At 57.9% G+C, this 136,520-nt stretch overlaps 7 protein-coding genes across 9 annotated transcripts; 5 read left to right on the top strand and 2 right to left on the bottom strand.

Annotated features, from left to right (window-relative positions):
• Positions 1 to 4,876: 4,876 nt before the first annotated feature.
• On the top strand, positions 4,877 to 5,815 carry LOC122108116 (vomeronasal type-1 receptor 90-like). The gene is given in 2 exon segments (XM_042680086.1): positions 4,877 to 5,742; positions 5,745 to 5,815. Coding segments are annotated over 2 exon segments (750 nt in total). The 5' UTR covers positions 4,877 to 5,063.
• Positions 5,816 to 12,599: 6,784 nt separating this feature from the next.
• Positions 12,600 to 15,409, top strand: CUNH3orf22 (chromosome unknown C3orf22 homolog). The gene is made up of 4 exons (XM_042680272.1): positions 12,600 to 12,697; positions 13,087 to 13,212; positions 13,485 to 13,610; positions 15,191 to 15,409. The coding sequence occupies exons 2-4, from the start codon at positions 13,124 to 13,126 to the stop codon at positions 15,354 to 15,356; spliced, it is 381 nt and encodes a 126-aa protein (XP_042536206.1). The 5' UTR covers positions 12,600 to 12,697; positions 13,087 to 13,123; the 3' UTR covers positions 15,357 to 15,409.
• A 2,137-nt stretch (positions 15,410 to 17,546) lies between these two features.
• Chst13 (carbohydrate sulfotransferase 13) lies at positions 17,547 to 26,034 on the bottom strand. Its single transcript, XM_042679799.1, has 3 exons — positions 25,912 to 26,034; positions 20,329 to 20,408; positions 17,547 to 18,401 (listed from the first exon to the last, which is right to left on the bottom strand). Exons 1-3 carry the CDS (start codon positions 26,009 to 26,011, stop codon positions 17,547 to 17,549), a joined length of 1,035 nt encoding a protein of 344 aa, XP_042535733.1. The 5' UTR covers positions 26,012 to 26,034.
• A 6,524-nt stretch (positions 26,035 to 32,558) lies between these two features.
• On the top strand, positions 32,559 to 49,253 carry Uroc1 (urocanate hydratase 1). Its single transcript, XM_042679798.1, has 20 exons — positions 32,559 to 32,709; positions 33,548 to 33,678; positions 34,486 to 34,579; positions 35,099 to 35,158; positions 35,390 to 35,518; positions 35,624 to 35,685; positions 36,014 to 36,080; positions 36,164 to 36,307; positions 37,554 to 37,642; positions 38,456 to 38,518; positions 38,795 to 38,974; positions 39,370 to 39,467; positions 40,081 to 40,153; positions 41,001 to 41,122; positions 43,056 to 43,126; positions 45,633 to 45,731; positions 46,982 to 47,081; positions 47,527 to 47,608; positions 48,511 to 48,610; positions 49,030 to 49,253. Exons 1-20 carry the CDS (start codon positions 32,584 to 32,586, stop codon positions 49,168 to 49,170), a joined length of 2,031 nt encoding a protein of 676 aa, XP_042535732.1. The 5' UTR covers positions 32,559 to 32,583; the 3' UTR covers positions 49,171 to 49,253.
• A 2,092-nt stretch (positions 49,254 to 51,345) lies between these two features.
• Positions 51,346 to 84,911, top strand: Zxdc (ZXD family zinc finger C). Its single transcript, XM_042679797.1, has 10 exons — positions 51,346 to 52,285; positions 54,128 to 54,280; positions 54,378 to 54,456; positions 55,822 to 55,952; positions 60,879 to 61,049; positions 64,347 to 65,032; positions 66,681 to 66,765; positions 80,620 to 80,789; positions 82,875 to 82,976; positions 84,227 to 84,911. The coding sequence occupies exons 1-10, from the start codon at positions 51,346 to 51,348 to the stop codon at positions 84,311 to 84,313; spliced, it is 2,604 nt and encodes an 867-aa protein (XP_042535731.1). The 3' UTR covers positions 84,314 to 84,911.
• Positions 84,912 to 85,664: 753 nt separating this feature from the next.
• Positions 85,665 to 98,735, bottom strand: Cfap100 (cilia and flagella associated protein 100). Its single transcript, XM_042680085.1, has 16 exons — positions 98,690 to 98,735; positions 96,577 to 96,654; positions 95,279 to 95,496; positions 93,770 to 93,962; positions 93,120 to 93,187; positions 92,857 to 93,017; positions 92,488 to 92,568; positions 91,879 to 92,112; positions 91,404 to 91,513; positions 91,210 to 91,321; positions 90,421 to 90,475; positions 89,867 to 90,018; positions 88,906 to 89,041; positions 87,300 to 87,505; positions 86,603 to 86,696; positions 85,665 to 85,915 (listed from the first exon to the last, which is right to left on the bottom strand). The coding sequence occupies exons 1-16, from the start codon at positions 98,733 to 98,735 to the stop codon at positions 85,802 to 85,804; spliced, it is 2,058 nt and encodes a 685-aa protein (XP_042536019.1). The 3' UTR covers positions 85,665 to 85,801.
• A 12,301-nt stretch (positions 98,736 to 111,036) lies between these two features.
• Positions 111,037 to 121,824, top strand: Klf15 (Kruppel like factor 15). 3 transcript variants are annotated; one of them, XM_042680175.1, is made up of 3 exons: positions 111,037 to 111,053; positions 114,625 to 115,725; positions 120,705 to 121,824. In XM_042680175.1, exons 2-3 carry the CDS (start codon positions 114,650 to 114,652, stop codon positions 120,871 to 120,873), a joined length of 1,245 nt encoding a protein of 414 aa, XP_042536109.1. In that variant the 5' UTR covers positions 111,037 to 111,053; positions 114,625 to 114,649; the 3' UTR covers positions 120,874 to 121,824. The 3 variants fall into 3 exon arrangements, with proteins under 3 accessions (XP_042536109.1, XP_042536107.1, XP_042536106.1); XM_042680173.1 differs by lacking the exon at positions 111,037 to 111,053 and adding an exon at positions 112,202 to 112,218; XM_042680172.1 differs by lacking the exon at positions 111,037 to 111,053 and adding an exon at positions 113,132 to 113,406.
• The last annotated feature ends 14,696 nt before the right edge of the window (positions 121,825 to 136,520 follow it).

Here is a 136,520-nt window from a genome sequence, read left to right as displayed (position 1 = left end):
GTTTTGCCTCTTTCATCTGTATAAATAGGATTGAGCCATTATTGGTGTGAATGACATCTATAGAGAAGCTTAGAGCAGTCGTGGTAGATGATTTAAGAGGAAATGGGGGTCATGACAAGAGCAGAATTACAAAGTATCTGCTAGAATGTTCTCAGGAGACCTGCCCTGTCCCAGTTCACTGCCTGGAGTGACCGGTTGATGGTGTTAGTCACACGCTGCCCCAGAAGAGGGGTGTGACGGGAGTGTGGAGGGAGTGGGAGGTGGGGCAGCACTAAATACAATTGCACAAGCCACTGCGACAGTTTCCCACCCTGGCTCGAGTAGCCGGGAATATAATTTCCAAGGGCTGTGGAGAACGAACGTGGGCGCCTATTATTTTCTCCGTGTGTTACTTGTCCTTCCCACGCTTGCCTCTGTGATCTGACCGCCTGCCGCTGGCCAGGTGTCCGCACTCGCCAGGGTCTGCGGAGGAGCTTCCTTCGCCTGGACTCCCTACTTCTCTCCTCTTCTCTCCGTGTTTGCGTGCAGCGGTCTCCTTGCTATTCTGTGCTATGCCTTTGTCACAGGATTGCCCACCAGGTGGGAACTTGCAGAACACAGGCCACAGAGGTGCTTGTTTCCTGGATCCCATAATCAAGAAGCCTTCACTGTGTTGTCTCCTGCCTTGAGTAGAATGCTCAGTGTGTGGTGTTTCCTTGCCTGCCCATTTTGCCTTTCCAAAGGCCACTTGTTCCAGAATTCCGTGTCACTTTCCCATGATGCCTGTGGCAAGTCTGTTGCTCCCACGTGTTCAGTGTGACCGTGCTTGGGGCACGAGGTGAGCCAGCGTCGCCTGTGCACCCACAGTTCTGAGAGCCGCCCTGGAGAAGGGCCTCCCAGGTCATCCTGAGCGCGAGGGAGCTGCACTCGGCAGCTGTGAGCAGGATGGGGAACTGGGGGAGAGAAGGTTCTAGCAGGATGTCCCTCAGCCTGTGTGTATGAAGGGTTCCATCCTCCACAAGCTGTTTCCTAATAACATGTTCCCATAGAAGCAGCCACACAGCTTTCTATTTGTCATATTTGTTTCATTGATACTGTTCTATGCGGTTCATACATTGTGGATTTTAGTGCATGACTAAGGTCATGGTTTCCGTGTCTCTCCTGGTGCTCCACAGGTGCTAATACAAGTGAATATTTATGAATGCGTCGATTGCCTTGAGTAGTGCTCTTCAGAAGGATGCTAAGTTTTATGCTCCTGGTATTGTTTTTTCTTTACCAAAGAGGATTTTACCAGGGATTTTTAAACAATGCTCCACCTAAGCCATGAATTCCTAAACACTGGGCCAACTTCATGACATCTGCCCATGAGTTTTCTCAAAGCATCTGCAGTTTTAACACGTATCCCTTCAAGTAACGCTGAAGATCGTGTAGGCTAAAACCCCACTTCAGAGATGGTTAAAATGGGCCACTTGCAGAGAGTTGCAGTGCTGTCTTTGGAAAGCGCATGCTGTTCAGGTTTAACTTGAACTAAAGCCAAATCTGTATCACTCAGAACTGACAACTATTATTCAACTTGGTTAGTAAATGTTATGATGTAGCAGGCTGAGAATGTAGCTTAGTATTAGTGTTTCCCTAATATACATAGGCCTGGTGTTGGATGTCCAGCACAGCCTGTGAGTGTGTGTGTGTGTGTGTGTGTGTGTACACATATGTAATACTTCAAATTATTCTTTCAAAACTCTACATGTGTAAAATTTTTATGTGAAACAGGCGTATTGTATTTTCAGGTACAAGAGCATTACAGAATACCAGGGTTCTGGGTTGTTTGGGAACAGTGAACCTTGAATTAGTATTGTGTACTAAATCTTGACTTTATCATGGCAGCAAACTAAACTTGGCCAAGTGTAGGAATGGAGAAACACGTTGGTGTATTTGATCAGGATTTTGAGAAAAAGATACGCTCTGTAAATGTTATAAAAATCTTAATTTAGATAATTCACATTTTCCAGTATTTTAACCAAGTATCTGTTTCAGTTTTGAATTTTAAATGTTACATGTCTTTTTTTTTTTTTTTTTTTTTTGCTTGCTTTCTTTTTTTTCTTTTGCTAGTCCTAGGGCTTAAACTCAGAGTCTGGGCGCTGTCCTGAGCCTCTTTGAGCTCAAGGCTCTACCACTTGAGCCACAACACCACTTTCACCTTTTCTGAGTAGTTTACTGGAGGTAAGAGTCTCATGGACTTTCCTGCCTGGGTTGGAATCACGAGCCTCAGATCTCAGCCTCCTGAGTAGCTAGGGATCACAGGTATGAGCCACTGGCGCCCAGCTTTTAAGTGCTATCTCCTGTTCACAAATCTTCAACAGTTTTGCTTTCCACTAGTGTCTTATAAGATTACATGGTATAAGCGAGGCACTCATGGCTCGCGCCTGTAATCCTACTCAGGAGGTTGCCACATAGAATCAGGAGAATCCATGAGGCTCATCTCCAATGAGTTACCAAAGCACTTAAAGTGGAGTTGTGACTCAAGTGGTAGAGCACTAGCTTTGAGCAAAAGAGCTGAGCGACAACGCCCAGGCCCTGAGTTGAAGCCTTATGACTGGCACCAAAAGAAAAAAATACATGGTGTAAAAAGCCAGGAAATAATATACCCTTGCACCTTTAATTTTCAGGTGATATTTTTTAAATACATACTGGACTCTCCTCACAGGGGCTGCTTGTGATGACATGATGGTTTTGAAACACGGTGTGGGACGGGGGACCTGGCTCAAGTGGTAGAGTGCCAGCTGAGCAAGCACAGGCAAGCACAAGGTTCTGAGTTCAAACCCCCGTACGGGGCGTGGGGAAGCACATCTGACATGTGGTCCTACCTTGAGAAGTCAACACATACTTAAACCTATGCTGAATGTGGTGGTGCAGGCCTGTGGTCCCAAACTGAGAAGGCAGAGCAGGAGAATCTCCAGTTCTAGGCCAGCCTGGGCTAGTGAGACTCTGTCTCAAAAAATGAGGTGCTTTCTTAGAGGGTCTTCTCTGCAGTGCCCTCTACCTAAGTTAGACATCCACACCAATGTTTCTTTTTTGTTGTTGTTGTTTTTGGTCGGTCATGGGGCTTGAACTCTGGGCTTGGGCGCTGTCCCTCAGCTCTTCAACTCAAGGCGAGCACTCTACTGCTTAAGCTATAGCGCCACTTCCAGTTTTCTAATGGTTTATTGGAGATAAGAGTCTCAAGGACTTTCCTGCCTAGGCTGGCTTTGAACCACGATCCTCAGATCTCAGCCTCCTGAGTAGCTAGGATTACAGGTATGAGCCACTGGCACCTAGCTCACACCAATGTTTCTTAACACAAACCTGCTCCTTAGGGCTGGCAGAGTGGCTCAAGTGGTAGACACCTTGCATGACAAGCATAAGGCCAGTCTTCTGTACTGCCAGATCAACTGTGATAAGAGGGTTGTTTCTCTTTCTGTCTTTTGGTGGAGGTGGAATTGTTTAAATATTAAAAGAACCGCGTTAGATGGGCAACAGTGGCTCATGCCTGTAACCCTAGCTACTCAGGAGGCTGAGATCTGAGGATCATGGTTCAAAGTCAACTCGAGACTCTTATCTCCAATAAACCACTCAGAAAACTGGAAGTGGCGCTGTGGCTCAAGTAGTGGAGTACTAGCCTTAAGCTGAAGAGCTGAGGGACAGCGCCCAGGCCCAGAGTTCAAGCCCACAACAGACCAAAAAAAAAGAATTGCGTGTCCAGCCATATGTACAAAACACTGCATAAATAAACACGGCAGCCAACATCTCTATAAATCATTGTGTGCCAGAAATACATCGATGCTTCTACAGCGCATGCACTGTATTTAAAATATGACAAGATAGGACGGCTGAGCCCAGATTACCCTCGGAGTCAGTGGCAGAGCCTCGATTTAAATTCAGACAGAAATCTGGCCCTCGCTCTGTTCACACATTGAGACTGGACGATCAGCTAGTCAGAATAAAGTAGTACTGGGATAACATAACTGTGTGTCTGAATTGCTGAGATTCTTTACTTGGAGGCTCCCTCGTTTCCACATTTCTTTTGTAGTGCTGGGGTTGAACACAGGGCCTTGCACTTGCCAGGCAGGTGCTATACCACTTGAGCCACACCCCCACTACATTTTCAGGAATGTTTTCATGATTTTTCACATAGAATCTCATGTTTTTGCCCAAGGCCATCCTCTTGACCATGATCCTACCTAAGGCCTCAAATTAGCCGGAATGATATCATGTACCACCACCTCCAACTTATTGGTTGAGTTGGAGTTGTCTCAAAATATTTTTGCCCAGACTGGCTCCACCCACAGTCTTCCCAAGCTCGTGCCTCTCAAGTAGCTGAGCTCACAGGCGTGAGCCACCACGCTCACCTTCACACCTTCCTTGTCATTCACACAATCTGTAGGGCCCCCACTGTCAAAGATGGAGATAGAGCTACTCTCACCCTGGAAAACATGAAAACGCGGCGGTGACACGAACACACTTTGTGTGATGGGAGGTTGTTTCTTAGCTCAATAAAGCATGGACTCTGCAGGACCCCAGCAGTGGGAGGCACACTCCAGCCATGACTAGGAAGTGATGGAGGAAGGCAGAGGGGAGCATCTGCGAATGTGAGGTAGAACTTAGGTAAATTAAAGAGGTAGGTTTAACTAGGTAGCTGAGGAAGAGACCACCACCAGTATTCAGGCAAGAAGAGAAGCTACTTTTATTACCAACCTGCGCATGGTGGAGAGCATGTAGCTGGAAGGGGTGAGCTGAGGTCCCAGCTGGATTTAAGTAGAGAAGGGGCAGGGAGAAGGTATGGCCACACAGGGCCTGGGACCCTCCAGTGGGAGGTGAGAGGTGTGATCTTGGAGGAGGGGCTGTGCCTCCAGGTGTGCCAGTTACCTAGGTGACACAGGTACTGGAAGGAGGGAGGAGTCTGTGCTGCTTCCCAGGGCGGACCCGACAGACCTGACTGCTGAAGGACAGAAACAAGGTGCACTGTAATTGACCCAATCATGCTGGTTGAGATGCCTACATTGGTCTTCCTTTAGTCTCAGGCACTCATTGTATGATTCCCCCATAAGATGAATTTAAACAACAATCTATACAATAATGATATCAGAAATGCCCTTTTCTCTGAAGTTATCGTTGGAATCTTGGCCAACACCATGCTTCTTCTCTTCCACATCCTCACATTCTTTCTGGAGCACAGGCCCAAGCCCACGGACCTGATCCTTGTGCTGTTGCTCACCATGGCCTTGATGGCCACAGATACCTTGCGGCTCCAAGGTTTTGGGGACAAGGACACATGTAAACCAGTCATCTACCTGTACAGGCTGATGAGGAGCCTGTCCATCTGTGCCAGCTGCCTGCTGAGTGTCCCCCAGGCCATCACCCGCAGCCCCAGAAACTCCTGTCTGGCAAAGCTCAAAGATAAATCTCCATACCACAGCATATGTTGCTTTCTTCTCCTTTGGGTCTTCTATATTTCCATTAGTGGCCACTTCTTAGTCTCCATTGTTGCTACCCCCAATGTGACTTCACACAATATTGTCTCTGTCACCAAATCCTGTTCTCTACAGACTTTGAACAGTTCCCTCAAGTCCTTACTGTCTACACTGGTCACATTCCGGGACATGTCTCTTACGGGGCTCCCGGGCCTCCCCAGTGGGTACATGGTGACTCTCCTGTGCAGGCACAAGAGGCGGTGCCAGCATCTTCACCGCACCAGCCTTTCTCCAAGAGCATCCCCAGAGCAAGGGGCCACCGGACCATTCTGTCATTCACGAGCGTCTTTGTGCTATGTACCTGTTGGACAGTGTTGTCTCCTCCTTGAGAATTAGGTGGCAATTCATCGTGGCATCCAGATGACGGTGCCAATGGTTATGGTCCTCTGGTGTTCATCAGCACAGGAAAACGCATAACTAACTTTTTGAAATCCTTGTAGGAAGGGAGCAACTGCTTGAGTATTCTGTCAAAGATCAGGTTCCTGAGTCAATATACCAGCTTCGGAGTGAAAAATCATAGATACATCCCATATCGTTAAATAAAAAATAAAATATGGAGACAGATATGATTTCTTGTCACAACCCACTACGACTGGGGACAGGGCAGTAACAGAGGCCAGACTGTGGAACTGAGGGTTGGGATACCAGGGAACCTGTAGCCTTCTACCAGCTTCACACTCAGGCCCCACGGTCACAGTCTTTACTGCGTTTGGTACAGGGCGCAGAAAGTAAGATATCAATATCCTTGAAGTCACAAGCACCAACATCTGGCACAATCTTATTCAAGTGACAAGTGGCTTCCATCTCTTAGGAAGCAGAGGCAAGCAGTAAACAACTTACCCTTACAGCAACCATGATGTCATCAAGATCCACACTTGCTCAACTTCTGGTCTTTTTTTTCTTTTTCTTACTATTCAGTACAAGAGGAGCCCAATTTTTAAATAATTTCCTCTCGGAAACCCACAGAATCACATTTACCTTGTTTCCCATCTCCTTAGCTGACTACAGTCATTCTTTCTCCTTCATAGGCCTCCTCTCAGCCCCATCTCTAAATAGCATGTGCTCAGTGCTCACACCACGGACCTCCCCACACTCCTGACCTGCGTCTTCTGCCTATTGGCTCACTCAGTCTCACAGCACTAAGCATTGTGCCTTGACTGGGTCTCCCACATGTCTGTCTCCTTCCCCGTCCTCTCCTCTCACCACGGACCTATCTAAATGCACTAGACATTGTCCAGTACTAGTTAATATCTCACAGATGCCTGTCTACTTCCCCATGCTCTCCTCTGCATGCACACCTGTCCACATACACATCTAACAATTCATTAGGATCTTTCCCTCAAGCCAGATGTTCTTTTCCTGTCCTTTCTGCCCTGTCCAATATTGGGAATCACTAACCCCTAGGATACCCAAGCAGAACATTCAGGTCTCATCTTCAGTTTCTTTTGTCCCTGATCCCCACACACACATCTACCCATCAGCAATCCCAAACTTTTCTACGGCCAAAATGGCATGTACTCCAGATCCAACCACTTTCCATCTGCAAGGACCTAGTCACATCATGTTGCACAGCATATATTCTGTGATACATGACAGCACGTCTGGTGAGGAGGCCTGCGGGACCACATTTCCCAGTCTCTGCTGTTACCTAAGGACTGGGTGAGTGAATTACAGCGGTGTGGATGGGTGAGTACATGTGAGCTTCTACAGCGGCGTGGAAGGTAAAAGTACATGTTCCTTTCTATAGCTGTGTAGATAGTGTGAATACACATTACTTTCTACAGCAGCGTGGATGGTGTGAGTACACGCTGCCTTCTACAGCGGCATGGAAGGTGTGAGTACACGTGGCCTACAGCTGTGTGGAAGGTGTGAGTACACGCTGCCTTCTACAGCGGCCTGGAAGGTGTGAGTACACGTGGCCTACAGCTGTGTGGAAGGTGTGAGTACACGCTGCCTTCTACAGCTGCGTGGAAGGTGTGAGTACATGTGGCCTACAGCTGTGTGGAAGGTGTGAGTACACGCTGCCTTCTACAGCAGCGTGGAAGGTGTGAGTACATGCTGCCTTCTACAGCTGCGTGGAAGGTGTGAGTACACGTGGCCTTCCCTGTTCCATCAAACCTGTCAGCCAAGTGAGAAGATCAAAGCTATTCCAGCTGTGGAAATCGCTGTGGGTGGTGACAGGGGACGTTGCTTATGGCCTCTGGGCCAGGCCCTGGCCAGAAGCTCCTGGTGGAGGCCGGGACCAGTCCTGGCAGCTGCTGCCCCCACCCCCCGTCCAGAGCCGCTTTAATTTGTTTTCCATACCTGAGACAGGCCATGCTCGAACCGACCCCTCCCGCAGGCACGAATCAACTCGACGAATTCACCAGGTGGGAAGACGGCCGCCCGTTGCCTTGTGGTCCCATTTCCGGAGGTCCGGGTCAAGCTCCTCCGCCCTCAGGCCCGCGACCCCCCTGGGCTCAGGACCCTGAGTCCCTTCCCCCCTCCCCGCACACACCTCCCGCCCCTCCCTGAGGCTGCGCGGGGCGTCTGCAGCCCGCTCCCTTTGGGTCTGGGGAGGCACGGCCCACAAGCACCAGGCAGCAGGTCCTAAGCTCTCCCGGCTCCCAGTCTCGGCCCGCCGGCCTCCGCCACACAGCCCGGCTCCGGAGCAAGGCTCCGCCAATCACTTCGCGCTTTCCTTAGGCCCCGCCCATCCCTGCCAGCCAGGCGCCAATCGCCTTGCTCGGCTCTACCCGTTGGCCCCGCCCACCGTCAGCCACAGGGCGTCCGTTGGTTGGCTCCGTGTGACCCCGCCCCCTCGCTGGCTCCTCCTCTTCCCGGATCTGGACTCCGGCGGAACCGCACCTGCACCGGTTTGGTGTTGCTAGGCCGCACCGCACTCACTTCTGGGAGTGTCCAGCGTGGAGGTCCCGTGGCTGCCCGGTGACAGCCTCGCTGCCCGGAAGCCCTCCTGTGCACCCGGCACGCCTCGTCCTCGCCGCCAGTCTGGAGTCTGGTGATGCCGGGGCCTGCGGGGAGCCCTGCCCCGCCCTGGCCCTGCTGTAGGCCCTGAATGTGCGGCCTGCGGTGAGAGGGCGGCCCTGGAGAGGCGGTGAGCGCCCGCTGACCAGCCCAGCCCAGCAGAGGCGGTGAGCGCCCGCTGACCAGCCCAGCCCAGCAGAGGCGGTGAGCGCCCGCTGACCAGCCCAGCCCAGCAGAGGAGGTGAGCGCCCGCTGACCATCCCAGCCCAGCAGAGGAGGTGAGACCCTGCTGACCATCCCAGCCCAGCAGAGGAGGTGAGCGCCCGCTGAGCGTCCCAGCCTAGCAGAGGAGGTGAGCGCCCGCTGACCAGCCCAGCCCAGCAGAGGAGGTGAGCGCCCGCTGACCAGCCCAGCCCAGCAGAGGAGGTGAGCGCCCGCTGAGCGTCCCAGCCCAGGAGAGGAGGTGAGCGCCCGCTGAGCGTCCCAGCCCAGGAGAGGAGGTGAGCGCCCGCTGAGCGTCCCAGCCCAGCAGAGGAGGTGAGACCCTGCTGATCATCCCAGCCCAGCAGAGGAGGTGAGCGCCCGCCGAGCGTCCCAGCCCAGGAGAGGAGGTGAGCGCCCGCCGACCAGCCCAGCCCAGCAGAGGCGGTGAGCGCCCGCTGAGCGTCCCAGCCCAGCAGAGGAGGTGAGCGCCCGCCGACCATCCCACCCCAGCAGAGGCGGTGAGCGCCCATCCCAGCCCAGCAGAGGCGGTGAGCGCCCGCCGAGCGTCCCAGCCCAGGAGAGGAGGTGAGCGCCCGCTGAGCGTCCCAGCCCAGCAGAGGAGGTGAGCGCCTGCTGACCATCCCAGCCTAGGAGAGGAGGTGAGCGCCCGCTGAGCGTCCCAGCCCAGCAGAGGAGTTGAGCGCCCGCTGACCATCCCAGCCCAGGAGAGGAGGTGAGCGAGCGCCTGCTGAGCGTCCCAGCCCAGGAGAGGAGTTGAGCGCCCGCTGACCATCCCAGCCCAGGAGAGGAGGTGAGCGCCTGCTGAGCGTCCCACCCCGGCCCTGCCTGGAGAGGAAGCAGCAGACATGAAAGGGGCTCAGGTTTGCAGGAGGCTCTGCTCCCTGCGTGGTGCTCAGCCCTTCATCCCCATGATGGGATGGGCGCGGCTCCTTGGACAGCTAGGACCGTCTGAGCCTGCCTGGCCCCCTGCCCCTGGCATCTCAGAGGTTGCCAGCTGTCCAGCCATGACCATCCTGAGTCAGCCTGGGTGTCAGGAGGGAGGGCAGCCTCTCACCAGGACCTTGGAGCTGGGATGCCCTCCAGCTGGGAGTCTGTCCCGGGTAGTTCATCTGAACCACCGACTCTCCTCAACACTTAACAGTGAAGGAACAGGAGGGACAGTATGGGAAATGAGGACTAGGAAAGTTGAGCCCTCGACTCCCTGAGACAGCCGAGTCCAGTGCCTGAGGCTGTGGAGCCCTGGGGTCTCCACCTACCCCCTGGCTCCGCTCCATTCTCACCAGCCCCTCCTTCCCAGGCACCCCTATTGTTCCCTTGTTACTTCCTTTGCTGGTCATCTGCTCTGCCTACTCCAAGCCCCTGACCCTTTGGTCTCCATATTGCCACTTCAGCTGTATTTGGTGGGGGATAGTACTGGGGTTTGAACCTAGGTCCTCTCTGTTTGGTAGGCTGGCAGTCTACCACTCCAGCCCTGCTTTTTTTGCTGGTTATTTTGGAGATGGGATTAAGCAAATTTTCTACCTGGGTTGGCTTCAAACCACTGTCTTCCAGATCTCTGTCTCCTAAGTGACTAGGATTACAGCCATAAGCCACCAGCACTTAGCTCAGGGTATTATTTTCAGAATGGATATCTAGTCTTGTCATTTCCTTGAGACCTTTGTGAACTTTCCATTACAGCATGTGAGACCTGACTCACCAGGCCCTGGGCTCATCCCTCCCGGCCTTACGGTGCTCTTGCCACGAGGCCTCCTTCCAGCTCTTTAGCATTTGGTAATCAGGTTGGAAGGAGCAGGATACATAACAGGCAAAGATAATTAAGTTCCTCGGATGGCCACAGAGGTCTTCTACTTCTATGTCTGTGACGTGGTATCAGGCCGATGCCAGGCAAGGACCGTAGAGCCACCGGGTTGATGGGCGGTCTCGTTTTTGGTGATGAGGAAATCAAACCAAGGTTGTTGTTTGCCCGAGTTAGACAAAGGGGGTTGCATTAGTTTTTCATCACTTAGACAAAAAAAAAAAAAAAGAATCTCAGAAAGCATCGTAAGAGGAGGAAAGATTCATTTGGGCTCATGGTTTTGGGGGATTCTGTCTGTGGTCAGTTGGCTCCATTGCTTTTGGGCCTGTGGCAAGGCAGAAAGAGGGCATGGGAGCATTGTCACCTCATGACAGCCAGGGAGGAGAGAAAGAGGGAAAAGAGGAGAGACAAGATCTACCCTTCAAAGTGAAGCCCACCTCCTAATTCCCATCGTTTCCAATGAGGCCATGAGTCAGCCCATCAATGGATTAATCTATTAGTTAATCAGAGCTTTCATGATTCAGCACCACTCACTGATCAACTCTGTTGTCAGAACCAAGGCTTCAGCACATGAGCATTTAGGGATAGTTCACAGCCAAACCATACCAGGATTGTTCCTATTCATACTACTCCATTCCAAGTCCAGCTTCTCCCAGCCTCAGAGACCCCAAATTCCTGTGACAATTCTCATCCCCCCCCCCCCCCGTCCCTGAAGCTCTAGGCCCTGTCCTGCTGTTCATGTTAAACCACGTCTAAGAAGCTGGTAGATCTTTGAAAACCTAAATTTAGGCTTAAGGATTTGGGCAGCCTGTTGGATTGAAATTCTTGTATAGTCTTGGCTGTAACATCCTATTTGGTTTCCCTTAGTAGTCCCCTGGGAGTCTCTGACCGCAGTGGCAGTGTCTCTGGACCTCTGCCCAGCTTACCTCCACAGCTTGCTCACCATCTCCCTCTGGGTTTCTTTCTACTGTCTCCTTACTAAGGTAGGTGGCAGGCTCCCTGTCTTGGGCTGGCGGTCCAATATTTGATTTGATTTGGTCCAGGCAGATTACCCACAGCCCCCTCCTGCAGAGGAGGCCCCTGCCCAGGTAGACAGCCTGAGCAACACTTGCTGCTCTGGAGCTCCTCTGGAGCCACATGGAAGCCAGTCTCCAATGGAGCCCATCCTTGCTGGCCTCTCCCACATCCTGTTCTGCGGCTGCTTCTGCTAGGCCCCCTTCAGCAGCTCACTTGTACTGGACTCTGGATCTGAACTCCCTATGATGTACACATTGTGTCTTGTGTCCATCCTGAGGAGCAAGGCCCCAGCAGGCCGGAACAGACAGGAGCATTCCTTCTTTTCCTCTCCGTGCCACCCCCTCCTTCTGAGGCAGTGGTCTAACCCAGAGCCTGCACTCGTCCAGAACACCTTCCCCAGGCCAGGGAAGACAGCATGACTAACTGGTTCCTAATTCACCAGATCTGCTCTAAGCATGTGACATACCTTGCCAAGTTGTTGCCCCATAGCCTAAGAGGTGGTGCTAATACTGTGCCTTTAGGATGGACATTCGGCACAGTGAGGCAGGCCTCCCAGGGAAACAGGAATTGAGGCTGCAGAATCCAGACTCTTGAGTTCAGACCCTCAGCCTGAATTCAGAACCTCTCACCTGATGTTAGAGGTCAGGTGAAAGTCAGCCAGAGAGAGCTTTCCTGTAGCCGCGGGGAGTGCGGGGCTGTTTCTGGGCTCACTCTTCTGTTTCTGTTTCTGGGGCTTGAATGGGGCAAGTTCTTGGTACAGAGTGTATAGATGGGTCTCCCCTCCAGCTACCACAGGTGCCACACCACCCTTCTGCTTGCCACAGCCTTCACAATCACCGTGGTCTGGGGAGGGGATCTCCAGGCTGAGCCACAGGGCCAGCAATAGTCATGTCACTAATTGTGACCTCAGAACTTATGACACTGCGACGAGCCTGTGAGCCCAGCCTTCCCAGAGCCCCGGGGTGTGGCTCCTTTGGTGGTGGCAATCAGGACCATGGCCAGCGGCAGCTCCTGTGGTATCACATAGCCTAATGCATATTGGCCTACTTCTCTTACCTTTTATCTCTCCTGGCAAACCCTAGGCCTGAGACTGTAGCCAAAGGCCCCGGAAGCTCTTCCTGTGCATCTCTCTGCACTGAAGTGGTTCTGCAGTTTTGTAACCCCAGCTGCAATGATCATCACCGTCATCAGGACTGGAAGTGGGAGCGTGGTGAGCCTCAGCCGCCTGTGTGGCTGGGACGGGAGACCCATAGGCAGATCGGGGAGGGTAGATGGGGCCCAGGGCTGCCCTGGGCTTCAGCGTCTCCTACTAGACAGACTCAGCCCAGCTATCCGGTCTCATTCCGTCTTAGAGGTGGGCAGCGAGCCGGGAGCAGTGAGGGAGCATATTCTGGGGTTGTCAGAGCTGCCACAGGACCGGCAGCTCCACGGCACAAGCACAATTCTCCCCAGAGCCACCGAGTAGATGCGAGCAAAGCAGTGGCCTTCTAGAGCCTCCTTCTCCCTCCTGAAAAATGGAAACAAGGATAGCACGTTCTCCACTGGTGGAGAGCATTAGATGGGGCGCACAGCATGTAGCAGCCGTGCCTTGCCTTCCAGCCATGACTGAGGAAACCACAACCTGACTCCTTCTGGGATGGAGTGTAATGCCACTAAGAAGTCTCGCAAATCCAAGAAAAGCAGGGTCAAGACCCAGGAGAGATTTGCCAAGAAGTTTCCGTACAGGTACACGATTCCCAGACCCCTAGGTGGAGCTCTCCAGCCCACCAAGCCCAAGAGCCCCAGAAAGCACTGTGGAGAGCTGGGGGGGGAGGGGGGGAAAGGTCCTCTGGCCTACTGGAGTCCCTGAGAAACCTCACGCTGTACTGCCAGTCTGAGGTCATACGTCCGCCCCAGCACAGCCCAGACCAAGGGCCTCAGGGTATTTGTAGAACCCTCAGAGTAGTGCCTGGCAGACACTGCTGATGAGCGACAGCTACTTTAAGTGACGTTTATAGGTTCTCCTGGCTAGCGGAGCACAGCTCTGAGTCTCCACCATCCTGGGAGAAGAAGAATGTCTCCCTGAAGGACCAGCTGCCCCTGCAGAAGAAGCTGGTGCCAACGAGGTCCATCCCAATTCCAAGGTAAGTACCAACACTAAGCAGTCGTGACCCAGAGGTGTGTGGTCACCCATGCAGATGGAGGGAACAGCTGACTCCTGGAAAGATCTGCCCACAGAAAAGAGGCTTACAGGTACCTACACTCCCTCCCAAGCAAACACTCAGAAAGCAGCCCCTGTGCACTGCAAGTCTGCACATGCACAGGCATGCTGCTGGCCGCTGCTCCATCTGCCCTGCACATAGCACGTCTGCGCACCCAGAGCCCCACGCCACCACCTCCCTCCCCGCTCCAGGCCCAGCTAATGCTGGCACCACAGGGGACTCTGGACCAAGGGCAGAGTCAGTATGACTGGCCTCTGGCCATTGTGCACCTCCACACTCCAGAACAAGACACCCTGAACACACCCACATGCGTGAACACAACACACAGCACACACTGGCACACGTGGCCCAGCCTGGTCTTGGTCCCCGTGGGAGCTGAGCCACGGAGAGAGGCATCAGAAAGCTCCCGTGTCCCCAAGTCCTAGACTTCATTTGGGCAAAACTAGAGCAGCTGAGAGTCCGGGTGAAGTCCAGTCCGGCCATGTGGGACTGAGGCAGGAGGGCAGAGGCTGGCCCCACACATGCTGAGCCATGTCTGGGCAAGCCGGGGGGATGGGGGGAGAGACCAAGTGCCCATCCCTCATCGCGAGGATGCTGTGTAGCCCCAAGCCTGGGCAGCAGAGTCCTGCAGAGAGCCGACTCCAGACAGAGCCAGGGGAAAACCCAAGCCGTTTGCTAGTGTGGTAAGGAGCCCCAGGGACGGTGGGCAGCAGCCAGGTTGGGCCATGAGAACCAGCCGGGGACAGGGCAGCAACGGGGTGGCTACAGAGGACAACTAGTCTAACTCCTGGCTAGAGGGGCAGGCAAACCCCAGAAGCTGGGAATGGGCCGGATCTGAAGGGGTCAGCAGGCCTCACAGCCCTCCAGCTCTGACACTCTGCTCAGTGCCTCTTCCTTGGGGGCCCTGGGCGGGCTGAAACGGTCAGCAAGAGGCTGGGGCCGGGGAGACCAGGGCTCCGTGAAGGGGGAAGCCCCGTGGAGGACAGCGGAGGGGCAGCTCTGAGACAGGCAAGCCTGCGCCGTCTCTGAAGACGCTAGATGCCAAAATGTCTCTGTACTGAGCTCTTAGAGAAGATACCTTAGAAGGGCAGGTGCTCTATGGGCCAGGGCAGGGCAGGGTGGTCTTGGTGTAGAGGAGGGGGGAGTCTCAATTGGGAGTTGAGGGGGGGAGGTAGGAGAGGCAGTCTCATGTGGCCTGAACAGACATGGTAGCTCGAGCTGTACCCCAGCAGTCACTGAAACCTCGCGAGTGGATGTAGGACTCAGAGTTTGCCCCTGCGCCCCCTCCCCCCCCCCCCCCCCCCCCCCGGCAAGGCCCACGGGGCACTGGGGACGGGCGGGGCTCCAGATGGGATGTAGGTGGCAGGAAGCCATAGCGGGAGGCAAGCACAGGTGTCCCCCAGGAGGGAGCAGCAGAGGCTGGGAGTGGATGCAATGAGAACCCTCCCCAGTGGCCAGCGGGGCCCACTCAGACCAGGTGTGGCTCTGTGTGGCTTCTCTAGAGTCGGGGCTCCAAGTTTAACACCATCCAACAACAGCCCGTCACCCCGATCCTTCAATGCCTCGGAACTCAAGTCACAGATCCTCCGCTCCCCCAAACCAAGTGATACCTTCCAAAGGCCAGTGCTGACCAGCGAGACCCCGGGGCCATCCGGGGTGGTCTCCTAAACCCCTGCTCCCCGGGGCTCCCTTATGGCCTTCCTCTGCGGCTCTGGGCTGCAGCCACAGAGACCTTAGTGACTCGGGAGCTGCCGCATCACCCGAGACCATGCCCTGCTAATAAACTCACCAGGTGCAAACTCTGCTCTCCTGTGGACTAACTTACCAGGTTCAAATCCTGTTCTGCCTTGGACTCCTCACCTCTCCTGCCTGAGCTGCTAAAGATGAATGCAAAGCAGGTGTGGCATGGTGTGAAGATGAGCCGGAGGACACCGGGTGCGCCTGCCTTCCCAGCGCGGCGGGGGAAGGCCGGCTTGTAGAGAGCTCAGGCCAGGGTCCAGGTTCAGTCACCGTCAAAACGTGCGTGGCTTGTAATGGGCAGTGTTCATATAAAGGAAGTGTGGAAACATCTGATCCCTGCTCCCGCCAGGAGTTTTCTTACACCTCGTGCCCTCAAGCCAAGTCCAGGAACCAGGTGTGGCAAAATTCCTCACAGAAAAGTCTGAAACAACCTCGTTTGACGGTAGACTGTGATGTGGTGACAGTCTATGCACACGATGCGCGCAGGGTCCCACACAGCACCCCAGCAGGTGCCTGGCGTCCAGGGGAGGCCCCCACATTGGGAGCACCACCACAGAGGAACCTGAGTCCACAGAGGGAGGGAAGGCTGTGGGCGGGCAGGCGGGCCACACCTTCTCAAGGTGACACCTGATCCGCCCTTCCCTGTGTCCCCTCAGAGGCCGGTGCTCAGGGTGGCAGGCGCCAGGGCACTCGCCCTGTCTCTGGTCAGTGTGAAGGCAAGCCGGGGAGGACATGTCATGGTGCCCACCCACAGTTAGGCTTGGCCATTTTCTGAGAAGTGAATGGCTCCGTCTTGTGGATCACGTGGAAGAAGGCCAGTCCTTGGGGAGGGAGAGCAAGACGGGCGCCTGGGTTCCTGGGGGCCCCAGGGCAGCCGTCCTACCAGCCTGCCTTCATCCTGCTGAAGCCTCTGTCACGGGCATCTCTGTCCTAATTCCAGAGCCATGGCATCACTTGCTGTCCCGGGGAGGTCATTGCCCTCAGTGCTCCTGACCACAGACCTCTTGTAGTGTGTGGTGAAGCGCGGTCTGGGCTGCCTTCACCCAGGGCCTTACTGAAGCCTGCTGAGTAGTCAGCTGACTGCCAGCATGCAGTTATGCTTGTGAGCGCTGGGATCCGTCCCCATCAATCAGACCTTAAAAACAAGCCTCTCGTGGCCCGCAACAAGGCCCCCAGAATGGAACTGAGAACACAGGACACAAACCAAACCTGTGCACCTGTGCCCCGACGCAAGCGCAGAGAATACGTTCCCGATGGCAGAGGGGCGCATTGTGTGCAGGCGTGTAACCCGGCCCCCAGCACCCCCTCGGTCAGTGCAGGAAATGGTTGCTGGGACCCCTCCCGTCACCCGACTGGGGAACCCTGGCTTTCCCACCATCTGAAGGCAGGGGTCAGCTCTGGCCACCTGTGAGCACACATGCGTGCATGCGTATGCACGCACATGGGCACTGGCTAGAGAGGAAACTGGACAGGACAGCCAGAGGGGGAGGCGAGGGAGGAGGAGCCGCCTCAACCGCCTCGCAGGCTGGACGGGCCGTGGACAGGGCAGCTGTGGGCGGGGCACTGCGCAGGCGCCCGCGTCTGGGGCGGGGCAGGAAGAGCACGTGGCCCCGGGGCGAGCCCTCCCGGCTGGGCATCAGGCTTAGCCAACGGGTGGCGTCTGGCTGGGCGGAGCCGAGTGGGCTGGGAGCCCCGCGCCCGCCCCCTCGGCCTGGGAAGGGCGCCGGAGGAGGGCGGGCCGGGGATCACGGGAAAGGCACGGGCCCGGCTCCTCCCGCGTGCGCCCCGCCCGCGTGCGGCCCGGGCCTTGGCACGGCGCAGCCTCTCAGAGGTGCCTCCGCCACCCCCACCCCATCCCCGCTGGGGTCCGCCTTCTTCTGTCAAGCTGGTCCCAACCAATCGTGGCGGGGCCGAGGGCTCCCCGCGATGGACCTCACCAAGAGTTCTAGGGTCGCCTCCCGTGGCCCCAGTGCCCAAGGCCAGGACGCTGCGAAGGGCTCGTGCCGCTGGGGCGGCGCCGCGGGGGCCGGGGCGGCCCGGAGCGCAGGAGGCGGAGCACGCGGAGCCCGAGTGAGCCCTCACGCGTTTATTTAGCGCGCGTGGGGCGCCGGCCCCGGGCTAACGGGGCCGCAGGTACGGGGGCGCCGAGTAGTTGAAGAGCACGAAGTCCAACTTGTAGAGGTCGAAGAGGCGCCGCTGGTAGAAGGGGCTGATGTCCCGGAAGAGGCGCGCGGCCTGCTCGCGCGCGGGCGCCGCGCGGGGCCGCGGGGCGGCCGGGAAGCGCAGGCCCGGCGCGCCCAGCAGCCCCAGCAGGAAGTCGGCGTCCTGGGCCAGCGTCTCGAACCGGCCCACCACGTCGTAGCGCAGGCGGCACGGGTGGCAGAGCGCGTGCGCGCGCTCCCAGTGCTCGTTGAAGGGCTCGTCGCGGCGCGTGCGCGGGTCCAGCAGGTAGGCCAGGAACTCGGCGAAGCGCACGTCGTGGCCGCGGGCCAGCGCCTCGGGGTGCGCGCGCGGCCGCAGGCGCCGCACGATGCGCGTGCCGTAGCGGCGCCGGAAGGCCTCGCTGTAGGGCCGCGCGAACTTGTTGCGGTAGGCGGAGGCCAGGCGCTCGAAGGGCTCGCGCACAAACAGGAAGGCCAGGTAGTCGCGCAGGCGCTGGCGGATCTCGGCGGGGCGGAAGTCGGCCAGCGAGGGCAGGCGGCCCGGCGCGTGCGCCTCGCGCGCGGGGATGGCGCGGGGGTCGGCGCGGGCGTCGCCGCGGGCGCGGGCCCGCAGCGCCAGCAGCACGCGCTTCCAGTTGGTGCAGGCCACCTTGGGCACGTAGCAGTACAGCAGCCCGTGCGCGTCGTCCACCAGCACGTGCCGCAGCTCCTCGGGGCGCAGCGCGCGCGGCCGGCGCGAGTGGCGGCTGCAGGCCTGGCGCAGCAGGTCGCGCCGCTGCCGGTGCACCTCGGCCAGCGCGGAGCGCGGGGCCTGCGGACGACAGCGGAGGGGGGGGGGCGTGAGCGGCGCGGGGCCTGCGGACGACAGCGGAGGGGGGGGGGCATGAGCAGCGCGGGGCCTGCGGAGGACGGGGGGGGGGGCGTGAGCGGCGCGGGGCCTGCGGAGGACGGGGGGGGGGCGTGAGCGGCGCGGGGCCTGCGGAGGACGGGGGGGGGGGCGTGAGCGGCGCGGGGCCTGCGGACGACAGCGGAGGGGGGGGGGGCGTGAGCGGCGCGGGGCCTGCGGACGACAGCGGGGGGGGGGGTGGGGCGTGAGCGGCGCGGGGCCTGCGGAGGACGGGGGGGGGGGGGGCGTGAGCGGCGCGGGGCCTGCGGAGGACGGGGGGGGGGGGGCGTGAGCGGCGCGGGGCCTGCGGAGGACAGCTGTGGGGAGCCCGCTTCTCCCCGCCGCCACCCGCATCGAACCCCAGAACCGCCGCCAGCCGCCGCGTGCTTGGGGACTCAGGGTCTGCGCTGGACTCGGACTTGGGGAAAATGGAGACTGCGCTGAGGGCCGCCGTGCTGGGCCCCGTGGGCACGACGAGGGGCACCGAGGACGGACGGTGCCGGCGCCCAGCAAGGGCTGGCGGCCGGTGACGTCGGGCGAGGTGTGACGTTAGCGCGCTGCCGGGCAGGCTGGCCCGGGCCTCGCGGAGTACGACTGGCCGACTCTGCTGGGTTCCTTTAGGCTGTGCCTCACCTTTCCCCCTAAATTATAGTTGGTGGTGGGAATCCGGCCCTCCCCTGGGGGTGTCCTCCCCTGGGGGTGTCCTCCCCTGAGGCGTGTCCTCCCCTGGGGGTGTCCTCCCCTGGGTGGGGGTGTCCTCCCCTGGGTGGGGGTGTCCTCCCCTGGGTGGGGGTGTCCTCCCCTGGGTAGGGTGTCCTCCCCTGGGTGGGGTGCCCTCCCCTGTGGGTGTCCTCCCCTGGGGGGTGTCCTCCCCTGGGGGTGTCCTCCCCTGGGCGGGGTGTCCTCCCCTGGGCGGGGTGTCCTCCCCTGGGGGTGTCCTCCCCTGGGCGGGTTTCCTCCCCTGGGGGGTGCCCTCCCCTGGGGGTTTCCTCCCCTGGGGGTGTCCTCCCCTGGGCGGGGTGTCCTCCCCTGGGTGGGGTATCATCCCATGGGGGTGCCCTCCCCTGGGTGGGGTGTCTCCCATGGGGGTGCCCTCCCCTAGGCGGGGTGTCTCCCCTGGGCGGGGTGTCCTCCTCTGTGCGGGGAGTCCTCCCTTGTGCGGGGTGCCCTTCCCTGGGCGGGGTGCCCTCCCCTGGGTGTGCCACGTGCCGCTGCGCTGCGCTCGTGAGTGTCGAAGGCCTTGGCAGGGTGAAGGAGGCCTTTTGTGTACACTGGCCGGACTAGGGGATCTGTACAGACAAAGCGTTGGCATGTGGCAGGGATGGGAAGGGCAGGCGTCTGCTGCTAAGAGTCATGAAGAAGAACAGGCCAGAGTAGACTCCAGTGCGTTATCCTCACTTCCCACTTTCCCAGCTCAGGGAGCCAGCGCGGCTGGAATGGAGCCCGTGACCCCACCTGCCTGAGTGAGACCGAGCAGGGCCCTAGAAATGAGGGGCAGGCGTCCCGTGGGATGCAGTTGGCCCCTGGCTCATGGCGGTTTGACCCCTGGTTTGATTTTCCTCTACAGTGATGGGAAAGTCCTGAGCCTTCTGTAGAGAGCAATTGAATCCAGGCCTAATCAGTCTGGATTCTCCCTCCTCAGGCCAGGCAGCCTAGGCCGCGGGGAGATGACCCTGCACTAGGGTGTGCTGTGGGCTGAGCTGGGAGCAGCCGTTAGGGAAGGTGGAAATAATGAGTGAATGCCGGCTGAGTGGGCAGAGGCCCCAGCACTTGTCTAGGCACACTCTGGACAGCCACCTCACCTGGGAGGGGGGTGCAGCCCCACTCCAGCAGGTGCATTCTGCTCACCTACCTGGTCCAGCTCGTAGAGCAGCTGCCGAGGACTCTTCCCAGCATGCCACCGGCCGGGGCCCAGGGCCCTGTCTGCAGACGCTGTGGGGCACAGGACACCCGTGTCACTGAGGGCGGCATGGAGCCGGCCTGGGTGCAGTGGGGAGGTTAGCCACCCGCCTAGGGTCTGCTCACAAACACCTGGACTCAGTATACTTCTCCCCTTGGCCTCTCCAGCCCCTGGGGGCTTGGTAGCATGCACAGGGAATTGGTCAGCCAGGACAGTGACCTGGGGGTCATCTGGCCCTGTGAACTGCCCACCAAAGTTGGAGTGTGCCAGGCAGGAGAGAAGGTGGCACCCAGCCCTCTAGTAGGCTGGGAAGGCCTGACCGCCAGCCTCACCCGCTACCCTCTGCCTGCCCCTCCCAGCTCAGCCCATCTGTCAGCACCCAGCTCTGGTGTGGGCAGCAGTGGCGTGGCGCAGCCCAGCGCAGCTCTTGAGTGTTAGGAACCCCCCATGGACACCTGAGGAAGCCTGTAGCTGCCTGCGGTGCATGGGCTGCCCCACGTTGTACATTGACCTGGTGCTGGAACTGAGACCCTGCATCTCTAAAGCTGTGGAGCTGATGGCCTGGTCTGGTCTGGGGCAACCTGCTGCACTAGCTCAGCACCAACAGGCAGTGCAGGACATGTGCCAATAAGAGGCTTGCCGGAGGAGTGAATGGCACTGCGGGACCCTTGCTCTGACCTCTAGATGCCTGCTGTGGACACCGGAAGTGCACCGCCCCCTCTGCCAGCCTCCGGTCCCCTCCCTCCACAGCCCAGGCTGTGTCCTGGGCAAAGGTCATGTTTCCTCTGGCCAGGCCTGCCTGTGCCTCCTGCTGCCTTCCCCAAGCCCACACATGTCCCCACCAGGCTGCAGGCGCTGGCAGGAGAGGGCAGCAACACTGGCTGTCCCTTCCAAGTGCAGGGCAGCTCCAGCCAGGGGCGGGAGGGGTGTGTGGGGCTGGCCACTGCCGCTGCCCTGAGTGTGGCAACAGCCACCATGAGTCGAGCCGGGAGGCCCCACGCGAAGGCGGCGCCTCTCACTGCTGCCCGGCTTGGAGAGGACGAGGGTCGCTCTTGGCATTTTCTGGCTGCGGTTTCCCAGTGATATGGTATCATGGTGGCTCGGCTGGTGTCCAAGGAAAGGCAGCTGGGCACCAGGTGTATGAGGATAGGAAGAGCCCCCGGGAATGCCTCCCTGGCCTGTGGGAAAAAGGGTCCTGAAATCCCCCCAGGGGCCCAAATATCGGTGGCCACTGGTTACCGGGCTGAGCTTCCTGGCAGGATGGGCAGACAGCCCTGGGCGGTCACGAGCCGAGGGGTGCAAAGGAGGCCCTGGAAATCTCCGGGTCCACTGGGGGCACAGCTGGGGCTCGCGCCGCTCAGGCCACTGTGGCATCAGCAGCTGCCCCCGCAGTGCCCCAGGCCTCTGCCCGGGCTTCAGACTGGGCTGCGCGCCAGGCCCCGGCCGAGGAGGACCGCAGAGCGGGCTCGGGTGATCCGCTCGGCTCTGAGGAGAGACACCGCTGGGAGGTCGCGGGAGGAAGGAGGGAGGTGACAGGCGCGGAGCCCTCCGGAAGGACAGAGCGCAGCCGGCAGCAGAGGAAGACGGCCGCGCTCCCCATCCAGCGCGGGGGACGGGGTGGACTGCGCCCCGCCGGGCGGGCGTGGGGCTTTGCCCAAGTCTTGGATGGCCGCGCAGCGCGTGCCGGGTGCCCTGACGGCGCCATTGCACCCGTGTGTCTCCGCACGGTGGGGTGAGGAGGCCAGGGCGCCTCCAGCGTCTGCAGACTGACCCCGGGCCGGGCGGCGCGTCGTCCTCAGGGGCTGCGGCTCGGAGGGGCGGCAGGCGCGGCCGCGGACAAGGGAGGCGCCCGGCGGCCACGGGCAGCCCGCGTCCACCGGAGGCGCAGGAGCCGCGCGCGCCCCGCCCGCCGCGTGAGGAGCCGCGTGAGGAGCCGCGTGTGCCCGCCTTCCACGTGAGGAGCCACGTGTGCCCGCCGCGTGAGGAGCCGCGTGTGCCCGCCTTCCACGTGAGGAGCCGCGTGTGCCCGCCTTCCACGTGAGGAGCCACGCCCCCTTCCGTGTGAGGAGCCACGCGTGTCCCCTGCCCACCGCGTGAGGAGCCGCGTGTGCCCGCCGCGTGAGGAGCCGCGTGTGCCCGCCTTCCACGTGAGGAGCCACGTGTGCCCCCCCTTCCGTGTGAGGAGCCACGCGTGTCCCCTGCCCACCGCGTGAGGAGCCACGTGTGCCCCCCCTTCCGCGTGAGGAGCCACGCGGTGTGTCCCTCCCCGCCGCCCTCTGCGTGAGGAGCCACGTGTGTCCCCTGCCCGCCGCCCTCCGCGTGAGGAGCCACGCCCCCCCTTCCGCGTGAGGAGCCACGCCCCCCGCCGCCCTCCGCGTGAGCCGTGCGGACGCTGCGCCCTGGGGCTGTTGGGCCCTGCCCTGCCCCCCACAGGCTCTGCTGGGACACCCGCACCCCCTGCGTTCTCCACGATCAGCCCAAGAGAGGGGCGCACCAGACAAGCCCCTCACTCTGCCTCTTCCTTTGCGCCGACGCCATGGCTCCCTCCGCGTCTCAACGGGAGCGGCAGCATCGGGACGGGAAGCGACCCGCCCGGCCGTGCAGGCCGCTCCGCCCGCCCCAGGCAGCCCTGTGGGTCTTCCCGCTCCGCCCGCCCCAGGCAGCCCTGTGGGTCTTCCCGCTCCGCCGGCCCCAGGCAGCCCTGTGGGTCTTCCCGCTCCGCCGCCCCAGGCAGCCCTGTGGGTCTTCCCGCTCCGCCGCCCACTCCAGGCAGCCCTGTGGGTCTTCCCGCTCCGCCCGCCCCAGGCAGCCCTGTGGGTCTTCCCGCTCCGCCGCCCACCCCGGGCAGCCCTGTGGGTCTTCCCGCTCCGCCGACCACCCCAGGCAGCCCTGTGGGTCTTCCCGCTCCGCCCACCCCAGGCAGCCCTGTGGGTCTTCCCGCTCCGCCCACCCCAGGCAGCCCTGTGGGTCTTCCCGCTCCGCCCGCCCCAGGCAGCCCTGTGGGTCTTCCCGCTCCGCCGTGGCCGCGAGCCGACTGTCTGGACTCAGTTCCTTCCCAGGGCCCGGCAGCACCGCTGCGCCCAGCTCAGGAACCTCACTCCGCCGCAGCCTCCACGCAGGCGGACCGTGAGGGTGGAGCTGCCCCAGGGGCTCGGGCTGAGGGCGGGGTGCTGGGGACCACAGTGCCCTGGACAGCCCTTCCCCCTCTGCTGCCCCGGGCTCTGGGTCAGGACGGGTGGTCAGTCATGGAGGACGGGCTAGGGTGACACCCCACTGACAGGCCTCCCGGCCTGCACAGCCAGTGGGGCCCTCCCTGTGCCCCCCCAACTTGCCTCCTGCCAGACAGACACTGCACAGCCAGTGGGCCCCTCCCTGTGCCCCCCAGCCTCCTGCCAGACAGACACCGCACAGCCAGTGGGCCCCTCCCTGTGCCCCCCAGCCTCCTGCCTAGAGAGACGCTCTGACACTACTGTCCTGATCTGCGAAAGGGAGGGACAAAGCCTAACGTGCTTGCCTGGATGAGGGTTTGAGACTCCCAAGCTCAGCCTTCCTACCCAGAGAACCTTTGGCCCTCACAGTACAGAGCACACCTGCCCTCCCTCCCCCTCACAGTGCAGAGCACACCTGCCCTCCCTCCCCCTCACAGTACAGAGCACACCTGCCGCCCTCCCCCTCACAGTACAGAGCACACCTGCCGCCCTCCCCCTCACAGTACAGAGCACACCTGCCGCCCTCCCCCTCACAGTACAGAGCACACCTGCCGCCCTCCCCCTCACAGTACAGAGCACACCTGCCCTCCCTCCCCCTCACAGTGCAGAGCACACCTGCCCTCCCTTCCCCTCACAGTGCAGAGCACACCTGCCGCCCTCCTCCTCACAGTACAGAGCACACCTGCCGCCCTCCCCCTCACAGTGCAGAGCACACCTGCCCTCCCTTCCCCTCACAGTGCAGAGCACACCTGCCGCCCTCCTCCTCACAGTACAGAGCACACCTGCCGCCCTCCCCCTCACAGTACAGAGCACACCTGCCGCCCTCTCCTTCACAGTGCAGAGCACACCTGCCCTCCCTTCCCCTCACAGTGCAGAGCACACCTGCCGCCCTCCTCCTCACAGTACAGAGCACACCTGCCGCCCTCTCCTTCACAGTGCAGAGCACACCTGCCCTCCCTCCCCCTCACAGTGCAGAGCACACCTGCCCTCCCTCCCCCTCACAGTACAGAGCACACCTGCCGCCCTCCCCACTCAGGCGCTGTGGCAGGGACACTGAAGGCCCCACATGGCCCCACAGTGAGACCGGGCGGCAGGGCAGCCGAGCAGGAAGAGGCCTTTCCAGAAGCTGTCCTCCCTCCCAGGGCCCTGCAGGCCCCATTAGCCAGCCCCTGTCCTATGAGGTCAGGAGTTCGAGCTCACGGTCTGCGAGTTGGGGCATGTAGAGCAGGCGGGTGAACCCTGGCTCACCCACGGGTTCCCCAAAAGATGACCCCTTCCCCAGCCACAGCGAGGCCCCCGAGGGCCCGGCCTCAGGGACTGTCAGCTCGGTGCCCTGCCCCGGCTCAGGGCTCAGCAGACATCTAACTAGTGAATGACAGGGTGATGCGCACTAGGACAGCCTCAGAGCCCGCACGGGCTGGCAAGAGCGGCTGCAGCCCCTGCGCGGGCGGAGGCAGGTGCTGTGGCAGAGTCTCCCTGGCCTCTCCCAGCTGGACCCCAGGCGAACTCCAGCCTCCATCCCCGGGGATGGAGGGAGGGAGGGGAGAAAACCACCCTGGGGCGGGGCGCCCCATGGCCCAGCCAGCAGGATGGAGAGGCTGCTTCCTGTCGCTTTCTGGCTTCCTAAAGTCTAAGAAGGAAGGATTTTCCGTCCCATCTTACAGATGGGACCACTGAGGCCACCGAGTGCAGAAGCGGCCCCGCAGCAGGCGAGGCTGGCAGAGCGGCCTGCAGCCTGGACCCCAGACCCCTGGGTAGGCGCCCTGAGAACAGCTGGTGTCTTAGGTCGGCGCCGACCCACTGCCCTGCGGCGCCTCTCATCCAGGGGTGTGCGTGCGTGCGGCTCCAACAACTCCTGGGGGTCCTCAGAGTCCACGTTGAGGGAAAAGGAAGGAAAGATAGACGGCCAAGACGGGTCGCCGGCCATCACCCTGCGCCCTCCACCTCCCACCTGTTTCCGCGTTCGCGGGGTGGGCGGCCCCGGCTCCCCGCCGCGGCCTGTGGTCCATGGGGCCAGCCGCCCTCCGTGGGGACTTGGCGGCAGCGGGGTTCCAGGGCGCACGGCCCCTACAGATGGACGCCAGGTGGACTGAAGCGTCCCCTCCCGCCTGTCCCCGGAGCGCTGCGGACGCTGCACCGAGCGGTTCCCGGGGCCAGCGGAGGAGCCCTGCGGGGGCAGGCCGGCCACCGAGAGCCTCTCTGGCCCCACCAGGGACCTCGCCTGCGGGGAGGAGCCGGTGTGCGCGCAGCCCCGGAGGGATCGATTGCTGCCAGGGAGGCCGGCACCGGGGTGGGGGCCGAGGCGGGCGGAGCCGGCCGCACTTACCCCGACGCGGGGCGCGGGGCCCCGTGCACAGGAGCAGGAGCGTGGCGCACAGACACGCGGCCGCCAGCGCGCGCCGCCTCCCGCAGCAGCGTCTCCCCATGCTGTGCCTGCGAGCCGCCGGCGGGCCGGGCGCACCGGGCCTGGGCCAGCAGGGGTGCAGGGCCAGGCCACGCCCCGAGGCCACGCCCCCGCCACAGGCCACGCCCACCTGCCTTGCTCGGGCCCCCAGCGCAGAGGACGAAGGGCAAGGGACCCAGAGGTTGGCCCACCGGCCCCTCCTGTTACCCCTGGCTGGGGTCCTGCTCAGAAGAGAAATCCTGAGTAGCTAGAAGCGCTTCCAGCCTCGAAGCCCAGGTCCCTAGGCAGCACTCAAGGCCCCGAGTCAGGACTGCGACCCAGAGGCTCTGCGCACCCCGAGAACCGGGGCCGCTCCAGGCTGCAGCAGCCCGACAGGCCCTCGGGGTGGCGGTCCGGCGCTCGGGGCTTCAGCTACAGCAGCTTGGCAAATCACCGGAGCCGTGTTGGACTTCTGAGCAGGGCAGACGCAGGCCGTCGCAGCCCCCGAGCCCCTCAGCCCCGCTGGGCTCCGACCCCGCGGGACGGCTGCTGGGCAACATCCCCGGAGCCCCTGCACCAACCAGGCCCACGCACCCCAGCTCTGGCTCTTTAGGACCTTTCTTATCTCTCCACCCTCCTCGGCTCTGCCTCCCTCTCCCGCCATCTCTATCCTGGAGAATCATCTAAAACTTGAGCTGCCACCTCTACTCGGCCACTTCCCCCATCTCTGTGTTACCACCTGAAGTGGGCAAGAGAAGCCTTTTACCCCGACTACACCACCAGGAGGGCATGGCAAGGGTGTCTGCACCAATCACAGCAGACTTCCATGTAAATGAAGTGCTGTATCTACACCAATCACAGCAGCACTCCATGCAAATGATGCACCAATCACATGTCTTTTGCTGGACCCCTCTGGCTGGGATGGCAATGGAGGCAGGGTCCTCCAGGCGGCCTGCAGTGGGTGGTGGTGGAAAAGGCAGAGCTGAGCTGTTGGAAACGGCCGTGGCTGGGACAGTGCTTGCTGCGCTTCGGCAGCGAGCAGCTGTGGTTGCCGCGCAGCCTCCTCGGGGTCTCTGGAGGTTCGGGGAGGCCCGGCCGCGGTGAGGCGTCCACCGCGGGGCGCCGGGCCTCAGTCCTCCGCTGGAGGCAGCAGGAAAGGTCTAACTGCTGTCAGTGAGGGCACAAATCGCTGCCCTCACAGCTCAGCTTCTTTAAAGGAGAAATGAGCACTAAGTAGGGTGTCCACGATAACAGCCTTCCATGAATAGTCACAGGGATTGGACGTATTCCACTGCGCTCCCTGCCCCCGTGCCCAGGGAGAAGCCAGGCAAGCCCTGCCAGCAGCGGGGGCGGGCCGTGGGTGCACCTGCTTCTCACACCATGCCCAGCTGGCAGAGCCCAGCTCGCTGGGTGGAGACCAGGTCGGGGCCCCTCTAGGGTGAGGGCCCACCCCCTGGAATTTGCTTCCACCAGAGGCCAAGGAGCACTGTCTCTGGCCACCGGAACAGAACGGAGCGGACACCTCCCAGTGTCTTTTGACTGCCCTAAGTGCTGGGGCCCAACGCCTGCTCTGGGGAGACCAGGAGCCCAGGTAGCAGCCCCTGTACAAACTCCTGGATTCCCACCACCCCTTAGGCTTGGGACGCAGGTCCACCCTGCAGCCTCGGCATTCTGCCCAAATCCCAGCTCACACGGGTCCTGTCCTGCTCCCAGGAGGAGAGGGGCTCAGGCGTGACCTCTGAGCACCAGGCCTGCTGTGGCCTCATCTCAGCCGCAGCTGCTCCGGGCACCAGACAGGCACTCAGGACTTACAGAAGACCATGGAGGAGAGGAGCAAGGGACCGTGAGAGCAGAGTCCAGGCTTTGGAGCATAAAGGGAGGATTGGGGTCTGGTGTGGTGGTTGAGTGTTTGCCTAACTGAGAAGCCATAAGTTTCATCCTAACAGTGAGCCACCATCACCAACAACAAAAGGATAAGCACAGCCAGCTAGGCCCCAGCCCAGAAGTTAGTCATTTGGGGCCCTACAAGTACACAGGGCTGTGGGTTTGAACCAGCACTTAGCAGTGAGTGTGTGATGTAAGGTATTGCTCTGAGCTCTTTTTTTAACTGCTCTTGGAAAATGTGGCCACCAAACCCTGCCAGTGCCCCCTACCTGCTGTATGAGGTTGAGAGTCGCCTAACCCCCTACACCCAGTCCTCTGTGAGGTGGAGTAACCCTAAACCTCACAGTGTGGTGATTAAATAACCCACAGGATGTTTGCAACAGTCTGGAGCTCGGTGATATCAGTAATTAATTTTATAGTTACTGCCTGATGAAACTAATTTTATCTCACAATTTCTTCCTAGTACCCAGCTATGTTTTGGAAGATGTATTTTGCTAGACACCAGTGGCTCACGCCTGTAACCCTAGTGACTACAGCTACTCGGGAGGAGCTAGTTCAAAGCCCAGACAGTAAAGTCCATGAGACTCCTATCTCCAGTGAAACACCACAAAAGTCAGAAGTGGAGCTGTGGCTCAAGTAGTAGAGCTCTAGCCTTGAGCAAAAAAGCTCAAGGACAACGGGGCGCTGGTGGCTCATGCCTGTAATCCCAGCTACTCAGGAGGCTGAGATCTGAGGATCGCGGTTCAAAGCCAGCCCGGGCAGGAGAGACAGTGAGACTCTTATCTCCAATAAACCACCAGAAAACCGGAAGTGGCGCTGTAGCTCAAATGGTAGAGCGCTCGCCTTGAGCTGAAGAGCTGAGGGACAGCGCCCAGGCCCAGAGTTCAAGCCCCACGACCGACAAAAAAAACAAACAAAAAAGTTCAAGGACAGTGTTAGCACAAAAAAAATGATTTTTAAAAATGTATTTGAGGGAAAATACTAAGCAAATCATAGTCATCTGCCTGTAAGACTGCCTGACTGGCCACGGCAGTTCTCTCGCAGTGGGGGCAGGACCTGGGCTGCCCCCAGCCTGGCCCGGGACTGCCATCTGCATCGTCTGGCTACCCCAACTCTCCCCAGACCCACGTTCCTGAGCCAGCTCAGTCCCTTACTTTTCTGTGTCTTGGCCTCCTAGGCTGCCACTTGGTGACCAGAGTTGCAAACAGCATTTCAGCCCAGTCTCTTCCACTGATAGCCCTGGAGACAGAGTCCCTGGAGACCCACCAGGAAAGTCTGGGGGTTGGGGTAGGATGTGTGATGCCTAACTATAGCCCAGAGCCTCAGTAGCTAGTTGAGATGATTCTCTACCCTCTTGCAGGGACTCACATCCATTTGTTTGCCAGCTAACCCAACACCTGCTTTGCATGGAGCTCGCAGCTCCAGAAGCTCCAGGAGGGCAAACAAGGCTGACTCTATCCTTGTCCCAGGGGCTGGGGTTCTAGCTGAGGCAAAGGCAACAGGAGTCAAAGCTACATAGCACGTGTCATGTCACCATGGAGGGAGAAAGTGTGTTCAAGGGATGGGGGGCGCTGCAGGATGGAGGTGACCTCGGAGTGCAGAGGGAGAGGAGGCCGCTGCTCTCTGGGGAACACACAGTTCCGGCCCAGGAGCCGCCAGGGCAAAGGCCTGAGGGCATGAACGTGACTGGTGGTATTGCTGAGTCGCTGAACAAAACCCTGTGCATTGTGCTCTCAGCTCTGTGAGTCAGGACCTGGGGAGGACGGTGGCTACAGGCTTCTCACCCGGGGCTCGGTGAGGAAGCTGGCGTGGGAAGCATGCATGCCCACGCGCAGACCGCTCACCGCTGCTGAGGGAGGCCGCTGTCCTTGGAGCCTCAGGCACAGGCCTCGGGGGTGGGCTGTGCGGCCATATCTGACTGGCCTGGGGCCGCCTTGTGTTGGTTCCCAGAATCGCTGTGGAGATGTGCCGAAGACTGCAGGGACATGTTTTCCAACCACACCCAGGAGACCTGGGGTGGATGAGAGGGAAGGGGTAAGAGATGGACAGGAAGCCCAGCCCCCCAGAACTTGCCTGTGGCTAGATCTCTCTCTCCACAGGAAGTTGGCCGTGAGGCCAGCTGAGTGGGGGACCTTTGGCCTCTGTGAGAGCCCCTGCAATGTGGGCTTGTTTGCTAATTAAACAATTTATTTGAGGACAACTAGATTCATGTAAGAATCATACAGAGAAAGCCCATATACCCTTTGTCTAGTTTTCCCGATAGGGACATGTTAGAAAACTGTAATGCAGCGTCACGGTTGATATAAATATTGCCTATAAATCTGAACAATATTACAGTTTTTACTTGGTTGTAAACAGTTCTTAATTAGGAAAGTTCAGCCAAACACAACGGTTCATGCCTATAACATAGCTACTAAGGGTTCAGAGATCAGGAAGATCCATGGTTCAAGACCAGCCTAGGGAAAAAGAACCCCATCTCAAACAATAACAGCTTGGCAAGGTGGCATTGCATGTACCTGTCATCCCGGTTATGCAGGAAGCATAAATAAGAGGATGGTGATCCAGGCTGGCCTAGTCGTAAACATGAGACCCCGTTCAAGACATGCAAGCAAAGAGGGTTGTGATATGGCCGAAGTGCCTAGCATGTACACAAGGTCCTCAGTTCAAACTCCAACACTGCCAAGAAAAAGAAACTAGGAGAACTTACAAAACAGTTCTCTGGTTTCTGATGGATCAAATTATGGCTCTCCTCACTCTTTGAGGAGCTGTCTGTCAGGGGGAGAGGGAAGGGATGGGAAAGGGGAGTCCTCCTCTTGAGGAGGCCTGGGGAGAACCCCCATTAAGCAGGGACCACAGGCTGCCCCTCCCCCACAGGGGAGGAGACATAGGCCAGCACCGGCCCCACCCCCACAGGCGCCTGGTCCTTGAACTCAGGGAGCCTGGTGTTTATCCACCGAGCTGGCCCAGGGCTGCTTCTGCGGCAGGCGGGGCAGGCGGCCGGACAGTTCTCCAGGCCTCTCAGCCGGGCCTCTCCGTGGAAGAACAGGCTCTTTGGAACAGCAACGTCTGGTGCTGGCCGCTAGAGAGTCCTTAGGCCAAGGAGGAGGCCGGTCAGAGGGCTGCAGAAGGACTTCCCGCCTCTGTCTGCTCCCAGCTGGGCTGAGTGCGAGGAGGCACTGTCAGCTGTGCCCCAGAGCCCGGCGGCTGGAGGAGCAGTGGAAATGCAGGCGATTCCGCCTGCTGCCTTCCAAGCAGCACCTCGCGGGGCACCGCAGCCCCCAGTGTGAGAGGAGACGTCGCTCTTACACACACACATGCACACGCACACACACGCACACACACCACACAGCTGTGGCCTGCACTTATTCCCTCCTCGGGTTCCATTAATCTGCTGATGAACAGCTCAGCACCCAGGATACCATTTCACTTACATTTACAGAGTTGTTAGAAAGAAGATAGGTGGCAGTCAAAGGCCAGGGCAGGAGTGAGGGCTGGGAAGGGGTGAGGCCACCTCCTGGAACGAGGCCCCGATCCTCCCGCCCCACAGAGCCCACCCGTGCCGAGAGCTCTGCACCGGTGTCATCCGAGGCTTGTGAAGTGGGCTGATGAGAAGGGGGCCCCCAGCACCTCGGGGCTGATGGGAAGGGGGAGCCCCCCCCGGCACCTCGGGGCTGATGGGAAGGGGGCCCCCAGCACCTCGGGGCTGATGGGAAGGGGGAGCCCCCCCCGGCACCTCGGGGCTGATGGGAAGGGGGCCCCCAGCACCTCGGGGCTGATGGGAAGGGGTGAGACCCCCCCAGCACCTCGGGGCTGATGGGAAGGGGAGCCCCCCCCAGGCACCTCGGGGCTGATGGGAAGGGGGAGCCCCCCCTGGCACCTCGGGGCTGATGGGAAGGGTGAGACCCCCCCCACCGGCACCTCGGGGCTGATGGGAAGGGGTGAGATCCCCCCAGCATCTCGGCGCTGATGGGAAGGGGGAGCCCCCCTCCCGGCACCTTGGGGCTGATGGGAAGGGGAAGCCCCCCCCCCCCCCCCCGGCACCTCGGGGCTGATGGGAAGGGGGAGCCCCCCGGCACTGCGCTGGGAAGGGTGAGCACTTCACCTTCCGGCCCAGGCCCTGTGCGGGGTTACTGCCCCTGCACTCGCCACTGGCTGCCCCCCCCCCCCCCGCCTGCGGCTGGACGGGCAAAGGCCACCGGGCTGGCCAGGAGCCCAGCAGCACAGGCTGGGATTCCTGGCGGGAGCGAGACCGGCTTGGCTGGGTCTGTGAGGAGGGCTCCCCGCAGGCCCCGCCAGCGTGCCACCCTCACGGGCAGGGAAGAGGCCTTCACAGGACACTGGATAGGGGAGAGGTCCTACCTGTTCAGGACCACCGGAACACACGTTCCAGTCCTGCCGCCTGGTGTAACCCTCGCTCGAGACTGCCAGAATGAACCCCGGCCTCAGAGCCCACCTGCCCCCCATGCCCAATCCCAAAGAGGAAGTCCCTCAAGGCCACCCCATTTGAAAGGCACAGGAGGCCCATGCAGCCATCTCCCCAGCCCGGGCTGCCCTTCCCCAGGTCAGGACACCTGGCTGCCAGCCATCCAGGGCAGGAAGACCCGCCCCTGTGCCCGTCCTGGGCCCAATGAGGGGCTAGGGGAGGGGCTGGGGTGGGCCCCGCTGGTCCCACCCTGCTGGCTGCCAGCGCCCCCGCACCTCTGGTCTCTGCCTCCGAATCTACAGACAGAGATGTCCAGCCTCCAAGAGCTGTGCTCCGGCCTGCCCCTGCAGCCCCTCCCCGAGAACCGGGGCCGCCGGCCAGGGGTGCCTCACGCCCCAGTCAGGACCCCCGGGCTCAGCCCTGAGGAGGAACAGGTAATGCATCCGTCCTGATCTTCCCCAGCTCTTGGAGTGGTCTGGGTGGGCGGCCTCCTTCCAGCGCCCCCTGCCTCCAGGAGCTCAGAGCAGGGGCGCCCACGTCCACGCCATGCCAGGCCTGGTCATCCTTAGGGGCCAGCCAGGGCGGCCCTGGGGTTTGGAGCTGTGGTCCCCATGGACAGCTGAGGACGTGCAATCAAGGTCACCGGCCAGTACCTGGTGGCACTGTGGGAGGAGCAGGCGGGGTGTGAAGTGGCTGCCACCCAGACGGGTAAATGTGCACTTGGCCTGGCCCCAGACCCTGTGGCTGAGAGGGGCCAGCCTCCGGGTTCCAGGGCCTCAGACGGGCTATGGGGGCACCTTGTGGTTCAGATGGGGCTGTGGTGGGGCACTGTTGTGACTCCCATACCAGCGGGGTGGTGGGTGTTGCCCCAGGCTGTATCACTTCCCAAGCTGGGCACCAGGCAGGTGCAAAGTGCGTGCCACACTCTCTACCCACCATCCTAAGCGTCTGCATCTCCCCTGCCTAACCTGCCACAACCCTGAAGCCCCCGCGCCATCCAGTCCTTCCTTGGGGTCAAGCAGCTTGGTCCCTGGGCAGGCTTGGGCCGATGATGAGCCAGAAGAGAGAGGAGCTGGCCGGCCTCTGTGGAAGGAGGTGGCAGGGATGAAGGAGGGCTCCCCGCGGAGGGGTGGTGCGGGGCGCGGGCTGACGAGAGCCAGGAGGTCTCTGAGCACACCGACAGATTTCAGACTCGTCACGGGGCTGTCAGGCCCTGCATGGCGCCTGGGCCGCTGCCTCTCACCGCCCACTCTCCCCCCCGCACCCCCTCAGCTGGCGCTGCGGAACGCCCTGCGCTACTTCCCCCCCAGTGCCCAGGAGCTGCTGGCCCCCGAGTTCGCCCAGGAGCTGCGCCTGTACGGACACATCTACATGTACCGGCTCTGCCCCAGCATGGAGATGAAGTGAGTCAGGGCTGCGGGGGTCACAGCCAGGGCCACACGGGACGGGAGGTCATGGTAGGTGAGGAGAGGGGCTGGGTGGCATCCGTGTGCTGGGGGGCTGGAGCTGCCTGCACCCCTGTCCTGACCAGGAGATGGGGACCTGTCAGCTGAGCCGCCCTGGCCGGCCCCTCATCCTGGGCAACTGGGGAGCCAACTGCGTACAAAACCCTGTTGGGAAGCGGGGCCTTGCCCATGGCCGGAGGCCGGGCGGCGGGGCGGGAGGGGCGGCGTCTCAGCCTGGCACAGCAGCCTCCACAGGACGTGGCGGGCTGGCCTCGCCTGGGAATGCCAGCCCACGGCTCTGCGGAGGCTGGAGCCTGCGCTGGGGCGTCCGTCCCGGGAGCTGGGTGCTGCCTCCAGCCTCAGAAGCTGGGTCCCGCCAGACCAGTCCCCCAGAGCTGGCCACGCCCCTCGCTCTCAGTACCCGTGCTCGGAGCACCTCTGGTGCCCAGCAGTGTTGGATGGGTGAATGGAGGACACTGCCTGGGGCAGAGGCGTCAGCTCCTGCGGCTTTCTCCCTCGGAGTTCTTGTTGAGACAGGAGGAGGTTGGATAGGGTGGGTTGTGGGAACTCAGATCACCTAGGGCAGAGGGGCGGCCCTGGGGGATGGACCCCACGCGCATGCCTCACACTCCACATGCGCACCCCCAGGCGGGGCCCCAGGGAGGGCTGTGTGCCGGCTCTCACAGACTCGGCCGTGGCCAGGCAGGAAGGAGCGGGTGCCTCGCTTGGTCACGCCTGGTGCTGGCCCTCCCCTGGCTCTTGCAGGGCCTACCCCATCGACCAGTACCCCTGCCGGACCAAGGCCGCGGCTGCCATCATGCACATGATCATGAACAACTTGGACCCTGCCGTGGCCCAGGTAACAGCACTGCCCAGTAGAAACAGCACAGGACACATAGTTGAGGCTTTAAAGCATTTCGTGTAATTAGAGATCCTCCCGAGGCTAAGAGGTTAACCCAGGGCAGTCCCAGCCCTTCTCCCGGCTCCCCACAGTCTCAAATCCAGGGCTGTAAATGCCTCCATAACTCCAATTTACAAGAGCCGAAAGAACAAAAAGAAACAGTTACTATGTTTCATTTATCCCAATAGGTCCCAAGCCTTCTGTTGTTTTAACACTTAATAAAGTATTGCTGGCAAAGTGTGTTATATTCTTTTCATACTAAGTCTCTGAAATTGCAGTGTCTTTTACATAGGAGCATCGCTCCAAGGCCCCCCATGGCCCAAGACTGCTATATTGGATGCCATGGATCCCACACGAGTTCCCACAGCGGCTCCTCCTAGCCCCACTCCTGCCTGTCTGGGGCAGCTAGAGGATAGGCCCCGCCCAGTGCACTGCCCACCCCCGCCCCGCCCCCTCTCAGACCCACATCTCCCCCAGTTTCCACAGGAACTCGTGACCTATGGAGGAAACGGGCAGGTATTCAGCAACTGGGCTCAGGTACGTGCACTGGGATCCCACCTCCTCCCCGCCTGGGAAGGCCCGGAGCTCCCCACTCTGCCCCTGGGGCCTGGAGCTGTTGGGGGCATCTTAGCTATAACTGAAGACTCCACTCGGGGAGCCCCAGGGGGAAAGGCTACCCGGAGGGGCTGGGCCACGGGCCCTGGGTGGTCTGGGAGTCCCTGGAGTGCCCCCAACACTTACACGGCCCTGCGCGGTCCCTCCCTGCAGTTCTGGCTCACCATGTCCTACTTGTCGAAAATGACAGAGGAACAAACCCTAGTCATGTACAGTGGACACCCACTGGGCCTCTTCCCCAGCAGCCCTGGCGCCCCGAGGCTGGTCATCACCAACGGCATGGTAGGTGGGGGGGGGGGGGTGACGCTGCTGGGCGGGGGCTGGGCTGCGGGAGGGGGAGGAGGGAGGACGCTGTCTGTGGGCCCCCATTGTCTGTTCCTTTCCCAGGTCATTCCCAACTACTCCTCCAGGACAGAATACGAGAAACTCTTTGCCCTGGGCGTCACCATGTAAGTTGCTGCGTGCGGCTGGCTAGCACGGCCTTCCATCCATCACCACGCCGGCCGCCCTCAGCTCCGCACTCTTACACAGTCCTCCAGAGTCAGGCCACTGCAGACATAGCCCGGCCATGTCTTCCTTACGCGTTCTAGAGGTTTCCTGTAAATGTGTACGGACATGTACACAAAAGAACATAAAGTTGGGGTTCTGTATTTCTTCCGAGACTGCGTTATGAGCTAGCTCAGACATAGTCACAGGTGAATCCCTGAGTTCTCTTGGGTAGTGGGGAGTTCGTGTGGGCAGCCAGGCCTGGCACCGCTCAGCCCTCACTGTGCTCAGGTACGGGCAGATGACGGCGGGCAGCTACTGCTACATCGGCCCCCAGGGGATCGTCCACGGCACCGTGGTGAGAGAGGGGCCCCCAGAAGTGGGGTGGGCCTGCGAGGTGAGCGTGCGGGCTGAACTTGAGCCCTGGCCTCCCCGTCTCAGCTCACAGTGCTGAACGCCGGGCGTCGGTACCTGGGGGTGGAGGACTTGGCTGGCAAGGTCTTCGTCACCTCCGGCCTCGGCGGAATGAGTGGCGCGCAAGCCAAAGCGGCCGTCATTGTGGGCTGCATCGGGGTGATAGCAGAGGTGAGCGGGAGGCCTGGCTCCCTCCTCCTCCTTCCCTCCCTCCCTCTTCTTTCCCTCCCTCCCTTCCCTCCCTTCTCTTTTTTCCTTCCTCCTCCCTTCCCTTTCTTTCCTTCCCTCCCTCCCTCCTGGAGTTGCTCATACCCCTCCCTTCCCTTCTCTCAGGGCCTTTCCCACAAAGCCTTGCCCCCCTCACTGGGTAGACCCCAGGCCCTGCCAGCACAGACTTCCACCTGCTCCGTGCCCCTTGACCTCCCTGCTCAGGGCCCTTGACCCGGCTTCCACACAGCCACGAGTGTCTGCTCATGGACACTGCTTCCCTGGGCCCCTCCAGACCCGGGGTCCGGGTGGGGATGGAGTGTGAACAGCTCAGTCAGGAGCGGGAGGCAGGCCAGCAGCGGAGACTACCCAGGGCTCTGGCCCTCATGACAACGGTGGGTGACGGGAGGAAGGGGAAGGAGAGTAGGAAATGGTGAGCCGAGGTGTCCAGGGACACTGGTGCTACATCCATACGGCCTCATCCCGCACAGCACTGACTGGGCTGCGGGCAACAGGAGAGACCCACAGAAGATCACGAAGGGACCGGAGACGAGGCCTGAGTGCTAGAGTGCTCGTCTAGCAAGCACCAGGCCCTGACTCCAAACTCCTGTCCTGTAATAATAATGATATTAACGGTGCTCCACATGGCCAGAGAGCCTGTGCTGAGATTTAGCACGGGGTAACACAGCAGGTCCCGTACATCATTAACATCATCATCATAGTAGTTCTCCACAGGATCAGAGAGCCTGTGCTGAGATTTAGCACGGGGTAACACAGCAGCTTCTGTCCATAGCACTTTCTTTTTCTTGTTTCACCAGCAGTGATGTTGGTTCTGAAGCTCAGGACTATCAGGGGCAACATCTCTAGATTCTCCTCATGGATACAAAACAGCTGCTTAGCTCCAGCAACTCTTCCACATTGAAGTCAGGAACAACAGTGAGAAGGGAAGTGTCAGCTAGGATTATTTCCACTGGGAAGTTGTGTCTCAGAAACCCTTGCTCATTGATTAGTCTTGGGCCAGACAGATGTCCTGTCCACGGGCAGGTGACTGAAGGTGATTCATCTCCGGGGGCTGAGCACAGTGTCACCCTGAACGGATGGCCAGGGGGTGGCCCAGGCGTCCTGCAGCGCCAGCTGGGACTGCCCGCAGTGCGGTGGTCTCCGTGGTGGTGAAATGGGTGACGGGCAGCCTTGTGTCTCACGGCCCCAGGTTGACAAAGCTGCGCTTGTAAAACGCCACCAGCAGGGCTGGCTGATGGAAGTGACGGACAGCCTGGACCACTGCATTGCCAGGCTCAGGTACAGCGCCCGCTCTGCTCGGAGCAGCCACGCCTGCGTGGAAGGGGCGGGGAGCAGGACTGTCCAGGACCTGACACCTGGCTGCAGGCGGGCACACTCCTGTGCCCGCAGAGGCCTTGCGGGGGAAGCTGGCTGCAGGAGGTGGCTTTCTGAGTTCCGTTTCTCACCATTACTGCTGGCGTGCGGGAGGCTGTGGCGTTTGCTTCTTTGGTGGCTCTGGTGGGTTGGGGCCAGTGTCTTGCTGGCCATGGCTTAGGGAAGCGTGTGTGACCTGTTTGCCCACTGTGGCCGTGTCCACCTGCTCACCTGTCTGGGAAGGTCGGCCGCAGGGGTGTGCCTCCCAGCCCAGGGGCCGGCAGCGCACGGCCTGCTCCCCAAGGCACGACGCTGTCCCTGCAAGGCCGTGCTTCCTCCCACCTTCTGTGCACCAAAAGTGCTCGCGTTTCCTGCCTTTCTATTTTCCCAAATACTGTTGGCCTTCTGGGAGCCCTCCGAAGCCCCTGCCCCCAGGGAGCCCTCCGGAGGCCCAGTTCCATCCACAGCAGCCATGGCTGCAATTCCCCGATCCTCTGGGGAGGGGCGACTGGCCCCACCACGGAGTCCCAGCTAGACTATTCCATGTGGAGTGTCTCCTCTTCTGCATCCTGGGCACACTGTGGCAGCTGGCGGGCCCCACGCCCACCCACAGCCCCTCTCGGGCTCCGGAATCTGTTGGTTTGCCAGCGTTGCGCTGCCCGGCGTGGTGGGGACAGCCGGTGCAGGTGGCTGTGGACACACGTGATGGCCATCTGTTTTGTTCCCATGTCCTTCTAGGGTAGCAAGAAAAAACAAGGAGGTTCTGAGCCTTGGCTACCATGGCAACGTAGTGGATCTCTGGTAGGTGGTGGTGGAGGTTGGTGGTCTTGGGGACCTCCATGTAGGCAGATTCCCCAAGCAGAGTTCCCAGCACCAGCCCGGACCTCCCAAGACGCAAGCCCCGAGCCTGGTTCTATCCCACTGTGGACGGCTGGCATCCTGCAAGGCCTACCGCGCCACACAGGCCCCGTCCACGGGAAAGTGGCCCAAGGGTGGGAAAATGGGCGCCGACCACCAGGAGCCGGCACCCCCGGCTCTCGGCCTGCCCTGCGCTGAGCGTCCCGCTGCTGCCCCCAGGGAGCGGCTGGTCCATGAACTGGACACGACCGGGGAGCTGCTGGTGGATCTGGGGTCAGACCAGACATCCTGTCACAACCCGTTCAACGGCGGCTACTACCCCGTGCAGCTCAGCTTCTCAGAGGCCCAGAGCCTCATGGCCTCCAACCCGGCTGCCTTCAAGCGCCTGGTGCAGGAGAGGTAGGGCGGGTGGGTCCCTCGGGGTGGGCCGCCGGGCCTGGGCTCCACCTGGCATCTGGTTCTCACAAGGCTGGCTGTGTGGAGGGGGGGGGGGGGTCGTCATTGCCGAGCCGAGCCTCCTGTCAGAGGCTCCTGGGGCGGGGGCCCAGTGGACAGGGGTCACCAAAATCCTCAGCCTGCAGTCAGTGCTAGGGAGGTGCGGGCGCTGATCTGCAGCTGGCTGACCCAGCGAGCGGGTGGCCGGCCATGGAGGGCACACAGGGTTACACAGATGACTGGCAGGGCCGATCCAGGCACGCAGGGAGGGCACAGGGCACAGCAGGCCTGGCACGGCTTTCTGGCCTGGACGGAGCGGCCATGAGGCCCCGCTGAGCTGACCGGACGCTGCCCCGCAGCCTGAGGAGGCACGTGGACGCCATCAACAGGCTGGCCAGGGAGAAGCTCTTCTTTTGGGACTACGGCAACGCCTTCCTCTTGGAGGCACAGAGAGCAGGTGAGGGGGGGCTGGGGAAGGGGGTCCTCGGGACTGGGGAGGGGGCGGGGGTCCTCGGGACTGGGGAGGGGGCGGGGGTGAGGGGCTTGGGACTGGGGAGGGGGCGGGGGCTCGGGACTGGGGAGGGGGCGGGGGGCGGCTCGGGACTGGGGAGGGGGCGGGGGTGGCTAGGGACTGGGGGGGCTCGGGCCTGGGGGGGGCTCGGGCCTGGGGGGGGGCTCGGGACTGGGGACGGGTGCAGGCCAGCTGCCCTCCTGCGGCTTCATCTGGCAGCTCAGCCAGGGGTCACCCAGAGGGGGGGCCTGGGCGCCGGGCTCTCGGCCTCGGTTTCCCCGGTGCTGTCGTGTGCAGCGCGATCCCGGGTGGAACTCCCTCCGGGCTGAGCGGGCAGCGTCCCCTTGCCGGGCTGGCACGGCGCGTCGGCTCGGCTACTGTAGCAGGTTCCAAAGGCCGAGAGAGGAGCCCGGCGCCGGGCCCCCTCCAGCCTCTCGGCGGCCCCCGCGGGCTCCGGAGCGCCCGCCCGGCGACGGCAGGCCATGCCCGGGGCTTCGTGCCCCAAAGGCCCCGCGGTCCGCCCAGCCTCCGCCGGCCTCAGCCCCGCGATTCCGCGCAGGAGCGGACGTGGAGAAGAAGGGCGCCGGCAAGATGGAGTTCCGCTACCCGTCCTACGTCCAGCACATCATGGGGTGAGCGGGGCGGCCCCCAGGGCCCGGGGCGGCCTCAAGCACCGGCCCGCCCCAGAGCCACGTGCCCGGGTCCTCGAGGGCCCAGAGTGAGGGGCGCGGGGCGCAGCGGTGACAGGCCGCGTCCCCAGAGAGCAGCCCAGGCCTGCGGGCGGGCAGGCTCACCGCCTGTGATTACCCGACGTGCCCTGCGGCGGGGGCGGGGCCGGCGGGGGCGGGGCCGCGAGACCAGGTGTGGGCGGGTCCCGGCGGGGGCGGGGCCGCGAGACCAGGTGTGGGCGGGGCCGCGGGGACCCCACCATGGGCGGGGCCACGGGGACCAGCCTTGGGTGCAGGCCAATTGGGTGCAGAAGGGACCCAAGGGGGGAGGTGGCGAGGAGGTCACAGGGCACCTGCTCACAGCTGCCGTGGGGTCGAGCAGGGTGCAGGCAGCTGGCTGCAGGCAGCTGGGCTTCCTGGGGAGAGAACGCGGGGGGGGGGGGGGGGGGGGGGAGGGGGGGGGAGGAACCTGAGGCATGCGCCCAGCCGGGCCCGAGCCTGGGAGGCCCCGGGTGGCCGAATCCTTCTGTTCCGGTCGCCGCAGCACCCAAGCTGGGCTGCCTGGAAAGCAAGCCTCCTTCATCGGCCACCTGACTGTTCATCTTGAAGTGACAGCAGTTGACAAGATGTCTTCTTGTCCCTGTCCTCGCTGCCTGCTCCTGCAGGTGGAGACATACAGGCTGCAGGAGGACACGGAGAGCTGAGGGGCCCCAGAAACTGCCCCGTTCCTCCTGAGGGCGGACCACACGCTGTTCCAGCCCTAGGCGGGAGCTGTGGCCTAGCAGCCGAGCTGAGCGGCCTGTTCCCACAGGGACATATTCTCCCAGGGGTTCGGGCCTTTCCGCTGGGTGTGCACGTCGGGAGACCCCCAAGACCTGGCCGTCACCGACCAGCTGGCCACTTCTGTGCTGGAGAGGGTCATCGCGGATGGAGGTAAGGTGGACGGTGGGCTCCCGGGGTCCCCCCTGCAGGGCAGCTCGCAGATAGTGCAGATTCTGCCCGGGACCCCAGGCCCCGCCGGCATTTGTGACTGAGACACAAAGGCAGCGACCTGAGGCACCCAGGAAGATTCTGCTTGAGGGTCCTGAGCCAGGGAAGCCCTGTCCACGCTCTGCCTCACACGGCTCTTGAGGTTGCTGGTCAGGGCTGGCCGCCACCTTGCCAGTCAGCTTTCCACCCTCCCTTCAGCTGAGGAGTTCAAGGCTTCCGTCTGTAGTGGGCCGCTGACACGCCAGTGCGTCACAGTGGGAGTCTGGGGTAGAGCTAGTGGCTGACAAGGGAGAGGAAGGGCAGGGTCCCGACCCCCGTGGAGAGCGCCCTCCCCCTCCCCCCCCCCCCCCCAGGCCCTCCCTGCCTTTCATTAGACTCTGCCTCTCAAGGCTGCCACCACCTCCAATTCCCAGCACTCGGTTCTTCGGGGAACATTTCAGATCCAAACTCCAGGAGCCTCTGGAGGTGACTGAAGCCAGGGAGCCTGGGGCTCAGGCGGCTTAGCGGTCACGGCCAGCCAGGGCTGGGCAGCCCTTGACCCACTGCAGCCCTCTCTGGCCTGCCTAGCTCCCAGCCCCTGGGGGCGCCGCAACACCGGCCTTGTTTCATGCCTGTCAGCAGCACTTCCGACCAAGCTGCCCCACGCAGGCCCCCTCGAGGCTTCTGCGTACCTGCACTTCCCAGGCTCCTGTGGGGCCGTGCCGGTGCTCAGTGACTCAGTCTTCCTGTGTCCACACATCCCTGACGCCTTCTTACACCCTGCTGTTCTTCTGAATCCAGTTGATGGCATGCAGGTCACATCCTGAAGACAGTGGGGAATGTCCCAGGCTGTCCTGGCTCCCTCTCCTTTCCCAGTGGCTTCCCCTCGGGCCTGGCATGGCCACTCCCCTGTGTGGGCCCATCAGCCTTTGCTGCAAGTCCCGCCAGTACCTTTTAAGCCTGCAGCCCACTCCAGGTTCAGCGGGCTGCAGTGGGCCCCTGGAGAGAGGGCTGCAGAGCCAGGCAGAGGGTAGCCGGGCACCTAGGTGGGCAGAGTCAGGCCAAAGGAGGAAGATCCCAGAGCTCTGCTGTGTGGAATCCCGTCCAGGGCCCTCTCAGCTTCTGGGACAGCTGCCCGGCCTTCGGCAGGTGCTGCTGGGTGTCTGGCTGCAGGCGTGCCAGTGTCCAGCAGTCACACCTGCCAGTGACCGCAGCCTAGGTGTTCCCAGCACAGCTGCCCTTGGGCTGTGATGGGCCTGGGGCCCGGGGTTCATGCTGTCGGAGCAGCCATTCCGAGGTGGCTCCATGAGGCTGAGGTAACCTCGGGAGTGTAGATTCAGCCAAGGGCAGTGAAGCCACAGGCACGGAGGAGCAGGAGGTTTTTAGGTGTAAGTTTATTGAAGGATGGTTTTAGCAGTCGCAGTGCTAGCCACTGACTCACATGACTTCCAGTAAGTTACCGGTCTGTTCTCAGAGCTGGCTCCTGCAGGCTCCTCACGCCATGGCTACCACCCTGTCATTCGCCCTCAGATAGATCGAGCTTATTCCCACCTCAGGGCCATTGCACTGGCTGTGCCGTCTGCCCAGCGCTGTTCCACACAGCTCTGTGCAGCCTGCACCTCAGAATTAGGACTCACCCTGACCATCACCTTCTTGGAAGCTTTTGGTCCCGTTACCCCACCACCCCCATTTCCTCATGGCCAACTGCTGTCGGAGCTCCTTGTACTATGTCTGGCATGCACGGGGGAAAGGCATCAGGCAGTGGTCCATGAAGTAATCCCTGTATGCTGCCTTCCGGAGCTAGGGACCTTGGTGGGAAGGTGTGGTGGCCCCGAGCCTGGCTCCAGCAGCCCCTCGGGAGCGGATGCCCGAGGCTCTCTCTTCCTTCTGCCTGCAGTGAAGGAGTCTGTGAAGCTGCAGTACCTGGACAACATCCGCTGGATCCGAGAGGCTGCCAAGCACCAGCTGGTGAGGGCGGGGCCTGGGTGGGCGGGGCTGGGAGGCAGCACACAGGGCTGGGGGCTCTCCCAAGCCGGCCTGGGAGTGCCGTTCTGCTTTGGGGCCTCTGCACATTGTGTCCTGAGGGCTGCAGACCTGGACTGTGTGACATGATGGCACCCCCAGCTGGCCATCTGGGAGAGGCACTGTCACCTCCCCAAGAGCTGGAGAAAGGAGTCCGGCCCTGTAAGGGGCGGCCTGGAGAAGCCGGAGCTGGGACTGCTGGCAGGAGCTCGGGCTGTGCACGACAGTGCAGGGGTCCTCCAAAGTCACCGACAGAACCCATGAGCCGGTGCCAGTGGCTCACGCCTGTCATCCTAGCCACAGGAGGCTGAGATCTGAGGATCGTAGTTCAAAGCCAGCCCGGGCAGGAAAGTCCATGAGACTCTTATCTCCAGTGAACTGCCCAAAATCTGGAAGTGGAGCTGTGGCCCAAGTGGTAGAGTGCTAGCCTTGAGCAAAAGCAAAGCAGCTCAGGGATGATGCCCAGGCCCCGAGTTCAAAGAAAAAGGCGGGGAAGATCATACACCCACTAGGGTTTTCAGCTCTGTGAACAGGGAGTGAGATCTCCAACACGCACGTTGTGCACGTGTTTCTATCAGCAGCGTTCACCACAGCTAACATGCAAAAGCAATCCAGTGTCCATGTGAATGGAATGGCCGGAGTGGACCCTGCAGAGGGGTACACCAGACATGGTCTTGTTTAGGGGCCACTGCTGTTTGGCCTTAACAAGGAAGGGGCCTGGGAGGCCTGCTGTTGCCCAGGGCAGTAGACCGGCGGAAAGGACAAGTGCTGTGTGGTTCCCTAGAGCAGCAGCGTGCGCACGCGTGCGCTCACAGGGCTGACGAGCTGCAGGCGGGGACCTGGAGACAGAATGTCAGTTCAGGGAAGATTAAAAAGTCCTAGAAGCGATGGTTAGACGGTTGCACTGTAGTATGAACTTATTAAATGCCATCGAGCTGGGCACTGAAAACGGCCAAGATGATCGGTTCTATGTAATCGACATAGAAACAACCGGGAAACTGTGCTTGACGGTGCAGGCCTGCAGTCCCAGCCTCTCCAGAGGGCGTGGTGGAAGGGGATGTCAGCAAGGCCTGTCTCAGGAGCAAAATGCAAATGGAAGGGCGGAGGGAGGGGGGCTCCAATGTTAAGAGTGCTTGCCTTGCCTGTGTGAGACCTTTGGTTCAATCTCTAGTGAAGGTGGGGGGAGGAGGAAGAGGAGGTGAGCTCTGACGTAGTAAGCGGGTGGTAGCTACTGGGGTTTGAACTCAGTACCTTGAACTTGGTTTGACTGGTGCGCTACCACTTTAGCCACACCTCTCCTGCCCTGCTTTCTGCTACTTGTTTTGGACATGGAATCTTGTAAGCGTTTCTCCCTAGTCTGGCTTGGGAACAAGATACTGAAGATCTCAGCCTCCTGAGTAGCTAGGATCACAGATGTGAGCCACGGCACCCAGATAAACTTGGTTATTTTTTTCTTTCTTTTACCCAGTCCTGGGGCTTGAATTCAGGGCTTGGGCGCTGACTCTCTGAGCCTCTTTGTGTTCAAGGCTAGTGCTCTACCACTTGAGCCACAGCCCAGGACACCCAGCTTAAATCTAGCAATTTTATATCAGCACTTTTCCAGTCTGGACCCAGGGAATTTTTTTTTTTTTTTTGGTTGGTCGTAGGGCTTGAACTCTGGGCCTGGACACTGTCCTTGCGCTCTTCAGCTCAAGGTGAGCACTCTACCACTTGAGCCACAGCACTACTTCCAGTTTTTGAGTGGTTTATTAGAGATAAGAGTCTCATGGACTTTCCTGCCTGGGCTGGCTTTGAACCGTGATCCTCAGAACTCAGCCTCCTGAGTAGCTAGGATGACAGGCATGAGCCACCAGCGCCCGGCTTGGACCCAGGGAATTTGAGCAGCCCAGCAGCAGTGATTTTACACCTGTGGATTTCCCAAAAAAGACATGTTGCCGCAGGTGCGAGCGAAGTAGGCCTGCAACTGAAACACATAGACAGAGGAGGCCAGCTGTGTGGCAACTGGCAAGTCTGGAGGCTGGGATGTGCTGCATGTCCAGCCCACAGACGCCAGTGTGGTCCACACACAGCACCCGCTGGGGTCCACACAGACCAGACAGCCTGTGGCCCCCATGACCCTCTTCCGAGGGGCTCTCCCGGAAGAGCCTTGGGAAGTCCTCTGTCCTGCACCCCAGGCCTGTGTGGTCTGCCCCGCTGGAGTCCTCCAACAGCACCGCAGCCCCACCTCCTGTGTCGTGGCCGGGCTGGGCAGAAGCTCCCGCTGTGGTCCGCACAAGGAGGCGGGGCAGAACTCCGGCTAACGGTGACTCAGACCCTGTGCCTGTCTCTGTTATCAGTGTTCTCGGCCATGTTGCATGGCTACACAACTGGACTGGCCATCAGGCCGCACACAGGGCCTTGGGGCCCCTGCGTGACATCCCCACATCACCAACAGCCCCCCTTCCTTCCGCAGGTGGTGGGCTCCCAGGCCAGGATCTTGTACTCAGACCAGAAAGGCCGCATAGCCATTGCTGTGGCCATTAACCAGGCCATCGCCAGTGGGGCGATCAAGGTGACGTGTCCTGTGCCTGTGTCCTCTCCCCGGCTGCTGCTCATCATCCAGGCCTGGCCCTGAGGCCCCCCGCCCGAGCCGCTGCCCTATCAACCAGCCCACCCTCCCTGGCCTCAGTAGCCTGGTGTCCAGGGAGCGTTTGCCTTCCCCTGAGTGCCTCTGGCCTCAGGGAAACAGAAGAGCCTCAGCCTCTGTGGAGCAGATGGGCAGAGGGACTCAGAGATGAGCCAGGCTGGGACCCAGCCCCTGCTTGGGAAATGAGGGGGGACGGCAGCCCTGAGAGAAGGAAGGGAAGGAGGTGGGGAGGGGCTGGCAGTGAACTCCCCCCCCCCCCCCGTCTCTGAGTGTGGGTCATAGTAAGGGGTACCAGTGTTCCTTTCTCTGTAACTTTGGGCAGGTCAGATATCTGCTCCAAGCCTCAGTTTCCCTATCTGTGAGAGGAAGATTGTATTAGAACCTCAGTGCGTGGGTATGAGGATGAAATGCGGTGTCTCTACAAAGCCCTGTCACCCAGATCTTTTTAGTTACCTTTCCAATCTATGGCACACTTCCCTGCCACTGAAGGGCATGGGACCTTGGGTGGCCTGCCAGGCACAGCCACCCTGCCCTTCCGTCTCAGAGGTTTGGGCCACACCGCGCTCACTAGCTGGCACCTCTCTGTTCAGAAGCACCTACAACGTTCACAGTCAGACTCGGCGTGGCTGCTTCTCCCACGTGATATCTCTGTCCTCAGAGACTCTCAACACAAAAAGGCTCTCAGCAATGACCAAGGCCCAGAGAGGGGAGGTGACCTGCCCCAGGCCACACAGCCATGCCCACCAGCCTTCCCCCTCCCGGGGCTCTCTGCCAGCCCCTGCTCTCACCACACAGGCTCGGGGGCCAGCGAGAAGCCCAGTTCTGGTACAGCGTGTGTGGGGTTACATCTCTGCTTCCCTGTTAACAAGCTGTGTGCGGCAGATCAAGTCCCCAGCCTTGCTGTGTGTCAGTTTTCGTGGTTGGAAGGGGTGTGGTAGCCGTGCTGTTGGGATGAGGGGTGTGGAGGCGGTGCGTGGACAGGGCCCAGCGCACCGGCACTGTCGGGCTCAGGGGAGTGTTCGTAGCTCCGGGGGACAGCAGAAGTGGCTGTTTCTTTGGGAGGGGTCTGTTTTCAAGAGCAGAGTCTGCCTGGCTCCTGAAGCGGCCCCCTTGTGCCCCGCCCCTGCTGGGCAGCCCCGGTGGATGCCGGCTGATGGACACTGCCCCACCTGCAGGCGCCGGTTGTCCTGAGCCGCGACCATCACGACGTGAGCGGCACTGACAGCCCCTTCCGGGAGACCTCCAATATCCACGACGGCTCTGCCTTCTGCGCAGGTGAGGAGAGCCCGCAAGTCCTGCCGAGCAGCCATGCTGGGACCTGGGTTCTCTAGTGGAGTCACGCAGAACCTTTCCTTTTCAATCATCCCTGCCTGCGAGGCTTAGGGAAGTGGTGTCTGGCTTCCTGCAGCTCCCAGAACCACAGCCCGCCTCATTCTTTCGCTCTTCTGCCTGTGGGTGCTCTTAGCTGGTGCCCTGCGTGGAAGAGTTCACCAGGGGAAGAGGTGATGGGCTGTGGGCAGCTGCCAGCTCCCCCTGCTCCAGCCTGGGTTCTTCTAGCACACGCCATTGCTGTTTCTGGAGTTTCCTGTCTGTTTCTGTCCCCGTCTCTGGAGTCTCCAGTCCCTGCCCCGCTCTGCAGGCTGCTGCACTGTCCTGAGCAGTGCGGTGCCGGGCCCACCCGGCACAGGGAACTATGGGTAATGGGCTCCTGTCTCTGCAGACATGGCTGTGCAGAACTTCGTGGGAGATGCCTGTCGAGGAGCCACCTGGGTGGCACTTCACAATGGAGGAGGTGTGGGCTGGTAAGGAGCTGCCAGGGGGCAGCCGGGCTGGGGAGGAAGTCTTGGGGATTCTGTGGGGGCAGGGCCGGGCCTGGGGCCGTGGCAGCTAGCCCACTGGCAAGAGGGCTGGAGGGAGGGGTGCAGGAGTCACCTGGCACAGGGCACTCTGGCCTCCTGGCGGGAACCAGCCCTATGGATGGTCCAGACGGGACCCGAAGCGGGAGAGCTGGACAGGCCTGTGAGGTCAGAGACAGGAGTCCAGGCACACATTCAAGGTGAGGTTCGGGGTGGAGCAGTTCCCCCAGGGAGGAGCCAGAGGCTGAGGGTCCCCGCAGTGCTGACAGAACGTCCCCGAAGGCAGAACCCTGAGCAAAGGCCCAGGCCGGACGCAGCATAACCTATCGAGACAGGCCCCGGCGGGGATGGAGGCCCCGACTCACGGAGAAGGAAGGCCAGGGCAAGTGCAGAAAGCAGGCTAGCAAGGACGTCCCTGAAGCTCCAGTCCCATCTGCTCAGAGAAGAAGGAAAAGACAGCACGCGGAAGCCAGCTGGAGAGCCAGCGGCACTCAGAAATGCACTGATCACAAAATGAGAAACACTGAAAACAGGTCAGGTAGTAGGAAGGACCAAGTAGAAGGGAGGGGCTAGCAGGACACGGGTCACCCAGGCAACGTCAGGAGGAGAAGCAACCGGACTGGGTGGCCTTAGAGACAGTGTGGTGGGAAGGGAGCCTAGCCTGGTGCGGGCCTTGGGCTGGAGCTGGGAGGCTCCCCCGCCAGGCCCATGCACCCTGGTACACACGCTGCGGGCCGCAGAGGCCGGCATGACGTGGCTGCCCCTCTCGGATGCCTCCCCAGGCCACCACCACGCGGGGTATGTGGTAGGGGAGAGGTGTGACCTGGGATCCCGTCTGCCTTGTACAGGGGTGAGGTGATCAACGGGGGATTTGGCCTGGTGCTGGACGGGACCCCTGAGGCCGAGGAGAAAGCCCGGATGATGCTCAGCTGGGACGTCTCCAATGGCGTAAGTCGCCCGGGCAGCTCCAGCTCCCGCTGCGCCTCCATGGCCGTCCCTGTCCACGGCAGCCCTGGGCCGCGGTTCCACACCCTGCAGGGGTGAGGTGCCAAGACCACCATCTAGAACTACTAGATGGAGGGGAGGGATGGGGGAGGGACAAGCCAGAGAGGCATTTTGAAGGTTGATTCTTGAGAGCAGAGAGGAAAGGGCTTCAGGTGACCCCAGTTCCTGGCGGCTGGGTCATCGGTGGAGATTATGAAGGGGTCAGTGGCCAGTTCCAGATCAAGAACAGGTTGCATCAGGGAAGGTTGAGAAAGGATGGGCACACAGAGAGGAGGCCCCTGTGCCCGAGGGCAGAGGACAGGGAGTTTGGGGTGAAACCCGTGGTGGCACTGACCCCAGCTGCTGCACGCCCCCTCCCCCAGGTGGCCCGTCGCTGCTGGTCTGGGAACTCAAAGGCCTATGACATCATCTGTCAGACCATGAGGGAGAACAGCCGTTTGGTGGTGACTCTCCCGCACCAGGTGGCCGATGAGCACCTGCTCCAGCGGGCCCTGCAGCCGTGAGAGGAAGCGGGTCCTCCCCTCCCTCCTCCTCGCCCCTCTCCCCTCAGCCATCCTCAGCCTGCTAGCTACAGCACACCTCTGGCCTCTACACACACACTTTCCATGGCCCTCAGAGTGCCTGGACAGGGTGCGTTGCTAGCCTGCTCTGTGCAGGGCCAAGGTCTCCAGCCAGCCATGCAGAGGACTTGCTACAGCAGGGCCCAATCCAGGGGGAGCCTCGACCTCACGTGGAGTCAGGCCTGAGAGAGGAGAGGGAGGGGCTGGGGGCTGAAGGGGGGGCGGAGGGCCAGGGGGGCTACTGCTTTCCTGTCCTGAGCGACCTGTGACCCCGTTTGCAGATTTTAGGCTCTCTTAGTGAGACTGGAAGCCTCGAATAAAACATTGGAGTCCAACAATAGAGTGGAGTGGCTGTACTAGTAAGCTCTGCGCTATCGTAACAAAACACCTGAGGCAGTCATGAGGAGAAACCGCACGTTCCAGTGGAGGCTGGGCAGCCTCTGGGACTCAGTGCCTGGCACAGCAAGCGGAAGCAAAGGGAAGGCAGGCACACCAGGGGCCATGTACCGGTCACTGCCCCTCCTCCACTTCCCATCTGCCCCTCCTCCACTTCCCATCACCTCCTGTTGGAGATGTGGCTGCCTTTCAAGAGCTCTCTTCCAGGCATAGGGGCCAGAACCTGCCTTTTGGAATCCCAATGTGTTTCTTGCTTAAAGATTTTTCTAAGTCAGAAAGTAAGTGTGGAGCCAGACAGTCCTTCGTGTTCTCCCAACCCTGCAGGCCAAGGTGCCTGGGGGCACGGGCTCTGGGCCTCAGTTTCCTAATCTGTACAAGAGTTAATACCGGAGTCCCCACCGAGAGAAGGCTGTGGGTCTTCATCCTTGCCAGGGGCCACAGGAGGCTCCAGGGAGCACCCCATCACTCAGAACCTCAACCTCTGAGGGGGACTGTCCACATCGCCCTCCAAGATCGTCGTGGTAAAAAACACAACATGAAGTTGTCCACCATGACCACTCTCCAGGGGCAGTGGACACATGCACAGGCTGCGCCGTCCCCAGGACCCGCGCCAGACCTTCCCCTTCCCGAGGGGAAACTGTCCCCACCAAACACCACCCCCCACTGAGCGCCACCTCCCCCACTGAATGCCACCCCCCACTGAGCGCCAACCCCCCCCCACTGAGCACCACCGCCCACTGAATGCCACCCCCCCTAAGTGCCACCCCCACTGAATGCCACCCCCACTGAGCACCCCCCACTGAATGCCACCCCCACTGAGCACCACCCGCCACTGAATGGTACCCCCAGTAAACGCTAATCCCACACTGAGCGCCACCCCCCCACACTAGCACCAACCCCCCCACTAAGCGCCACCCCCCCCACTGAGCGCCACCCCCCCCCCACTGAGCGCCACCCCCAGCACCACCACACGTCGGGGTGTCCAGGGACCTCACACATCAGTTCCCTTTAGCCCCTGGCTGCTTCCCCTCCTGACAGGGGCCCGGGCTCCTCCGCAGGCAGAGGGGCAGGGCGGGCCGGACGCGCGTGCAGAAGCAGCCGGGTGGAGGGAGTCCGGATCCCACCCGGGGGCCGGGGCGGGCGCGAAGGCCGGGGGCCGAGGGCAGCTGGCGGTCTGCAGGGGACCCGGCCGGCCTGACGTCAGGCCCGGGGACGCCGGAGGGGTCGGCCTCACGGCCCCCGCCACGCACTCGCCCGCTGTATGTACCCCGGTCCTCTCCAGACCAAGCACTAGGCCATCGCAGTCCGCTAGCCCGGCTGGAAGCAAAAGTGAGACGCGGAGAGGGCCGAGCCTGCTTTCCACGCTGGCAGCCGGGCTTCAGAGCCAAGCTCGCGCTCAGCGCGCGGAAGTGCGCAGGCCCCGCCCCCGCCGCGCGGCCCCGCCCCCGGCCCCGCCCCGCCCTCCAACCCAGTCTCTCGTCCCCGCGGCCATGGCCACTCCGAGCAGCCCGTTCCCTCCTGCCCCGCCCCCGGGCCCGCCCCGCCCAGCAGGCCTCGCGCGGCCCGGCCCGTCCACAGCGAGGGCTCCTCTCGGAGCCCCGCCCCGCGCCCCGCCCCCGCGGTGACGAGCCCGCGGCGGCCACGCGGCGTCGCGCGCACGCCTGGGAGGGGCGGGCCGCGCGTCTTCCCAGGCGGCGGCTCGGCGGCCGCGGCCCGGACAAGATGGACCTCCCGGCGCTGCTCGCCGCCCCGACCGCGCGCGGAGACCAACATGGCGGCGGCGCCCCGGGCCGGCCTCGCCGGGGCGCGGGGCCGCCCCTCAGCGCGAGCCCCGCGCGCCGTCGCCTGCTGCTCCTGGGCGACCCGGAAGATGGCGGGCCCGAGCCGGGGCGCGGGGGCCCCCCCGGGCCGCGGCGTGAAGAGGGCGTCGCGCCCGGCGCGCCGGCCCCGGAGGACGGCGGCGACTCCTTCGTGGTGCTGCTGGAGGTGGCGCGCGGGCCCGCCGAGGCCCCCGGGCGGCGGGAGCCCGGGCCCGGCCCCGGCGCGAGCCCCGCGGGCCTCCCCGCGCCCGCGCCCCGCGGCCCGGCCGCCGCCCCCGGCGCGGCCCTGGCGGGCGCCGTCGCCCTGCACGACCGGGACCTGCTGGTGCGCTTCGACCGCGGCGTGCTCACGCTGGCCGCCGCGCCGCCGCCCGCGCGCAGCCCGCGCGCCCCGCCGCGCCCCGCCGCCGCCGGCCCCGCCGCCGCCGCCGCCCGCCGCGGGCCCGGGGCGCCCGGCTACCGCTGCCCCGAGCCGCAGTGCGCGCTGGCCTTCGCCCGGAAGCACCAGCTGCAGGTGCACCTGCTGACGCACGGCGGGCTGCGCGGCCGGCGGCCCTTCAAGTGCCCGCTGGACGGCTGCGGCTGGGCCTTCACCACCTCGTACAAGCTCAAGCGCCACCTGCAGTCGCACGACAAGCTGCGGCCCTTCGGCTGCCCGGCGGGCGGCTGCGGCAAGAAGTTCACCACGGTCTACAACCTGAAGGCGCACATGAGGGGCCACGAGCAGGAGAGCCTGTTCAAGTGCGAGGTGTGCGCCGAGCGCTTCCCCACGCACGCCAAGCTCAGCTCGCACCAGCGCAGCCACTTCGAGCCCGAGCGCCCCTACAAGTGTGACTTTCCGGGTAACGCGGGGGGCGGGCCCGGGGCGGGCGGGGGGGACCCGGCGCCCCGCGCGGCGAGCTCACGTTCGTGGACCTCGAGTCGTGTCGTGAGTCGGCGTGGACGTACTCGGCGGCCGCGCGTTGGTGGGGTCCACGCTCGGCCTCGCAGGCCCCTGACGACCCGGGGCGCGGGGCACCCGATGGTCAGGAGCCCTTTCCGCCTCGCTCTGGTCGGCTTCGTAGTTTCCAGGAGTTTTTAAGCCGTACCCTTGTCTAGAGCTTAAACCTCTTTTTCGTCTCACAGATGGAGATTCGAGGCTAGATTAGTGTGGATAAAGTAACCCACTGCCCGGTGGGTTTTTGTCGGCCGAGTTGAGTAGGCTGTTGGGGTGGGGGTTGAGAGCCCCACCCAGCGTGGCCCCACGCCCCGGCGTCGGCACTCAGAAGGCCGAGTTCCCTCTGAGACTGGCAAGGCAGGAGAGTCCAGAGGAGGCAGCGGAGGACGGGCCGGGAGGAGTGGGGTGGGGGCCACCGTGGATTGGCTAGAGGACCTTCGCTCATTAAAACGCACCTGAGTGCCTACAGCATGTCATACAAGCCTCTCCTAATAATGTGAGTCATCAGGTGCTCAAACACAGCATTTTGAGAGTAACTCGAAAAACATCAACAGATTCTAATATTTTCTTCTCCCTTGTGGGTGGATTGTGTGGCTCTGGAGAGCACTGGCCTCTGCCTGCAGGCCTTTTCTAGTCAGCTTGTGAGTCTGGTAGGAAGAGTATCGTCTTCTCTGGCAAAGTGGAGGATCCAGTCATGAGGTGTGTTAGCCACTGGTGCAGCTGGTAGAGAAGCTGGAGAGGAGCAGGTGATGCAGTAAATGGCCCAGCTTGAGTTTTTGGACAGCCTGAGCCAGGGAGTAGCAGTGGGATGGGTGGTGGACTTACAGGTAGAAGAAATCACAGAGGTAGGGTGAGAAGGCCTGGGTACCTGGGGGAAGGGGTGTTAAGGCTAGGAGTGTGGTTGTTCAGTTCACATGACCAATTGTGTAAACACACAAAGGCCCAAAATAGGAAAGGGGTAGGGAGGGCAGATTGAAGCCAGAGAGGATAACTTTAGTGATTTAGAAAAATCACCATTTCTCCACAGAATGCTGTCCTCCCTCCAGGGGGAGAGTAGGTTCTTTGCAGTGCTGTGCACTGTATTTCTGCATGGTGGTTCATGGGCCCCCTGATAACATGGAAGGCTCCTTTCAGCCTGATTTTCCACATTGCCTGAGCACTGATTGTCGTCATCAAAGGAGAAGTGTTAGTATGGACAACCAGCTGGAGTATAGGTGACCCAGTAGGAGCTGAGTTTGGAGGTGAAGGAAATGCTAGGTGGGTGACGATGACAGACCTGAGGAAACAGAAGCCAGCTGGGTAGGATGTGAGGCAGTCCATTTCTGAGGCTGTCGGAGGAGATTGAAGTGTAGGGAATGCAGCATCACTCAAAAGGTTAGGATGCTTCGCGCCTGTTTACAGCTGAACTGTACCAGACAAAATTTTGTTCTTGTAGTATTTTATTTCCCTCCTGGGGTTTTCTTGGTTTTCACAAACAGCATTGACATTTACTTTATGAAAAATCCACTTAACGTGTGTGAGGCCAGCCAAGCGGATGGCTGAGACTGGGGCAACGCTTGGCCCCATGCTCCCTCCCGAGTTAGTCACCTTGCAAGGGGTGGCCTGTGTGCACCCCAGGCCTCACAGCCGTTCCCGCTTGGCTATTACAGAGACCTTTTAGAGAGGACTCATGTCCTGGGTTGTGACTAGCATTGACTGCTTTGATTTTTGTCTTCCGGTGAGCAGAGTTTGTGCTTCCTCCATTCAGGCTGTGAGAAGACGTTCATCACAGTGAGTGCCCTGTTCTCCCATAACCGAGCTCACTTCAGGGAACAAGAGCTCTTTTCCTGCTCCTTCCCCGGATGCAGCAAACAGTATGACAAGGCCTGTAGACTGAAAATTCACCTAAGAAGCCATACAGGTAGAACCCTGGAAAACAGAATCCTTTGGAGCCACGATTTGTCTCTAGGAGCTGTTGCAGTTATACTTATTCTCTGTTATTTTTGTTTTTTCTCAAGGTGAAAGACCGTTTGTCTGTGATTCGGACAGTTGTGGTTGGACCTTCACTAGCATGTCCAAACTTCTAAGGCACAAGAGGTAATCCTTACATTTTGGTATGTATTATCAGCTTTGAAAGTTAATGAGTTGTTAGTAGTAGAAACCTATTCGATTTTTTTGTTTTTAGATTATTATAAAGAAACACAGTGTAGATTCTTAGAAAACTGGAAAATTATAAGAAGAAAATTGCTAGAATCTTCTCACTTAAAGACGTTGGAGTTTTTTTTGTTTGTTTTTTGGTCAGTCGTGGGGCATGAACTCTTGGCCTAGGCACTGTCCCTCAGCTCTTCAGCTTAAGGCTAGCACTCTACCACTTGAGCCACAGTGCCACTTCCAACTTTTTCTGCTTATGTGATACTGAGGAATTGAACCCAGGGCCTCATGCATACTGGGCAAGCACTCTACCACTGAGCCACCTTTCCAGCCCCAAGATATTGTTTTTATCTGTTTTTTGTAATCTACTATTGTGGGGTTTTACAAGTGTTTTTGTTGTTGTTGTTTTGCCAGTGCTGGGGTTTAAATTCTCAGGACCTGGGCACTGTTCCTGAGCTTTGCACTCTACCCCTTGAGCCACAATGACACTTTTGGCTTTTTCTGTTTTGTTTTGTTTTTTTTTTTTTTTTCAATTCTGAGGAATCCAACCCATGACTTCATGCATGCTAGGCAAGCACTCTACCACCAAGCCACATTCCCAGACCTGTTTTTTGGTTCTTTTTTGGGGGGTGGGGTAGGGTGGGGTGGGTTTTTTTTGGTTGCTATTTTTTTTTTGAGTTGGCATACTTTACATACAGTTCTAGTTTATTTTTTTCTCTCATATGTCATAGAATAAGCTTTCTCAAGTCACTGCAAACTTTCAGTGACAGCCTTGGGCCTCCACTGCATGCACATCTCAGCTCACCCCACACCTCTGACACTACATTTAGTTTTCTCCCTATTCTGCCATGGAACAGAGGTGGCCGGTCTGGGTGCTTCATACCATAGGGGTGCTATGGAAAAGACAGTCTTTCCAGGTTGGCTTAAGAAGGCCCTTTTGGCATTGCCGCTGACGCTCTGTGTGCCCTTCTTGGAGTCCTCTGGCTTGGAAAGCCTGTTATAGGGAAACAATAGGAATAGCCTCATCAGTGCATTCGAGACATGCTCTTCCTAAGTTGAAGCCGCACTAATTATTCTGTGTCTCATTATGGATCCACTGAATCATTAAAGTAGAATTTCTAATTATGAGATGGCTAAATTACCAACCTCATATGGACTGAAGATCAAATAAAATTTTTTCCAAAACTGATCATATTTTAAATGGAAAGCACTTATAATTTTATATGTTTTGCAGAACATTAAGCGAAGAATCACCTCAGGCCCCGTGAGCTGTGTGAGTAATCACTGCCCCTTTGTTTTTATTCCTGGCAGGAAACATGACGATGACCGCAGGTTTACCTGCCCCGTCGAGGGCTGTGGCAAGTCCTTCACCAGAGCAGAACACCTGAAAGGCCACAGCATCACCCACCTGGGCACAAAGCCATTTGAGTGTCCTGTAAAAGGTAGGGTTTAAATGCCACAGTGAGCTATGCACTAAGCACCACCTACACTCACGCTAGAATTTATGTTGTTTCAAGGTAACTTCAGTTACGTAAAGGTAGTATGGTTTATTTGCTGAGTGGATCAAGCATACTGTCTTAGGACCAATCTATTAGAAGGATTGCAGGTAGAGAATCCTGTTTCCTGTGGCCTATTCTCATCCCTGATTCTCCCTGTCCATGGCTCTCCTTATGTTACATGTGTAACCCGGGCTTAGGGGTTCTCAAATGTCTGACATTTAGCTTGAACTTGCTAATTAGTAGGTAGCTACTCTTGTGTCAGGTAGGTAGTGGTAAAGCCAGATTGGCTTTTTTTCCCACCTTTTTTTTAATTGTTATAATAAAGGTGATACACAGAATGGTTACAGTTACATAAGTCAGGTAATGAGTACTTTCTTTTTGGACAATGTTGCCCCTTTCCTCAGTCTCTAGATTAACTTTTTAAAGGTGGGTTGGAGTTTTTCTTTAGGATGCTGAAGGCACAGCTCATTTACCAGGCCTGCTGTGACCTGTGGGTGCCCACCCTAGCCACAGTGGTGACCTCAGCTGCCACCCAGCCCCAGTGCCTTTAACTGGAGGAGGGGATAGTAAAGATCCACATAGAGCTGAGACCAGCTCCTAGAGTTCAGCAAATGTAATACAAACAGTGGACCCAACCTGCAGTTCCTCCTCTGTCAGCCTTCCAGCTAGGGTGTGAGCAGGTGGTAAACAGGAGCATGCAGGCCATAATTGGGGCACCTAGGACTCCTGGGACTGCTCTGGGGGACAGAGCTAGCCAGGTGCTGACAGATTGTGCTGTATGCATAGACTGTGTGAGTAGATGGAATTCCTAAGGGACAGTAAAAGTCAGACAGTAACTAAACACGAGTTCTAGACTCATACTATCTGGACTCAAATCCCAAGTCTGCCACCCTACAAGGCTTCTAAGGGGCCTGGTACAAGTAGCTTGAGCTCTGTTCCTCTTTACCTTGTAGGATTGTTGTGAAGGTTCAGTTGGTAGAAAACGTGAGTACATGTCAGTTCACTGTTGTTTTGATTGTTGTTTTTTATTTGTTCCCATATTAGATGTAAGCTTAGGGCCCCACATTTGCTTGCTTAGATGGCTCTACCACTTCAGCCATACTTCAGCCAAACTTTTTGTTGGTTATTTTGGAGATGTAGTCTCTCAAATTTTTTTCTGCCTGGACTGGCCTTGAACTACAGTCCGCTAGATCTTAGTCTCCTGAGTAACTAGTATTGTAGGTGTGAGTCACCAGAGCCTGGCTTTTTTTGGAGGGGGGGCGGTGTCATGGGGCTTGAACTGTGGTCCTGGGCGCTGTCCCTCAGCTCTTCAGCTCAAGGCTAGCGCTCTACCACTGAGCAACAGCACCACTTCCATTTTCTGGTGGTTGATTGGAGATAAGAGTCTCACAGACATTCTTGCCTGGGCTGGCTTTGAACTGTGATCTTCAGATCTCAGCCTTCTGAGTAGCTAGGATTATAGGGATGAGCCACCAGTGCCCAGTGTGCCTGGCTTTTTAAGCTTAAGACAAGTTACAACGCCGGGGTAAAGTCAGACTTTGTTTCAGAAATAACTATCACATGGACACCAGAGCCAGGCCCACACTGTGTGTGAAAACAGGTAACTGGAGAGCCCTACCAATTGCCAGGCCACTCTTGCATGTAGATCCTCTGCCTGGCATGGGCCCTGACTCTTCTTCAGGCCAGGAAGAGTCCAAAAGTAGAGGATGGATTTGAGAGCTTCATGATTGGTTAGGTAAGCCAATTCCATCTGGGAAAGAGCACAGGTTGAGTTCTTAGTGGGAAATAAAGGTAAGTCTTTTTCAGCTTGAAAATAAAATTTTAACCAGGTGCTGGTGGCTCACACCTATATTCCTAGCTACTTACTAGGCAGCTGTCTGTCTACTCTTGTCTGTCTCGAGACTGGAGAAGATGTATGTGCCCATAAATGCTAGGCAATACTCTGTGTCTTCCTCCTCCTACATAATTTGGAACATTTTTTGTTTCTGTAATTTCTTTGTGATGGGTTGCAGAAGGCTGAATGTCCCATTTAGGTTTGGATGGACAGCTTAGAATACAGGTTTCAATACCCTTGTATGTGCTTAGAAAGAATGGAAAGCAAACTTGATATACAAGCTTATATCCAAATTTCAACCCAATGATGATAGCTTTTGAGATATGACTTTGCCTAGAAACTACAGAGTCTTCCAGGCTTCCATTTTGCCCATTAGAGAAATGGTCGGTGTTAGAACAAATCATGTTAAGTGAGGTAAGCCAAGCCCAGAGATACAGATGGCATGTGGTTTTCCTCATATGCAGAAGCTAGGTCTAAAATATATGGCATATAACAAATTATACAGGTCTCTAGGCATTCACACACAGTAAGGCCAAAGGGTGATACTCTTTTTTTTTTGGTCAGTCATGGGGCTTGAACTCTGAGCCTGGGCTCTGTTTCTGCGCTCTTCAGCTCAAGGCGAGCACTCTACCACTTGAACCACAGCACCACTTCCGGTTTTCTAGTGGTTAATTGGAGATAAGAGTCTCACAGACTTTTCTGCCCGGACTGGCTTTGAACTGTGATCCTCAGATCTCAGCCTCCTCTGTAGCTAGGATTACAGGCATGAGCCACTGACGCCTGGCAAAGGGTGATACTCTTGAGAGAAACACAAGGGACATTACCTTTGTGCGTCTGATAAAAATAATGCTAATGTCAAGCTGGCCGCTGGTGGCTCACGCTTGTAATCCTAGTTACTCAGGAGGCTGAGATCTGAGGATCTCGGTTCAAAGCCAGCCTGGGCAGGAAACTCTGTGAGACTCTTACCTCCAATACCACTGAAAAAACCAGAAGTGGCACTGTGGCTCAAGTGGTAGAGCACTTGCCTTGAGTTGAAGAGCTGAGGGGACAGCACCCAGACCCAGAGTTCAAGCCCCATGACCGGCCAAAAAAAAAAAAAAAAACCAACACTTACGTAAATAACTCTAGGGAATGAAAAAAATAGATTTAAAATAAAAAATAATGATCACAAATAAGAGCTGGAGCTGTGGCTTATCACTAGAGCACATCCCTGGAGAGTGTGAGACACTGAACCCTAACCCAAGAACCAACAACAACAGCAAACCCAAGACCACACTTCCCACCATGTAGATTGCAGAGAGAAGCTTAAGGTGATGTTTTCTGAGATCTTCTGTATTAAGGATAATTTTACCTTCCCATGTTGTCTTAGCCAATAGTAAAACTAGATTGTCTACCATAGTCTATGATCAAGACCCTAATGGTAAGTGATTCCTCAATTATTTATTTTTTGGTGCCAGTATTGGGGCTTGAACCAAGGGCCAAATACTCTTGCTTGGCTCTTCTGCTCACAGCTCTAGCACTTGAGCCACACTTCCATGTCTAGCATTTTGCTGGTTAATTGTAGATAAGGATCTTAAGTCTTCCTGGCTTCAAAAACCAGTCCTTAGATCTCAGCCTCTTGAGTAGCCAATATTACAGGCATGAGCCACCAGCACCTAATGGTTCCAATGGTTCCTGAATTTTTAATTATCTTTAGTTGTAAGAAATAAAATCTGTGGTCTCCTGGTGCTGGTGGCTCATGTCTGTACTTCTAGCTACTCAGGAGACTGAGATCTGAGGATCACAGTTCAAAGCTGGGCAAAAAAGTACCCGTGAGACTTTTTTTTTTGGATCTGGTCGTGGGCCTGAACTCTGGGCCTGGGGGCTGTCCCTCAGCTCTTCAGCTCAAGGCTAGTGCTCTACTACTTGAGCCACAGCGCCACTTCCGGCTTTTTTTTTCTGCTTATGTGGTGCTGAGGAATCGAACTCAGGGCCTCATTGCATGCAAGGCAAGCGTTCTACCACTGAGGCACCTTCCCAGCCTCCTCTCCCCAACCCCCGGGAGACTCTTATCTCCAATAAACTACTCAGAAAAAGCTAGAAGTGGCACTGTGGGTCAGTTGGTACAGCGCTAGCCTTGAGCACAAAGAGGCTCAGGGACAGTTCCCAGGCCCTGAGTTCAAGTCCCAGGACCAGCAATTAAAAAAAAAGTCTGCTGTGGATCACAGTGGTATAACTCCTGTGGACAACTAACTTACAGTCTAACACATGATTACCAGGAAGCTGAAGCATGTTTTTCAGGGGAGAGGGGGACAAACAAAGAAGCTGCTGTGCCCAGGGCCTAATGGGCTATTATAAGAAAATTGACTGTAAATTTAGGCCAGAATCAGAGAAGTAATGGCCTTGGCTGCCTCCAGTTTCATTTCAAATGAGGCTTTGTGATTTTCCAGGTCATGTGTGTGGATAGCTATAGCTTTATTTGACCCTGTCATAATCCTTTAAAGTATTATCCTCATTTTACAGGAAGGAAAAAGAAGTTCTGGAAAGGGTAAACAACTTGCCTCAGGCCCCACAGTTAGCAGATGGCCGAGCTGAGCTGAGCCACCTTAGCTAAGCAGCTCCCTCTGCCAGGGGTCTGCTTAGGGGTGGCACTTGGCACACACCAGGGACAAGTCCTTTCACTGCCACCTGCTTGTGAGACCTGGTCATCAGCAGGGCACTGGCAGCATGAAAGGAGTTGGTTTCTGGGATGGTTACCACTCTGAATGTGGCAGTGTTGATGGTTGGACAGTTTTGTGACATGTTTAGATGCATCTCAGGCAGTTATGAGGTCTGATGGTCACACTGAATCTTAGGCGTTGCTGCTGCATGGCCTCGCTCTCCCTGTGGGTTCATTCCTGTCCTGTGGTGTTCCTCCTGTGGATGTTTGGTGGACACCCTCGCCAGCACCAGTGCTGGGGAACGCGTCTTGTCACCCTGATCTGACTAGGAATCGTCCTTCCTCACCGCTCCCCCAGCGCCCTCAGGAGTAACACTCTTTCTCCTTTCTGTTTCAGGGTGCTGTGCTCGCTTCTCAGCTCGCAGCAGTCTGTACATTCACTCAAAGAAGCACCTGCAGGATGTGGGGGCTCCAAAAAGCCGCTGCCCTGTGTCCAGCTGCAGCAGACTCTTCACCTCTAAGCACAGCATGAAGGCACACGTGGTGCGGCAGCACAGCCCGCGCCCAGGTCTGTGCCCTCCCTGTGCCTGCGGCCGCAGGGACGTATGCATGAAGCCTGTGTGAGGGAACAAATGCTGCTCCTCCTCACCCCCCAGCGCCGGCAGCTGGCACAGCCTGCGCTTCCTTTCCTCTCATGCCACTTTCTTCTGCCCTTACTCTTCTGTCCTTCCCTCTTCTCCCTTGGAGGACATTCAGTCTTTACGTCCTGAGCCTGCCAAGCATTAGGCTCTAACCTATCTCCCACTGGGGCTAATGTCTTCCAGTGTTTCCAGCATCTTCTCTCATCTTTCTGCTTCCTACTGTCTTTCTTAGTCTTGTAGGAAGTAGATTCCAGACTGCAGTGGTCTAGTTTTTCTAGGAAGCAGGAAGCCTTCCAGCCCAGCGCCTTCCAGGCAAGGCACTGAGAACTAGAGGAGGAGGAGGAGGAAAGAAACTGCCATTGCAGTCCAGACACGTGAAAAGGGAGGGTTCTGAGCGTGAGAGGACCTGCTATTTGGCCCCCTGCGGCCTGGGACTTAGAAGCCTTGTCCACGGTCCTCTGGGCAGTAACAGTGGCCATCTGTCCCCTAGAGCACTCCAGAGACCCTGCTCTCTGGGGTATGGTTGGGTTTTGCTGTGGTAGGATCTGGCTGAGGAAGTCCTGGCCAGCTGAAAGGTTAATTTAAGCTCAAGTCTGTGGAGACCAGGTGAGTCTAACTCAGCCCTCACTATGGCCTGGAGGCATGGCGGAAGCAGAACAGCCGCCACAGGCACAGTTTCTTCCCAGTTGAGGTTCCTGAGTTGGGAACCAGTAGCTGATGGAATGAAGTATCTTGCAAAAGTGCCTCTTGCAGAGTTCTGACGTAAAGTGTCTCCTACTGCGGAGTTCTGATGTGCAGTGCCTGGTGCAGAGTTCTGATGTGAGAGTGTCTACTGTGGGGTTCTGATGTGCGGTGCCTGGTGCAGAGGTCTGATGTGAGAGTGTCTAGTGCAGAGTTCTGATGTGCAGTGCCTGGTGCAGAGGTCTGATGTTAGATGTCTGTCTAGTGAGGGGTTCTGATGTTAGAGTGTCTAGTGCGAGGTTCTGACGTTAGAGTGTCTAGTGCGGGGTTCTGATGTGAGAGTGTCTGGTGCAGAGTTCTGATGTGGCATGTCCATGTCTAGTGCGGAGTTCTGATGCTACAGTGCCTATCAGGGAGTTCTGTACGGGTGGAGCTCAGTGAAGGTTTCTGTCTGTCCTCTTCTTCATTTCAGTGACACTTGGACATCAGCCTGTCACAGTTCTCAGCAGTTGCCATTCTGCCTTGTCCTTGAAGAAGTTTCCTGGTGGTTATCGCACGTGCCTTGCCTGATGAAGTCGGTGTTGTAGTTGCTCGTGCAGGCCTCTGTCCTCGGGTCCCTCTCTCCACCTCTGCCTATGCTCTCAGATACCATGGCTCACAACATCCTTTCCTCTCCCTTGTTCTAGCCTGACCAGTACAGGAGCTGACAGGCTCAGGGCTGCTCTGATGAGTTCACTTTAAACTCTCCGGCTGTTTGTAAGCTCTCCTTTAATAACACCCTGTGCTTCCAGTCTCATGCTTACGCTGTACCTCCTCTTGGCAGCTGTCAGGGCAGTCAGGAACTCTCAACACCTGCTTACTGTGGGGTTGCACCAGGCCCTTAGGTTCAGTTCACCTTCCTGGTGGCCCTGTTCTGATGTCTGGACAAAGACCAGGTTCACAAGAGTAGGAAGGACCTGAGCCCGGACCTGAGCTGGGATCTCCTTACTCTCATGCCTGTGACCCTCAGCATTTGCTCTTGATGCTCTTAGGCCATTTGCTGGTGTCCATGTGTGTCCTCGCACATGTCAGCTCTCTAGGTGACGTTTATGGAATCAATAAGTGGCTGGCAAAAAAATTAATATAAATTGGTGACCTTGTTCACACTGAGATTGTTCTTAATTTCACAGTCAGTTGAATCCTCAAGGTAGTTTTTGAGTAAGTGATAGGTTTACAATTAGAATTTCTCAAAAATATTGCTACTTCTAAAATGCTCCATTATTTATTTATGAAATTTTTTAATGTGACAACTAAAAAAGTTCTAAATTTGTTTCTTTTTTTTTGTTTTGTCTAGAGTAGATTACAGCATGCATCTAAGTGGTTATCTGCCTTTGGAAAGTAGAAGTTGGTGGTTAGTGACAGTTGGTGTGGAAGGAGCAGAACCAGAAAGCTTCTCCTTCTGCCAAGTGCCTGTACACTTAGCATGCCACAGTTTAGCATCAAAGCTTTGTTGGACTCTGCCCTGGCTCATTGTGTTCCAATTATGTTTGCTCAGTGCTTATATCTTTCTTTCAGTTTGGGGTACTTGACACGTATGTGTCGATAAACCTCATCTAGAATGTTCATCAGTGGTTTTTTTTTCCCCTGGTACTAAGGAATTGACCAGAGCCTTGGGCCTAGATAAGTGCTCTACCCTTGAGCCATGTCTTCAGCCCTAAAACTTTTTTTTTGCCGGTCGTGGGGCTTGAACTCAGGGCGTGGGCACTGTCCCTGATCTTCTTTGTATTTAAGGCTAGCGCTCTACCATTGGAGCCACAGTACCACTTCCAGCCTTTTCTGAGTAGTTTATTGGAGATAAGTGTTTCATGGGACTTTTCTGGTGGGCTGACTTCAAACTGTGATCCTCAGATCTCAGCCTTCTAAGTAGCTAGGATTATAGGCGTGAGCCACTGTGCCACCCTAAAACTTTTTGAAGTATATTTATGTTTGTAATTCTCCCAAGGGTTTTCTGATTATTCAGAGTGGTTTATTGAGTAATAAATAATTACTTCAAAGACTCCAGCTGAAGAAGGGTTTGTTAGAACTGTTTCTGTAATCCCCTCATTTTGAGTAAGGGCCTGGCACTGCTGGGTGCTACTGGAGCAGGTGAGTCAGACTAACTCTGTGAGAAGGGAGGGAATTAGAGGATGGACCTGTGATGGGAAGGGGGCCCGTCTTCTGGGCACCTGAGAAAGCCTAAAGTCTGTGCATTTGCCTAGAACTGAAGCTTTCCACTCACCCAACCTTATTCTCCTTGATTTGCCCCGAGATGGTCCAGAGAAATCGCTGTGGGCCTGAGGATTTGAAGCGCCTAACCTGTCTTCAAGCATCCCTTTTCCTATCATCTATCAGTTAGTTGCTAGTACTGTGCAACCAGCGGGATGTTTGGGATAAACTACTAGTAGAGTCCAGAGGAAGCGGAGCCAGTGTTGACTTGAGGGGTTGCATGCTACTACCATGAGATTCAGCAGCATTTCTTAATCCTCTGAGGTCCTGAGTAACTGGAATATTCGTTCCTTTTGCAGATCTCGTACCTCAGCTGGAAGCTCCAAGTTCCCTCACGCCTAGCAGCGAGCTGAACAGCCCCAGCCAAAGTGAGCTCAGCAACATAGACCTAGCAGCTCTTTTCTCTGACACACCTGCCCAAGGGAGCAGCTCAGCAGGTGCGTCAGACGAGGCACTGAACTCTGGGATCCTGACCATTGATGTTACTTCTGTGAGCACCTCTCTGGGAGCAAGTCTTCCTACAAATAATAGTTCCTTAGGGCCCATGGACCCTCTGGTTCTGGTGGCCCACAGTGATATTCATTCAAGTCTGGACAGCCCTCTGGTTCTTGGGACAGCAGCCACAGTCCTCCAGCCAGGCAGCTTCGGTGCAGATGAGGTACAAGCCATGAGCTCAGGAGCAGTAGGCTGCTTGGTGGCTTTGCCAATGAAGAACCTAGCTCAAGACACATCCGTTTTGACCTCCACTAGTAACTTAGTACCTGTCACCACACCAGCCTCTTCAAGTACCTCCCAAGAGACTCTCAGTGTTCCAGAACTGCTGGCTCCAATCAAGATGGAGCATGACTCACTTCCTGTCCCCACGGTGGCCAGGCAACATGAAGAAAGTCAAGTGCTGCCCCTGTCTGTGCTCTCCAGCCCAGCAGAGGGGCACAGTGCTCAGAAAGACACAGCGCCCGGTGCAGGCACCGGCCTCCTCTACTTGGTATGAAGCACTCTGTTCAGTCCCCAGCTCATAGCTCACTTCTGTCACTCAGTTCTAAGGATACTGGGAACCAAACCTTTCTATGCAGACTCTCCTTACTGGTTTGCAAAAGGACAGAGCCCTGGGCTATAAGTCTGGAAATCTGGAACTGACTAATGACCTTGTGCAAATCAACCTATTTGAGCCTTAAATTCTCAGTTATTTCTAAAATAAGGGGATTTGGCTACATGTCTTTTAAGGTCCCTTTTAGTTGTGTGAATCTGTGACAATGTGTTTTTTTTTGAAAATTCTTGGTACATTTCATAATGTTGAAATGTTTTCTCTCTGTGTGCTTTACATAATGACAAGTCGTAAAAGAGGAAGAATTGCAGCATAAACTAAGGTTCAATGAAAAATTTTAAACATGCCAAAATATTTTTTTTTAGTTAGAATTAAAAAAAAGTTAAGTGATGTATGAACCCTTGATCTTGGAGAGTTATAGATGACTATTCCAAGATTGAGGCTGGACAGTTACTACAATTGTATTTATATCAGCGATACATTTAATGTAGTTTACTGATTCTTGGAGAGAGTTTTGCCTTTCCTAAGTCTGCAGTGGAAATGATCATGCAGGATCTGCCTTTGTGGTGTGGCTAGATTTTGTGGGTGACATTGTTCTTAAAATGTTCACTCATTTTCCTACACCTTAAAATGTTAGTCTTCCGTGTTCAGATCAGGTGTGGAGCCAGCCTCTAGTTCGTCTTTGAGAGAAGCATAGTCTCTCTGATCCCAGCTGCTAGCTTGTGGCAAAGCCACACTTGCTAGCATGTGCTTTGGCTCGCTACGTGGTTGAAAGGCACCAAGTGGCTAGCAGAGATGGAAGGTGTCCGCAGGTCAGAGCTGCATAGGAAGCCAGTCCCCTGCACTGGATCCCTTGGGAACCAAGCACTTGGGCTTAACTGTGGATGGAGACAGAAGAGCCCATGGGAACTCAGTCCTCACTCCTTGTTCATTGTCTCGCTAGCTGTGTGATGCTGGGCTCCCTAGCTTCTCTGAGTACAAATGGTGTGTAGTGAATGGGTTACAGTTATGTCCTGAGCTATAGAGGGCTTTCTTTTCCTCTCTGGTGATAAGAATGAAAGCCTTTTTCTTATGAATTGTACACCAATTTCCGCAGTTCACTGTGTGGATTCTGTTTGGCTCCCTGAGTCAGCTAGCTGAATTCAGTGACATGTTTACTCTTTGGGTGTGGGAGAGAAAGATGGAGTGTGGCCTCTACCATTAACACCTCCCTACTTGCTGGTCAAGGTTGTGGACAGTGCGAATCCTTGGGGCAGGCTGTCATGACTTATCTTAATCTTAGCACTAAGGGAAGCCCGTGTACTGAAAAAGTTGGAAAGTAAGCAGTTTATTTTATAATAGTTTTTATGTAAAATATTTTAATACAATTGGAGAAATAAACTTTAGTTCTCCAGATAATGAAGTTATGTATGTTGTTCTCACTCTGCAACTGAATGTAGTGTTTGTCTCTGTGCCTTTGGTGGAGGCGCTGATGTGCTTACTGGAGCTCCAAGGTGTCCAGAACAGGCTTAAGACATTTCTGTAGTCCCCTTGCTGCCTTCCTTTACTGTGTAGATCAAGTGACTGACACGCTTTTCTTTGGTCCCAGGAGAGTGGGGGCTCAGCAAGAACTGATTACCGAGCCATTCAACTAGTCAAGAAAAAAAAGCAGAAAGGAGCTGGGAGCGATGCAGGTGAGGCTGGGCGCTGCAGTGCTGGTGCCCAGGGGCTGCGTCTCTTGTGTCATGCTCAGGTCTAGGAGGCACTCGGAACAGGCATTCGCATGTTCTTGGTTTTATGCTCAGAATGTCCTTTTGTCAGCTCCAGCTCTGTGTGGGCTTAAGATAAACAGTAAGCAGATCGCCAGCCTATGTGAATATGCTTGGTTTACCAACAGCTCTGTGGCAGGTAGGGCTTCAACCCCAGGTGTAAGTGGCCCAGAAGGGCTCCAGGATAAATGAGGCGGCCATGTGTCTGTCAGAAGGGCGGCTGGTGGGAGGGGTCGCTGAGTGGCAAGCCAGCGTATTCATCTAGCATGGTGGCTCCAGGTTGGTGACAGATAGCCAGGGTCACAACTTAATAACAAAACAAGTGGGCTAAGTAAAGCCTGGTCATCTGTAGCCTTATATATACATACACCCATCCCTTCTGAAAATTAAATATGGGACACAGTCTTAAAGAAAACTGGAAAGCCATTTTGAAATATTGTTACGTCAATATATTATGTTTGATACATTCCATTCATCTCTTACATTTAAAATTTAATGGGTGTGTAGGATTGGGGTTTAATTTTATGTCTTGTTTCTATTCTTAGCGATATGATAGCTTATTATTTTAAATAACTCTAGGCCAGCCTCTCACACCTGTAATTCTAACATTCAGGAGTTAGAGACATGAGGATTACGAGCTTGAGGCCAAATTAGGCTATAAAGTGAGACTTTCTCAGGAAAAAAGAAAAAATGTTAAAGAAGACTACAATAACTATTTTTGTTAATGAGATTTCTCAAAGCAAATTCTTACAGTAACTGTTGTATGTGAGTGCTGTCATCCTGTAGTAGCTGTTGTGATCTTGAAGTAACTGTTGTATATGTGTTGTGATTTAGGAAAGGAGCCCTCTATAGTTTATCAAGTACCAGCATAGAACTTAGAGGTTTCAGTAGAAGAAAATGTGGCAGTCAAAGTAAGCAAAGTTCACGTAGAAACTAAATGCCTCTGTTGAACGTGATAGAAAATTATGAACTTGCAGAAAAGAATTTCGTAACATTCAGGTGCTCAGCATGTGTTCTGCTCACTGCATTATGTTGGTGTAGTGTCAACACAGATGGTAAGATTTTTTTTTTAATTACTGTTTTCATTCATGTTTAGGATTATCTTTAAAAAATAAGGACTTGTAGGGCCAGGAAGGTGGCTCAGTGGTAGAGTGCTTGCCTTGCATGCATGAGGCTCTGGGTTCGATTCCTCAGCACCACATAAGCAAAAAGAAAAAAGCCGGAAGCGGCGGTGTGGCTCAAGTGGTAGAGCACTAGCCTTGAGCTGAAGAGCTGAGGGCCAGCGCCCAGGCCCAGAGCTCAGGCCCCACGACCGGACCCAAAAAAAAAACCAAAAGGACATCTAAAAACCATAGTCATGTACTGTTGCCACTTTTACCTTTCATATTAAAATCTAGCAAATGTTCAGATTTTAGTTGTCTCAAATGCCATATATATATATATATATATATATTAATTTTTTGCCAATACCAGGGCTTGGACTCAGGGGCTTTACACTCATTGTCTTGCTTACTCCTGGCACACTACTATTTGTACCATGTCTCCAGCCAGGCTTTTTTTTTGTTGGCTAATTGGAGGTGGACTTTGAGGCCTTTTCTGCCCAGGCTGGCTCTGAGCTGTGATCCTCTAGATCTCAGCCTCCTAACTAGCTGGGATTACAGGCATGAACCACCATCACTCAGATCATGAAAAGAACTTTGATAAATCTGTTGGAGTCTCCTGCATCCCTTTCAGCTGTTGGGTTTGTTCTACAGCTGTCAGTCTCCTCTCTCGGGCTTGTCGCAAACAGCTGACTTAGTTTGGTGGGGAGGCTTTTGTTGATTGCCTCACTGTGACATACTTGAGTACGTTTCTCTATTGTGTGTGTGTGTGTCCTGCACATTGGTAGTTGCATCTTCATGCTTGGAGTGGGACAATAAAATCCCTTCTCAGTGATGCTGGGCACTCCCCAGAGGCCCTGTCCTATAGCGGTAGCAGTCGCTGTGATCTGCACTCAGCCTCACCAGTTGGGTTGTGCAGAGAAATGGTGCTCTAATTCTGCACTTCTCTGTTTATTATGTAAAGTACTCACAGAAAAAGCAACTTGTCAGTTCTTCCCCTTTGAGCTATAATTCATATCAGAAAGTGGGGATATTGGAGCCTTTTTTATTTTATTGTATTGCCAGTATTGGGGTTTAAACTCAGCCTTGTGCTTGCTCAGCTTGTTTGCTTGGCTGGTACTCTACTACTTGAGCCATGTCTCCAAATTGGTTTTTTGCTGGTTCTTTTGGGGATAGAGTCTTAAACTTGGTGATAGTCTCAAGCCTTGATCCTCCAGGTTTGAACTATCTGAGTAGCTAGGATTACAGGCATGAGCTCCTGGCATCCAGATGAGTCTTTTTTTAAATCAAGTATCAAGACTTGGTTTCTTAGCATCTTCCAGTGGTGATGCAAGTGTTGGAATTTACTCATTGCCCTAAGCATTTTACAGACTTTTTAAGAGAAGTAGAGTTGCGGCTCCTGGCTTCTTGTGTGAAGGCAATTAGAACGCTTGGCTTCGCCACCACAGACTTGAGAAGAACTGTGACCAATCCACATGGAGGCAAGGGTTCCTTTAACAGAGTCCGCAGGGCCAGCTGTGCTTTTCTTTTCTCCCGGCCTCTTATTTGCTGTGATTTAAGACTACAAGAAAACATGTTTCCATGAATGGCAGTACTCTGTTATCATGCCTCTGTGTTCCTAGCTGGGATGCCCGTGGCCCAGCCTAGCCTCCTGCCCGTGGTGCCGTCATACACCAAAGCTGAGAGCTTCCTTACCACAGCCCTGGAGCTAAGGAGGGGCTCGCCTTGCTCTAACCAGGCATGCGTATTGTCCTTGTCTGCCCTGGGCCCATCCTGCTCCTCACTCATGTCCTCTTGTCGGGGCTCGCTGGACTCCTCAAGCTCAGCCCTCCTTGCCTATTGTGATGCCTTTGAAGAGGCTGGCTCCATTGCTCTGTGGACCAGCTCTCTGTGTAGGTCTCTTGATGTGCTCTCGTGATCTGTTGGAGTTAGTGATACCACCGTGTTGACTTGCAGTCCTAGCAGAGGTGGTACCTGTGTGCTTCCTATGGTGGAAACGCTCTTCCCTTACAGTACGTGGCTATCCTGAGCCAGATCATCTGAGATAGTGTGCAAAGGGGGGCCCCCAAGCACACCCTTAGAATCAGTCATTCTCTAGCATCCACAGAGCTCACCAAAGCTGTTGTACTTGGCTTGCTGCAGTGAAGGGACACAGACTGAAGCCATCTTGGGAAAGGGCTTTGGGCCAGATCCTCCCAGCTCAAAGCTTCCCAGTGGTCCTCCCCTGGCCGTGCAAACAGTGTGCTGGTACACAGGACCGCCAGCTGGGAGACCTGTCTGCAGCGAGCTGTCCAGTGCTCAGCGGGATCGGTTGTGTGATGAGGGCTTTGCACTGTGCACTTCCTGTGCACTGTTGGCATTGGCTGTCTAGTGTGGCCCCAGGGAAACAAAGACATTCTTACGAGGCAGGTGTACCAAGGTCCTTTCAGTCACCTGCTCTTAGGGGTCAGTGGGACCCTGCACATACCCCATTTCTCTTTAAACTTCCTACTGAGATCTAATACAACAGTGGGTTTTATTGTGGTGTTACCATTGTGTTCTGATGACTTTGTCTTCCTCTCATTTTCAGGCACTTAATATTAATTAGAACTCTTCTTTATGAAGAGCTGGCTCTGCCTTCCCACTTATTATGCACTCTACTAGTGTCAGTATGAACTCAGAGGTATTCTTGTTACTCTTCAGGTTGTAATCAATACTCTATTAGCATTTATTTCGTAGTGTCCAGTGGCTTTTGTCTGTGTTCTTGTCTTGGCTTGCCTTTTTTCTTTTTTCTTTTTTTTTTTTTTTAATACTTTCTTCCTGGCACCCCCCAGCTCACCTTATATTTGTCCTGCCCAGATAGTATCAGCCACTTCTCCAGAGGACTCTGGTTACTTTCTTGGAGAATGGCATTCAGGTCAGGATATGAATCCTTAGATGTGCTTTGTGCCGCCCACCTCCTCTGCACAGTGCTGCCAGTGGTCGAGGCTGTGGTTACCCATACTAACCCACAAGCTGAGTCTGTTAATGCATTGCACTTAGTAAAATATATTCATCTAAGTGGGCTGAAATAAGACTGTTAGCAGCTTCTTATCAGTTTTGCTGCTAAATGTTGGCCCCAAATTTAGGGGGAAATTTTAGTTTTTTGGAGGTCCTTGAATTTCGAGATTGTGAATGGACTGCACAGTCAGTCGAGAATAGGAGTCGCACAGTGAAATTGCATTGTTAGTGGAATGCAGCCATCAACACAGGCAAGACTTCATTCCTGCATGTGTTCACCTGCGGTGCTGCTGTGGAGCTCCCATGGTAAGTGTAGGAATGAGAGGCTACTGGTTGCTGCATCTCACATAGAGCTCCACCCATCAGAACAACTCATCTTCATAAGAATGCCCGCGTTTATTCTTTAAATTGCCATCAAAAGGACTTCTAAAACAAAAAAATGATACCCACTTCAGAACTATAAATGGCTGTATTATACCATAATGCTCACCAAAAGGGACAGTTAGCAGCAAGACACACTGAAACAGAAACCTGAGGAAATGCATGTCACTGTGAACACAAATACATCTCATTCTCCTGCCAAGAGTCCAGGATGCGGTATGTCCCAAAGCAAAATCCCAAGTACATGCTGCTGTCCGGAAGAGCTGTGCCTTGTATGGAAATACCGGGGAAGAAATAATGGTAAAGCAGAACAAACCCTGGTTTACATTAACATGAAAAGTTGTGGAATTCAAGGAATTGGGACAGTGAAGATGCTCCCTGTTTGGGTTGTTCATGTGTAATCACAGCTGAGCTCTAGACCCAGGATTGTATGAATGCTCAACTGAAAACTTAGGATATCAGCATAAATAAAAACTGATAGAAATCTAGGAGAATTAGATGAATAACACCTTATAGTGACTCATTCATCTGATTGTTTTCAGATCAGATCCAGCAGAAAAAAATGAGGCTGTGGAGGATATTTGTTAATGGGATTAATGTTGATTTGATAGATCCTGTCACATGTCCATAGCATGTTCATGAAATTAGGAAATGGGGAAAACAACAAAGTTTCTCTGAGAACACAAGCTTGATGGTGCTGTGCTTTCCACATAGTGTTGTAAGGGGCAAAATGAAAATTACTTAAAAAGCAAAAGAAGCCAGGCATCGGTGGCTCACGCTTATAATCCTAGTTACTCAGGAGGCTGAGATCTAGGGATCCCAGTCAGCCTGGGCAGAGAAGGCCGTGAGACTCTTATCTTCAATTAACCACCAGAAAACTGGAAGTGGCACTGTGGCTCAAGTACCAGTGCTAGCCTTGAGCTGAAGAGCTGAGGGACAGCACCCAGGCCCAGAGTTCAGGCCCTATGACCCACCCCCCTCCAAAAAGAAAGCCCACTGAAAAATGGATAACAGAAAAAATACAAGCTATAGAAAAATTGGTGGCCATCTAGCTATAAATTTGAACTCTTGAGAAAGTAGCTTGCCCGCGTGCATTTTCTCCTTTGTAACCTGGTGTAAAAGCAGTGACTTAGGAGTTTTGTGGAGATGGATGGAGCTGACACAGGTGCATGTTGAGAGGCACCAAGGGCATAGCTGCTGACCGCTCCACATCGTGCAAACGCAGGGACGTGGCTGATGCTAGGGGCAAGTGCTACACACCCCTTGGAGTTCAGTAAGACAGGAAGCCAAGCACAATTAGCTATTGTTTCAAGATGGAAAAGAATAGGCCTCAAGAAGCCTTAGATTCAGACTTAGCTGTAACCACCTGTTCAGATTTCAAGGACTTGATGTAAGCCAAGCAGAACGTACCCTTAAGTAGGCACAGCCCCTGCTTTTCAATTCTGCCTGAGCAGTTTGACCCAGAGAAAAGAGAAAGCATAAGAACACTGCTGTCATATCATCCCAACTGTGTAATAAGCTTCAGTATTTGCAACAGAATATGTAAATTTCCAGAAAAACAAATCATGGTCATCCAAAGAGAGCATGAGCAGTGGGAAACATGGGTATGTCACGGGCTCACACGTGTTTCATGATGGTCGTTTTCACAGGATGTGTGCCGTGCGTGCTGGCCGAGGGTTGAAAGGAGAGCCGCAGACTGGCGGCTTCCAGGGACAGATGGAAATGTTTTAGGCTCTGTTAGTATACCCAGTACATGCTGGCCCAACTGGAGCTTGAGCTGGTAGGAAATCTGTGGACTGATTTATCACAGTCATAGGTCAGTAAAGAATTTTTTGTTTTGTTTTATTTTGGGGAGAAGGGGGCTGGTCATGGGGCCTGAACTCTGGGCCTGGGCGCTGTCCCTCAGCTCTTCAGCTCAAGGCTAGCACTCTACCACTTGAGCCACAGCACCACTTCCGGCTTTTTTCTTATGTGGTGCTGAGGAATCGAACCCAGGGCCTCATGCATACAAGGCAAGCGCTCTACCATTGAGCCACCTTCCCAGCCCAAGAATTTTGTTAGTAATAATTTTCTCAAGAGATTTTGTTTGATGTTATCAATTGATGGCCTTGACATCAATGAAGAAAATAGGATTCTTTAGCTCAACAGAATCGTACAGTGATGTCGGCTACCAAAGGCCTCCCGCCTGTGTCCTTGGGATTGTACAGGAATCACAGATGTATTACCCTGTGTGTCTTAGTCTCTTTGGAAGGTTCTTGCATTTGAAATAAACCGAGAAAAAGAACTAAAATAGATTGTAAGGAAGAAGCAAATGATGTGTAGCTGATTTGACTGTTGGTTAGAAACCCAGAAGAATCAGCTGGAGCGGACAGTCAGGAAGCACACGCAGTGGCAGCCCTCTGACAAGTCAGTGCAGTTTACAGCTGCTGCGAGTTACCAGCTCTGCATGGGGAATTTCACAGCCGGGCAGAACCTGAAAGAACAGGACACAGATTTTGAATGAGAGACAGGTGTCTCCCTTCCCTACAGTGCATCAAGAAGATGGCGAGAAGCACAGGCATCCTCTCACCTGCGGGCTGCTGGGGACCGGCAGAGGCTACTGGTAAACAGAGTGAGCCAAAGGATGGCTGAGGTGGAGCCGGCCAGGGCGGGGGTGTGAGAAGCTGCAATCTGAACTGGGCCGCATGGAAGTTGACAGCTGCAGGAGGTGAGGGAGCCGTCGGGGGCTGTCCCAGGAGACAACTTCCCTTCTATGTAAACCAATAAATAGTCCAGAAAGGGCTTGAGACCCTGAGAAGAGGAGCCAGGGCGGAGGGGCCCAGTTGCCAGAGTCGAGCAGCCACTGGAAGGGGGAAAATGACATTTTCAGATATGCATTTAATAGGCAGCATGGGAGCAAAGAAAGCAATCAGTGGTTTTCAAACAGAAATAAGAGTGTCCGTTCAGAGCGGCAACTTGCCAAGGGGAGAGGTTCTGGAACTGCCTCAAAGACAGCCAGTAGGGCTTATTGACTGGCATGGTTATGAGGAAGAAAAAGCCTGTCGAGGGCTCGCCACCTCTTCCTGAAGGACTGAAATCCAAGGCCACTCCACAGGAAGAACCATGGTTGGTAGCCAGGAACAGTGGCTCGTGACTGTGATCCTAGCTACTTGGAAGGCAGAGATTGGGAGGATCTAACTTCAAGACTGGCCTGGGCCCCTTCTCAACCCATAAAAAGCTGGATGCAGGGCTGGGACGGGCTCAGTGGTAGAGTGCTCACCTAGCACACATGAAGCTTGACTTCGATTCCTCAGTACCACATACACAGAAAAAGCTGGAAGTGGCACTGTGGCTCAAGTGATAGAGCGCCAGCCATGAGCAAAAGAAGCTCAGGGAAAATGCCCAGGCCCTGAGTTCAAGTCCCAGGACTGGCAAAAAAAAGCAGGGTGCCGTGTTCAAACCTTGGGTTCAAACCTTACTGCCCAAAAAAAGAAAAAACGGGCTGGAGGCTTAGCTCCGTTAAGACCTGTCTCGAGGTCCCCACAGCTCAGGTGTGGCAGGGTGCCCTATGTGCAGAGCCAGTGCCTGAGAGACAGACCCAGGATCAGCCTTGTCTGGAAGGGGTGGTGCACGCTGGCCTTCCGGTGAGGAATGGAGACTCCATACAGAATAATGAAGAAGAGTTCAAGGCTCTTGGGAGGCTATCATCGGAGCCAGTGTACACGCATGTGTGCACATGCGGGCACATGACGGCACATGATCTCACGATGGCCCTAGAAGGGAGATCCCGTGACCCAGCCCTTTGTGCACGCAGCCACTGGGGCCCAGGGTTTCGTTCCCAGCATCATATAGGCAGGCTGGCCAGGGAGTCTGCTGTTCCCCCTCACGCTGCGCGTGCCAGGGAACTACAGGGAGATGCCTTGTGAGCATGTCTGTGAGCCCCGATCTGCTCAAAAGCAACACCAGATCCAAATGCTGAAGAAGCCTCGTGGGTACATGAGGACGGGACACAGGACGGCTTGCAGGAATGGAGACCCAAGGCCTGCCTGCAAGGGGAAAGCGGCCTCATGGCATTGTTTTTTCCGGTCATGGGGCTTAAATTCTGGGCCTGAGCACTGTTCCTCAGCTCAAGGCTAGTGCTCTACCACTTGAGCCACAGCACTACTTCCAGTTTTCTGAGTGGTTTATTGGAGATAAGAGTCTCACAGACTTGTGTCTGGGCTGGCTTTGAACCATGATCCTCAGATCTCAGCCTCCTGAGTAGCTAGGATCACAGGCGTGAGCCACTGGCGCCCGCTCAAGCTGGCATTTTTAAAGGGTCATTTGGTGATGCTGCCAAGACCCCCCCCCAAAAAAAAGCACAATGTCCCATCCTAGTTATTTTTGAAATCTGACGTACAGAAATACCCAGGGAGCCACGTGAAGGTACCACGTGCCAGCCAGTGTTCTGTGCAGAACTGCTTGTGGTGAAATAGTTGTAACTCACGTTTTTCAATAAAGCCACACACTTTGTGTTTCTGGTAAGTCTACAAAAAGCTATTGATAGACACATTCATATGTATAGTTTCAAAAAAAGAGGAAGGGCATGTCTACGCATGGCGTGTGTGAGTGTGTGTGAGCATGTTATGGTCATTTCCACTACAATGTGTAATTAAAAGACTCCTCGAGGGACAGCGTGTGAGCTCTCCCAGCCTCTGGTGTCCTCACTTGGAAACAGACCTGTGTTCCCTTCCCAGGAGGCACTGGGAAGGAGCCAGAGCACACGTGCCCCTCCTGCCCGTGTGGTTTGGTAGCATGGGGGTGGCCTCTGCCCCTCAGCCCACCCCAGCACCAGCTTGCGGCAGAGGATGGGCTGCAAAGTGGACTCCAGCCATAAATTAGCATTCTAACGGTTATAATCCTTCTCTTTACACCAAGAACCGTGGACATGTGAGTCACGGGTTTCCTATCCTTCTTCCTGGGCCTGTCACGATGGGTGCGGAAGGTTCCACGCGGGTAGGGGCTGTCAGGAACTTACTCGCCACTTGGCTGAAGAGAAGTCCAGTAATACATGGTGTATAGAGGAGTCCAGCTAAGAAGGAAGTGGTGATGGTTTACCAGAGAGTGCTCTTCAAACGGAGGAGAGGAGACCCACAGGAAGCCCGGGAGGGGCTCAGACCCCTGATGCTGAGAACGGAGAAGGCAGAATCAAGATCATCACAAACTGAGAGGACAGTCCCAGGACAATGACAGCATCCTGACGAAGTAAAAGCCGAAGGGCTGCAGGGAGGTGCTGAGTGAGAAAATGCCTGCTAGCAGAAACAGTCCCCAGTACGGCAACAAAAATCCTAAACAAGTAATAAGAGGACCCGTGAATAGCTACTAACACGGTCTTACTGCTATATAAAATAGTATGTTTTAGATTGTTAGAATAATCGGGAAGAAGAAAATAAAAAAAAATAGGTCTTACAATAAGGACATTTTCAGATCACTAGTGACAGGCCTGCTGGGCGCGATAAGGTCCTGAATTAGGTCAGCTGAGGGAAACGCTTGCTGCTTCTCTGTTTACCCATTTTGTCTGGTTCCTTTAGAATCCCAGAGACGCTTGGGGTACTCAAGGTGGGCTGAGGAGTCGCTGAAGTGGCCTGGATGTGCCAGGTGGTGGCGAGGGGGAGAGGGCAACTTGAGGGGACAGACGGGTTGTGTCGGTTCACTCTCCTTGTGCAGTCCTTGCAGCTCCAGCACCCAGGCTAAACTACTGATGGCCTAGCTACACAGGAGGCTGAGATCTGAGGCAGACAAATCTAAGAGCTTCTTACCTCCAGCTAACAAGCAAAAGGCCAGAACTGGAGGTGTGGCTACAGCGGTAGGTTGCTAGCCTTGAGCAAAACAGCTACGTAAGAGCCTGAAAGGGAGAGTGGCAATGGCTCAAGTGGAAGAGCCTTGAGCTGAAGAGCTGAGGGACAGCGCCCAGGCCCAGAGCCCCAGCCCCATGACTGACACCCCCCCCCAATAAAAGGATGGTGGTGGGGTCTTTACAGCTAGGTGTGGTGGCTAACTACTCAAGAGGCTGAATCTGAAGATCACAGTTCAAAACCAGCCTGGGCAGGAAAGGCCTTGAGACTTCAATAAACACCTCAGAAACCCGGAAGTGGCGCTGTGGCTCAAATGGTAGAGCGCTAGCCTTGAGCTGAAGAGCTGAGGGACAGCGCCCAGGCCCAGAGTTCAGGCCCCATAACCCTCAAAAAAAAAAAAAAAAAAAAGCCTGAGGCCCTGACTTCAAGCCCCAGTTACCAGCACTAAAAAAACAAGACTAAAGAAACCCCTGATTTGTTAAGGGTTTGCCAGTCACGCCATTTCCAATATGAACATATTCTTTGTGAATGAGTCCAGTTGAGTGTCATCGTTATTTTGATAACTGGAGCTTGCCACATAAAGAGCTGTGAAAGTAAGGTCCGACATTCTTTACCCATGAGTGTCCTGGGTCAGGTCTCCTGTCCCTGGGAGCTGGGGAGAAGCCCCTCGGTCCCGTGCCCTATTCTGAGCTTCCCCAAGCAGCCCCATAGACTGTGGTGTGGAGGGGAGGGATAATGAAGCCCTTTGAGCCCCCTGGGCTACTGCACATCCCTCCCAGAGGACCGTGTGCACTGTGCCCACCATGGCTGCCCACGTGTGGCGGACACCTGCCGTCACTGGGTGTGGGTGAGGGGTGAAGTCCCCCTCTTAGGGTCCTTGACACCTCGGTCACATAGTGAGAATGCCTGGACAAGTTGTAATGGCAAGAAAACCTGGCAGGGCTTTATTGAATGAGTGAGCAAGCAGACAGACAAGCCAAAGGCAGGGAGGGGCACGCTCTAACTGCGGGTGCTCCCAGAGGGAGACACACCCTGGGCACTTGACGTCCATATCTTGATAGGATAAAGGCAAGGTCTGACATTGTCACGGTGATAAGTGTCTGCTCCTGATGCTCCTGGTGTCGCGTTTCACTGCTACCACCTGGGCTCCGGGCTCTGAGACAGCTCACCGTGTGGGCATGCCTTTCAGGAAAGCATGCATTCCGCCGTGTGTTGGAAACCTGGTGTTTCTCCTTGAAGGGAGCATGACTGCCACAGGTGTATCTCCTTGGCGGCAAGCACGTGTGCCAGGCAGAGCCTTTCTCCCGAGCGTTTGCTTCTCCAGGACACGTGTCTTTTTCTGATGTTGTTTCTCCAACACATTAATTGCTTGGGGCCAGCAGGCAAGGTCAGATGGAGAGAGCTGCTCTTGCTCCTTTTTTTCCCCTTGTGTTAACACCACAGCTTATGAAGCAGTCCAAGGGTTAAAACAAAGATCATTGTTTATTTTTGTCAGCCGGGGGTCTTGAACTCGGCTTGAGTGCTGTCCCTGCACCCTTCAGCTCCAGGTGAGAGCTCTACCACTTGAGCCACAGCACCACTTCCAGGTTTCTAGGATTAATTGGAGATAAGAGTCTCAAGGACTTTACTGCCCAGGCTGGCTTTGAACCGTAGTAGTGGGATTGTCATTGATTTTGAGCACTTAATTAACTTCACGATTGACTGGCCTCCATGCCAAACATCTTTAGCGAAAGAGTACAGCCTGCCACCTCTTGTTTCATAGGTGACTTAGGACAGGACCTACACATGTGCCATTGAATTGTTACAAAATCAGCAGAGAGATGACTCAAGTTTTCTTGAGTTGTTTCCGTTGTTGTTGTTGTTGTTGTTTTGGTGCTGGAAATTGGAATGGTGTCTTAGCATTGTTGTTGCTAAGTTCATGTTCTGCTACTGCACTGTGCCTGCAGCCCTTACCTTACTCCAAAGCCAAGCATCATTTAAACCTTGTCTGCTTTTGTGTGTGTCTACCAGTCCTGGGGATTGAACAGGGTTCGGGCCCTGTTTTTGAGCTTTTTTTGCTCAAGACTAGCACTGTATCTCTTGAGCCATAGCTCCACTTCCAGCTTTTTGGTAGCTCACTGGAGATAAAAGTCTCATGAACTTTCCTGCCCAGGCTGGCTTCGAATGGTGATCTTCAGATCTCAGCTTCCTGAGTAACTAGCACCACAGGCAGGAGTCACCAGTGCCCAGCCTTGTCTGCTTTTTTTTTTAAGTAATACAAAACTGCCACGAGTGACTGGTTACAATCCTTGCTGCTTAGGAGGCTGAAATCTAAGGAGAATAGTTTGAAATCAGCCCAGATAGAAAAGTCTATGAGAGTCTTATGTCCAGTTAGCCCACAAAATGCCAAAAGTGAAGTTGTGGTTCAAGTGGTAGAGCACTAGTCTGAGCAAAAAAAAGCTAGGAAAGAGCACAAGGCCCTGAGTTTAAGCCCCAGTACAAAAAAAAAAAAGGAACCTAAAAAGCCATGTTAACCAGTGGGTTTATGGCATTTCTTGAAATATATTTTAGTACAGTTTCTAGAATTTAAAAAAAGAACTGAGACTTTCATGTGAAGAAGAGCACACAGGTGTGACCTTGAAGCTTGGCCTTGTGACCTTAAAGCCAGGCCTTACTGCCTGGCCTCCAGCAGGCACCCCCTTGCAGGAAGGAAGCTCAGCTGCAGAGTTGTAACAAACTCATGTTAAAGTGCACGCACATTTTACATTTTTACGGCAGGGAACCTGTGTCTCGTGCCTTATAATCCTCCTTACTCAGGAGGCTGAGATCTGAGGATCACAGTTTAAAGCCAGCCTGCAGTTCAACAGATTAAATTACTCTCGTGTGAATACCCTGTGGGGCGGTCATCACAGCTGTGGCCAGCCTCCAGGAAGGGCGGTAGAGATGGTCTCCTGGACACCAGGACCCCTGGGCCTCGCTCGAAGGAGGCCTCATGGTGAGCCGGTGCTGAGCCCCAGCCGCTCAGGTGCCCTCTGAAGCCTGTGGGGCTTTCCCTGGCCCTCAGACATCCCCCTCAGTCATTGTATTTTTCTAACACCTGTTTCTAAAGCCTATGAATAATGACTTTGGAAGGAACCTGTTGGCTGGATGATTTGGGAATCGGGGGAAGTCCCGGGGAGGGAGCGCAGTGAAGGCTCGCTTGCTCTCCTCCCTTCCCCCTCGGTGGCCCCCGTGTGTGCTTCGTACAGAGTTCTGCTCCAGTCTCCTGCCTGCCCCGAGCAGCTGCAGGGAGAGGCTGGGGCGTGGGCTCTGCCCTCCAGCTGTGAGCCCTGGGTTTCAGCCCAGCTCTGCAAAGAGACCCGTGGTGTGTTTTCCAATTTCTCTAACCGGAATGGTGGCAGGCTCATTTGTTTCCGCTAAAGGCCAGGTAACGGAGCGGTGGTGGTCTCTGGTGCAGCCCGGCGGAGGACAAGAGTCTGACCCTGGAGCCCATGTTGGATGTGCTGGTTTTATCTGTTTGCTTTTAGAAGTCTCAGAGTCATCTCAAAGAAAAATGGAAAGTGGCCAGAACAGCCCTCCTTCCTTCCACGCCGGTCCCGGCAGGGGTGCTTGTGAGGGCCCCGCGGTGGCCCACGGAGGTCTGCCAGGACCAGCCTCGGCTGCTGACGCGCCTGGCGCCCGGTGCCCCAGAACACAGGTACAGCGGGGGCCCAGAACACAGGTACAATGGGGGCCCAGGACACAGGTACAATGGGGCCCAGGACACAGGTACAGCGGGGGCCCAGAACACAGGTACAATGGGGGGCCCAGAACACAGGTACAGCGGGGGCCCAGGACACAGGTACAGCGGGGCCCAGGACACAGGTACAATGGGGGGCCCAGGACACAGGTACAGCGGGGCCCAGGACACAGGTACAATGGGCCCCAGGACACAGGTACAATGGGGCCCAGGACACAGGTACAATGGGGCCCAGGACACAGGTACAGCGGGGCCCAGAACACAGGTACAGTGGGGGCCCAGGACACAGGTACAATGGGGGCCCAGGACACAGGTACAGCAAGGGACCGCGTGCCAACAGCAGGCCGGGTGGAGGCCCCGCACCCTGTCTGATCCCCAGGCCCACTGTGGCCGCCTCCGCCCCCAGCCCTGCCTCGACTTCCCCAAGTCCAGTTCTGCATCTCAGCCCGTCACCACGCCTGGGCTAAGACCAGCACACTGGGTTTACCCTGCATTCGCCTGTGTCCGGCCACCCCCTCCCCGGTCTCCCCCCCTCCAAGGGAGAGACCAAGGGCCTCCTGCTACACCTCTCTTTCTTGTACCAACAAAGTCTGGGGGAGCCCAGGCTGGCTGTGCACCCCGCCTCCCCCCACCCCCACAGATTCCGTGGCAGCCAGGACCAGATGAAGGGTTTGCTGGGCTGCCACCACAGGAAAGCTCACCGGCCAGTGCCAGCAAGTGCCACCGCCAGGCTCAGAGTGGGCGACTTGGTTTCTGTGTGTCCATTTTCTTTGCTACTTCAGCAAGCCACGAAAGGTCAGGCCAGCCACCTCTGTGGGTTCAGCAGAGCTGCGGCCGGCAGCCTGTGCGTGGCGCCCGCCAGCACTGCCCGCCACCACACAGACTCCAGCCTCTGCCAGAACTGCGGGGAAGGAAGGGACTAGAACCGGCGTTCTGACTGACCTGACCCAATCACAGGCACCCCCTCCTCACAGATCACTCTGGGACTGTAGATTACTGCAGCAGACGTGCAGAGCAGGCCTGGTTCTGGTACTTGGGCAGCCTAGAGACTGAGTCAGGAAGTTGAAATCCTAGGAATCCTTGTGGAGGGAAGGAGCGGGGCTGCAGTAGCTCAGAGGTGTGAGGCGGCGGCCGTGGGGGGGCCAGGCTGGGGGGCTGGTGGTGGTTTGGTGGGAGGGGGGTGTCTCTGGGAGGGGGGTGTCTCAGGCTTCTCTGCATGGATGACCTAGAAAACTTCTAGGTTTGGGCCTTGTGAAGAGATGCAGGGCACAGCCACCGGGGTTGGCTCAGAAGTGGAGGAGGGCACACCACTGGTGGGCAGGGGCTAAGTGGGGAAACCGCCAGGAAGTGGTCTTGCGGCCAAGTGCTGGGGAGAGGGAGCCACGGGGTGTCTTTAAGGGATGCAAGTCAAAGATGAGAAGCCTTGAACCTGGGCTTCCATCTCCTCTGTTCCGCCTGGCAGAGGAGTCTTGGGTGAGTGTCTTCAACCCTGGCCTCCGCCTGTCACCTGGGAGGCGACGACATGGAGCACCTGCCTGGCACCGGGGCGGTGGATACGGGGCGGTGGAGGCCAGGGCGGTGGAGGCCGGGGCGGTGGAGGCCGGGGCGGTGGATACGGGGCGGTGGAGGCTGGGGCGGTGGAGGCTGGGGCGGTGGAGGCCGGGGCGGTGGAGGCCGGGGCGGTGGATACGGGGCGGTGGAGGCTGGGGCGGTGGAGGCTGGGGTGGTGGAGGCCGGGGCGGTGGAGGCTGGGGCGGTGGAGGCCGGGGCGGTGGAGGCCGGCTGTGATACAAGGCACTCGGGGCCCCTGTGCATGGCAATCACAGGCAGGGCCCAGGTCCTCTCTGGGTAGGTGGTGGGGTACCGGCAGCCTCCCCCTTAGGCTTGAGGGAGAGCAAGTCTGGGAGGCCAGTGAGGAGCAGACAGCAGAGCCGCCCAGCGTCTGCGCAGTGCCAGGGGCAGCTCTCCCGAGCATGGAGGCAGGGGTGTGAGGGAACAGCTGCTGGCCAATCGCGAAAGCTCTGTGTGTGTTTTCCTCCCCAGGATGACCCCTCAGGGGAAGGAGTCCTGCCACTGGCCCTCAGCCCACACCCCTCCACCTTCCACCCCTGCTTCTCCATGGACCTGCCCGTCTGCGTGCTCCAGGTCTGTTCTGTCTTGAAAGGCTGCTGCGCCCCAGGGCTGGGCAGGTGGGCTGCCCCGCGGCCTCTGTGGGGCCCCCGCTGGGGGTCATTTTGGAAAGGAGGTCAGAAACTCAGCCGCATCACTGCAGCTCTGGCTCGGGGATGGACAGGGTGGGACGCAACCTGCTCGCGAGCTACTTCGCGCTTAGTAGTGAGAACTTGTGAGCTGAGTCATCAGGGGCTGAGGAGAGACAGTCCTGAAGTGTGTAGTGCGTATCAGAGCTGCTGGCGCTGCTCTGCCTGGCACACCCACTAGCGAGACCGTTCCTAAAGAAACGAGGCCGATCATGCCCAAGACATGAAGCTGCTCATCAGCCTGGGTGAAGATGAGCGAGGATGCTCCCCTCTGGAGCTGGGTCTGGGGTCCAGCCAGCCGGGGACAGCATGCACGCCTCTCGCCACCGCCTGTGATGCAGCAGATGGGCCTTCACAGAACCGCAGCACCTCCCTCCCTTCCCCTCCCCCTCTCCCGCCCTCCACACACACTGGTAGACAGGGCCAGGGCTGCTCTCCACAGCCCATTTGCAAGGAGGGTTGTGACACTAAACAAAGACAAGCCGCTCTGCAGAAATGCACACGGGTACTTGAGCCAAGCGCCAAGACCGAGGAAACATCTAGAAAAATTTGTACAATATTGAGGACGTTTTGTCACTTTTCTTTAATATTTGATAGTTTTCCTTCAAGGAATGAAAGCTGAAAACAGGAGGAAAAAGGCTAGACACGGCTAAGTCGGCGGAGCGCTTGCCTAGTGATAGCACAAGGCTGTGTCCAAATTCCCAGTCCTGCCGATAAAAGAAGATGGAAGAACGTGTTTCTGTGCCAGCACTGGGCTTTGAACTCAGGCCCTTGTGTGTCACTTGGCTTTTTTGCTCAAGGCTGGCACTACGTCAGTTGAGCCACAGTTCCACTTCTGCCATTGGAGATAAAGAGTCTCACAGACTTTTCTGCCCTGGCTAGTGTCAAACGGTAATTCTCTGATCTCAGCCTCCTGAGTCACTAGGACTACAGCCATGGACACCGTGCCCAGCTCCTGCATGGTGCTCACACCGAAACCTCAGCTGCCGTAATGCCGCTGGCTCCTCGGTCCTCAACGCTGGGGCTGAGACTCCAGGCCAAGCCTCTGTTTTCCTCCCCCTCCCCATTTTCTCCTCCCTTCCTTCCCCTCCCTTCCCTTCCTCCCTCTGTCTTCTCACTCTCTGCTTGGTTTTGCAGGAGGCCCTTCCAGCACCCATGGGCAGCACCGGGCCTGAGGCTCCATATGTGCCCAGAAGCACCATCAACCTGCAGGACCTTCAGTGACCACAGCTGCTGACTGACCAGCCCGAGACCACCTTCCTCATCCCTGCTCAGAACTCCAGCCTAACTCGTTTATCAAAACCCTTTCCTTCCATTTCATCAGCCAAGTCTGCAGTTTTCTTGGAAATCGCCTTTAAGGCAGGGGCGGCCCCCAGCATCTGCATTAACGCCCGCCTGGGCCTCTTGGATCTAGGTAGCACTTGTGTTAATTAGGCCTCTGCAAGGAGTAGAGCTCTGGCTCCCTGCTCATGTACAACTCCTAGTCCCCCAGAGTCTTCCAGTTCCTGGGTCACAGCGTTGTGCCTGTGTTCTACAAGTTCCGTCTCCTTTTCTGAGAGCGTGGGCAGCCTGGATGGTGTCTGTGTTGGTTTTGCCATAGGCTGTAGTAAAGCCAGTTCTGGCACATGTTCTAGCTGGGCAGCCTGGGGGAAAATGAGTGGGGTCCCGGTACCCGTTGGCCAGGGGCCTTCTTCCTAGACCAGAAGGGCAGCTCCCAGTTTGGGATGGGAGGAGTTAAAACTTGTAATTTTTCTAAATGCCGTGTTTGGAGGTTGTTAGTCATTTGGCAGTGTTTATAAAGTGATGTTCTGATTTCTCTAAATTATGTGTAGGACTGTCTTGAGTGCTTTTTGTAGTTGAGGTTGAAGATGTGCATAGACTATGTCCGTGTGTCTTTTTAGAGTAACGCCCTGTCTTGAGGAGGGAGATGAGTTGGTATTTATTTGGAACTGGACTGGACACGGTAGCTCAGAAGCCTCTTCGCCTCGTGCCTTTTGGTGTGTGTGTTCGGATGCTGTTTTGGTCCTCAGACCTGGAATCCTTCATACTCTGCCTGTTTCTGTGTATTGCATTTGGGGAAGATGTCACGTCTGAGTCTCCTCCCTCCTCCCTGAGGTTCCATGGCCGCCACCCAGCAACTTCACGTGTCATTAGGAAGAGGCCTTTCCACAGGTCTCTGCTGTGGCTGGGCCGGTTCTCCTGGGGCCTGCTCCCTCGTGGGGAGTCATTACCAGTCACCTGCTCCAGGACCCCATCTCACCGCAAGCCCCTCCTCCCACAGCTCCCCCCATAGCTCCCCCCGCCCCCGTGTCCCCCACCACGTGGCCAGGCGCTCCGCTGCAGCTCCTAGTGCAAACCAATAAAAGTGTTTTGTATTGGCTTCGCGTCAGGGCCTGTGTGTGGCTCGAGGCGCCCTGCTGGCCCTAGCTTCTGTCTTGCGGCTGGAAGGGGCCACGGGGCCGTGGGGCCTCCCGGCTCACAGCTGCGGGTGAGAGCCAGGCCGCGCGCTTCCCTCACGCCTGATGCCCAGGCGCAGGGGCAGCACTGCCGTCTTGACCGGGCCACACGACTCCACTGAGAAGAGTTTATTTCACGTGAGTGTGGACGCGCCCTAGGAACCCTGAGTATGGAGTCGGGGTCCTCAGAGTCTTCCTGGCCTCTCCATCCACAGCCGCCACCCGAGCCTTCGCCACGCCAGCGCGGCCGGTGGGACTAAGTGAAGAAGAACAGCAGCTCCTCCTTGTCCTTGTCCACCTCCAGGTGCTCCGACTCCTCCTGCACCTTCTCCACCGGGGGTTGGGAGCGGCACACCAGCTTCCGGCCTCTCTGCAGAGGAAGTGGGTGGCGTGGCGGGCCAGGCTCCTGCCCGCAGCTGCACACGGCAGGCAGACGCTCGCACACGCCCCATCCTCAGGTGTGGGAAGTGGGCCCCAGCCCCGGACAGCGCGCCGCGGGCTGCCTGGCAGCGGAGGGCTGCTGCCCAGAAGCAGGCACCAAGGCTGCCCCAGGGAGCGCGCTCTGAGGGGACCTGTGCATGCCAGGCTCATGGTGTGCCAGGCTAGCTGTGGGCCCGTTCCTGCAGCTGGGCAGAGCCACAGTACGCCTGCCCAGGTGCGCTTCGCAGAAAGCCATGCCCGCCTCCTGCCCGCCCCAGGGACCAGGCCTGCCGTGGCCAAAGCCAAAAGTATGATGGCTACCTCCACCCGTCCCCAGGGAAGGCCTTGGGACCCGACGGGTTCGGCAGTGAGCGTGGCCGGGGGTGTGGCTGGAGCGTGAAGGGACAGTGGGACCCCAGGCTCTGCGCTCTTGGTGCCAGCTCTGCACGCTGCACTGCCCGCCCGCAGTGGAGAGGCCTGGGCTGGCAAGTGGAGATGAGTCCTGGGGGAGGGGGCAGCCCCAGGGGACAGCAGGTCGGGGCACAGAGCATGCTGGGACCAGCCTCCTGCCTCCAAGATGCTGCCGGCAGGGAGGTCCTGAGCACTCAGATGGGGGAACCCCGAGACCCATGCACACCTTCTTCTTGATCTGAGCCTGCGCCCGCGCCCGCGCCCGCTTCATCCGTTCCTCTTGCAGAAGCATCTGCATCCTGGCCTTCTCTTCCCGCAGCCTGGGTATAAGAGGCGGCTGGCAGGGCCGGGGCCTAGCAGCAACCGCGCCCCACCTCCACTGGGCCAGTCTGGCCGTGCCCTCCCACACTGGCAAAAGCTCCTTCCAGCCAGGACCACAGCCCACAGCTGAGCACCGATCCAAGGAGGGAAGGAAGGCCTGGCCTGGGGGCTTGTGGAATTCACAGCGACCCCACATGAGTCATGAGCTCCTGGTCCATGAACCACCCATGACGGCGGGCACTTGTGGCCCTATTTCCTTCCTGTAGCAGCTTCTACTCACCAAAACCTTTTGCCTGCCATGAGCAGGGGGCTCTGTGAGCAGAGGACATGGCATGTGCAGTGGGTGAGAATAAGGCAGCAACGCACAAGCCGGGAGACCAGGGCCCTCCCCTACCTGGTCCAGGTAAGCCTGCCCACACCCACGCAGGTGTTCTGGCAGCAAGCTGGTGCCCACCTGCCCCTCCTCCCACTAACTCTCCCTTCTCAGACCCCACCCTGGCTTTACCCCTGTTCCCCACCCCAGTCCGCCGCCACCCTGGCCAGCTCCAGCACAGCTGGCCTGTGTGAAGGCCGGGGCCCAGGCGGGCGGGGCCTGCCCGCACCTCTGACGCCGCTCCCTCTCCTTGGCCTTCCCAGCCTGCTCAATCTTGGCTTGCGGCACGCGCTCCAGGTTCTCCAGCAGGTCGTCTAGCAGGTGTTCTACCACAGTGAGCATCTGCACCGTGCTCAGGCTGGTCTCCTGCTGTGGGCCCATGCAGCTCTTGTACACGTTCTGCACCTTCTGGTTCAGGCTCTCCAGCAGCTTGTCCTGCAGGGAGGCAGGGAGCCACAGGCCTGAGCCCCTCCCTGTACAGCCCACCAGCACCAGGGAGTCTCTAGGATGGAGCAGCCATGCTGGTGCTCAGTGCCATGAGTATTAGTATTCATAGAAACACAGACGCCAGGCTCACCTCCTGCCCCAGCCCCTTCCCCAGCTGCTTTGGTGAGCAGGGAGGCCTAGTCCCCTGCCCCAGGGGCCCTGCACTGGCACGGCTCCCTGCAGGACCAGATCCTGCGTGGCCTCCCCTCCCTGGGCCTGTCCTGACCTTTTCAAAACAGTAGACAGCTGCTACCATATGTGTGCTTGTATGAGAGCCACAGGGCCAGCCTGCCCGCTACTCCCACCTTCCCCGCCCTGCCTCAGAGCCCGGCATACAGAATGCTCCTGGCAATACTGAGATGAATCTAGAGTTGAGTGCATTTGAGCTGGGCACCAGTGGCACAATGCCTGTAATCCTAACTACTCAGGAGGCTGAGATCTGAGGATCACAGTTCAAAGCCAGCCCAGCTTGAGCAGGAAAGTCCGTGAGACTCTTATCTGCAATTAACCACCAGAAAACCAGAAGTGAAGCTAAGGCCCAAAGTGGTAGAGCGCTAGCCTTGAGCAAAAGAGGTCAAGGGCAGTGCCCAGGTCCTAAGTTAAAGCTCTCCAAGTGGTTCAAATGGTAGAAGTGCTAGCCTTGAGCACAGAGGCCCAGGGACAAAGCCCAGACCCTGAGTTCAAGCCCCAGGACTGGCCAAAAAAAAAAAAGGCAAAAAAAGAGCTAAAGGCATGGCTCAAATGATAGATGATTACCTGGCAAACAAGGGCCTGGAAAAATAAATGGCAAGAATAAAAGAACAAGCTTAGGTTTGGGGGCTGGGAATGTGGCTTAGGGGTAGAGTGCTTGCCTAGCATGCATGAAGCCCTACGGAAGCCCTATCTTCTATTCCTCAGCACCACATACACAGAAAAAGCCAGAAGTGGCACTGTGGCTCAAGAGGTAGAGAGCTAGCCTTGAGCAAAAGAAGCTCAGGCACAGTGCCCAGGCCCTGAGTTCAAGCCCCAGGACTGGCAAAAAAGAAAAAAGTGAAAAGAAAAAAAAACCTCCATGACTCACAAAAGAAAAGAGTTGAGTGGATTTAAATGAATCAGGCCCTAGGCATGCTGTAGGGCTGGGAATGTTCTGGACCCCTGGCCGGTCCTGCTGCCCAGTTACTGGTCCCCCAGAATTCTCTCATCCCCCAACCTGGCCTGAGGACAGGCCTCTCCGGCGCCTTGGGGCCATCTTGCTGGACCCAGGGTGTAGGAGGAAGAGCAAAGGGGTGGGAAGGACAGGGGAAAGGGGAGGCAGCATGGACATGGGCTGTTGCTTCCTGGCCCAGGAGGTGGCACTGGGACCTGCCTACCTGCTGATCAGCCTTATACTCCCCAAAGTGGAAGACGCGGGCTTTGAACTGCAGCTCAGCAGCCACCTCTTCCTCCTTCTCAATGGACTTCATCATTGTGGCGATCCAATGCTTTAGCTGCTTCACTTCCCTGTCCCTGGGGGGTGGGGGGGCGGGGGAGCAGAGTGCAGGTCACCTAGAGGCCCACATGACCCTCCCCATCTGATCACCATCCAGACTTGGACCTGAGAGCTACGGTACCAGCTCCGCGGTGTCCGCCTGCCTGCCGGGGCGACAGCTCCTCTGCTGCCCACCGCTACCTCGGCCTCTTCTCCTGTGACTCTCCCCTCTACCTAGCGTCTCTCGATGCCGACAGGTGAAATGGTGGGTGGGCCTGTGTGTTGTGTCTGGCTGTTGATGTAAGCTTGACAAAGATGGGGCCTTGCCTAATCCTTACGGGCCTTTGGCCCAGACTAAGAAGAGTGTGCACCAGTGTTTAGGAAGCAGGGCAATTCTCTGGACCAGCCCACACCAGCTTGAGGAGCCCCTTGGAGTGACTGGGAGGGGATGGTAATCTTGAGAGCCCGGCCTCGCAGGCGCTCCTGGTGCTGGGGCCCCTGCTGTCCAGCGTGCTTCTGCCCAGCAGGCTGGGGTGGCTCTACTGGCAGCCAGGCCAAGGGCAGCGGACACTTCTTCCAGGCCAGCCTGCCAGAGAGCCCTGCCATGAGCCATGGACAAGGTCTGTGGCCTCCAACCCGCCCCGGGACCCCAGCGCTCCCCGGAGTCCACTGCAGAGGCCCGGGAGGACTGACAAGAAATGCGGCCTCCTGGCGGCAGGCGGTTCCAGAGTGGGGTCAGCACCAAGGCCCTGCTCCCGGCCCACTCGAGGGGACACACGGAGCTCACGGCCAGGCCCCCACCTGGAGGCCGTGGGAGCAAGTGGCAGGCCCTGCTGGGGGAACTCGCCCAGCGTGCGACCTACATGCGGTTCTGTGTGGATTTCAGGGTGCGCGTCAGATCTTCCAGGGTCTCCTCCATCTCCTGCGTGTTCTGGATCAGGGATAGGTTCTGCTCCTCCAGCTGGGCGAAGATATCCAGGAGCTGCTGCGGGTCTGTGAAGTACAGCTCCAAGTCCTGCGGGAGGGGCGGGGCCTGCCTGGGTGGGCGGGCTTACCTGGGCAAGGCGGGACCTAGCTGGGTGGGCCCTTGTGGGCGTGGTTCGTCTGGTGGGCAGGGCTTTGTGGGGCGGTGGCGTGTCTGGTGGGCGGGGCATTTTGTGGGCGTGGTTTGAGGGGTGGTAGCTCGTCTGATGGGCGGGGCTTTGAGGGGCGGGGCGTGTCTGGTGGGCGGGGCGGCTGGCATGGCGGGAGGCTGGCGAGGGGAGGTGGGAGGGATTTCCTGGGTCTGGGTTGGTGGCGGAGCTGGCAGGGGGTGTGGCCCGGGGGCTGGGCCAACAGGGCGTTGTTGGGGGAAAGACACGGCCCGTGGGCCGGGGGCGGGTCGTGGCGGAGGGAGCAGGACGTCCCAGCCACAGACCTCCGCGTCACTGTCCCCGTCTTCTTGAATCGGTAGCGGTAGCAAAGAGCTGGACCTGCGGAGGGACGGCGGGGACGCCCGCACGGTCCGAGGACTCACTCCAGCTAGAAGACAGCTTCTCCACCCCACTCCCTTGCGCCGCCCCTCCCCCGGCCCGGCCGCCCCTCCCCGGCCGGGTGCGCCCCTCCCCGGCCGCCAGCCCCTCCCCCGGCTGGGTGCGCCCCTCCCCCGGCCCGCCCCTCCCCTGGCCCGGTCGCCCCTCCCCCGGCCCGGCCGCCCCTCCCCCAGCCAGCCCCTCCCCCGGCCCGCCCCTCCCCCGGCCCGGCCGCCCCTCCCCCGGCTGGGTGCGCCCCTCCCCCGGCCCGCCCCTCCCCTGGCCCGGTCGCCCCTCCCCCGGCCCGGCCGCCCCTCCCCCGGCTGGGTGCGCCCCTCCCCCGGCCCGCTCCTCCCCTGGCCCGGTCGCCCCTCCCCCGGCCCGGCCGCCCCTCCCCCGGCCCGGCCAGCCCCTCCCCCGGCCCGGCCGCCAGCCCCTCCCCCGGCCCGGCCGCCAGCCCCTCCCCCGGCTGGGTGCGCCCCTCCCCCAGCCAGCCCCTCCCCCGGCCCGGCCGCCCCTCCCCCGGTCGACGAGCGGCCGACACCCGGGACGGCCCTGAGACCAGCACGCGGCGCTGTTCCTCCTCCTGCCCCCGTCGCCGTCCCTCCGGGGGGAAGCTCGGTGCCCGTCTCCGGCCCCTCCCGGCCCCGCTGCCCGGGCTGTGGCCCCGGCCCCGCAGGCCCCCGGCGGCTCACACTTGCATGACGGCGAGGTCGCTGGGGTGGCTGCTCTGCTGCAGATGGCTGCTGCTGCGCACAGCTGGCTCCGCCCCCACAAGCTTGACCGACTTCTTCCCGGCCGGGGGCTCTAACGAGGGGCGGCAGGGGTCAGGGGTCGGCGCGGGCCCTGCGGGGGGGGGGGGGGGGTCCGGCGCTGGCCAGCCACCTACCTTTGGACCATTGGGAAGCAGCCTTGCTCTTGATTCCTGCTCCTAACCCTAGAGGAAATGAAGGAAGGAGCAGGGCAGCCTGGGTTCCTGGCCTCATCTGACTGTCCCACCTCAGGGGAAGGGAGGGAGGAAAGGAAGGAGGGAAGAAGGAAGGGAGAGAGGAAGAAAGAGGAAAGCCAGGAGGAAGGGAGGGAAAGAAAGAGGGAGGGAGGGAGGGAGGGAAGGAAGGAGGGAGGGAGGGAGAAAAAGAAGAAGAGAGGGTGGGAGGGATGGAGGGAGGAAGGAAGAGTGAGAAGGAAGGAGGGAGGGAGGAAGGGGGGAAGGAGGGAAGGGAGGAAAGGAAGGAGAGAGGAAGGGAGGGAGGGAGGGAGGTTGGTCCTTGGAAGGCAAGCCCTTGCTTGAATTGGGAGTCTGGTTTCTGGGCAGTCTTGGGGGAAGCGGGGAGGCTGCTTGTCGGAAGGGCCCTGCCCTGGGCCAGGGTCGCTCTCTGCCACTGGCAGAGCCCTCTCTGGGGACGGCCTGGCGTTCACTACCTTTGTCCTCCACTGTGGATGTGCTAGGTTTGGGGGCTGCAGCCATCTCCTTGGCCCTTTTGAAAGCCAGCTGCTTCCTGCTCTGCGCCTCCAGCCACTCCTCAGGCGACATCTTGTACAAGAAGTCCTTATACAACTTGCAGCGCTGTAGTGAGTCTTCGAATTTGGAGATTTCGCTGGGCCCAGGGAGGGGGCAGGAGGTCAAGGCCCATCCACTGTGACCTCCAGCTGGCCCGCCCCATCCCCTTGAGAGCTGGCGTGGGGGCCTAGCGCCGGGAAGGGCATCTGCCTTGCAGGCTAGGCGTCGGTGCCCAGGGGCACTGCCCTCTGGACCTGTGGGCTGCGCTGCTATGGGAGGTGCCTGGAGTCTCCTGGGCCACGCTACTCAGTCCCTGCAGCCCCTGGCAGCCTGAGTCTCCTCCAGCTCCCTGTGTAAAATGGGAAGTTTCTCCCCCGAGCCCTGGAGGTTTGGGGTCCCTGGGAGGTTTATGCGCTCTGCCCGATTATGGGTGAGGAAGACAGCCCAGCCATAGCCGGGCCTCTGCCCGCACCTCTTGATATTCATTATCTGAGTGGAGATGTCCCGGATCTCCACGATCTTCTCCATCTTCGCTTTGGTCTCCTTCTCAGCTCTGGGGAGGGGTGGGAGTCAGGAGGATGATCTCAGGCAGCCTCCACACACTGGCCTTGCCCTGAGTGGGAGGCCAGGCTCCGAGTAGGGCTGGAGCCTCACGTCCAGCGGAGGCTGGGTTGGGCTGGGCGCGGGTGGCAGGGCAGGCGGGAAGGTGTCCCAGGCGCCCCGGACACAGTGACAGTGGGGAATGCTGAGAGGCTCAGGCCCACAGGCCCAGGGGGACGGGGTAGCGTGGGGCCGGGCGCAGGGGGACGGGGGGGTAGCGTGGGGCCGGGCGCAGGCTCACACGCGCATGGCCTGCACGGAGCTGCGGTCATTCTCCTTGAGGAACTCATCAAACAAGGAGGCGTCCTTCTCCAGAGACTTCTCGGCCTTCTTCAGCCTGCCTTCCCGTGCTGCCAGCATCTCCAGCCGCTGCATCTCGTTCCGCTTCATTTCTAGGTTGTACTGAGGCCAGCACAGAGCAGGTCTCTGCCGCTGGCCGGGCCGGGCGCCTGGTGGGAGGCCCCCAGGCCGGGGGTGGGGGGGGGAGAGAGGAGGGCAGTCTACCTGGATGAGGAACATCTCTCGCTTCTGTTGGATGTAGCTGTTCATCCTGTCGGGCTCCACTTTCTTTTCTGCAAGGAGAGTGGCGAGGCCATGAATGCACACTCCCAGGCCGCTCCTGAGAACAATGCTTGTGACACCCGCACGGCCGCGGGTGGCCACGCATTGCCACGCCCACATTGCGAAGTGTGGAACCCCAGGTGCTAGAACTCCCCCCTGGGGATGTGGGGGGGGGGACGGGAGGGCACAGGCTGTGTGTCTGAACCCCCCTCTCTTGCCCTATGCCTCTGAAGAGCTGTGGAGAACCCTGTGGCCCCTGGCCTGCTCCCCTCCACAGGACCCTGGGGAGCCGCAGGATCTGTTCCAGAGCCACCCCGCCTTCACATACTGACTTTTTTTTTTTTTTTGCAGTGCTGGGATGGCCCCTGCTGCCAGCAGTGCTCTGCCCGCGCCGCCCCACCAGCCCTGGGCTGCCTGTTTGCTACCTGCCGCCTCCCACTCAGGGTGCCAACCATGTGAACTGAGCAGTTAGTCCGCAGCCCATGGTGCCCGGCTCCGCCAGGTATACGGGGGGCCGAGCCCCAAAGGGCGCCAGCCTCTGCCGAACTCGCAGGGCTTCCCGGACCCTTGGGCCATGGCGCCGGCACAGGCACCTTGGGTCATGGCGAGCTTCCAGGCTATGTTGTCCTTGATGGAGCGCAGCCGCTCCGCCTCGGAGATCAGCTCCTGGTCATCGGTGTCCTCCTCCATCTGCAGCTCTCGGCGGAGGCTGCCGTGCCGGGCCAGCAACTTGGAAGAGTAGGTCATCTTCTGGTGCACCCGCAGATTCTTCTTCTGCTCCCGCTCCTGTAGATGACAGAGGGGCGTGTGCTACCATGCATCTGCTGTATGGGGGCAGCAAGGGCACATGCCACGCCCCCCCCCTTCCTAACCCCACCCCGAGAGCACAGCTGCCCCTGGTTGAGCCAAGAGCCCCAGGAGACCAGGAGGGGCAGCAGCATAAACCCGGGACGCACGGTGAGTAGCCCCTCGCTGAAAGACCAGCCCTGTGAGCCAAGCTCTCGCTTAGCTGGGGGCCACTCTGCTGTGCTGAGCCATGGCGGGCCCAGGGCACTGGAACCTTCTGGGTTTCTCAAAGAACCAGAAAGCCTGAGGTTGCTCTGCTCTTGGCTGCTGCTGTTGGCCAGCTGGTAGGCCACGGGTGACCAGCTGTCCCCACTGACGGGCAGTGCCTGGCACCTCCCCGCCAGGCCTTCCCGGGTCTGTGATTTGGGCAGAGCCAGCTGCCCTCTGCCTCCCGTTGCAAAGCCCGCTGCCGCTAACAGCCCAACCCAGCCCAACCCCGCCGCACTGGAGGACACAGAGCCGGCAAGATGCCGCTCCGGAACCGGGTGAGGCAGGCTGCTGCGCTGGACTTCTGGGGGGAAGGAGAGGCAGCCCGGTGGGTGGGGCCTGCACTGGGTGCAGGGAAGGGCCATGGGGAAGGCTGGCGGCCCCCTGGGTCTGCGGTGCCCCCTGGGGTCTCTGGTCCTCCCTGGACCTGGGTGAGGGCAACCACAGGTGCCCCATCCTGGGGGCTGTGGACGTCTGCGGGACATCGGGCTTCTGGGGTTTGTTGTTGTTGTTGTTTTTTGGGTCCGGTTGTAGGGCCTGAACTCTGGGCTTCGGCGATGTCCCTCAGCTCTTCAGCTCAAGGCTAGCACTCTACCACTTGAGCCACAGTGCCACTTCCGGCTTTTTTTTTCTGCTTATGTGGTGCTGAGGAATCAAACCCAGGGCCTCAGGCATGCAAGGCAAGCGCTCTACCACTGAGCCACCTTCCCAGCAAGACATCGGGCTTCTGCTGGGGGGGAGTGGAGCCGTGTTGTTTGTGGGCTGGCTCCAGGCTAGAAGCCCTGCCTTTGGAGAGACAGGAGTGGCCTGGCTTTGCTGTGGAGGATGATAGGCAGCCCTGGCCACCTGGCTCTGCCAGGGGCGGTTCTGGAATGAGAGCAGCCCAAGGAAGGGGCGGGGGGGGGGGGGGGGGGGGGGAGAAGGAGGGGAAGGAACAGCCATGATTGATTGATCTGGGAGAAGGAGGGGAAGGAGCAGCCATGATTGATCTGGGAGAAGGAGGACCTGAGACAGAGCAGAGAGGGTCCACAGAAGGACCAGACACTCACCAAGATGGCTTTTCTCTTCTCCTTTTCTCTGAGCACGAAGAAATCCGTATCTCCGGACAAGTGGAAAGGATTGTCGCTGGCACTGTGCTCTGGGGACGGAGAGCAGCGCTGCACAGGAGCCAGTGGTTCTGTCTGGTTCTGTGCCCTCCCAGCCCCCCAAGGAGAAATGTCTTCCTGGACCAGGCTAAGCCTCAGGTCAACGCAAAGCTCCTCTAGCTCTGTGGTTTAAGCAGGGGTGGTGTTCCCACACTGTGACGTGGTAAAGGCTCTCGTGTAGAGATCACAAGCTGCATTGAAAGTTTTGAGAAATCGCCAGCTTGTGCCTGTCATCCTAGCTACTCAGGAAGCTAAGTTCTAAAGGTGGAAGTTCAAAGCCAGCTGAGGTAGGAGAGGCTGTGAGACTCTTAATGCCAATCAACCATCAAAACACTGGAAGTAGAACTGTGAACCAAGTGGTAGCGCACCAACCTTGAACAAAATAGCCAAGTGAGAGCTGTGAGGCTCTGAGTTCAATACTGGTGCACGTGTGCAGCATGTGCACACACATAAGCTTAAAAAGAGGAAACAGGGCAGGTGTGTGTAGGGAGCCTGGCCTGGGAGCCCAGGGCAGGGCAGAACAGGACAGCACCGTAGAAGCTCACTCTGTTGCACAGTGCTCCATCTGGCAGGAAGTCAGTGCTCTGTGAAGACCTGGGGGCTGGCAGGGACGGGGGGGGGGGGGGGGGGGGGGAAGGGCACGGCGCTCGGCAGCTGGCTGCCCATCCTCCCAGTGGTGGCAGTAATATGCCTGGTTTTTGGTTTTTGGTTTTTTTTTTTGTTGTTGGTTGTAGGGCCTGAACTCTGGGCCTGGGAGCTGTCCCTGAGCTCTTCAGCTCAAGGCTGGTTTTAACACCCATTGTGTTTTGGCTAGTGGATGAGGACAGAATTTGCAGGATGGGGCTTTGGGTAAGAACCCTTTCCCCGAAGAATGGAGTTAGCAAGAGGGCAGTTTTGTATTTTCTTTGTTTCTTTCTCCCTGCCTAGAGGCAGATGTGACCAGGATGGAGCGGCAGCAGCCTTTGTGTAACTATGAGATAGCCTTGTAGTTAAAAGCCCTGGGCTTTCAGGTGGAGCAGGAAAGACTCCCGGCCTGGTCACCTGGATGAGTCCATGAAGTTGTGAGACCCTGGGAGCCAGAGGGAAAAATAAATCCTACTCTATGTTCCTGATGCACCCGCCGTCTTCTGTTGGCGGTGCGGCCTGAGGCCAGGGGCATCTGGGGCAGAGGGAAGGGCCTGGCTCCCACCCCTGGGTCTGACCTTTGGCCATCTTGGTCCCTTTGTCCTGTGGTACTTCAGTGACTGAAAAATTGTTCATGATGTCCTGGACGGTGGCCCCTGGGGAGACACAGAAAGTCAATGACTCACATGGCACCGGGTTCCAGCGCCTTTGTGTTCTTCCCCAACACCTGCTGCCCAAAGGTGCAGAAGCTGTCTGGTCTGGGTGGACCAGAATGCTCCCTGCACATAAGAGCTACACACTCACACCGCTAGGACGATGATTGAGTCCACCTTAGATGCGTCTTACCCTGTTTTAAAGTTTTGGTGGTTAGCCGGGCACAGTGGCCCACACCTGTAATTCCAGCTACTCAGGAGGCTGAGATCTGAGGATCAGGGTTCAAAGCCAGCCTGGGCAGGACAGTCCATGAGACTCTTATCTCCAATAAATTACTCAGAAAAAAAAAAAAGAGCCAGACGTGGCATTTTGGCTCAAGTGGTAGAGCGCTAGCCTTGAACAAAAGCAGCTCAGGGACAGAACCCAGGCCCTGAGTTCAAGCCCCAGAACTGGCCAAAAAAAAAAAGTGTTGTTTTTTTACAGTGCATCTGCACGTGAGCACCCTGCGCCGGCGCTGCGCTGGGCAGGGTGAGATTTTGTTTTCAGCATTTGCAGTTCTCAAGCTTTCCAGCTGCTCCGTGGATCACTCCCTCGCTTCTTTCTGGAAGCAAGTCCCCGTGACAGGCGCTGCGGGTCTCCCCACGCCGTCTCCCTGTGCTGGCCCTGCACCAGGCTGCCCCAGCTAACTCTCATCCCTGGCACCCTGCACCCTCTCTCTGCTTTGCCCTCTTTCCAGCCAGACACCCGCCCGGTGCCGGCCTCCCTTTCTTTGCTGCCTTCTGCCCTGCCCCTGCCGCTCCTGCCCCTGCCGCTCCTGTGCTCACCCTCCACATCCACCTCCCACCTGCCCTGCCCCTGCCGCTCTGGAGGTGGCACTGGGGTTACAGCTGTCCTGTGGAAATCTCTGCTCTGCTCTGTGTGTGTGTGTGTGTGTGTGTGTACTGGGGCTTGAACCCAGATCCCTGCACTCTTGTTTAGCTTTTTTGCTCAAGGCTGGTGCTCTACCACTTGAGCCATAGCCCCATTTCTGAACTTTGGTGGTTAATTGGAAACAAGAACCTCATAGACTTTCCAGGATCCATAGCTCTCAGCCTCTTGAGCAGGTAGCTAGGATTATAGGTGAGAGTCACTACACCAGCTTCTGCCTTCTTTTATGTATGTGGACAGTCAACTCTCCAGCAGGGGAGGGCCCGGGGGCACTGGCCACTTCCAAGGTGTCCCCAAGGGGCAGGGTGGGGCTGTCTTCACAGGGGGGCTGAAGATGAACCTTCTGAACTACGGACTTCTTTCTATGTCAAAAACAAATTAAGTTCAAATTTAAAAGCAAAAGAGTGGTGAGCACACAGATAGCACTGCACAGACGCCCTTCCCAGAGCCCCAGAGCCGTCCACCATGAGCGCCGGGCAGCGAGCATGTCACTGGGCTAGAAAGAGGCCTTGCATGGAGAGCGTGGGCTCAGAGGCCAGGGCAGCCGCCACGGTCCCACAGCCAGCCGGGCAGCCGTGGCTGGTGGAGAGCAGGGAGGGGCGCGCTTCTTCATGGCCTGCTACAGTCAGAACCGTCCCCCTGCCCCCCAATCCTGAGGCTTCAGCACCATAGAACCTGGAACGTAGATCATTGCAGATGTGGCCGCCAAAGCTGAGGTTGTTGTGGAATGGGCCCTGACCCGACATCACCAGGGGGCTGAACTCAAGATGCCCACACAGGCCACACCACAGGGCCCTGAGGAGGCACACAGAGATGCCAGCGGCCGGAACACAGGAGCGCGCGGCACAGCCTGCCCCCTGAGCCTCAGGAGGCTCCACCTGCCCACAGCTTGCTCTTCAGCTTCCAGCCCCCCAGAACTAGGAGACCACCCACTCCTATTGCTTCAGCCTTCCAGCCTAGGGTGGGCCAAGAAACTCCTGAGCAAGTTCGCATCTAGGGAACGGGGCCTATCTGCCCCGGCTGCAGACTTAGAGCCTCCTGGGGTGAGTCTCTCCTCTCTGTCTCTGGCCTGGACCCTGAGAGCCCATCCTCCCCCAAGCCCACACTTACTGTTGGGGGCCAAGTTTTTGACCACCTCAGACAGTATCTTGGACATCTTGGCCGAGGTCCCGTGGGTTGATGGAAAACTTGGCATTGTTGAAGGAGATTCTGGCCTGGGGAGGGACATGGCGCTTGAGGAGGGGCCCGCATGGCCCCCAGCCCCTCGCCCCTGCCCAGGGCCTCACCATGTGCTCCGTGTCCCCCATTCTGCCGCACACTCTCCCCTGGCACCAGCTTTGCTCTGCTTCGGAGCCTTTGTGCTTGCAGCTTCCTCAGCCATGAACCGCCCCCCCCCCTTCCCACTCAGACCGGCTCGAGTCCTCTGCAGGGCCTCCCCTCCCCCTCCCCGTGTCCCGCACCCCGCTTCTCTGCAGTCACCACCACAGGGATATCACGGCACAAAAATCGGTTTATTGTGGATTGCCCAGAGCCTAATAAGCTCCAGACAGAGGGGTACGCCGGTTCGCTGGCTTGTTTCTATGCCAGTCCTGGGGCTTGAAATCAGGGCCTGGGCGCTGTCCCTGGCCTTGTCTGCTCAAGGCCGGCGCTCCACCCCTCGAGCCAGCGCCACTTCCGGTCTCAGGGCTGGCTTTGAGCCCTGATCCTCAGATCTCAGCCTCCTGAGCAGCTGGGATGACCGGCGCGGGCCCGGCTCAGGAGTCTCGGGCCATCAAGGCCGCGGAGGGGGGCTCCTCAGCGGCAGGCTGACGAGGCGCGGGGCGGTGCGCGCTCTCCCCGCGGGCGCAGGCCGCGAGGCCGCCGGGCCCCTCCGCCCCGTCGCCGGGCCTCCCCGCCTCCCTCCGGGGACAGCCCCTAGGAGAGCAGCCCAGGCGCCCGGCGCGGCCCGGCGCGGGCCCGGGGGACGGGGCTGGGCGCGCAGGTGGCCGGCGATGTGGACCACGGGAGGACGCAGGGGCGGAGCCTCGACGGGGGCCCCGGCGGTGGCCTCGGCCTCGCGCCCCGCCCCCCGCCCCGCGCGCACCGCACACCCGGCCCCGCGCACCCACCGGCCGCCCGCACCCAGACAGGCTCCGAAGCCTCCGCGCCGCCGCCCGGGGCTCCGCTCCGCACGTCTGCGTTTGCGTCGCCCGGGCAACCGCTCTGTGACGCCGCCGGCCTCGGGGCGGGGCGTGGGCGGGACGGGGCGCGGCGCGCGCGGGGCCGGAGACGCGGCCGGGCGGGGTCTCCGCGGCCGGGCCCCGGGCCCCGACCCCGGCCCCGGGCCCCGACCCCGGCCCCGGGCTCCGACCCCGGCCCCGGCGCGCGCGCGCAACACGTGCGGAGCGGAGCGGAGCCGCGCCGGCCACCCCGGCTCCACCCGGGCTCCTCGGGAGGCTGGGGTCCGCGGGCGGGGACCTGGGCCCGGGCGGGAAAGTCTCCCGCTGGGCACCAACAAAGACGGGAGCGGGGCTGTGGCTCGAGCGGCAGAGCGCCAGCCTGGGCCGAGCAGCCGGACCCCGCGTTCCCGCCCCCGGCCCGCGGGGGCGCTGGCGCCGGACCCGCGGGGCGCACGCGCGTGCCCGCCTCGCCGGCGTGCCCGGTGCGGTGCCCTGCCGCCCGTTTTACCGTCTCGGACGCTTTTCCTCCAGCCGTGCCTCCAAAGCCCGTGCTGCGCACCGCTGCGTGCGGAGGCGAGCGCGGGCGGGGCCCGCGGCCCGCGGGGGTTCGCAGGGTTCGCGTGGGTTCTCGAGGGTTCGCGTGGCTTCCGCTCTGACCGACGTCCCCAGGGCGATGGGAGTAAGAATTAAAGTAGCCTAGCCAGGCGGGATGGTGCGGCACCCTGCAGTCCAGGGGTCAAGCTGGGGAGTGTGTGTCTGTCTGTCGGTCTGTCGGTCTGTGCGCGCGCACATAGGGGCGCGTGCCTCGAACTCAGGGCCTAGGCACAGTCCCGAGCTTTTGTGCTCCCGATCTGCGCTCCACCGCTTGAGCGGGGCTGAGGCCGGCACGCGGTGCGGGGAGGGGGGGGGGGGTCCCGGGAACGTGCCCAACCAGGCCCAGAGTGCGGGCAGAGGTGAAGGGGAGGGCGAGGCGGGCGGGAGCCGCGGGGCTGGAGGACGGACGCAGCCGGCGTCGCGGGCGGAGCGTCCCAGGCCGGGACCTGAAGCAGGCCACACTCCAGGCATGGCCCGTGGAACGAGGAGACCTGCACTGCAGACCCGCCCTGCCGGCTGGAGCCCGCACGCCCCGGCCCGGCCCGGAGCCCGCAGACCCCCGCCCACCAGCCCGGGCCCGCACACCCCCTCCCACCAGCCCGGGCCCGCACACCCCCTCCCACCAGCCCGGGGCCCGCAGACCCCCCTCCCACCAGCCCGGGCCCGCACACCCCCCTCCCACCAGCCCGGGCCCGCACACCCCCTCCCACCAGCCCGGGCCCGCACACCCCCTCCCACCAGCCCGGGGCCCGCAGACCCCCCTCCCACCAGCCCGGGCCCGCACACCCCCCTCCCACCAGCCCGGGCCCGCACACCCCCTCCCACCAGCCCGGGGGCCCGCACACCCCCGCCCGCCAGCCCGGGCCCGCACACCCCCCCTCCCACCGCTCGCCAGCCCGGGGCCCGCAGACCCCCGCCCGCCAGCCTGGAAGCTGCAGATCTCATCTGACTTCTGAGCTGCCGCTTTTCAAGGCCCCAGAGGCTCAGGCCTCTCCGGCAGTGGCCAAGTGCCCAGCGCTGCGTGAGAGCCGTGTGCTGCTGCAGAGTGTCCAGAGGCGCGGAAGCAAGGCCCAGCCAGGCCTGGCCCGACGAAGGCCCCAGCCAGGCGGCTGCAGAGGCCCTGGCCTTGAGTTAGGAGAGGGGTGAGAGGAGAGCAGCGGGAAGACCGTGGCTTTGGGGTCCTCTGCACAGGGACCCCGTGATTCCCAGCACTGCGGGAGGAGCAGGAGCTGGCATGGGGCTGCAGGTACGCCGTGGGATCAGGACGCATCACCCTGTCCCTGTCTCGCCTTGCCCTGCCCTTGCTCCCCTTGGCACCAGGGAGTAAGGCACCTCACCAGGGTGCTGGAGGGGCAGAGTAGTGGCTGCTCGAGGAGCCAGCAAGGTGAGCAGGGCGGAGAGGGCAGGGCAGGGCCTGGTACCCACACCAGTCCCCTGGGATGAGGATGGGGAATGGAGCTAAGCAAAAACCAAGTGTGTGTTACAATCACTTGGGTTTAAAGAATGGGCTCATTAGCTGCTCATCCAAGGAACCTGAGGCAGGTTAGCCATAGGGAAGTAAAGCCGAACTCCCCTTAACCACACTCCAGCCCACATTTCCTTCACCACCTGCTCACTCGCTCGCCCCCTCCTTCCCTTGCTTTACCACTTCACATTTGCGTGTGTGTGTGTGTGTGTGTGTGTGTGTGTCCATTTATTTCTTCGTTGGAGATGCCAAAGCTCTGGGATCATTGTTCACCTCCCGGACCACCCACCCCACTCACCAGAAACAGCAATGAGCAAGTCAGCACACAGTAGAACCTGCACAGCACATTTATTGCAGCAGTGTTAATGACAGCCAAAGCGTGGCTGCCCGTCCTCGAATGGATAAAGAAAATACAGCATACACGCACCATGACTTGGGCTGGAAGCCATCACGGTGAGAGAGGTAAGCTCAGCGGAAGCAAGCGAGCCCAGCATGCGCTCTCACACGCAGAAGCCAGCGCCTAAGAAAACCGGCTTACCCCGGCGGCCAGGTAGGAGGGGGCAGGGAAAGGGGGGAGAGTGTGACCGAAGAACACTGTACGCAAGATGAAATGGACTTAACAGTTGCAGGAAAAATTTAAAAGTGTGGGAAAGCCAGGCTCACCTCCGTAACCCTAATTTCCCAGGAGGTGGAGGTCTGAGGATTGAGGTTCAAAGTGAGCGCAGGCAGGAAAGTCTGTGACACGCTTATTGGATGGACATTAACTACCCAAAAGTCAGAAATGGAGCTGTGGCCCAAGTGGTAGAGTTCCAGCCTTAGTTGACAAAGCTAAGCGACAGTGCTCAGGCCCTGAGTTCAAGCCCCAGTACTGGCACAATAAGGGGTGGGTGGTTAGGGATGGGATAGGAAAGAACAATACAAGGGGTTAAACATGATTAGAGTATATTCACATATGGGAATATCAGGTGCACCACTCATCATACAATTGGTGTGTGCTAATAAAAGTTGAACTCACGTTGGTGCGTAGCATCTCCGGGGAAAAGGTCACGGCTGTGGCCTTGGGGCTTGGTGGAGAGAGCTGGCTTTGGTGTCTGGCCTGGAGACTGTGAATTGTTTAGGGAGGGAGCCTGTGTGCGTGGAGCCACCATGCCCTCTGTGGGCCAGGGCCGCTCCTGGCATCCTTGAGCTGGGCCACAGGCTCACACTGGGGTTGTCTTTGAACTGGGAAGAGCCAACTCCAGCATCTCTGAGAGGCATAATGTGAGCAATGTAAGGGTCCAGGCCCACAGCAGGTGGCAGACTTTCCTGCCTGGGCTGCAGCGAACCCTGCACCCCTACCTGCTGGCCTCGGGTTCCTGCCTGCCGTGGCCATACCTCAGACAAGCTGGCCTCCTCTTGGGACATTTGCACATGCTGGGCTGGAGGCCAGGATGCTCTTATGACCCTGGGCCTGGCGGGGTCCTCCCATCCTTCAGGCCTCCGCGCAGATGCCGGTGAAGAAAAGCCTGTGGTGGTGTGTCATTCTCAGCCCGACTTTCCTCATCAGCTGAGGAGCTGGCACACAGGCTCCGCCTTTATCGTAAGTACCCACATCAGGGCTGCCTGACTGCCCTCTCCCCAGAGCAGAGCCTGCCGTGAGGTCCTGTCCCACACCTGCCAGCCTGGGACCACCTTTCCTGCCCCTCCAGCCCTGGTCCTCACTGCCAAGAGCCCACGGCAGGGAGTTTCCTGCTCCCTGCAGCCCTTCCTTCCTAGCAGCTGAGCCTCAGACTTTGTCCCGCTGGGGAATCTGGGCCAGTGCCTAAGCGCAGAAGAGAGTAGTGTGCCAGGAGTGCTGGTCTGGAGTCCCATGTTCACTCCAGATGTGCACCCGTGTCTGTGTGTGTGTGTGCCCACGCGGCGTGTGCATGTGCACCCGTGTCTGTGTGTGAGCCTATGCGTGCGTGTGCATGTGCACCCGTGTCTGTGTGCGTGTGTGAGCCCACGCGTGTGTGTGCATGTGCACCCGTGTCTGTGTGTGTATGTGCCCATGCGTGTGTGTGCATGTGCACCCATGTCGGTGTGTGTGTGCGCCCACGCGTGTGTGTGCATGTGCACCCGTGTCTGTGTGTGAGCCCACGCGTGTGTGCATGTGCACCCGTGTCTGTGTGTGTATGTGCCCATGCGTGTGTGCATGTGCACCCATGTCGGTGTGTGTGCCCACGTGTGTGTGTGCATGTGCACCCGTGTCTGTGTGTGAGCCCACGCGTGTGTGTGCATGTGCACCCGTGTCTGTGTGTATGTGCCCATGCGTGTGTGCATGTGCACCCATGTCGGTGTGTGTGTGTGCCCACGCGTGCATGTGCACCCATGTCGGTGTGTGTGTGTGCCCACGCATGCGTGTGCATGTGCACCCGTGTCTGTGTGTGTGCCTACGCGTGTGTGTGCATGTGCACCCGTGTCTGTGCGTGTGTGTGCCCACGCGTGCGTGTGCATGTGCACCCGTGTCTCTCTGTGTGTGTGAGTCCACGCGTGCATGTGCATGTGCACCCGTGTCTGTGTGTGCGCCCACGCGTGTGTGCATGTGCACCCGTGTCTGTGTGTGTGTGCCCACGTGTGCGTGTGCATGTGTACCCGTGTCTCTGTGTGAGCCCACGCGTGCGTGTGCATGTGCACCCGTGTCTGTGTGTGTGCCCAAGCGTGCGTGAGCATGTGCACCCGTGTCTCTCTGTGTGTGTGAGCCCACGCGTGCGTGTGCATGTGCACCTGTGTGTGTGCGCGCCCACGTGTGCGCGTGCATGCGTACCCGTGTCTGTGTGCGTGAGTGTGAGCCCACACGTGCGCGTGCATGTGCACCCGTGTCTGTGTGTATTAGCCCATGCGTGCGCATGCATGTGCACCCGTGTTTCTGTGTGTGAGCCCACGCATGCGCGTACATGTGTACCCGTGTCTGTGTCTGTGTGTGTGTGAGCCCACGCGTGCACGTGCATGTATACCCGTGTCTCTGTCTGTGTGTGTATGTGCCCACGCGTGCGTGTGCATGTGCACCCATGTCTATGTGTGTGGGAGCCCGCGTGTGCACGTGCATGTGCACCTGTGTCTGTGTGTGTGTGAGCCCACGCGTGCGTGTGCATGTGCACCCGTGTCTGTGTGCCCACGTGTGCGTGTGCATGTGCACCCGTGTCTGTGTATGAGGCCACACATGCGTGTGCATGTGCACCCATGTCTATGTGTGTGGGAGCCCGCGCGTGCGTGTGCATGTGCACCCGTGTCTGTGTGTGTGAGCCCACATGTGTGTGTGCATGTGCACCCATTTCTGTGTGAGCCCACGAGTGCGTGTGCATGTGCACCCGTGTCTGTGTATGTGAGCCCACACGTGTGTGTGCATATGCACAAGTGTGCCAAGAGTGGGGCTAGAACTCAGGGCCTAGGTGCTGTCCCTTAACTTCTTTTTTAAATTTGTTTATGTGGTACTAAGGAATCGAACCCAGAGCCTCATGCATGTCAGGCAAGCATTCTACCACTAAGCCACAGTCCCAACCCTGTCCCTTAGCTTTTTTGCTCAAGACTAGTGCTCTATCATTTGAGCCACAGCTCCACTTTTTGCTGGTTAATGGGAGATAAAATTCTGATGGGAGCGAGGCACGGGTGGCTCACGCCTGTCATCCTAGCTACTCAGGAGGCTGAGATCTGAGGATCCTGATTCGAAGGAAAGGAGTATGGGCAGCAAAGTTCCTGACACTCATTTCCAATCAAGCACCCTGAGTTAAGCCCTGGACTGGCTCCCATACATGCAAAAAAAAAGTCTCATGTTTGTATTTTCTCATATTTTGGATAATACAAACATTTTATTTTGTGCTGGTTCTGGGCTTGAGCTCAGGGCCTGGAGCTGCCCCTGAGCTTTTTGACTCAAGGCGAGCACTCTGGCACAGCCTCACGTCTGCTTCTGTGTGCTGCCGTCCCCCCTCCCCCTCCCCAGTGTGTGGTTAATTGCAGAAGAATCTCTCAGACCTTCCTGGCTGAGCTGGGTTTGAATGGAGATCCTCAGATCTTAGCCTCCTGAGTGGCTGGAATTATAGACGTGAGCCATGTGTGTCAGCTTGAGTTGGTTTCTGAACACCACTTACTGGATAAGACGCTCTGGATATAACTCTAAGCTGCTGCCTGGAATCACAGCCTCTCCAAACAGTACTAGAACTTTAAAATATCCTTGTCAGATGGAAGAAAAAGGGTATCTTGTTTTCATTTGTGTTTCTTGGAGGATAGTGCGGTTGAGCATTTCTCCATGCAAAGGCTGGCGGCCTGCATATTCAGTGGATACCTGCACCAGTGTCTTCCTTATTGTGTGTGGAGCCACTGATGATTCCCCCAGGAGTCTGGGAGAGGCTAGCATCAGGCTGGTGGGTGGTGGTCTCTCTACTCCCTGGGTCCCCACTCTGAGGTGAACTCCACACTACCTGTACCCAACAGGAAACACAGTTCCTGGAACCTGGGTCTGCTGGATTCACAGGCAGGTGTCTTGGGCGAAAGGGGTGGAAATACCAGCCCTGAGGTCGATGCTAAAGGCACATTCAGGGCTTCGAGGACTTTACCCAAGCCGGAATGGCGCATTCACTGTTGGCACCCAAGGGTGGCCCATGCAGCTGGGGAGGGCAGGCTGATTTCCGGCCCCGGGGTCCCAAAGCCTTGACTGTGGAACATCCATCAGGTAATTTCCACCTGTTGCTTTTATTTGGGTTCCCAGTCAGGTCCACGCTGTGGCTTGGCCAGTGGACTGCCTTTGCAGGAATCCCGTGGAGTCTCGTACACCTGCAGATCTCTCCCATGCTCTGAGGGCTCATCTTCCCTAGTGCAGCCTCAGCCACAGAGCCTACCACTCTGGAAGGGTAGGGTGTAATGAGGCGGGCATCTCCAAGCCCTCGGAGTGGCCATACAGCTGTCAGTCATTCACGGTGCTTGCTCTTGATCTGGGCCTGCTAGACAATGGACATTCAGAGTTACATTCCCAGCAAACCTGGAGGCTTGGGAGCTGCCTCCTGCCTCTCACTACGGCCCAGGAGCCTAAGGGCTGGATTCCCCAGGCAGAGGCAGGGGACTTTTCCACCTGACCACAGGAAGTTGCATTCAAGAATTAACATGGTTGGGGCTGGGAATGTGGCTCAGTGGTACAGCGCTTGCCTTGCATGCATGAGGCCCTGGGGTCGATTCCTCAGCACCACATAAGAAAAAAGAAAAAAGCCGGAAGTGGCGCTATGGCTCAAGTGGTAGAGCGCTAGCCTTGAGCTGAAGAGCTGACGGACAGCGCCCAGGCCCAGAGTTCAGGCCCACGACCGGACGCCCCCCCCCAAAAAAAAAGAATTAACATGGTCAATTGACAGGCCTTGGGAGGGCAGTCCCAGCGGTGTCTGGGGGTGTGGTGTCAGGGGTGTGGTGTCTGGGGGTGTGGTGTCCGGGGGTGTGGTGTCCGGGGGTGCGGTGTCTGGGGGTGCGGTGGGACACCCTGCGGAGCCCTGTGTGTGGGGAAGGCCCCCTCCTCTCTGAATGGATTTCTTCATCTTAAAAATGCCTGGCTGGGGACCAGCCAGACTGTGGGTTAAAGTGCACTGCAGCATGCACAGCACCGCAGCGAGCACAGAACCCACAGCGCACAGTACCCTCAGAGTGCACAGGACCCTCAGAGCACACAGTACCCTCAGAACAGAGTACCTTCAGAGCATACAGCACCCTCAGAGCATACAGCACCCTCAGAGCACACAGTACCCTCAGAACACAGTACCTTCAGAGCATACAGTACTCTCAGAGCACAGCACCCTCAGAGCACACAGCACCCTCAGAGCACACAGCACCCTCAGAGCGCACAGTACCCTCAGAGCGCACAGCACCCTCAGAGCGCACAGCACTCTCAGAGCGCACAGTACCCTCAGAGCACAGCACCCTCAGAGCACACAGCACCCTCAGAGCACACAGCACCCTCAGAGCACACAGCACCCTCAGAGCACACAGTACCCTCAGAGCACAGCACCCTCAGAGCACACAGCGCCCTCAGAGCACACAGTACCCTCAGAGCGCACAGTACCCTCAGAGCACACAGTACCCTCAGAGCACAGTACCCTCAGCACAGCACCCTCAGAGCACACAGTACCCTCAGAGCACATAGCACCCTCAGAGCACAGCACCCTCAGAGCACACAGCACCCTCAGAGCACACAGCACCCTCAGAGCACACAGCGCCCACAGAGCACACAGTACCCTCAGAGCACAGTACCCTCAGAGCACAGCACCCTCAGAGCACACAGCGCCCTCAGAGCACACAGCGCCCTCAGAGCGCACAGTACCCTCAGAGCACACAGCACCCTCAGAGCACACAGTACCCTCAGAGCACACAGTACCCTCAGAGCACAGCACCCTCAGAGCACACAGCGCCCTCAGAGCACACAGTACCCTCAGAGCGCACAGTACCCTCAGAGCACACAGTACCCTCAGAGCACAGTACCCTCAGCACAGCACCCTCAGAGCACACAGTACCCTCAGAGCACATAGCACCCTCAGAGCACAGCACCCTCAGAGCACACAGCACCCTCAGAGCACACAGCACCCTCAGAGCACACAGCGCCCACAGAGCACACAGTACCCTCAGAGCACAGTACCCTCAGAGCACAGCACCCTCAGAGCACACAGCACCCTCAGAGCACACAGCGCCCTCAGAGCACACAGCACCCTCAGAGCACACAGCACCCTCAGAGCACACAGTATCTTCACAGCACACAGCACCCTCAGAGCACACAGCACCCTCAGAGCACACAGTACCCTCAGAGCATAGCACCCTCAGAGCACAGCACCCTCAGAGCACACAGCACCCTCAGAGCACACAGCGCCCTCAGAGCGCACAGCGCCCTCAGAGCACAGCACTCTCAGAGCACACAGCACCCTCAGAGCGCACAGCACCCTCAGAGCACAGCACCCTCAGAGCACACAGTCCCCTCAGAGCACACAGCACCCTCTGAGCACACAGCACCCTCAGAGCACAGCACCCTCAGAGCACACAGTCCCCTCAGAGCACACAGCACCCTCTGAACGCACAGCACCCTCAGAGCACACAGCACCCTCAGAGCACACAGCACCCTCAGAGCACAGCACCCTCAGAGCACACAGCACCCTCAGAGCGCACAGCACCCTCAGAGCGCACAGCACCCTCAGAGCATAGCACCCTCAGAGTGCACAGCGCCCTCAGAGCCCACAGCACCCTCAGAGCACACAGCACCCTCAGAGCACACAGCACCCTCAGAGCACAGCACCCTCAGAGCGCACAGCACCCTCAGAGCACACAGCACCCTCAGAACGCACAGCACCCTCAGAACGCACAGCACCCTCAGAGCGCACAGTACCCTCAGAGCACACAGTACCCTCAGAGCACAGTACCCTCAGAGCACACAGCACTCTCAGATCACACTGCACCCTCAGAGTGCACAGTACCCTCAGAGCACACAGCACCCTCAGAGCACAGTACCCTCAGAGCGCATAGCACCCTCAGAGCACAGCACCCTCAGAACACAGCAGCCTCAGAGCACAGCACCCTCAGCACACAGTACCCTCAGAGCACACAGCACCCTCAGAGCACACAGTACCCTCAGAGCGCACAGTACCCTCAGAGCGCACAGCACCCTCAGAACGCACAGTACCCTCAGAGCACACAGCACTCTCAGAGCACACAGCACCCTTAGAGCACACAGCACCGCAGCGCACGGCTCCGCAGCGATGGCTCCGCAGCGATGGCTCCGCAGCGATGGCTCCGCAGCGCACGGATCCGCAGCGCACGGCTCCGCAGCGCACGGCTCCGCAGCGATGGCTCCGCAGCGATGGCTCCGCAGCGATGGCTCCGCAGCGCACGGCTCCGCAGCGATGGCTCCGCAGCGATGGCTCCGCAGCGATGGCACCGCAGCGATGGCACCGCAGCGATGGCTCCGCAGCGATGGCTCCGCAGCGATGGCACCGCAGCGATGGCTCCGCAGCGATGGCTCCGCAGCGATGGCTCCGCAGCGACGGCACCGCAGCGATGGCTCCGCAGCGCACGGCTCCGCAGCGATGGCTCCGCAGCGATGGCTCCGCAGCGCACGGCTCCGCAGCGATGGCTCCGCAGCGATGGCTCCGCAGCGATGGCTCCGCAGCGATGGCTCCGCAGCGCACGGCTCCGCAGCGATGGCTCCGCAGCGATGGCACCGCAGCGATGGCTCCGCAGCGCACGGCTCCGCAGCGATGGCTCCGCAGCGATGGCTCCGCAGCGATGGCTCCGCAGCGCACGGCTCCGCAGCGATGGCTCCGCAGCGATGGCTCCGCAGCGATGGCTCCGCAGCGCACGGCTCCGCAGCGATGGCTCCGCAGCGATGGCTCCGCAGCGATGGCTCCGCAGCGATGGCTCCGCAGCGATGGCTCCGCAGCGCACGGCTCCGCAGCGATGGCTCCGCAGCGATGGCTCCGCAGCGCAGGCACCGCGCTCGTGCGCTCCGCAGCGATGGCTCCGCAGCGATGGCTCCGCAGCGATGGCTCCGCAGCGATGGCACCGCAGCGCACGGCTCCGCAGCGATGGCACCGCGCTCGTGCGCTCCGCTGCCGCCCGCGCCCCTCCTTCCCTCCGCAGCCCGCGCGAGCGCGTCCGGGACGCCGGGCGCCGCACGGCCCGGCCGGACACTGAGGTGCCGCTGCGTTTCTCCCGCGAGGCCCGGGGCAAGTCTCCACCTCACCCGGCGTCCGGCCGCGGGGGCCGGAGCGGGCCGGGGCGCACCTCGGGCCCGTCCGCAGGTCTCACAGGCTCGCCCGGGCCCAGCTCCGGGCGCGGACCGACGTGGACGCTGTGGCCCCGGGAGGGGCCGGGCGCGGGGAGCGGGCCGGCGCCAGGGGCTCCGCGGCGCGCAGGTCCGGCCGCAGGCGGGCGCTGGGAGCCGGGCCGCGCCGAGCCCGGCGGGAGGGGCGGGGCCCGGGGCGGGGCCGGGGCGGGCGCGTGACGCGCGGCGCTGGCCAATGGGGCGCGCGCCCGAGGCCGAGCCTCCTGCGAGCCTTCGCGGCGCCCGCGGCATCACGTGAGCGGCCCGGGGTGAGCGCGGAGAGCGGCGGGCGGCCAGGGCTCCGCCGCAGCGACTGCGGGCAGCGGCGACACCGCGAGCGAGCGAGCGAGCGCAGACCGCGGCCCGGCCCGCGGCCGCCCAGACCCCCGCCGGGCCGCGCCCCGCCCAGCCCGGCCCCGTGCCGCAGGACCGCCGGGGCCCGGCCGCGGGCCACGCCAGGTGGGAGAGGCGCGGCGGGGCCGGCCGCGCTGCGGGGCCCGGGGCCGGGGGCGGGGGCGGCCGGGGCCGGGGAGCGCGCTGTCCGGGGCCCGGAGGGGGCGGGGCGGCGACCCCGGGCGCCGCGGCCCGCGCTCCCCGCGGAGGCCCCGCGCGCCCGCCGGGCCGGCCTCCCATATGGCGGGGCGGGGGCCGGCCCGGGCGCGAGGGGAGCGCGGCCGCGGTGCGAGGCGGAGGGGTTACTGTCGGTCACCGCGGCGGGGTCGGGCGAGGGGGCCGCGCGGAGGGCCCGGGGCCCGGCGGCCGCCGTGCGGGGCCGGGGCAGCGCCCACGCCTTTTCCCACGCGCGGCCCCGTCCCGGGTGGACCCTCGCGCGGGCCCCGCGGGCGCCGGCGCCGCTGCGCACGGCCCCGCACGGCCCCGCCACCCGCTGCGCACGGCCCCGCCGCGCTGTCACACGCCTGACCCCCTGCGCGCCCCGCACCTCCAGCTCCGCGTCCCCGGCCCGACGTGTTCGGGCCCGGGACCGGGGAGGCCGCAGCCCCTGCCCTGCCCACTGTGCGCTGGGAAGCCCGGGCTGGGCCCTTCCGCGTCCCCGAGGGTGAGGAGTCCCCGGCGTGGGCCCCGGAATCCCCTCCCTCCCGCGCCCAGGGGTTCCCCGGGGAGCCCCACAGGTGAGAGAACGCCCCGGCCGGACCGGGCGACTTTAGGATCCTCGGGTAGCTCCGGGAGGAGACTCTTATTTTGAAGAGTGGCCCCCACCGCCACCCCCGTGATTTGCACGCTGACCCAATGGCGAGCCCTTGGCCGGCGCTGGGCTTGTTATCAATTACATGTTGTTCCTGCAGCCGCTGTGTCCCGGGGAGGATAAACAGCAGGCCTGGCCGGCGGGCGGGGGCGGGGCCGGTGCCCGGAACGGCGCGTCCCCCCCTCCCCCGCCCCGCCCCGGCCCCGCCTCCGCCCGCGCCACGTGCTGCTGTTTTCCCGGACCGCGGCCGCCGCCACCTCCGCCCGGCCGGTCCTAGAGCCCTTGCTTGCCCTTCAGAGCCGCGGAGCCCCGCGTGCAGGCCCAGCTGCCGGATCCCGGCCCCCCGCGCGTGACCTGCGCCAGCCCCGTGCGTGTTTCACTCCGGGATCGCTTTGCACTGGCTTGTATTCTGGTGGGAAGGTAGACAGGAAGCAAAAGTGCCGAGGTAGTTTCCCACAGGGCACCTCCCGGGAGGCCCAGCAGTGGGCCTGGCACTGGGAAGCTGCTCAGGCCGCGCACTGGGAATCGTTCATTAATACCACCCAGGAGCGGAGGTGCGGCTCAGCCGGAGCATCCCCCGCCTTGAGTAAAAAGAGCCCGGCGAGACTGTGAGAGCGAGTGCGAGTCCTCGCACCTGTAAGACCACACGCACACGCACGCACGCGCGCACACACACACAAGGCGCGCGCGCACACACTCACAGGTGCGCGCACACACGCGCACGCGCACACAAGGCGCGCGCACGCGCGCACACACTCACAGGTGCACGCACACACGTGCACACACACGCACCCTTTGGGGAGCCTCCACCTGGAGTGCTGGGGCAGAGGGACCCACAGGGACAACTGACAAGCACGGGAGGGGTGAGGGAGGGGAGAGGGGGAGGGCCCCGGGCTGCCTGGAGCTATGACCTGCGGGCAGGTGGTGCCACTCCGTACCACGGTTGACAGTGCTCTGTGTAGCACAGGCTTTGGAGGTCCATTCCTTCCCAGGAATTTGTTTGATGAATTGTGTGTATTGTATTTGTGTTATTATCTTCAAATGGTTGTGCGTAGGGGTTCCAATTTAATAGTGTGCATCTTAAAACAGCCCCAGGTTAGATCCTTAGCTGAATACGGTGGACTTCTGCAAACCTGCTCCTCCTGGAGCTTCCTTCCTAGAGGCTCCCAGGCCATGTGGGAGCTGAGTCAAAGGTCCTTGTGTCCTTGTGCGGGAGGGAGGCTTAGAGACCATTGGAGCATGGAAAGGTCACTGCTGCCAGAGGTGCTGTGCTGCGTGTGTGGGTTGGGGGGGAGTGGTCCTGAAGACAAGGGGGTAGATGCAGAGGTGATGCCAAGCAGCAGGGATGCTGGCGCTCCTTCAGCTTGTAAACACCCAGCCCACCGTGGTCACTGGATGGGGACAAAGGTCCAGAGAGGTGGCCCTGTCACGGCCAGGCACTATTGACTCTCCCCCTCGGACGCCAAACCTAGCATGGCCTTTGGCTTCCCGGGACACGGCTTCCCCGCTGTTGTCTGCCAGTGTCCTCTGAGCCCCTCCTGGGCACCAGGCAGGACCTCCACAGAGACATGGAGCGAGGAGATAGGCGTTAGCCCAGCCCCCACGGTGGTGAGTGTCCCGGACGACAGCAGTGGCCGTGGCAATGGGTGTGTGTGTTTGTGTGAGTGCACACGTGTCTTCCATTCTGCTCAGCTTCTTGATGGGCCCCCGGGGGGTGTCTGCACGTGGGAGGGTGTTTGCGCGTGTTTCTCCATCCTGTTAGAGGCAATGGCGCCAAAGGAGATGGTGGATGAGGCAGTGAGGCCCACAACCCAGCAGGAGGCCCGGGCCTTGGCCTCTCCCGCGGTGACGGGAGGCAGCTGAAGCTCACCTCTCTGGTTCACAGAGGGGGAGGCAGAACTCGGGTCCCCTTTGGATGGGGAAACAGCCCTGAGAGGGGAGGAGGAAGAGCTTGCTGCTGTTTGACTTTTTTACCTCTTTACTTATTAACTACCCATTTAAAAGATAATTGCCCATTTAAAACTCAGGAAAAAAAAGTTAAAATCAGTGTATCCCATCCCAGGTCTTCTGTGAAAAGTAGATTCTTTTTTCAACCTGAAATTCACATTTAACACACAGCCTGGTCTTGTTGTTGTTGTTTTGTTTTGTGCCAGTCCACAGGCTTGAACTCAGGGCTAGGCAAGGGCCTGGGCAATGTCCCTGAGCTTCTTTGCATAAGGCTAGCACTCAATCACTTGGGCCACAGCTCCACTTCTGGCTTTTTAGTGGCTAGTTAGAGATAAAGAAGTCTTTCTTGCCTGGGCTGGCCTTGAATGTCAGTCCTCAGATCTCAGCCTCCTGAGTAGCTAGGATTACAGATGTGAGCCACAAGTGCCCTGCTCAGCCTGGAAGCCCCAGCCACCTCCTGTCAGAGGGCACTCGGCCATTCTCCCTTTTGCTCCCAGGGTGACTCCTCTAGCAGGAAGCTGAAGTTAGGGTCTGCAGACATAGTGTCTTCCCATCCTGGGCCATTCTGGGTCCAGCATACCTCCTCCCCTGGAAGGCCCCTCTCTCACACACATGGCTGATCACAGGCACATGGGGTGTCCTTTTCCAGGAGTGTCTGAGACCAGAGTGCCTGGGTTGTGCAATGGGGTGACGAGGGCTCTTTTGCAAGCAGAGTGGTGCAATTTCAGCCAACACTGCTCCGGCCTGTCCTCCCGAGGGATGGAGGCAGGAGCGGGGTTTGGCTGTGGAGGCTGTGGGCAGGCAGCTGAGCGTGGGGCCCCAGCCCGCTGTCAGCGAGCCCCCCGACTTTCTGACCAGGCCTCCTTGTTCCCTCTGCAGTGACCATTGGCACGGCCAGGCCAGCATGGTGGACCACTTGGTTCCAGTAGATGAGACCTTCTCGTCTCCAAAATGCCCCGTGGGTTACCTGGGTGAGAGGCTGGCCGGCCGGCGGGGGTACCACGTGCTGCCCTCGCCTGTCTCTGAAGATGACAGCGATGCCTCCAGCCCCTGCTCCTGTGCCAGCCCCGATTTGCACGCCCGCTGCTCCTGCTACAGAGGAAGGCCGGGCACCAAGGGCCAGGACAGCATCTTGGACTTCCTGCTGTCCCACGCCACACTGGGCAGTGGCGGTGGCGGCGGGAGCATTGGGGACAGCAGTAGCCCCGTGACGTGGGGGCCCTGGCGGAGAGCTCCAGTGCCCACGAAGGGGGAACATATCTGTTTCTCTGACTTCCCCCTGGGTGACCCTGATGACGTCCCCCGGCCCTTCCAGCCCACCCTGGAGGAGATCGAGGAGTTCCTGGAGGAGAACATGGAGCCAAAGGCCAGGGAGGCCCCGGAGAGCAGCAAAGACTACGAAGCCTGTGGCCAAGAGCTGGCTGGGCCCCACAGGAGCCACCTACACCCAGGGTCTGCAGGGAGAGAACGCGGTACCCCTCCCCCAGATGGCACCGGTGTGGGCGGTGCCCAGGGCTCAGGGGAGGGGCCGGCACCCGATGGTCCCATCCCGGTACTGCTGCAGATCCAGCCAGTAGCTGTGAAGCAGGAGGCCGGCGCAGACCCCGCTTCCCCCGGGCAGGCCCCCGAGAACGTCAAGGTGGCCCAGCTCCTGGTCAACATCCAGGGGCAGACCTTCGCGCTTGTGCCCCAGGTGGTGCCCTCCTCCAACTTGAGCCTGCCCTCGAAGTTCGTGCGCATCGCTCCGGTGCCCATCGCCGCCAAACCCATTGGGTCGGGACCCCTGGGACCCAGCCCCGCCGGCCTCCTCGTGGGCCAGAAGTTCACCAAGAACCCAGCAGCAGAACTCATCAAAATGCACAAATGTACTTTCCCCGGCTGCAGCAAGATGTACACGAAAAGCAGCCATCTGAAGGCTCACCTGCGGCGGCACACCGGCGAGAAGCCTTTTGCCTGCACCTGGCCGGGCTGCGGCTGGAGGTCAGTATGGCAGGGACCGGCCTCACGGCCAGTGAGGACCCCTCCTGCGGGCTCACAGGCGTGCAGCCCAGGCCCAGTTCTTCACCCACAGGAAAGGTCAGGGTCCGCGTGGGCCCAGCTGCCCAGGCTTCCTTGTCCCTGTGCTTACTAACACTGGAGGCCACCTGCCTTCAGTTTCCTAATGACCAGGTCGGGCTTGCTGTGGCTTGTTCCGAGCGAGTGCTGAGTCCTTGTGGGTCTCTCGGTCTGGTGGGCCGAGGGCAGCGGTCAGCAGCGGGGCACCTATGCAGACAGGACAGCCAAAGGTGATGGAGTAGGGCTCTGTCCCTGACCCTCACGGCCCACACAGGGTAAGGACCGCCAGACCCCAGCTCAAGGAAGGGGGGGGCAGGGAGGTCCTAAGGACACTGAGGCCCGGGCTGTGGGAGACCCGGCCCCAGCTCACACCAGTCCATAAATGGGACTTGAAGCCCAGTGGTTGAGTTAGAGGCTCATCCTGAAAATGCTGCATGGGGGCCGAGCCGGGAGGGACAAGCTGCCTGGGGCAGATATTTGGGGGTATGTGAGTCAGGCCTGGTCCTTGCTTCCTCCCAGGGATGTGGAGGGGTGTGGGACGCCGCAGAGCCAACCCAGAAGGCCAGGCTGGCTGTGGTGTTGGGTCAAAGATGGCGAAAGTCTTCCAGGCTCTCTGCCCTGTGTGGAACTCATAGCGTGGGGGCCTTGCCAGGCCTGCCCAACTTCTGGGGCAGAGAGGCCCTGTGTGTCACCCTTGCTCAGCCCCCGCAGGAGGTGCATCCACCCCCCACAGTGGCAGGAGCTTTCAGCACGGTCTGCGTGTTGCTGCTGTGGCTCTTGAGTGTGCGGCCAGAGCATGGTGCGCAGGCCCGCTGTGGAGGCTTCAAGCACAGGCGCACAGCTGGTGATACGAGCCGTGTGTTGGTGCACCTGTGCACCTGGCGTATGGTGACGTGCCCTGTGTGCACAGGTGTGTCTGGGGGTATGGCAGAGCAGTGTCGCTCTTGTTTTCTGGAGCAGACTGGCTCACAGAGCTCATGAGCCTTGGTCCCAGGCCGGGTCCTGGCCTGCCAAGGCTGTGTCATGGACAGCCCTCACAATGTGGTCTTTGGCACAAGCTGCCTGGAGAAGGCTCCCCAAGAGTGCCTTGGTGCGTGGCAGCCTGTCCTGAGCGCCACCTGCTCAGCCTCCCTCCCACGTCCCTCCTGCTCTGAGCCACGTGCGGTGTCGTGTGAGGGCAGGCCCCGTTTGGGGGGGGGGGGGCTGCGGGGTGGAGGAGGAGGGCAGGGGAGGGGCTTTGTGCTCTTAACTGGACAACGGGGAGTGTGTTGTGGCCCCCAGTTGGAGGAGGCAGTGGAGGGCTTGAGCCCCTGACCAGCCGGCAGCTCACTCTGTGTCCCTGGGGCACTGAGCCTCAGTTTCTCCTGGAGAGGAGCTCCAGGCAAGTACAGGAGTGGTCTGCAGTGCCCCCTGTCTGCACGCCAGTTGTCAGCTAACCATCAGAGATCAAGGAGGGACTGATGAGTCTTGTGTGGGTTCGTGGACAATGCCGTGGAGTGTCGGTGGGACTGTACGTGCTTGGTGGGGCGGGGCAGGTCTGTGGGGAGAAGGGCTGCCCCACAGCACTGGCTTGTACTCAGTCCGGCTTGCCTCTTCACTGCCGTCCCCTGGCTGGTACCGACCAGCCAGTGAGCTGGGATGGGGCCGAGGCTGAGGCCACCCTCTGCAGCCCCCTCCCCCCAGGACCAGGGGGCTGGCTGAGTAGTCGGGGGTATTCACGGGTGAGCCCTGTCCTCCACAGCCGCTTCGTGGTGGTGAGCACCCCGTAGCAGGTATGCAAGTGACAGTAGATACTTGAAAGCTGTCAGCTCGGGACCATCCAAGCCCGTGCCCATCTCCCTGTCCTGGACCCATCCGGCCCACGGCGGCAGGGACACGGGGTGCAAGGTGGCACCCTTGGTAGGGTGGGCAGCTGGACAGCATAGAGTGGTGTGTGTCTGGCTCCCGGGAGGCTCCTCCCTGGCAGCCTCGTCTGAAGGGAGCCAGAGAGGTGTGTGCAGGGGGCTGCCGGTGCTGTGCATGCGGCGTTGCCCAGGCCGGATCGCGCCTCCGTTACCCCATCTGCCTCCCTTCACTCATCCTAGACCAGAACCGGAGGCACAGAAAGATCATGTCCGCACGGATGTGCTCAGGAGTGTGGACTGAGGTGCGGCCCTCCGCGGGTGCGGCCGAGGGTCAAGGCGGACGCATCTGTCTGCTCTGGCTGAGGCCGCAGGCCGGCGGCTGCTGAGCCGTGTGCTCGAGGTCCTGCTGTCAGCGCTCTGTGTGGCTTCCATCATGTCATTCTCCATATAGGTCCATAAAAGTGATGGCCGCTGCATGTCCGTCCCCTCTGAGGAGATGGAGGCACAGAACGCTGAGCTTCTGCGGCACTCAGCTGATGAGTGCTGGCAGGGCCAGGAATCCCATTGCCTGCCCACTCTTCTGTACCCCACTGGGGGAGCCCTCCAGCCACTCTCCGCGGGGGCGTGGCTCGCTCTGGTGTGGATCCGCAAGGGCGTGGCTTGCTCTGGTGTGGATCCTCGGGGGCATGGCTCGCTCTGGTGTGGATCTGCGGGGGCGTGGCTCGCTCTGGTGTGGATCCGCAGGGGCGTAGCTCGCTCTGGTGTGGATGGGCCTGGGCTTCAGCGGCTCTGCACGCTTGCTGCCTTCCTCTGGCTGCCTCTGGCCCTGGTTCTCTGCCCAAGGCCTCAGAATAGTGCAGCACCTCCACCCCGCCGGCACGCCCCACCGCCCAGCACCAGCGCAGCTGCGCGCCTCACTTCCTTCTGCTGCCTGCTGGGATGCCCCGTGTATCCCCTCTTGGGACATGATTTCACCTGCTTGAGGGGCTGATGCCAGCCTGGCTGGTTGTGATCTGACCATCTGGAAAGAAGCTGTGTGCTAGCCTTCCTAGAAGTTTCCTTCCCTGCTAGCTCACAGACACAGGCCTCCTTTGTTCCCTGCAGCAGGACACCCTGTTCCAGAGTGGCCAAGCCGTTCTTTCCAGAAAGAATCCCCTGCCACAGTGAATGTGCACACTGGTAGCCGCCGGAGGCCGGGCGGCAGGTAATGTGGCGCCCGCAGTGGACAGGAACCCAGGAGAGGGGCAACCCAAGCCCGCAGGCAAAGAGCCGGGGGGAGAGGGGCCAGGCTCTCAGCCAGTCCGGCTGGCTCTGCTGCTGGCTCCCGTGTCCCATGGCTCCGCTGCCCTGAAGCAGCCTCTGACCCCCTCACGCTGGACAGATTGGTGCGAGGTGACAGGTTGGACCCTGTACACCTTGAGGTGCTGCATCCCTGAGACTTGACTTTCTGAGCATGGCTTTCTGGTGGATGGCCAATTAGTGTCTGGGCAGAGGCACCTCCCCCTGGGTGCTGGGGCTCCAGTGCCGACACTGCAGGCAGCTCCAGGGTTACCTGACCCCCACGCCTCCTCTGCCCGCACCCCAGCCTTGGGAGGCCTAGCCTGTCCCCCAGGGCCTTGGCCTCCCCGGGGACCAAGAACTGCACCAGGCCCCATGCCCGCACCACAAGCTTGCTGTTCTTAGACAATCACAACAGCTTCACGGCCCTCTGGGATGGAACATTACTTCCCCTGTCTCCGGGTGGGGAAACTGAGGCCCCAGCTCTGGGCAGGGGACACACACACACACACACACACAGAGCCAGGAGGATGCTAGCAGTTTTCAGTAGACGTCAGGTTACCTGCTGCCCGCTGTCACCAGAGCAGGCAGGTGAGGACAGGCGGCGGGTCATGCGGGAACTGCTCTCTGGCCGGCTGCTCTGTCATGGTACCTCAGACCCGTCCTCAGTGCCGGAGTCGCACTTTCCTCATTCGGCACACACAGTGGTTGAGCTTCATGGAGTCAGAAGATGTGCTGTGTTTGGGGGCCCATGCAGACCCCACAGTTCCCAGAGGCATGGGCTGGAGTTGGCTTCCACGTGCAGCAGCTGCCCACTGGGGACAGGACCCTGGGCCTTGGGCAACACGGGGAGCTGAGGCCCTCAGTGTCCCGGAGCCCCTCCTGTGCCCGCTGGCCTGTGGGCAGGACAGGGCAGCTGCAGGCCCTGCCATCAGGCAGGAGAGGGCCTGCTGTCCTGGGTCTAGGAACGGGACATTGGGCCTGGTGCTCATGGGTGTGCCTGTACCTGTACGTTGTGCGTACTCATATGTTGTGCGTGTGAGAACACCAACACTGCCCTTGTGTGTGTTGACCTCAAGCCCCTGGCCAGGTTGCTCATTTAAACACAATTGCTGATGCCCAGCACGCAGCAGGCTCGGGCTGCCGTGTGAGTGTTTGTTCCCAGCCAGCAGAGGTGGAGAGAGGCGATGCTGGGGCATCCACATGCTTGAACACTTAGGCAGGGCACCTTTTTGGGGGCGGGGGTGGGGTGGGGAATGGTCCTGGGGCTTGAACTCAGAGCCAGGTGCCATCACATTTTGCTTAAGGCTAGTGCTCTACCACTTGATCCACAGCTCCACTTCTAGCTTTTTTGGTGTTTAAGTGGAGATAAGAGTCTCATGGACTTTCCTGCCGGGCTGGCTTGAACTGCAGTCCTCAGATCTCAGCCTATGGGGCAGGCTCGTCTGGGGACCCTCCTGCGGGAAGCCCTGCCGCTGGGAGGAGGCATCCTCCGCCTGCTCAGTGTCCCCTCAGTGACTCCGGGATGCGCCTCAGAGGCTCTGGCTGCGGCTGGTGAGGCAGCACAGCCAGAGCTCTGAGGACTCAGCACAGACGGGACGGGGTGGGGGTGGGGCCCTCTCCTGTCCCAGCAGAGCTGGGCTGACCCGGGAGGACCACCCAGCCGAGCCGCCCTGCCCCTGGCTGCACAGGCGGCCAGGGCTCTGGGTCCCCCCACCTGGGCCCCCACTCAGGTCCAGGCCCCAGGGAGGCCTGCTGACCCCTTGTCCCTGTGTCCCTTAGGTTCTCTCGCTCCGACGAGCTGTCGCGGCACCGGCGCTCGCACTCCGGCGTGAAGCCGTATCAGTGCCCTGTGTGCGAGAAGAAGTTCGCGCGGAGCGACCACCTGTCCAAGCACGTGAAGGTGCACCGCTTCCCGCGCAGCAGCCGCGCCGTGCGCACCCTCAACTGAGCTGCCCGCCGCCTCCTGCGGCCCTCCTTTTTAAGCAATAATTTATTTGCCTCTTCCAGAGGGATGCGACAATGTTACCAGCTCACCTTCTGCTACCCAGGAGGTGCCACCCAGAGCCCAGAGCTGCCTTTCCCGGGAGGCCCCGGGGCTGCCCCACCCTCGGGCTGGGCCCCCAGTGGGCCTTTGCCATTGTGCCTTGCTGGCCGCCAGGCCTCCATGCAGCCACCAGCTGGAAGCAGGAGCTGAGTCTTGCCCTTCTCCCACTGGGCTCCCAGCCTGGGCCAAAGCCAACGCTTTATTGCTGGTGAAGAAGAAATGCGCAGTTTTGAAACACTCAGTTCCCAGAGGGGGCCGTACTGGGAAGAGGGAAGTAGGGTGAAGGTCCAGGGCTGCACTGTGGTGTGGCCGCTGTGTGCAAAAGCCTGCTCCGCCATCAGGCAGAGGTGTGGCAGGGCCACGCAGGGTGGGAGGAGCTGCTGCAGGCTGCCGTGGGGCGGGGTGAGCAGCGCCCCCCTGGGCCTGCAGTGCTTGAGTTTAAGGTGCAGGACATCGAGCCCTAGGTGCCACCCTGGCCAGCAGTCCTGCTCCTTCCTCCATCTCCCAGATAGGCCCAGGCCCCGGCCCTGGCCACTGAGGGAGGGGCAGCCCGGCCGCGGAAGGACCAGCCGGAGCCTCCAGCCCTGACTTGACTTAGAAATGCATTCCTCCTCATGTCTAGAAATTACTATCGAGTGATCTAGCTTGTTTGACAGGTCTATCTCACACCCTGTGAATGTATGTAAATAAACTGTACATAGGTCCACCTCCGCATAAAGCTATCTTTTAATAACATGTTGACATTTGTGTACATTTGAAATTTTAAAAATCTATAAAGCAGTGTACATATGTTATAATTATGTATATTTTCTTTGGTCCTTCAGAAGAATATATTTACTTTGCCAATAAAAAAGAAAAAAAGAACCCAGTGGCTTTTTGTCCCTGTGCTGCGTGCTTTGCTCTCTGGAGATGGACGACTCTGGTTTTCCCACCCCTGTGCCCCGCGCCCCCCCCCCCTCCTCTGAGCCGGGTTCTAGCCTTTTCTGTGGGAAGCACCCGAGCCTGGGCCAGCCGTCTCCTACTCTCCTCTTGGTATTGGACTCTTGCTCAGCACCCACCTGTGCTGAGGGGACATCACTTCCCCTGAGGCCAGTGGGCCGGTTCCCTCTTCCACGGTGGCAACGACTGTCTTAGCGTGCCGGCCCAGACAGTAGGGGAACAGCCAGGCCAGCACGTGGAGGTGGCCCCTCTGCCCCCCTCAAGTCCCTGACATGCGTGGGGCTCTGTAGTGTGGCTTCACAGGTTGCGTCTGTGCACACGGCCCGCACAGGCTGGGGAGGATGGGGCCAGAAAACAAGGAGAGGCCGTAAGCTCTTCAGGAAATGGCCTGGGAGAGGTGGCCCAGGCCAGCCTGCCTCCAAGGTGAGGCTTATGGCAGGAGACCGCCCTGGACCACACACCTGCATGGGGTGAGCGCCTTCCAGCGGGGGTGCTCTCCCACAGGCCCCTGCGTCGAAAGCCCAGCCAGACCCTTGGTGATGCGAGGTGGCCAGTGGGGAGACCTCCAGCAGAGGCTCTGTGGTCAGCGTGGGTGGCCGTCCATCTGAGGACAGAGAGCTTGGGGACTGGCTGCTCTGTCCTGGGCACCAGACCTGGCTGACAGTGAGTTTTTGTGTATGCCATCCTGCCCAGCCTGTGACCTCTCCTTTTGCCCGCAGCCCCATGTACCCTCGGGGGACAAATTGTCGGGGGCAAGTGAGGCATTGGTTTCAGTTGCCTGAGCGTGCCCTTCCCCCCCCCCCATCCGTAGCAAGGCATCCCCAGATAAAGAGGGGCCTGAGCAGGCTGGGGAGGACTGGGGTGGTCAGGATGGTGGCAGTGAGGAGGAAGGGTCCATGCACACACGGCCCTCCTCGGCAGAGCATCAGCCTAAACACCGCACACCTCCCCTCAGTCTGTGACCTTGCAGCTGACCTGGTGGTCTGTCTTGGGGCTAGGAGTGTGTTGGCGGGTCTAAGTCTTCCCCTCCGTCTGGGCTCCAGGCTCCTCACCTGAGGCATGTGTGCACACACTTAGGATGCACCTGCCCTGCCGGTGCCCTGCACCCATGCTGCCGACATCCCAGCCGATGGACTGGGGTCAGGGACACAGCGTCCGGGGACACAGCGAGACAGAGCGGGAAGCCAAAGCCACACTGCCTGTGGGGACCTCGGCCCTTGCCGCTCTGCCTCTGCACCCTACAGACCAGAACACAGCATGGCAGTGAGCGGTAAGTGAGGGGACAGGCCAGGCCTAGTGGCTTGTGCCTGTAGTTCCAGCTACTTGGGAGCTGATTCAGGAGAGTTCAAGCTCAAGGCCAGCTCAGGTAAAGGTAACAAGATTCTGTCTTGAATATAATACAAATCAAAGAGCTGAGGAAGAAAAGTAAGGGTTCAAATGAGAGGTGTACCATGTTTGGTGCGGACACAGCTCTTGTTTGCACAGAGTTCTGCTGTGATTGGTGCAGCAGTCCTTTATTTACAGGAAGGTCCGCTGGGATTGGCATTCACACTGGCCTTCAATTATACAAAGGATCTTCCTTCATGAAGGACTGCCCTGATCACTACAGGCTGCCGGGCCACTTTTCCAGTCACCTGGGGGCAGTGACAGGCTTCTCCTGAGGGGCCTTTTTTTGCCTACTTTTTAATTTTTGTGCATCAATTACATTTGATTAATGCAATTAAATTGACTATTAATTGAATTAATTTGATTAAGTTATTCATGTATTATTTCCTGAATATTTTTCATTATCTTTCAGCCGTTGTATGAAGGAGTTGTCATCCACCGGAACAGTGTATGATATGGTGTGACTTGATCAATGTCACCCCTTTCCACTTCTCCCCCTCCCTCCCAGCCCACTCCTTCCCTTACTTACCTTGGTTTGAGGTTATGTGTTGGTCTGTGTCATCCCTTCAACACCTTCACACACACTCCCAACCCACCCTGCCCTTATATTTCTCAATTCTGTCATATACAATGAATTTGTTGCTGTTGTTGTTGTTATGGGGCTTGAAATCAGGGCCTGGGCCATCCCTGAGCCTTTTTGCTCAAAGCTAACACTCTACCACTGAGCCACAGCTCCACTTCCGGTTTTCTGGTGGGTAACCAGAGATAAGAATCTCAAGGACTTTCTTGACTGGGCTGGCTTTAAACTGTGGTGCTCAGATCTCAGCCCTGAATAGCTAGGATTACAGGTGTGAGCCACTGGTTCCTGGCTACAATGAATTCTTGCCTGCATTCTTTCCCCTTTCCTGCTTCATTCTTGTACCACTCTCCACTCTTGCAAGTACTCATTTCCTGGTATTTGTGCTCTCCATAGTCTACTACACTTCAGTGAACTCATTTGTAACCCCTTGCTTACCTGTGTGTTTACTTGCAGATTTTTTTCTTTTTGCTAGTCCCGGGGCTTGAACTCTGGGCCTGGGCACTGTCTCTGAGCTTCTTTTGCTCAAGGCTGACGCTCTACCACTTAAGCCACAGCGCTACTTCCGGCTTTTTCTATGTATGTGGTACTGAGGAATCAAACCCAGAGCGTCATGCATGCTAGGTAAGCACTCTGCCACGAAGCCACATTCTTGTAGATTGATAGCCCTTACTTGTAGATTTATAGGTATATTCTTGCTACCACAAATGAGGGAAAACATGCCACCTATCTTTCTCTAGGTCTTGCTTACTTTGCTTAATATAATTTTTTCCAAGTCTTTCTATTCAATCTCATTCTTTCTGATGAGTGAATAGCACATTTCTTCTTCCACCCAGCTGTTGAGGGGCATCTGAGCTGACTCCTATCTTAGCTATGGTAAAGGTTGTGATGAACATAGATGCGCCCTCTTGGACAAATGCCAGAGAGGAATTGCTGGGTCATAGGGAAGCTCTATGTTTAGTTTTTGCTGCTTCCAAAGTGGTTAAACCAACATACATTCTCACCATCAGTGTCATAGACTTACTTCCCTTTTGGCCACCTCCAGGCCATCATTTGTTGTAGTTAGTTTTCTTGGGGTGAGATGGACTCTCAGTATTCTTTGCCTTGCAATTCCTTTATGGTCAGAGATGTTGAACATTTCTTCACTTGTCTTTTGGCCATTTTTGCTTTTTCTGAGAAGTCTCTCTGTAAGTCATTAGTCCATTTATTAATTGGATTGTTGTTCCTTTAAGATTTTATTTTTGAGGAGTTTAATTTTTTTGATCTCTAAGTATATTTTGGATACTAGGCTCTTGTCAGATGTGTAGCTGGTGAAAATTTTCTCCCATTTTGTAGGCTTTCTGTTTAGCTTGTTAGCTATGTTTTTTCCAGGAAGAAACTTTTAAGTTTGGTTGCAATCCCATTTATCCAGTCTTTCTTTGATTTGTTATGATTCTGGATCTTTACTTAGAAAGTTTCAAGCTGTGCATAGGAAGCCTAGTGTTTCCCCTACCCCTTCCTGTAATATATGGTTCCTGGCCTTACACTGAGGTCTTTGATACATTTTGAATTGATTCTGGTGCAAGGTGATATATAAGGATCTAGTTTCAGTTTTCTGCATGTGGATAGCCAATTTTGCCAGTACCATTTGCTGAAGAGGCCGGCTTTCCTCCAACCTATGTTTTTGGCTCCTTTATTAAATATTAAATGGCTATAGGTCTGTGGGTTTATTTCTGGGTATTCTATTCTGTTCCATTTGTCCAAAGGCCTATTTTTGTACCAGTACCAAGCTGTTTTTATTACTATGGCTTTGTAATAGAGTTTGAAGTTTGATATTGATATTCCTTCAACATTGTTCTTCCTGCTAAGAATTACTTTTGTTATTCAGGGTCTTTTGTTATTTCATATGAATTTTTGAGTTGCTTTGTCTACTTCATTGAAAAATGTTGCTGGGATTTTGATGGATAGTGCATTGAGTTTGTAAATTGCTTTGGGCAGTATTATCATTTTCATGATGTTAATTCTTCAGGTTCAGGAACACAGAAAATCTTTCCATTTCCTTAAATCCTCTTCAATTTCTGTTAGAGTAAATTAGACTTTGCCAGAAAACATGCAGATATCCAGGTACAAAGAACAAAGAAAAGGTTATTTCCAGTAAGGGGATGGGCACGACCCCTTCTTACCAGGGAGGAGTGAGAAGAAGCGCCAGCTACTGTCCGGGGTAACCTATATAACCTAGGTGGTTTAAGAAGGGCTAGAAGCGGCTAGGAGGCGGAGACCCTGGTGTGGACATGTGGGCCAGGGGCTTCATCATGGCAGACTAGGATTGATGGCTGCTGCCCAAATAGTAGATAAGAGGCCCTGCAGCTGCCCAGACCTGAAGGTCACTCTAAGGGGCTCTTGTTGCCTTATATGGGGGTAGCTGCCCCAGAGAAGTGCCATCCCAAGGTAAAGGGGGTTGGAGGCTGAATATTTACTGCATTTACTACATGGGCCTAGTGCTGCCTAGGAAGGGAGCGTGCTAAGCTGTGGGGCGGGGAAGGAGCGTGTTTAGCTATGGGAAGGAAGATCATTGGGTTAACAATTTCCTTTTTTGAAGTTTTCATGATAGAGGCCCTTTACATCTTTGGTTAATTCCTAGTGGGTTTTTTTTTTTTTTTTGAGGCTATTACAAAGGAGGTTGCTTTCCTGAATTCAGTCTTGATATTCTCATTGTTGGCATACAGAAAAGCTACTGACGTTGGTGGGTTGGTTTTATAACCTACTAACTTGCCAAAGTTTAAAATCACTCTAGTAGCTTGATGGAGGAGACTATCGGGTCCTTTAAATACAGAATCATGTCATCTACAAAAAGGGATAGTTTCACTTCTTCTTTCCCTATTTGGGTCTCCTTTATGTTTCTTTTCTTGCCTTACTGCTCTTGCTAGGAATTCTAGTACTCTATTGAAGAGAAGTAGAGAGAGTAGATATCTTTTTCTCATTCCTGATTTTAAAAGAAGTGGTTTTAGATTTTCACCATTAAGTATAATGTAGGTTTTCTTGCCTGCTTTTGGTCTTTATCTATAGTAGATCAATCTGAGCTGGTGACCAGAAAAGATGGTGGAAGAAGAGACTGGAATGGTAGCAGTGGAGGCAGAGAAGACAACATAGACCAGTGGAAGTAGAAAGACACAGAGGGCCAACGTGGAGGAAAGAAGGCTGTGGAGGAGCAGAGGTGAGACCTTATGGGCCTGCAGGCCTTGGTCACTGGAAGAGTTCAAGGGAGGCATCAAACCATATTGGCCAAGGGTCTTAGACACCTCAGTTCTGAGCTATAAGGCCAGCTTGTCAAGGGCAGGGTCCTGACATTCTAGGAGAGCTGTAACACTAGTTGCCGGAAGTTTTAACACTAGTTGCTGAAGGAGAAGAAGAATGCTTGTGATTGGTGCAAACATAGTCCTTCATTTGTATGACAGTCTGCTGTGATTGGTGTAAATGCAGTCCTTGTTTTTGAGAAGATTGGCTGTGATTGGTACAAACACCATTGCCACACTTCTTTCCTGGCTATATAAGCAGAAGGAAAGGCTTTTCTCCCATGCCTTTTCTTGCCTATTTTTTAATCTTTATTATAAGTAGAGTGGGGCTGAGCTGGGAGAGGAGAAAGAGGACAGGAAGTGGCAGTGTGCAAGCATTGGCAGCCTCTGCCCAGGCAGCAGTTGCAAGGAGAGGGTGGCTGAAGAGTTCCAAGAGCAGCTGCTGGGGCAGGAACAGCAGGAAGGAGAGGCTGCGAGGAGTAGCACCAGTGGAGATGAGGTGAGGGAGGGCCCAGAGCCAAGGCTGAAGAAAGACAGAAAGCTGCCAACAGCCAGGGCTGAGACGCTGCCGGCCCTGGTGGCTGGAAGAGTTCCAAGGAGCCGCCAAGCCCGGAACCAAGGGCCTCAGCCCGGTGAACTTCCCAGAGGCTTGACACTAGCTGTGCTGTGCTCGACGCAGCTGTGCTGCTGTCAGGAGCCACCGCTGCTGCTCACTGTGGCAGGAAGCAGGGGATTACAGTAACTGCCAATGGCTGCGCTGCTGGTGGGTAAGGCCCAGGGCACCAAATTCCCAGCCTGAGTACCGAGAAACTCCATAAGGCTGGAGCAGCAGCCCCTAGCTTTCTGGGCCCACACCTGTGAGCCTCTAGGTCCACAGTCCAGGCCCTAGGCCTTGGGTACCAAGGACCCAGACCTGCCAGCTCTCTACCTGGGGAGAGTAGAGGGGTCTCAGGCTGCAGGACAGAAAATCAAGCCTCGAGGCTCTTCCTTTCCACCCTGTCAAGGCTGTCCCCAAAGGCACCCAGAGCGGAGAGGATGTACCATTTTCTCTACTTCACTATGCTAAGCAGCATGTGGGTCAGACAGCTATGCAAAGAAGTCTCCCAGTTCCGTAGGTTAAGGTCAGTTTTATGTTCCTCTATTGCGTGGATGTGGTGGCTCTAACACGGAGTGCCCAGCTCCTTCGCTTGTCACCCTACAAGCTCTCGGGTGTTGATCTACGACAGCCTGGGCCAGCTAGAAAGGACAGGTGTCTCCTAGGCAAAGTCACTTTTACTCACATCCATCAGCCAGAGCGGAGTCACGTGGCTGTGAAGGAAGCGAGACACCAAGCCCAAGGGTGGCTTGCACCCAGATGAAATAGAAGGCCCTGTTTCAGGTCTCAAGGGATAGAATCCTGACTCCCATAGACAAAGGCGAATGCCTGCAAATAACCATGGTTTCCTGAATCCAGCCAGGGTCTACAGGGGCCGAGACAGTGAGCCCAGGAGGAGGGCTCCTAAGGCGGAGTGGTTTTGTGCTCTGCACTAACGTAGCGTGCTAGCGGTGCAGGCAGGGCGTCCTGCAAGGAACGAGCCCCTGCACGGGTGTCAGGAGGCTGTGAGCTCACATGGGGATGTAGGTGGGACCGGGTCCACCCATTCTGTGGCAGCCCCACATCTGAACAGACCCTGTTTTATCTGAGATCAGGCAGGGGTGGAGGTGATTGCTTGGAGCCCTGCACACAAGGCCCAGAGGGAACAGGGAGCAGCATCTGCAAACTCAAAGGCAGTGCGCACCTGGGGGCGTGCGGCCCAGCGGGCAGTGCCCTTGAAAAGAGAAGGACTGGGCGTGGCTCCCAGGAGACTGGGAGAAATGCAGGCTGCAGTAGGCTGTGCCAGCAGAGCCCAAAGGAGAAGTCAGGGAAAGGAAGAGAGCAGAAAAAACAGACAAGGCGTGGCAGATTTCAAGTCCACCAAAGAGGTTGCAAGGGGGGCCAAGGACTCACCAGTGTCCAGCAGAGATGTCATCTGTCCCAGGGCTCAGGAGTCAGCTGGGCAGAGCCTTCTCCAGGGTGGCATTAGCTCTCACCCGAAGAGGCTGGGTGGATGTTCTGGGCACCTTGTATGTGTGTGGGGGAGGGCGAGCGGGTTTGGCAACTCAGAGTTTGTATCCGCGATGTGGCATTTTCCTTTCCACATCGCTTGTCCCTGTGCCTGTCACCCTGACCCTGTGGACAGGATGCGGCACCCACGGCAAGTTACTTTTACTTCTGTCGCCATGCTGGCCAGGTACGCAGGAGGCCCACCGCCTCTGCTGGACACATGCACGATGTCCTCAGAGATGCTCTGGCTGCGGGGAGTGGGCTCACGCACACCTGTGATTGCAGACAGCGGCACTCCCCCCGCCCCGTACCCCTCTCCTCATTGCTTGCCAAGTCCTTGCTTATCAGTCTGCTTTTTGTTACTAAATGTGATACTTGAGGCAGGCTTCTTTATAAACAGAACAGGTTTATTTTGGCTCACAGTTTTGGTTCAAGGTCAAGAGTACACGTGGGTGGTGATGGCCTTCTAGGAGTAGAGGCCTAGGGGTAACCCCAGGCATTGCCTGGTAAGAGAGAACATGCACATGAATTTTCTGCCCTTTCTCCTCAGCTTTGGGGATCGAATCCAGGGCCTTATGCATGCCAGGCAAACACTGACATCTGCATCTCCAGTCCCTGTGTTTTTTGAGACAGGGTCTCACGACATAGCTCAGGCTGTCCTCAAATTGAAAGCCTCGTAAGTGCTGTGACTGCAGCTGTGTGTCTCTATTCTTGCCTTCTCTCTTCTTAAAAAGCCACCAGAGGCTGGTCGCCGGTGGCTCACGCCTGTCATCCTACCTACTCAGGAGGCTGAGATCTGAGGATCATGGTTCAAAGCCAGCGCAGGCAGGAGAGGCCGTGAGACTTCTATCTTCAATGAGCCCTCAGAAAGACAGAAGTAGAGCTGTGGCTCTAAGTGGCAGGATGCTATCCTTGAGCACAAAAGCTCAGGGACAGTGCCCAGGCCCTGAATTCAAGCCTGGCAAGTGACCAAAAAAGGGGAAAAAAAAGCTACCAGGATTTAATGATGGGGCCATACCATGACAAATTTACTAATCTTAGTCACTGCCCAAGTCCCTACCTCTGAGCACAGCACCATAGTCTTTTTTTATTTTTTGCCAGTCGTGGGGGCTGAACTCTGGGCCTGGGCGCTGTCCCTCAGCTCTTCAGCTCAAGGCTAGCACTCTACCACTTGAACCACAGCACCACTTCTGGCTTTTTTCTGCTTATGTGGTGCTGAGGAATCAAACCTAGGGCCACATGCATGCAAGGCAAGCACTCTACCACTGAATCACGTTCCTAGCCCCCCATAGTCTTTTTTAATATCTCAGTGGGAATTAAATTCGAACACTTGAACCTTGGAAGGCACACTCAAGCCATATCCAAACTAAGTCCCTTGCCAGAGTAATACAAGAGACAAAAATGGAGGGACAAGGGAAAGGGAAGGAAGGCAAGTGAATGTGCTGTAATTGTTCATTCAGAAAGTCAGAATTTATAAAAACTGTTCAGCCAACAGCAAGATGCGAGACAGACATGTGGAAATAGGTGTCACCTTGCCACGGAGCCCGGCCATCCCAGCCCAAGGCACGCAGCCTCGTTCTGACCCCCGGGTCCGTGTGCTCCCAGGTGGGCATCTGCGGGGAGCAGCTGGCTCTCTGTTGGGATAGCAGCCCAGGAGCTTGCTTGCTGTGGAGGAGACTGCTGTTTGTGCACAGAAGAGTGTTTAGCCGCTCACTGGTTTCTTCACAGCTTTGCTTGAGAATGTCCCCCTGGGATCTTTGTGCTGAACCCTGATACCCGCGATGCTGAGTCAGGACTAACGTAGGTGGAAAAAAACCACAGCAGGGCCCAGCGGTCGAGTGTGGCGTGGCCTGCCCGTGACTGGCCCCCTGGGGCTCTGTCTCCCTGCTCTTGGCGGAGGTTAGCATTGGGAGATTTCCTTGGCTAAGACCTGGCTCACCTTCTCCCAGACAGAGGGCCATCAGAATAGGGCTGCCTTTGTTTCCCCACCTCAGGACAGCTCTGCAAAGCCATCTGCTCTTGAAGCTGGCACTAGACCTGCCCCAAAGTCCCATCTGTCCCTCACAATGCTTCCTTCCTACCTGCCACCACAGGTCCATCTCCAGGACAACACACTTCCCATGCTGTTTCCCACCTCAGTGCTTCTGGGCTGGCCGGCAGCCCGAGAGTGGTGGGCTGGCCAGGAGGCTGTCCTGGGTCCAGCCTGGGCTCTGCTCTCCATCTGCTGTCCGGACTCAACGTGGCCTCCGGCTGGTGACCTTGCCGAGGCCTGGGAGACAAGGTGTCCGTCTATGGGAATGGTACTGAAGAGCCTGGCCAGTCTCACCTGGGATTCCTCCCCAAGTTTGAACTTCAGGTGGCCCAGTTATGAAGACAGTGGTCTTGTGATCCAAGAGAGAGTTCTGGCCAGACAGAGCCAGGCCCGGCTCACGCTGATCGATCGGCCCCAGCTGACTCGCCACGCAAAACCACGCGCCCAGCCTTGCCGCCTGTTATCAAAAATCTTTACATATTTTATTCTGGTTCTCAGACACAAACCAAGCCGTGTGCCGAGGCTCCCAGCTGCCCTGCCATGCGGCTGTGGCCGCAACATTCTCCCACTCAGAAGCAGTAAGAAGAGGGTGGCAGTAGCCCGGCCTGGAGCTCAGAATGCTGTGGCCTCTTTAAAACTGGTGAAGGGCAATTGTCAAATAACAACTCATTACCAAATCTTGCTTCTGGCTACCATCATGCTTATTTCTCTCATTTTCCAAATGGGCCTCATGTCTCCTTGGATGGTCCCCTCCCATGCCCAGCTCTGGGTGGGTTCCTGGCAGCCCTGAGTCTGCCTCCTACAAGGAGTCCCTGGGGACCCTGGCCTGACCAGAAGAGGGGAGGGGAGTGATGAGGCAGATCCCTTGGTGGGAGGATGATGGTCTGCATGGAAAAGGCTGGAAGAGGAGGAAGGCTGATCACAGGGGCAAGGGAAGGGGTTCTTCTCAACCAGCCAAACAGAGTGGAGCGGTGGGTGCTCTGCAAACAGCCTCCCTTCCCTCACTCGGGAACTTCAGTGCAAGGCTGCACGTGGAAGCTGTGTGCGAGGGTTACTGTTTGTGCACTTGCCTTCCATATCTGCTCATGCATATGTGCAGTCAGAGGCCATGGCTGGCAGGATCACAGGGCTGGGAGCTCCCAGAGGCCTTTGGCCCACTTTAGGCTTGGAGGGAGGTTCAGCCAGCATCTGGGTTACACATTTATTTTCATGGCGTATATACCCTTGGCAGTGGGGGACAGCAGACAATTGTGGTTTCTTTCTCCAGTGTGATTTCTATGCAGGATTCATCAGGACCTCAGCCCATACATTTCTTTCTTTTAGGTTGTCAAGGGGAGCAGATGCCAGACCTGTGGCCATCCTTCAGATGGAACATTCAGCTCTGGGTAGGAGAATCCCTCTCAGTCCTGTTGGCACCCACATAGCTGCTTCCTAGGCCTCTTAGGCTCCCGAAGTACAATACACCAGAAGATGGTTTCTTCTGCTTGCTGAGCAGAGAGCCAGGGGCTGAGAGGCAAAGAGGAGGCGGTGGAGTCTCCCATAGGTGGCCGTTGGCATTGGGAAGCACAGAAAAGCAATGAAGTCAAACCACATAGCACATCTTTTCAGCCACCTGTGACCTACAAAACACCTGGACTCCTCCGCTCTCAGCAGTAAAGCTCAAGTGTGAGAATCACAAAGACTTTCTTTTCTCTTCTTCCTCCTACTCCTTCCTTTCTTCCCTCCGCTCTGAAGAGGGCCTGTATTTAAATGTGTGGGCATTTGAGCTCCTCACCTTGAAGACAGGTCTGATGCTGTTGAGGGCACAGATTTCACTGGCTGCCTAGCCCAACACTGGCAAACACAACTTTACTTTCCTGCCTCCCTCCCCATAAGACTAGAAAAGCACAGCCAGGGGCTCAGACCTCTTGTATAAGAAGTGATGGAGAGATACCAGATGAGAAGAATTGGGGAGGGGGGCTGCCTTCTTCTTTCCCTCCTCCCCCTCTTCTTCTTCTTGCCTTCAGTATGGATGTGATGCCTGGATCTGTGGCAGCCATTTGACAGCCCTAAGGTACCAATGATGAGACGAAAAAGCCAAAGTGCTAAGGAGAGAAAAACATAATTATTTAAAGAGCTGTGTGTTTCTCTCTGCTGAATGCCTTCTGTTAAAAAATAAATGCCAATCAATTTATTCCCCTGTATGCAGACAGAAGTCCTTAGCCACGGACACCGACCTGCCAAGCTTAGTTTCACACACCATGGGATAGAAACAGCACCTGTTCCAGGTCTCCTGCCCTCCCCAGGCCTTCCTGCACCAGCTCCACACTAAGAATCTGAACAGCAAAGTAAAAAGGGATAGGAAAAGATTTGACCAGTGATTTATGTGCTCACCAAATTTCTGATCGTGGTGCTTGCTTCCTTTCCTTGTTATTAATGTGCCAAGCATGGGCTGATTGAAAACTTGGCATTACTTACCAGGTACCAATATGACTGCAGCCCTGGGGGCGGGAAGCTCCACTTCAGTCTTGAGAATGGAGGCCTGAGTCCCAACCTTTCCTGCTGCATGTGAGGCCATTAGCCTAACTTCCTGCTATCCAGCTTCTATTACAGAACAAAGGGAGCTAATTAACCCAGGGAGGACAGTGGCTGAGGGAACTGAATGTGGATTCCAAGTGTCACTGCATTTGAGTCACTCACACACACACACACACACACACACACACACACACACACACACACACAGACATTCCATGGATCGAGATTAAATGAAGAACCCTAAGGTACTAGGAACCACACTCTCAATGACTCCACACAGTGATACCACCCTACACCCTATCACCAATTTCCTTTTTGATTCTTTCCCTTCTCCTGGTGGTAGAGGGTAATTGTCAGGCCCCTCCTCCTGCCTGGACCCCTGCCTGCTCTAGACTCCTCCCTTCAGTGTCAGTGTGATGTGGTCCTGGTTCCTTCTCATGTTCCCAAGTTTCTCTTTGTGATCCAAGTCTCTGTTCACATGGTTGCTGCAGCTCTATCTGCCTGGATCAGGGTCCTCCGGTCCCCCATTCTTCTCCCTTTGGACAGTCAGGACCTTGTCTCACTCACCCTAGGGGACTTCTTGGGCTGTCCCTTGACCTAGTTTTCATGGTGTCTTGTCTGTCCCTTTAGCTTTCTGTCCAGTGCTTGTTTCTGGACAATCTCTGTTCCTGGGAGTCCTTGTGACCTTATACTACAGCCCTGCGTCTTGTAACCTCACACCACAGCCCTGCGTCTTGGCCATGTCTCCAGACCAGTAAACATCACAGTTCAGTACATCAGATGTGGTGCTCAGAGCAGACTCCATCAATCAATCAAGTGCTCTTCTCACTCTGCTTAATCTGAAAGGCAATACCTGAGATGATCAAACCATTTCTAACTTGCTGAACTGAGCACAGAACAAGATCTACAGGATATAATATAATTTTAGGCGGACAAGAGATATTTATAGGAGCAAAAAGACCTGCTGTACAAACATAAAAATCTTTGGTTCCCCATGAATGATCTTCAGACATGCAAAAACTGTGACCCCTTAATGGAGGAAAAGCAACCCAGAACAGACACAGAAGGATCAGAACAGAGCATTGAAACAATTACATGTTTATAATATATGGTTAGAAGCTCAAATAGAGATCCTAATCGAATTTCTATAGTTGAAAACTCTAATGTCTGAGATGAAAATTTCAATTAATGGTGGAGGAGACATTGCAGAAAAATTCAGCAAATGGATGATGACATTAGAAGCTATATCAAATGAAACATTTAGAAAGGAAAAACAAAAGCAATAAACAGTACATCAAGGAACACATCAAATGTGTTCCCAGTAGCAGTATGTTAGGTAAAGAAAAGGGGACATGAGAAAATGGCTGGAAAAGTTTCAAAATGTTATATCAATGATAAGCCACAGATACATGTAAACCCCAAACATAAGCAAGAGGAAGAAAATGACATCCATCAAGGTACATCATAATCAAATTAACACCAGTGATAATAATTTGAAAATCCCAAAGCCCCTGAGAAAGACACATTATGCCCAGAGGAACAAAGATCACAGCATGTTCTTGTTGAAGCAATGCAAATGAGAAACAAAGTGCACATGGAACTTTACCACAACTTGGGGCCACAAAAAACTGTACATTTTAAGGGTTTAAGTCACACAAAGTATAGTTTCTGACCACACTTGAACAGAGTTAGGAACTCACAACTAAGATACCTGAAAAATTACCAAGTATTTGGGAAGTAAATAACATACTTTAAATAGTAACCCTTGGACTAAGGGAGAGTTAAAAGGAAAGTATAGTCTTTTAAACTGAATAAAATGAAAGCAACAATAAATTTTGTGAGGTGTTAGTCAAGCAGTAACAGCGGAAGTTTATAACACAAAATGCTTATGTTGGAACAGAAAGATGGTCTCCAAGCAGGACCCTCAGTTTTTACCTTAAGAAACGAAAAAAAGGAGGGGAAATTAAATTCAAAGGAAGCTGAAGAAAGGAAATAGTAAAAGATCAGATGGGAAAGAGACGGAACAGGATGCCAAGTGTGACGGTGTAACTCACCTTGCGTTCTCCCAGCCTTCCTCTGTGAACCCATCTTTCCGCAGCCCGTGGTGGTCTTACTTCCTTACCTGTCCTCTCTTGGGCCTCTGATTTGAGGGGAGCCGGGCAGCCCGGGCCCCCTCCAGTCTGCATCGCCTACACGAGCAAGTAAGGCTGGGAGCGCGCAGCCCTCGGTCCTTGTGAGCGCTCGGCCTGGCCCTGGGGGGCTGGGCCTCGGGCGTGGCTGGCCGGCAGCCCCCGGCAGCCCCAGCTCCGTCCCGCGCGGGAAAGGGCTGATGGGCAGAACACGCCTCCGGAACCGGGGAGCTGGGCCGAGTGTACCGACTGCAGCGCGACCCCGGCGCCGGCGCCGTTCCCTGGCCCTTCGTGGAAGCCACGCTGTTGGTGGGGTGGGGGCTTGGGAAGCAAGGAGCTCGGGGAGCCCAGCAGGCCAGGCTCTTGTGTCCAGGCCCTGTCCCTCGCCGCGGTGCCCGCCTGGGCCCGGTCACCGCACACGGCCCTCGGCGCCCCTGTCCTGGCCCCACGGCCCCACCGGCCTCGTGAGGCACGCTAGGCGAGTCCCATCCCCCGCGAATGGCGGCAAACGACAGCCAATAGCAAGCGTCTAAGGAGGGGCGTGCGCTGACGCATCCGGCCCCTGTAGCCAATAAGCTCCAGAACGAGGGAAGGCCCCGCCTCCCGCCTCACACCT

Source organism: Dipodomys spectabilis, unplaced genomic scaffold (assembly GCF_019054845.1).
Source record: "Dipodomys spectabilis isolate Male_0828 unplaced genomic scaffold, ASM1905484v1 ptg000054l, whole genome shotgun sequence".
Classification (NCBI taxonomy): Eukaryota; Metazoa; Chordata; class Mammalia; order Rodentia; family Heteromyidae; genus Dipodomys; species Dipodomys spectabilis.
This window is presented reverse-complemented; position numbering and strand designations above follow the sequence as displayed.

Coding starts and splice junctions, on each gene's coding strand:
- Uroc1 (XM_042679798.1), top strand. CDS start 32,584: ATGTCCAGCCTCCAAGAGCTGTGCTCCGGCCTGCCCCTGCAGCCCCTC. Junction 32,710..33,547: donor TCAGCCCTGAGGAGGAACAG/GTAATGCATCCG, acceptor GCACCCCCTCAG/CTGGCGCTGCGGAACGCCCT. Junction 35,519..35,623: donor TGGTCATCACCAACGGCATG/GTAGGTGGGGGG, acceptor TTCCTTTCCCAG/GTCATTCCCAACTACTCCTC.
- Klf15 (XM_042680175.1), top strand. CDS start 114,650: ATGGTGGACCACTTGGTTCCAGTAGATGAGACCTTCTCGTCTCCAAAA. Junction 115,726..120,704: donor TGGCCGGGCTGCGGCTGGAG/GTCAGTATGGCA, acceptor TGTGTCCCTTAG/GTTCTCTCGCTCCGACGAGC.
- Zxdc (XM_042679797.1), top strand. CDS start 51,346: ATGGACCTCCCGGCGCTGCTCGCCGCCCCGACCGCGCGCGGAGACCAA. Junction 65,033..66,680: donor GCACCGGCCTCCTCTACTTG/GTATGAAGCACT, acceptor CTTTGGTCCCAG/GAGAGTGGGGGCTCAGCAAG. Junction 82,977..84,226: donor TGCCCGTCTGCGTGCTCCAG/GTCTGTTCTGTC, acceptor TTGGTTTTGCAG/GAGGCCCTTCCAGCACCCAT.
- CUNH3orf22 (XM_042680272.1), top strand. CDS start 13,124: ATGGAGTGTAATGCCACTAAGAAGTCTCGCAAATCCAAGAAAAGCAGG. Junction 13,213..13,484: donor GCCAAGAAGTTTCCGTACAG/GTACACGATTCC, acceptor TGACGTTTATAG/GTTCTCCTGGCTAGCGGAGC. Junction 13,611..15,190: donor AGGTCCATCCCAATTCCAAG/GTAAGTACCAAC, acceptor TGGCTTCTCTAG/AGTCGGGGCTCCAAGTTTAA.
- Cfap100 (XM_042680085.1), bottom strand. CDS start 98,735: ATGTCCAAGATACTGTCTGAGGTGGTCAAAAACTTGGCCCCCAACA. Junction 96,655..98,689: donor CAAAAACTTGGCCCCCAACA/GTAAGTGTGGGC, acceptor GTGTCTCCCCAG/GGGCCACCGTCCAGGACATC. Junction 91,322..91,403: donor TGCTTCCCAATGGTCCAAAG/GTAGGTGGCTGG, acceptor GCCCCTCGTTAG/AGCCCCCGGCCGGGAAGAAG.
- Chst13 (XM_042679799.1), bottom strand. CDS start 26,011: ATGGGGAGACGCTGCTGCGGGAGGCGGCGCGCGCTGGCGGCCGCGTGT. Junction 20,409..25,911: donor GCCCCGCGCCCCGCGTCGGG/GTAAGTGCGGCC, acceptor TGTGCCCCACAG/CGTCTGCAGACAGGGCCCTG. Junction 18,402..20,328: donor TGCTCTACGAGCTGGACCAG/GTAGGTGAGCAG, acceptor TGTCGTCCGCAG/GCCCCGCGCTCCGCGCTGGC.